This window comes from Chionomys nivalis, chromosome 19 (assembly GCF_950005125.1).
Source record: "Chionomys nivalis chromosome 19, mChiNiv1.1, whole genome shotgun sequence".
Classification (NCBI taxonomy): Eukaryota; Metazoa; Chordata; class Mammalia; order Rodentia; family Cricetidae; genus Chionomys; species Chionomys nivalis.
Genome location: NC_080104.1, coordinates 39,342,022 through 39,468,737, shown reverse-complemented (window position 1 = coordinate 39,468,737; position 126,716 = coordinate 39,342,022). Strand labels below are relative to the sequence as shown.

General features: G+C 41.8%; 1 protein-coding gene across 10 annotated transcripts; it reads right to left on the bottom strand.

Annotated features, from left to right (window-relative positions):
- Positions 1 to 11,024: 11,024 nt before the first annotated feature.
- Lims1 (LIM zinc finger domain containing 1) lies at positions 11,025 to 124,216 on the bottom strand. 10 transcript variants are annotated; one of them, XM_057751095.1, is made up of 11 exons: positions 124,077 to 124,216; positions 41,054 to 41,213; positions 31,550 to 31,616; positions 28,875 to 28,995; positions 27,268 to 27,417; positions 25,975 to 26,125; positions 23,963 to 24,055; positions 17,552 to 17,600; positions 15,266 to 15,341; positions 14,902 to 15,091; positions 14,204 to 14,298 (listed from the first exon to the last, which is right to left on the bottom strand). In XM_057751095.1, the coding sequence occupies exons 1-10, from the start codon at positions 124,106 to 124,108 to the stop codon at positions 14,944 to 14,946; spliced, it is 1,047 nt and encodes a 348-aa protein (XP_057607078.1). In that variant the 5' UTR covers positions 124,109 to 124,216; the 3' UTR covers positions 14,204 to 14,298; positions 14,902 to 14,943. The 10 variants fall into 10 exon arrangements, with proteins under 10 accessions (XP_057607077.1, XP_057607074.1, XP_057607078.1 ...); XM_057751097.1 differs by lacking the exon at positions 124,077 to 124,216 and adding an exon at positions 108,408 to 108,472; XM_057751096.1 differs by lacking the exon at positions 124,077 to 124,216 and adding an exon at positions 92,935 to 93,166.
- Positions 124,217 to 126,716: the final 2,500 nt, after the last annotated feature.

Here is a 126,716-nt window from a genome sequence, read left to right as displayed (position 1 = left end):
CCGTTAGGGGCGGAGAGGTGAAGTGGTTGCTTTCCCAACAAACAGAAACCAGAATCATGAGATTTTTGAGGAATGCTGAAGCTAGGTTTCTGTTTCCCAGCTAAGAAATTTAGGTTTCTGTTTTCTAGAAATGACTGGTCATCTAGGACATTGTCAGCAGCACTGCCGTTTGGGGGTCCTGTTTTGTGACTTAACAATTAGCAGAACAGATTATATTAGAATACTAAAAGTGACAATCTCTTCGTGCTGGAGAGAAGGCTCTGCAGTTGGGAGCGCTTGCTGCTCCTCCGAAGGACCCAAGTTCAGTTCCCGACACCCACGTCTGGCTGCTGACCACCAGTTCCAACGGTTCTAAGTCTCTGATCTCCATAGCTCCCGACACACACGGGCTCAGATACTCAAAAACAAACAAAAAGTAATAGTGAACAGAGTTGTCACAGAGTTACACAGATTGTGAACACAATTGTAAACGAGAATTCCTGAAGAGAAGCTGTGTCTGCATAGACTGATAAAAACTACAGTTGCAGGTCTAGAGGATAGTCAACTTATCTTCAGGTCCAAAGGGTACCCCACTCAACTCCACTCCCGAAAAGGGCGGACCTACTGACTCCCAAATTGAGTCTAGACCCAAATAGGACTAGTCAGAGGATGTCTGGGCGTTAGATAAGAGCCAGCATTCCTCAACAACTTGTGAAACAGGTTCCTTTCCTTCAAAAGTTGTTTCCCTTGCCTCTGGCAAAAGGAGAAGTAGTTTGAGTGTGGCTGTCGCACCTACAGACCTGTGGAAGTCCACGCTTAGCCCCCAGGCTCCTTTGGTCCCTACTCACAAGGACTTGTTTACATTTCAGCCAGGTGGCGGTGGCTTGGTGGCACACAACTTTAATCCCTGCACTCAGGAGGCGGAAGCAGGCAGATCTCTGCGAGTTCGAGGCCAGCCTGGTCTACCAAGAGCTAGTTCCAGGACAGGCCCCAAAGCTCAGAGAAACCCTGTCTCCAAAAAAATAAATAAAATAAATTTCAAAGTCCCCCATGTCAGCATCCTAGTCCTTCTCTCCCCCCCCCTCCAGTTCTTAGGGTCCCCTCCTCCCCAGACACCCATTCCCACACCTCCCTACTCTCTGCTTTCCCTGAGAGACAGACAGCCTTGGTTATTGGGACTAAACTTTACCTTTCCCACCCCCAAAGTGGACATTTCATTTTCTTTACTGTGCCCCTCTCCCCTTGCATACACTTATCATGGGCTAGGAAAGACCACAGAACAGCCTCTTGCTCACCTCTGTGTCAGAACTAGCATTCTGTAACTATAGATTAAAAACTTTGGAATCTATTAACTTAGCCGACTACTAGATTCCACCAACCCCAAAGCCCCATATGTCATCAGATAGCATCCTGGGCCTATAGAAAAGCTTCTCTCCTCTTACTAAAACCACTGAAATGCATTTTGAATTATTCGTCCAATCACAAATAACCAATAGCTCTTGCAGGCTCTCCTTAGCTGCAGATCTGTGGCATGGTATGTGAGAACCTTCATTTTTAGCTCCAGCCTCCTTTCCAGGCTTACACTCCCAGGTCATTCAGGGCAGGAGTGCAAGCAGGAGCAGAGGCAGGAACCACAGAAGAAAGCCGCTTACTGGCTTGCTCCCGGGGTCGTGTTCAGCTTGCTTTCATATACAGCCTGCCCACGGTGGTACTGCCTTCCCACTCAGTCATCAGATAAGCAAATGCAGCGTAGACTTAGCCACACCAATCTGATAGAGGCAGTCTTCTTGTCTCCAAGCCTTCTGTGAAGCCATCCTAAACTCTACCACCCCAGCCCCAGAGTAGGGCTGTGATCCCTGCGCTGTACCGACTTGAGCTGTCTGTGTGGTGCCAGTCACACGGCACCGCTGACTTTTGCATACCTGTCACTCCTGTGGAATGAGCCTGTGCGGGTGGCCATGAGACTGCTGAAATTTATTTTCCTTCTTTTCAAGGCAACCAATAAAAAAGGACAGGAGACTTTTTACACTGTTTCAAAGTTTGTCATAGCAACAGGTAAAAGGCCACGGTACCTGGGAATCCAAGGAGATAAGGAATACTGTATTACGAGGTAAGAGTAGATAGACCATTCACTTTCGCTGCACTGTGTGTGCTAATGTTCCCGTTTTATATGCTCCTTGTCTTATTTCATGAAGGATTTGTTTTCATGATAGACGTATACATGGCACAAGAAGCCCCTGTTGACATAATAAATGGCATAAATAATCAATAAATAGCATAATAAAGCTGACACACCGGATGTATTTTCAAGCCTGCCTTATGGATGACATTTTTGTTCTGTAAAAACTATCAAACTGCTTCCATGATGGACGATGGAGTCTGGGGTGACCCAAACCTGTGTTCCTGGGTCACAGCCACTCAGAATGACTCCAAAATAAACTCTTTTTCCCTTGAAGATGAGAGCTGTGTTTTTGGTTTCTGTCGTTGTTGTTTGTGGTTGTTGCATTGACATTCTACTTTCTAAACTTTCAAAAACATGTCCTTTAAGGCCTGTGCGATAGCTCAGTAGGTAAAGGAACATGCCAGGTGAGGGTGGGGAGCTGAGGGGTGGGGAGCTGAGTTCATGTACAAGGGTAAAAAGACAGAATAAATGGTTCTTATCTCCACACGTGTGCTCTGCATGGGTGCCTAACTACCCCCCTACCCCCACACACAAACAATAATTCATTAAAAATACTTTACTTTGGGAATTCGAATTGTTAAAACCTTAGTTTAAACAAGACATAAAATGTTAGGAACATTTTAGATTTAACAGGTCACGCTTGTACCTATAGTGATGCCTTGATTATGTTGGAAAATGTGAAGTATGCTATAGTGATGCCTTGATTATGTTGGAAATGTGAAGTATGCTAACATTGTAATTGCGTCTTTTGCATCATCTTTATTTATTTGAAGTTTTCCATATTTTCCACACTGAAGAAACATTGCCTATATAAAGAAAAAAAATTAATCACATTTTGTTTTAGACCTGTTTTAGACCTTGTGCTCAAGATCATGCAGTCAACATTCCAGCACGAATGGGGTGGGATATATGACATCCCAGTCCCAGCCGAGGAAATGTCGGAGTCCGTGGCTGCTAGGGAGAGGAGACTCATTTTTCGTCATGGGTGGAAACAACCACTGGTTGGTGATCCAGTGAATAGGCACACACACTTACTTGCACATTCAAGCAACTATAATTAAACTTCTGGGGTCTAAAACAAAAAAGTCAAATAAGAAAGGGGAAGGGGGTGTGTTGGGAAGAAAGGTTGGGGTTAAAGAAAGAAAATGAGTGACTTTGATTGAAATACATTATTATATGTAAGTATAATCAAAGAATAAATTGGAGATTATTTTTAAATTTTTAAATAGAGGTGGCTCAGCAATCAAGAGCACTTGATGCACTGAGTGGTGAGGGCACACACCTTTAATCCCAGCACTCAGGGAGGCAGAGGCAGGCAGATCTCTATGAGTTTGAGGCTAGCCTGGTCTACAGAGTGAGTTCCAGAACAGCCAGAGATACACAGAGAAACCCTGTCTTGGAAAAAACAAACAGACCAAAAGAAAAAAGAGCACTTGGTGCAAAATTCTTCCTCATGCCTGTAACCCCTGCGGGTGTTGGGTGGGGATACACAGGGTTTGCTGACTGCCGCCCTAGCAAATGGAATCCAAGCTCCAGATTCAGGGAGAGACACTGCCTCAAGGAAAAGGCAGAGAGTGCTACAGGAGGATCCCACGCTGTCTTCTGGACTCCACCAACTGAGATAGGCTCATGAGCCTGTATATACATAATACACTCACACACACACACACACACACACACACACACACACACACAGAAATAAAATTTGGGACTGAAGAAATGGTTTGGTGGTTAAGAGAATTCACTGTTCTTGAAGAGGACCTGAGTTTCGGTTTCCAGCCGGTTTCCGGCACCCACATTGCCACTCCAGTTCCTGGGGATCTGGTGTTCTCTTCCAATCTCGGAGGGATCTTGCCTGCACATGCTACACACGCATATCCTCAAGCACGCACTAATATATAAATAAAAATATTTGAAGAAACATTTTAGAACGGTCCTGAAAGTGAATAACAGAAAAGAAAAACATAATTCTGAAATAGCGAGGGTGACTTGAGTTGTTACGAGAATCTGGGATTCTTAGTTGCCCATCATGCTGTGAGATCTATGATGGATGTGGAAGTCACGTATGCTAGGTGACAAGTGACACCATGAGTTTGGCTTGGAAATGCATCACTAACAATAGTCAAGGCTAAGAAGTAAGAGCTTGCTGCCTTGGGCTCTTAGCATGTCACGTGTAGAAGCTCACGGGATTTCCCCGGTTCCTGTGAGGCTGGCATTATATCTAACTATACTCAGTTTTACAGTGGGCGAGGAAGCATGACAATGAACAGTGAATGAACAGGTGAGCTGGCCGCCCTCAATTGTACCATGGTAAAGAGTGATACAATTAATTTAAGTTAGACATACTGAAAAGGATTAGGATGAAGAACCTTCTCGAGGAGTTCAAAATCCTTCTTCTGAGTCATGGGGGGTAACTTGATGGTAGATCGCTTGAACAGTCTGCACAAGGTTTGTTCTGGTCACCAAGAGCAAAGGAAGAAGAACAGACTTTTTTTTTGACAAGCAGTTCCTATTTCTGCATGAATCAGGGATTTAAAGACGTGTTTTACTTCACTTTACACAATGCTTTTTGTAAGCCACTGAAGTTCCTTTTGCATTATTGGGTTTGGGTTTTTTTGTTTGTTTGTTTGTTTGTTTGTTTGTTTATTTGCTTTTGAGATTGGTTCTGACTCTGTGGTACTGACTGGCCTGAAACTCAATTTGTAGACCAGACCAGTTTCTGCATCCCCGGAACTGGAACTAATGGGTGCAAAACCACACCCAGCCATTGCATTATCAGTCATTGACATGAAATCGGGATCTGGGACTTAGATTTATTCACTTTATGATGATGTGTAAGCAACATGCATCCAATAGAACAGGATATTTTTCCTTTCTTTCTTCAAGACTGGGTTTCTCTGTGTAGCCCCAGCTGTCCTGGAACTCACTCTGTGGCCTGCCTCTGCTTCCAGAGTGCTAGGATCAAAGGTGTGCACCACCACTGCCCATTTTATTTACAGAACTTTTTTTTTTTTTTTTTTTTTTGGTTTTTCGAGACAGGGTTTCTCTGTGGCTTCGGAGCCTTGTCCTGGAACTAGCTCTTGTAGACCAGGCTGTTCTCGAACTCACAGAGATCCGCCTGCCTCTGCCTCCCAAGTGCTGGGATCAAAGGCGTGCGCCACCACCACCCGGCTTATTTACGGAACTTTTAAAGTCCCACATGTAAGCAAATTCGTGAAGTCTTTCTGTGTATAATTAATTTGTTAAGCATGGTCTCTAAGGTCAGCTGGTTTGTGACAAGTGACAAGACTAGGGAAGACTAACCTTTTAAAAGTTGACTGAGTATGTATGCATGCATGTCATATGTTCTTTCATCGTTTATTACTAAATTCTCTAGCCTACCTCTTAGGAATAATTCTGCGGTGAATGTGGGAAGGCGGGCATCAAATCACAGCACATTTCATTTACTTTAGACATCTCCGAAAGAGGCTGCAGTCTCAGCAAGGGGCTCTTGGTAGCTCGCTTGCTCAGCATGTAGGAAGCCCAGGATTCAAGCCTCAGCACTGAAAAAAATGCACACAGTGGTGAGCACCTGCCTCTGCCTCCCGAGTGCTGGGTGACCCACTACCACCCAGTCTGTTTTTAATTCTTTAAGTGTTTTACATGGCATAATTTACATTGCCACGCTCAGTACATATGTGTTTTGTGATTGTTTAATGTGAGTCATTCTAACTTGTCATGGTGGCTCACACTTAGCCTTTAGAGGTTAAGGCGGAGGGCTGGAGAGACGTCTCAGTGGTTAAAGGCACTGATTGTTCTGACAACTCAAGTTAGATTCCCAGCACGCATATGATGGCTGTGTACACTGACAACATGACCGCTCCATGGGATGGTTAAGGCTAATTGCAGACCGGAGGGAGAGAGCAGCCAGAGGCACCTGGAAGAGTCCAGAGCAGAGAGAGAAAGAAGTAGACTGGACACGGCCAGCAGATTGGACCTTGCAAGGAGAGAAGCAGCGGCAGAGCAGAGAAATGGGGAGAGGGAAAGAGAAGGGGATGGGGATGAGGGCACAAACAGGAAAGGAGAGAGTCAACCTATCGAAAATAGCAGGGTTCTAAGGAGAATGAGTAGCTGGGCGTAGGGAAGCCTGTGAGCTGGAGGAAGCTCAGGTAGTGGCAAGGTAGGAAGAGTTAGGATGGACTTTGAAATGTGTAACAGGTACTTGTGATTCTGTAGGAGCCTGGAGGCCAGCGTGAACTTTGGTCCACTAGTAGCCACCACAGGTGTGTCCCTTCTGTCAGAAGTAATGAAATGACTCTTTGATAGAGGGGAACTGGCTTCACAAGTTCCTGAGGAAGGCTGTCTGGCTTTCACTGCCAAAAATCCCCCATTGTCCAGGTTGAGCTCATTTCTGAATATTTGGGCCGCCTTTTGGAGTTTAGGGAATTGGAGTCTCCTTTGTACCTAACAGTGGCTAACAACCATCTACAACTTCAGTTCAAGGGTACCTGATGCCCTCGTCCTGCCTTTGCAGGCACCAGACACACACCTGATGTACAAATATCCATGCAGGCAAAAGACTCATACGCATAAGAATAAATATATCTAGCCGGGTGGTGGTGCACGCCTTTAATCTCAGCACTCGGGAGGCAGAGGCAGGTGGATCCCTGTGAGTTCAAGGCCAGCCTGGTCTACAAAATGTTCCAGGACAGCCAAGACTGTTACACAGAGAAACTTTGTTTCGAAGAAAAACCCCAGGATAACTAAATCTAAAAAAAAAAAAAGAAATAATGCTAGTTAGTTGAGGCAGGAGGATCATTGCAGCTTGGCCAGCCTGGGCTCCAAAAGGAGACCCTGTCTCTAAGAAAGTGGGTAAGTAAATAAATTAATAAATAAACTAAGGAATGTGTGTGTGAAGTGACTCCTCATTGTGCTTTTAATTTACAACGCATTAATGACTAGCTCTGTTGAGATTTTCATGTAACCTCTTTTTTTTTTTTTTTTGATTTTCAAGACAGGGTTTCTCTGTAGCTTTGAAACTAGGTCTTGTAGACCAGGCTGGCCTCGAACTCACAGAGATCCACCTGCCTCTGCCTCCCAAGTGCTGAGATTAAAGGCGTGCACCACCACTGCCCGGCGTAACCTTTCTTTTGAAAAGCATTTATTCAGGCTTTGCCCACTTTTTGTTTGGTTTGCTTTGTTTTCTTGTTCTTGGGTTTCCTATGTATTTTGGATAGTAACTTCCCAAGATGTCACGTGTGTAAATACTTTCTCACACTGGTGTAGATTATCTTTTCACTGTTGATCTGTGTTTGCTTTTGTTACTGTATTTCCGGGGTCACGTCCAAAAGAAAGTTGCCCAGACTAATGACAAGAAGCTTTTCCACTAGTTTTTCTGTTTGAGATCTTATAGATGTTCAATTCATGTTTTGTTTGCTTGCTTGCTTGTTTGTTTGTTTTTTGAGACAGGGTTTCTCTGTGTAGCTTTGGAACCTGTTCTGGAACTCACTCCATAAACCAGACTGACCTCAAACTCAGAGATCCTCCTACCTCTGCCTCCCGAGTGCTGGGATTAAAGGCGTGCGCCACCTAGTGATTTCTTTCTTTTTATTTAATGTGGAGAACTGTCGTACATGTCATTGGTCCTACACGAAGGGAAGTTCTCATATTCTCAGATCATGCCAGGTTCTTGAATTTCATTTGGAGACCCCAGCGAGACCCCACACTCCATACAGAACTCAGCCTCACTCTGGGTCTGCAGAAGGGGTGCCCAGTGAAGGTGTTCAAGTGGTTCATGTCTTCTGCTGAGGCCTGGAAAGACTGCTGTGTTCCTGGACAGGAACCCCAAGTTGGTTCTCCTGAGAGGTAAGTCTGGACTCTGAATTCAGTTCTGGATAGTAGGGAAGGACTCCCTGGTTGAGCTTCCCCCGACTTGGGAAGGTCATTCCTTACTGGAGGCTTCCCCTGTACCAATTGTAAAAGACTCGGTTCTCTGACTAAGTGAATGGTTGGCTGACCAAACGTGTGAATGATTGGGCAAACTAGTTTGCTTGCATCTGGACCACAGGCTCCACAGCCTGAGCTGGGAATCTGGCAGAGGTTATGGAGTCTGACTGGGCCCTAACTGGCAGTGACTTCACAGAGCTCGGGGGTGGCAGTTCAGAATCCACCTATTGCCAAGAAACATCTAAATCTGAGACAGAGAGCCAATTGGCAGGTAGAGCAAATTCTGCTCTGGACAGTGCCTGTCCAGGGGGGCCTTGATCCTTGCTCTCCCTGTGTCTGTCTTGTCCTGTCCTTTTTGTTGTTGTCTCAAGGACAGGAGAGCCCAGAGAGACTGCACCCCTCGTGCCTATGCTCCATGAGTGGCATTACTCCCTTCCCTGGGATTATATTGACAGTTCGGTCAACTCTGTTCTCCTTGCCTATCTTTCATCCTCAGACCCTCTCCTCCCTTCTTGGGTTAAGAGCGCTCCTGTGCAGTGATGTGGGATTCCCCTCTGTATGCTGTGAATACCATTGGTTAATAAAGAAACTGTCTTGGGCCAGGAGGGGCAGAATAGAGGTGGGGGGGGAAGTAAACTGAGTGCTGGGAGAAAGAAGGTGGAGTCAGAGAGATGCCATATAGTTGCGAGAGGGGAAAGATGTGAGCTGCCAACTGGAACCTTGCCAGTGGGCCACAAACCTCGTGGTAAAATATAAAATAATAGAAATGGGCTAATTTAAGAGTGAGCTAGAAATATGCATCAGTTAATAGGCCAAGCAGTGTTGTAATTAAGACCACAGTCAGGGGGGCTGGACAGATGGCTCAGTGGCTAAGAGCACTGCTTGCTCTTCCAAAGGTCCTGAGTTCAATTCTCAGCAACCACATGGCAACACATGGTTTTGGTGCCCTCTTCTGGCCTGTAAGCATACATGTAGGCAGACCACTGTATACTTAAATAAATAAATCTTAAAAAAAAAAATTACAGCCGGGCGGTGGTGGCGCACGCCTTTAATCCCAGCACTTGGGAGGCAGAGGCAGGTGGATCTCTGTGAGTTCGAGACCAGCCTGGTCTACAAGAGCTAGTTCCAGGACAGGCTCCAAAACCACAGAGAAACCCTGTCTCGAAAAACAAAAAAAAAAAAAAACAAAAAAAAAAAATTACACAGTCAGGGTCTTCTCTCCACTTGTCTATTGCACTTAACCTCTGTCCAGTTTGTTTTTTATTTTTTTTCTGTGTGTGTTTTTTCAAGACATGGTTTCTTTGTAGCTTTGGAGGCTGTCCTGGAACTAGCTCTTGTAGACAAGGCTGGCCTCGAATTCACAGAGATCTGCCTGTGCTGGGATTAAAGGCGTGTGCCACCACCGCTGGGCTATGTCCCCTCTGTTTTAAAACAGGGTGTCATCCTTGTATTGTCTAGACTGTTGGGGAAGCTACTCAACCTGGAAGTGGGTGGCACTGTCAAGGGCAGAGGACAAGTCTTGGATCTTTCCACAGCTGTTTGATGAGTTCTGGAGCAGAGGGATGAGGGGGCAGCTAGCTGAACTGTATGTAGTCACCTTGTTAGCTTGGGAGTCTAGACAGATGCCGGTGTAGGAGATGGTTAAGTGGAAAGCATGGGAGGTCCACTGCTGGGCTCCTTCCTGGCAAGCTCCCATTTCTCACACCATCCAGCTCTCCCAGGAAGCCTCCCCTTTCCAGCAGTCCTGCCATTGTGCCACATGGAGACATCTGAGAGGGAGGAAAAGAGATGCATGGCTCAACTCAGAACCTAAGGATCTCCCAAGTGTAGCAAATTTAAAGCAGTTTTGTCAAAGAAAGGTTGAATACTGGAAGAGAAATGCTCTGGCTGTGAGCATCTTCCCGACAGGCATGGTGCAGGTGCCTAGATTTTATGTTCAGATGTATGTCAAGACATAAAAAAATGGGGGCTGGAAAAATGGCTCAGTGATAAAGAGCATTTACTTCTCTTGAAGATGTCCTGGGTTCAGCAGCGATCTGGTAGCTCACAACCGTCCAGTTCCAGGGGAATTAGATGGGAACTCCTTTACTGGAACCAGCGATACACATGATGCCCATATAAAAGCATACAGGCAAAACACTCATATGCATAAAATAAAAAAAGACTTGAAAAATGTCAGTTAGGCATTCAATTCAGTAGCAGAGCACTGTTATGGCTATCTCCACAAGGCCCCAGTGGGTAGGTTTTAGGGGTTAGAGCCTAGACCGAATTACAGCTGAGGCCTCTGTCTACTTCCTCATCTGCTTAGATGTGAGCAAGCTGACTTATGTTTTCTCATGACGAGAGATTCTTTATCCCTTAAGTTGCTTCTTGTCAGGCACCTGGTCAATGTGAAAATGAATTGGTATATCAAGCAACACAAGGCCAGGCCTGGGATGGGTCCCCAGAACTGAAAAACATTAGCATTTATCCTGACATCCAACACTTTCTGTGGCATTGTGGAATGCTAGCCTTGGAGTAAACCAGCAAACATCATCTTAACCAAAGCTGCTGATTACCCGCAAGATCTCCCGCAAGACAGGCTACGTAGTTTCCTCACAGCAGGAGTGTCGGGAGGTCATTAGGCCCTCACCTGAGACACAGTCACTCAGTCCCTCTTGCACAACACACCCACAGATGCGTGTGATTCAGCCCCAGTGCACACGGTTGTGAGAAGTGCTAGAGTAGGCAGGAGAAAGGTAACTAAGGGTGCGGGCTCCATTTATGCAGCTTTGGGGAGGCTGTCCTATGCTAAGTATGACTTGGCTGTGATGTTGTTGGGGTTATCTACACTCCTGCAAGGAGACTTTGCCCATATATGTGAATATTTCTACGATATCACACTAAATATTAGAGTCTTCAAAGAGGTCAAACTAAATGACACATAACACATTATGGATAATTATGAACATTTATTAAGCACCAAAAGTATACAGCAATGGTTGCTACATAAAAAGCACAATTATTGATATAATTTCCAGCCATTAAGCTTACACTCTAAAATAAAACACAAGAATATTGTCAGCCTATGTCAAAGTTTCCTTAACTTGGAATTGGCTACTTTGGCAAACGGATGAGGCAAAATGTCCTATTTTAGACAGTGTTAATAAGACTTTGAACATGACACAAAAAATATTTTATGTGTTTCCATTTTCCCCATTATATTAGGAGAACTAAGGACAAAAAGGGCGCTTAAAAATGTTATAACCACAATTATTTCAGATTGCCCCTAAAAATTCAAACAGAGATGTCCACTAGCAAATGCCAGCAGCCAGTGAACCCAACAACAAATAGGAACTGGACCAAGTCTGTCTTTGCCCCACTTAAACCTCTCCATCTTCTTCTTCACTAAGGGCTCCAACGATACTCCCACAGAGAGAAGCACCATCTCTTGATGAAGTATCATATAACCACCAAGTCAAACTTGATGAGTACTCCTGTCTGAAGAGGACTGAGCAAAGACGGCGGCGGGGACTCTGGCTACGGATGACATGTAAGATGTGTAAGCAATGGCCAGGCCATACATCTCCAAAGCGATGAGGGAAGGAAGCATGTGAATGCTTGCTTTTCTGCTTCGTATAGCTAGTGAGGTACATAGCATCAAGACCCTAGACTACAAATTCTACTTGCCTAAATGCGTGTATAATACTTCATAAACACTTTTAAGGTACTCATTGCTTGTCATTATTAGCTGACAAAGGCACACTGAAGTAATTTTGGTTCTTATTGTCAAAGACAATTTTAAACTGCTAAACAAACACAAAGCATGTATTGTTTTAAATCACTTATAATTTTCTTAATCCCAAAAGAAAATTAAAAAATAAAGTGGCTACAAGTTAGTTATCTGAAAGCAGAAATGTATTCATTCTATAATGTGCATAACCAAGTATTTTAAAAAATTCATGATTACAAACATTTTAATGGCAGAGTAATAGCATCCTGAGATATCCTTTTTTGTATATATGTCTGAGTATGTATTTCTGAATGTGTGATAAGTATATGTGTACGTGGAGGCCAGATGTCTATCTTGGGTGTCATTCCACAGGAGCCGCCCACCTTGCTTCATTTCAGAGAATGAAGCAAGAGCCTCTTAGATCTGGGGCTCACCAGTTAGGCTGGGTTGGCAACCCAGTGAGTACAGGGGATCTGCTCACCTCCAGGTCAAACTCAGGTCCTAATGTCCAAGTACTTTACTGACTGAGCTATTTCCTAGGCCCCTGAGATAGCCTTAATGGCAAAATGATATACTAGTGTTGTTGTTTCTGGGGGTGTCTTGGGGGACAGCATCTCACACTGTAACTAGGCCTGGCCTCCAACTTATGGCAATCTTCCTGCTTCCTAAGTGCGGAGACGACAGTGTGAGTCACCATACCCAGCAATGTTGGCTATATGTATCTTGGTAACTTAGAAAAAAAAAGTAACATGTTAGCAACAGAAACATCTTTAAAATGTTCATACTTTTGCATACTAAGTTTATACAAAAAGAATGGTCCAGACATTTCAGGATAAAAACTTTCATAAAATAGAACTGAGTTTTAGCTGAAGTTAATATTCTTACCACTCTCTTTCAATCTGAAAGTATCATTTATACCTTTTTACTATCTTATAGTAGATAAAACCCAATTACAACATTTGAAATGAAAAAACCTAAAACATGTATCAACATCATTCTAATAAGAAGACAAGTATTAGTTTCCACTGGCTTCCTGAGAAAGAATTTTTAAAGTTTATCAGTGATGAATGATTCTAAATTTACAAATCTCAAAGTATTTTTATTTGGTATTATATGAAACATCTAGCATTCCTGATTAGGGGATGCAGTTTTCTAAGGCAAGGAAAGTCAGATTATGTGTGAAGCACAGATATTAGCACATAGGTACTATAATGTGCACAGCCACATTTTCTGAAACAAGAGTCCTCGGCTGGCCTGGGACTCTCAGAGCTCTGTCCTCCTCTGCGTGCAGAGTGCAGGGATTAAAGGCCAGTGCTGCTATTCCTGACTCACACCCACTTTTGAAAGTGATACATTCCAAGCTGCATAATAGTTCATCTCATGTCCTATTTGAATACTACATATTTTACATTAGCTTAAAAGTATAATTGTATAACATATTTTTAAAAATGATTCATTTTCCCAATATCAAAAGTGTGCAGTATTTTCAAGATAACTGGTATAGCTTTGTTTTGCTCAACAATGTAAAAGACATACCAGTAGTTACAGCAACTGTATTAAGTAACTGTACAAAGAAAGAAGCTCCTAAGGAGAACAAAACAGAAAACTAAGCATAGTGATTTGACAAAAATTCAAGTCTTTTTGAAATATTTTTGCTTCTTAGTAATACGCATGTTCCTTTTACAACACTAACTGGATAAACACACTAGGAGTGCATAGGAATTATTTTGGTAGTTTACTTATCTTTCTTATAGCCTTCTCCAGTATATGAGTGAGAAATTATTTTTTAAAATCTGAGCCATGTAAAAGCTGACTCTTTATAAATCTTAGTCAAAGTATTTATTTTTATTTGGTATTATATGAAACATCTAGCATTCCTGATTAGGGGATGCAGTTTTCTAAGGCGAGGCAAGTCAGATTATGTATGAAGCACAGATACTAGCACACAGGTACCATCACGTGCACAGCCACTTTTCGTTTTTGGAAACAAGGCTCACCACGGCTGGCCCAGGACTCAGGTGACTGTGGCGGTGAGCAGACAACTCGTGGGAATGAGTTCTCTTTCCACACGGACCCAGCGTTGGCTCGTGGAGCAGAGAGCTTTAATTTTGAAGAGTCAAATTTACTTGGAGGACAGGGATTAATTAAAATTATCCTTTAACATGTTTTTTTTTCTTTTCTTTCTTTTTTTATTCTGCTATATAGCATTTAATGTCCACAGACTGCTAAGACTAAAGTCCTGATTTCATCTGTGTTTTACATGGGAATAAACATTTTTTTTCTTTTTAAATCAGAAAAGGAAAATGAAAAAAAATTCTCTCTAATGCTTTGATGCATCTTTAGTTAAGGGTGGTTCAAGCTAAGTAATATTGATTAAACCAGAAGTTACTTCCTTCCTAAGGTCTCAGCTAGTTTCTTAAGTCTTTTCTTCAGCTCCAATGGAAATTTCTCATAGCACTTCTTGCAGACTGGTTTCATGTCAAACTCCACAAATTTATTCCTAAAGATAATTATATATAAAAAATTAGTGGAAATGTATCCAGCATACACACACACATACACACACACAGATAATGTGACATAAATTTGCTAAACTACATATAAGACACCATATAACATACTATATAAAATATCTATATTCATGTCAGCAAAGAACTATAATTCTAATCTCAATTCTGAATGTAGTAAATGTATAGAAGGATTGGTAAATCAGGCAATGGTGTCATAAACCTTTAATATCAGCACTTGGGAGACTAGGCTGGCCTTAAATTCACAGAGATCTGCCTGCCTCTGCTTCCTCAGTGCTGGGATTAAATGTATGTGCCATCACCACCTGGCTGAAGTAGGAAGATTTAAACTTTTGCCTACAAAATAGCTTTTGTTCTAAGAAAACATTGGGAAAATGGTTTAGTTATGCCCACAGATGGGACAAGCATGTGCACACAAGCCATTGTTAAGTATGAATGTCATTATAAGTTTTATACTGTAATAGGCAAAAGAACGAACTCTACACAGGACAAGTATTTCAATCTCCAGTGGCCACAAGAACATGCAAAAAAAAAAAAAACACAAGCAGAAAAGAGCGGCATCCTAAAAGACTAACCACAGGAGAAGCAATGAGAATGACGTGGAAGGGACAGAACGTTTACAGACACACTGGCTTTCTCTTTCTCTGCTTGTCCTTATCCTTTGCTTCTCTCTCCCGTTTGGCAAGTCGCCTCTTAAACTCTTCTGGCATTTTCTCATAACAGTATTTGCAGACTGGCTTTAGATCAATTTCAACAAACTTATCCCTTTGAGTAGAACAAAGAAGGGACAGAACAGGAACAATTAAAGAAGAACATTTACATTTAGAAGGACTCAGGAGAAAGAAGAGACAGGCATCAATCACTTCCCTTTTTAGATTCTAAAAGGCATCTGAAAACTTTTAGCTTGAGCAGTCAAGATGGGCTAGACTAAGGACTCACTTGAGCGTCAATTTGGTATTGCAGGTGGAACAGGCAAAGCAGCTCACACACCAGGCCTTGTTGAGTGCAGAGACCACTAGGGAAAAAAAAAGAGATCCAATCACATGGGAACATTTCACTGTGGAAAGAGGGGCTTCAGTTTTCAACCCGAAAGAACAAAGAAGGCTGTTCCCAGGTACCTGAAGGAGGAGCTCAAGCTTTCTTTCTTGATAGGTTCCTTTATTTCTGATACAGAGTCCTACTCTGTAGCCCAGGCTAGAGAGAACTCCTCATCTCCCCACCTTAGCTTCCCTGATTCTGTGTATCACCAAGCATGGTAAGAGGTCTTTTTTCTTGCAAAAACACAGTCAAAAACCTTAATGCTATTAACATGCTTCCAACAAATCTAATTTTTTATTATGGCTATTTTTTTTTCACTTTTGTTTGATTTTTGAGGCAGGGTCTGATTATGTTGCTCTTGGCTGTCCTGGAACTCACTATATGTGGAATAGGCTGGCCTCAAACTCATAGAGCTTTGCCTGTGTCTGCCTTCTGAGTTCTGGGATTAAAGGCATATGCCACCAAAAGCCTAGCTACTTTTTTTTAAACATTATTAAGAAGATAGGATGGCTGGGCAGTGGTGGCGCACACCTTGAATCCCAGCAGAGGCAGGCGGATCTCTGAGTTCAAGGCCAGCCTGATCTATAAGAGCTAGTTCTAGGACAGGCTCCAAAGCCACAGAGAAACCCTGTCTCGAAAAACCAAAAAAATAAAAAAAAAGAAGAAGAAGAAGAAAAAAAAGATAGGTTTCACCAGTGCATGCCTTTAATCCCAGCACTTGATAGGCAGAGGCAGGCAGAACTCCGTGAATTCGTGGTCAGCCTGGTCTACAAGAACTAGTTCCAGGACTGCTAGGACTGTTACACAAAGAAACCCTGTCTCAAAAAAAAACAAAAAGAGATAGCTTTCAATTTAAGCCCTTTTTTCTTTTTCACATTTATCTTTGTGTTCGGTGCATGTGTGGGTACACAGGCATCTGTGGATCTATGTGAAAAGAAGCCTGACATTGACACGGGAATTTTCTTTGATCACTCTCTATCTTCTTAGTTGAGGAAAGGTCTCTTAGCTGAGCTCAGAGCAGCCACTACAGCCAGGCTGGTCGTCAGCCTGCTCAGGTGGCACTGCACAGGCAGCACTGACAGTGCTGAGGACAGAAGTCTGCTCTCGTGATCACACAGGTATTGACCCTCTGAGGCATCTGCCCAGCCCTATTTTGCCTTTTTTAGCTTTTAATTTTTCTTTACTTACAAACTGGAGACACCAAATACTATCCCCTCTCAGGACGGTGGGTAGTAGCCAACCTGTCCCATGTGCTTCAGATGAGCTTTTCTGACGGCTTGACACCCAACAACCTCTCTGCTATGTCTCTGTCTCTACTGCTGTTGGCCCACCAAAGAAATATGAATCAGATAAAAAATTTTAAACATCAGACTTTATCTGACTGTGAGGGGTGTTTGAAAGATGACACACTTGCCGGGTGGTGGTGGCGCACGCCTTTAATCCCAGCACTCGGGAGGCAGAGGCAGACGGATCTCTGTGAGTTCGAGACCAGCCTGGTCTACAAGAGCTAGTTCCAGGACAGGCTCCAAAGCCACAGAGAAACCCTGTTTCGAAAAACCAAAAAAAAAAAAAAGATGACGCCGGGCGGTGGTGGCGCACGCCTTTAATCCCAGCACTTGGGAGGCAGAGGTAGACGGATCTCTGTGAGTTCGAGACCAGCCTGGTCTACAAGAGCTAGTTCCAGGACAGGCTCCAAAGCCACAGAGAAACCCTGTCTCGAAAAACCAAAAAAAAAAAAAAAAAAAAAAGATGACACACTTCCTTTGTCCTTTCAAGTGTCCCCACAGCTAAGCTGATTTGCCATGGCACTAAAGATGGCTCCCGGACTAACCTTGCTACTAACTACGGTTTTCCACAAAGCATTTCCTGATTAGGTGATGTCTACTGAGAACTAGAAAGCATGCGGTAAACAGTGTTGTTTAGAACTCTGGCAGGGCTGGTTAGTGACCATTAGCAAACACAGCTGCTTTCCCCACATTGTAGCCAATCTGCCTGCCTGGTTAGTCGGTACACAGCTCACAGCAGCTGTTCTGCCTCGTTAGCCCAGCTCTCTGCTGTAGCGCACTTGAGAAGCATACCAAGAGGGAACAACTGATAACAACCACATCACAGCCCATCAGCTTCTTTCTCTTGTCATTCCACCCAAGTGTTTTTATGCCAGTGTCCCATCCTCCCACAGATACATACCATCACCTTCTATGACGCGGTTGCAGTGGAAACAAACATCACCAAATAGCTGAGGATGAAGATGAGAACAAGTGGTGAAAGCTCAAAGTGTGTTGAAATTAAGTTTTTTAAAAGATTTATTTATTTATTATGTATACAGTGTTCTGTCTGTATGTATGTTTGCAGGCCAGAAGAGGGCATCAGATCTCATTACAGATGGCTGTGAGCCATATGTGGTTGCTGGGAATTGAACTCAGGACCTCTGGAAGAGCAGCCAGTGCTCTTAACCGCTGAGCCATCTCTCCAGCCCCTGAAATTAAGTTTTTTTTTTTAAGATTTATTTATTTATTATGTATACAACATTCTGCCTCCATATATGCCCACACGCCAGAGGAGGGCGCCAGATCTCATTACAGATGGTTGTGAGCCACCATGTGGTTGCTGGGAATTGAACTCAGGACCTTTGGAAGAGCAGGCAATGCTCTTTTTTTTTTTTTTTTTTTTTGGTTTTTCGAGGCAGGGTTTCTCTGTAGCTTTGGTGCCTGTCCTGGAACTAGCTCTTGTAGACCAGGCTGGCCTCGAACTCACAGAGATCCGCCTGCCCTGCCTCCCGAGTGCTGGGATTAAAGGCGTGCGCCACCACCGCCCGGCTCAGCCAGTGCTCTTAACCATTGAGCCATCTCTCTAGCCCTGAAATTAAGTTTTTTAACAATAAGTATTCATACCATCTCTGTCCTTCCTGTTTACCAGTGAAAAACAATTGGCTAGCAACTAAATTTAGAATTTATTCTTACTAAAGAAAATTAGTAATTGATTACTTACAATAAAAAAATCATTCACTTTTCATCACTTAAACATATTTTTCCTGGTGACAATTTGAGCACCAAAATAATTTATAAAAAAACCCCAAGAACCTTGAAATCCTTACAGATAACTGGATAAACAACCCTATGCCCAGGAAGGGAGGATGGCAGATGTTCAAGCAGAGTGCCAATGGCCAACTGAGCAGAGAGGGCATTAGAAAGGGTAAGTATCATTTGCAACCAAATCATGCAGAATTACTGCATGTCACCAAACCTAAAAAACAAACAAAGAACAACAACAACAAAAAAAACCTGCCGAAAAGCAGGACATTTTCAGTCAGAAAGTGATTGTCCACAGGTTGTTGGATATAAAGAAGCGGGAAACAGCAACTCACAGTGTAGACAGGGCCAACACCAAGCCTGGATGGGCACCAATGGAGCAGTAATGAACAGAGGAGAGGCGCTAAGGAGGACATACCACCACTACCTGTTCAGATTCTAGCCAAGAGCCACAGCCTCAGAATAGTAACAGAGAACCAGTAGAGGAGATCAAGGGAAAAGAAACCAATTAAGGAGACTGGAGATGTTCCATATTGAAGATGCTAAAGAAATATCACAATACTAGAATAACACTAGTCTTAAAGCAGGAAACAAAAATGCTATAAGAACATTATTAAAGCCTGGTGGTGGTGCACGCCTTTAATCCCAGCACTCAGGAGACAGAGGCAGGTGGATCTCTGTGAATTTGAGGCCAGACTGGTTTACAGAGTGAGGGCCAGGACAGTCGAGGCTACAAAAAGAAACCCTGTCTGCAAAAACAGAAACAAAATAACAACAACAAAAGAACATTACTGGGGGGCTGGAGAGATGGCTCAGAGGTTAAGAGCATTGCCTGCTCTTCCAAAGGTCCTGAGTTCAATTCCCAGCAACCACATGGTGGCTCACAATCATCTGTAATGAGGTCTCGTGCCCTCTTCTGACCTGCAGGTATACTCACAGACAGAATATTGTATACATAATAAAAAATAAATAAATAAATATTTAAAAAAAAAAAGAACATTACTGGGCTGTGTGCAGTGATGCATCCCAACACCTGGCAGGCTGTTGCAGTAATACAGTGAGACCCTGTCTCTAGATAAATAGATAAGTAAATGCCTAAGGGATAAGTGTTGGGAAATATTTTCAGGTGTGTAACTTTAGCTACGGCTCCATTTGTTTAGCTCTGTGAAGCTGTGTTACTGTGCTTGTCTAAAACACCTCATGGTCCTAATAAAGAGATGAATGGCAAATAGTGAGGCAGGAGCAAGGATAGGCGGGGCTGGCAGGCAGAGAGGAGAAATGAGAAGGAGGAGGAAAAGGAGAGGAGGACATCTGGACCAAACACCCAGCAAGTCACAGAGTAAGAAGGAAAGCAAGACATATAGAAGAAAGAGAAAAACCCAGAGGGAAAAGGTAGTCAGAATAATTTAAGATAAGTTGGCAAGAAACAAGCCAAGCTGAGGCTGGGCATTCACATGTAATAATAAGCCTCCGTTTGATTTATTTGGGAGATGGGTGGTGGGCTCCTGAAAAAACCAAAAGAGTAAAATATCTCACAAACTGGAATAAATTATTGTAACAATACAGATAAATGTGCTATATAAAAAAGATTTGTACTCTAGGGAAATATACATTGAAACATACTGGGTAAAGGAACATGACTGCATCAAATTTTTACTATTTAAAGCCCTGGGGCTGGAGTGATGGCTCACAACCAAAATATAAAAGTCGTGATTATTGTGGGAATTTGCCATTCGGTCTAATGATGAATGGAATGGAGGGGGCCAGCCCGATGGGCACGGTCTTCTTTGGGGATACGCGACCTCTTAAAAAGCAAGGGAGGAGGAAAGGTAGCACAGTTCTCTCTTTCTCTCTTGGATGTGGAAGGCTTCCTGATGCCATGGCTCGGTGACCTGGTCCAGAGCTTTCTCCATCCTTTAATGGTGGATGGAGAGGCAGCACCAACGCCTCATTTCCTGACCCAAAACTTCCGTAGATTGCTACTCTACCTGACCCCTAACTGAGGAGCTAAGACAGTTGATGGCTTCTGGAGTTAGGAGAGTGAACCTTCCTTAAGAGTGTAGCTCCTGGCCGGGCGTGGTGGCGCACGCCTTTAATCCCAGCACTTGGGAGGCAGAGGCAGGCGGATCTCTGCGAGTTCGAGACCAGCCTGGTCTACAAGAGCTAGTTCCAGGACAGGCTCCAAAACCACAGAGAAACCCTGTCTCGAAAAACCAAAAAAAAAAAAAAAAAAAAAGAAAAAAAAAAAGAGTGTAGCTCCTCAGGGATACAAGGAACATACCTAAACATAATAAAGGTAATATACAGCAAGCCAACAGCCAACATCAAACTAAATGGAAAGAAACTCTCAGCAATCCCACTTAAATCAGGAAAAGGACAAGGTTGTCCACTCTCTCCATATCTCTTCAATATAGTTCTTGAGGTCCTAGCTAGAGCAATAAGACAACAAAAGGAGATCTAGGGGATACAAATTGGAAAAGAAGAAGTCAAACTATTTGCTGATGATATGATAGTTTACATAAGTGACCCCAACAATTGTGTCAAGGAACTTCTACAACTCATAAACACTTTCAGTAATGTAGCAGGATACAAGATTAACTCAAAAAAAAAAAAAAAATCAGTAGCCCTCCTGTACATAAATGATAAAAGGGCTGAGAAAGAAATCAGAGAAACATCACCCTTCACAATAGCCACAAATAGCATAAAATATCTCAGAGTAACTCTAACCAAACAAGTGGAAGACTTGTATGACAAGAACTTTAAATCTTTGAAAAAAGAAATTAAAGAAGACACCAGAAAGTGGAAAGATCTCCCATGCTCTTGGGTAGGTAGAATTAACATAGCAAAAATGGCAATCTTACCAAAAGCAATCTACAGATTCAACGCAATGCCCATCAAAATCCCAGCAAAATTCTTCACAGACCTTGAAAGAACAATATTCCACTTCATATGGAAAAGCAAAAAACTCAGGATAGCCAAAAAAATCCTGTACAATAAAAGAATTTCTGGAGGCATACAATTCCTGACTTCAAACTCTACTACAGAGCTACAGTACTGAAAACAGCCAGGAGAACCAATGGAACTGAATCAAGACCCGGATATTAATCCACAGATCTTCGTTTTGTTTTTTTTTTTTTTGTTTTTTGTTTTTTGTTTTTTTTTGGTTTTTCGAGACAGGGTTTCTCTGTGGTTTTGGAGCCTGTCCTGGAACTGGCTCTTGTAGACCAGGCTGGTCTCGAACTCACAGAGATCCACCTGCCTCTGCCTCCCGAGTGCTGGGATTAAAGGCGTGCGCCACCACCGCCCGGCAATCCACACATCTTCGAACACCTAATTTTTAACAAAGAAGCAAAAAATATCAAATGGAAAAAAGAAAGCATATTTAACAGATGGTGCTGACATAACTGGATGTCAACATGTAGAAGAATGAAAATAGATCCGTATCTATCACCATACATAAAACTCAAGTCCAAATGGATCAAAGACCTCAACATAAAGCCAGCCACACTGAACCTCATAGAAGAAAAAGTGGGAAGTACCCTTGAATGCATTGGCACAGGAGACCAATTCCTAAATATAACCCAGTAGCACAGACACTGAGAAAAACTAATAATAAATGAGACCTTTTGAAACTGAAAAGCTTCTGTAAAGCAAAAAATACGGTCAACAAGACAAAACGATAGCCTACAGGATGGGATAAGATCTTCACCAACCCCACATCAGACAGAGGTCTGATCTCCAAAATATATAAAGAACTCAAGAAATTGATCATCAGAAGAACAAATAATCCAATAAAAAATGGAATACAGACCTAAACAGAGAATTCTCAACAGAGGAATCTAAAATGGATGAAAGACACTTAAGGAAATGTTCAACATCTTTAGTCATCAGAGAAATGCAAATCAAAACAACTCTGAGATTCCATCTTACACCTGTAAGAATGGCCAAGATCGAAAACACTGATGACAACTTATGCTGGAGAGGTTGTGGGGTAAAGGGAACACTTCTGCATTGCTGGTGGGAGTTCAAACTGGTACAGCCCCTTTGGATGTCAGTGTGGCGATTTCTCAGAAAATTTGGAAACAACCTTTCTCAAGACTCAGTAATACCACTTATGGGTATATATCCAAAGGATGCTCAACCATGCCACAAGGACATGTGCTCAACTATGTTCATAGCAGCATTGTTTGTCATAACCAGAACCTGGAAACAACCTAAATGCCCCTTGACTGAAGAATAGATAAGGAAAATGTGGCACATTTACACAATGGAGTACTACACAGAAGAAAAAAATAATGACAGCTTGAATTTTGCAGGCAAATGGGTGGAGCTAAAAAACATCATTTTTGTGTGAGGTAACCCAGACTCAGAAAGACAATTATCACATGTACTCACTCATAGGTGGTTTTTAAACATAAAGCAAAGAAAACCAGCCTACAAATCACAATCCCAGAGAACCTAGACAACAATGAGGACCCTAGAGAGACTTACATAGATATAATCTACACGGGAAGTAGAAAAAGACAAAATCTTCTGAGTAAATTGGGAGCATGAGGACCATGGGAGAGGGTTGAAGAGGAGGGGAGAGGCAGGGAGGGGAGCAGAGAAAAATGTAGAGATCAATAAAAAATCATTAACATAAAGAGAGGGAAAAAAATGTAGCTCCTGTAAGTTGACCATGTGCCAGTGGATAGCCCCACACCCAGATGTAAATGGAGCAGAAACTAGAGTAGATGTAGGGTGTAGGACGGTGGGGGTCAATCTGGGAGAATAAACTAGAGTGAGGTGGGAGTGGATGATCAAAACACTGTATGAAATTCTCAAAGAACTAATATAAATATTATTCATAGACCTATCTATGGGCTGCAGCAGCATCTCTATAGTTAAGAGAACTGGCTGCTCTTCCAGAGGACCCAAGTTCAATTCCCAGCATTCATGTAGCAGCTCACAATCATCTATAACTTCAGTCCCAGAGGATCCAATGCCCTCTTCTAGCCCCTACAGGCACTGCACATACAGGGTGAACAGACACACATTTGGGCAAATGCAAATGAAAAAGAAAAAAAAAAAAAGCAAACCTCAAACCAAAAACAAAACAAAACTATAGACATTTAAATGTACATAAATATCTGTACATAAAAATATGTGTTTTAGGGGCTGGAAAGATAGCTCAGTGGTTGAGAGCACTGACTGCTCTTCCAGAGGTCCTCAGTTCAATTCCCAGTAACCACATGGTGGCTCAGAACCATTCGCAATGAGATCTGGAATCCTCTTCTGGCCTGCAAGCATACATGCAGGCAGAACATTGTATACATAAATAAATCTTTAAAAAAAAAAAAAGATATGTTTGATACAAAGGTCTATTTTTATATAGTAAAATCAAATGTACCCAGAGGAAGCAAATGGAGATTATGGGAAAAGGTAGATACATAGATATTGTTGGTATGTTATTTAGAAAGTAACTCAAAGATTTAAAACACATCTCTGTAGACTAGGTGCTTTCTCTACAGTCAAAACATTGATGAGTTTTGATTTGCATGTATCAAGTATCAGTAAGGATAATCATTACCTGATTATAGTGAGTTTCGCAATAGGCCAAGCCCTTCCTCTCATAATGGCGATGTCCAAGAAATGGCTTTTCACATTTGGCACAAACAAAATGCTGGAAAAACAAAGAATAGATTTTTTTCGAGATGCCATGATTTATCTAAAAAAGTAACCTCAAAGTTAACCAATTCTTAGAAAAGATAGTAAGATTAATAAGCAGATTGCCTCCCATTTTCCTGTGTGATAGCACCTCACTAGGTAGATCTTATAACTTTCTGATGTTAAAACTTGCTGTGTAGACCAGGCTGGCCTAGAATTCAAAAATAGCTACTTGCGTCTGGTTCCTGAATGCTGGAATTAAAGGTGTGTGCCACCATACCTGGCAAGACCAGCTACTTTTTTTTTTTTTTTAAAGATTTATTTATTTATTATGTATACAACATTCTGCCTCGATGTATGCCCGCACACCAGAAGAGGGCGCCAGATCTCGTTACAGATGGTTGTGAGCCACCATGTGGTTGCTGGGAATTGAACTCAGGACCTCTGGAAGAGCAGCCTGTGCTCTTAACCTCTGAGCCATCTCTCCAGCCCCCAAGACCAGCTACTTTTATGGTCTAATGTCTATGAGGCTCTAATGGGTTACCTTAAGATAACCGCTCAGTGCCAGGTAGTAGTGGTACACACCTTTAACTCCAGTCCTGGGGACCAGAGGTAGGCAGATTTCTGTGAATTGAAGGCCAGCCTGGTCTACAGAGTGGGTTCTAGAACAGTCAGGGCTACACAGAGAAACTCTGTCTTGAAAAACCAAAAAGATAACTGCTCAGCGGTTGGAAGAACCTGCAGCTCTAGATTAGGGTCTGGGTTTGGTTTCCAGCACCAGTATTGAAACTTACGACTATCCCTAACTCCAATTTTGGGGGAATCTGATGACCTTGTCGGACCTTCACAGACACCAGCAACACATGCAGGTACAATTACATAATTGTAATTACAACACAATTACAATAAAATCATCTTTAAAAAATACAAACTATTAAATAATACACATGAAAGGAGATGGACACCCCAGTAGTATTTGTAACTGAGAAAGCTAATTGTTGTTGCATGTGACACTCCTGTCCTCAAGAAGGATTTTTTTCCCCCCTGAGACAGGGTTTCTCTGTCTAACAGTCCTGGCTGTCCTGGAACTCACTTAGACCAGGCTGGCCTCGAACTCACTGAGATCCACCTGCCTCTGCCTATCAAGTGCTGAGATTAAGGTGTGTGTGTGTCACCACTGCCCGGCCTCAAGAAGGATTTAAGAACAAAGTACACATTCTGCATTATGCGGTCATGTTCCAGCGGTCTACATTTTTGTTTACTATTAAGTTGTACTGGTTAGTCTCTGTCAACTTGACACAAACTAGACTGTAACAAGAAGCTGTTTCCACCAGACTGGCCTGTGGACATGTCTGTGGGGTATCTTCAGGCTTGCTAATTGACACTTACTGTGGGAGGTGCCATCCCTGGGCAAGGGAGCCTGGGCTGTCTAAGGAAGGTGGCTTGGCGACAAGGAGCCTGGAAGTAATCCAAGAAGCAGCATTTCTCCTTGGTCTCAGCTCCGGTTTCTGCACCCAGGTTTCTGACTTGAGTTCCTGACTTGGCTTCACTTTGCAAAGAACAATAACCTGTAATCCATAATAAATCTTTTCTTCTCCCAAGTTGCTTTTGGTCAGTTGTTGTTATTTGTTTTGTTGTTTTTGAGACAGGGTCTCTCTATGTAGTCCTGATTGACCTGGAACTCACTACCTAGCTTGGAACTCACAGATATCCTCCTGGTTCTACCTTCCAAGTGCTCGGATTAAAGAAGTATGCCACCATACTTGCTTTGGGCAGTTTTTGTTTTTATATCACAGTGATAGAGAAACAGATTAGGACAAAAACCAACTGTTTTTTAAAAATATCAACATTTAGTCTTTAAACTGGTCTTATCTTGCAGGCGTACTTGAGGCACAGAAACAAAGTACTGGCCACCTTTGGCAGTGCTGTACTTACCTCCACATGCCATTGCTTGCCCATGGCATTCACTACTCGCCCTTCAATGGGCCTCCGACAGGCGCCACAGATAGGGACCCCCATCTTATCATGACATGGCAGACAGTACAGCTCTCCTTTCAGCTCCCGGGCATCAGCAGTCAGCTCCTTCCTGTCCACCAAAGACATAATTGAATACTACTGTACAGTTGAGCAGTTACCCAACAGAGGTAGTGGAATTTCTTAATAAGATTTTAAAAGATATAATCCTAACAATCCCTTAATAATTTCTACCTTCTCATTAATGGTGATCTGAGAAACCTGAATTAACCTGGGTTTCAGGTTGTTACCAGTGTCTTATTAAAGGTGAGACACAGAAGAGGTCAGGCACAGTCATTTCAGTCCTGTTTATCACTGCTGTATAATATAGTAACATATTACATTTCAGTCCATTTGTCTTCCTTAAAACTCACAGTGCTGGGTTCAGGAACAGTAGTCCACATTTGTAATCCCAACACTTGGGAGGTTGAGAAAAAAGACTGTGAACTTGGAGACAGGCTGGGATACACAGGTGTTTAATATCATAAAAATATAAATTATATTGAGTGAGGGGCACAATAGGCCCCACCCTTAGCTGAGGAGCTCTTGGTAGTTAATGGCTGCTGGCAAAAGGGGAATCATTTATCTTCCAGGGTATAGCCACTGGTAAGGTGTTCATCATCCAGGAAATAACTCCACAGCTATGTACTTGCAAGCAATCCTAATTAAACTCAGTGGACTATAAAAACAACAAGAATAAGAGAGCAGAATGGGGGTGATTTTCATTAAAACATTTTATAGACACATATGAAATTATCAAAGAATAAATAAGGTGTTAAAATAAAAATAATAAGAAAAGAAATTATATTGGTAATTCATCATGGGCCTTAAAATTTTTATGTGTATAGGTACTTTGTATGTATGTCTGTGGCACTACATGTGTGCCTGGTGCCTGCAAGGCAAGAAGAGAGCATTAGAGCCCCTGGAACTGAAGTTACAGAAGGTTGTATATTGCCATGTGAGTGCTAGGAAAAGCAGTCAGTGCTCTTAACTACTGAGCCATCTCTCCTGCTCCATCTCACACACACACACACACACACACACACACACACACACACGCACGCACACACACACACATGCACGCGCGCGCGCACACACACACACACCAAAAATAAAACAAGTCAAGCAGTTTGCTGCACTAACAGAAACATAGGTAACTGCTCCTTCACTTCAATTCTACTGTTATACACAATGTTAGAGAAAATACTGTAATACCCGCAGTTGGCACAGTTGAAGTGGTCTGGATGGTAAGGGTCATTCTTGAAGATCAGAGGTTGTTCATCAATGATGGCATGGCATTTCTGGCAAATGTATTTTCCAAGGCCTCTGGCCTTTTCACGGTTATGGCATGGACGACACAGGTGTCTATACAGGGTCAAAATGGAAATTTAAAATCTTAAGTTCTTTTTAATCATTAGAAATATACCTCTCATATCTCTAAATAGATATTAATGAAACTTCTTTTTTTTAAAGAAAACTATCTCCTGTACTTAGTTTTCTAGTTTGAGTCTTAGTAGATTCAAAGTGCAGGAAAAGTTTGTTCCACTAATAGCCCACAGATACGCGTGGACTTTATCACTGCCCGTATCTCACTGGCAGAACAGGAGGCATGCAGTAACAGATCCCGTGACTAAGCTCTGGGGTCATCTCCCAGGGTACTAAGCAAGTCAGTGCATGGTTAGTTCTGTGTTCTCATACCCTAGAAGTACCTCAGACTCTCTAGGGAAAATGCATGAGTCTTGAACAATTCCTTTGTCCACCTACATCCAAAAAGGATGGCAAAGTCTGTGGTGAATGCACAAGTATTAGTAAATGTTCAGCTGACACATCTATTGGACAAATCCATAGGAGTATGGACTCTCCACACGGAGTAACCTGTTATGTAGAGCTGTGGGAACACCTGTCTTTTGGATAAATCATTGCCAATTCTGTAGAAATCTTGTGAAATCACGGCATTTCTCCCTTCTATAGGATCCCAGCAGTTTATAAACCTGACTTTTCCTGTAGGGCAACCGAATACTTCCCCAGCGAAGCCCTGGTGTGAAAGCATTCACTCAGTCAAACCTTGTTCTCACAGCCAAAGTATAATAAAACTATTCTCCACTTTATTGACAGCACTCACTAATAAGAACAGAGCCCCAAACAGGAGGCAGTCTGTCTGCTCTAACAGCAGACTCAGAAAGGTGGAATCTACTGGCCCTCTGCTCTAATTTAAAAAACATCACTAGTATTCTGTATTCTCCCTTCACCTTGGTTTCAGTTAACATAAGATCATAGCCCAGGAAACTACTAGCTGTTTATACAGGAAAAAGGCCTGAGTCACTAAAACTAGCTTCAGAGAGAAAAAAAAATCTCACTTGGGCACCCTGCTGGAGTCAAAAGCAAAGTCCCCCAAAGAGATTCTCTTTAATGCAAACCAAGCCCCTAGGTCAGGATGGCTACCAGTGTTGTTCCCAGCCACTGAGGAGCTTCACAGCCACGCCCCTCTAGAAGTAAAGCACATCAGAGACCCAGTTTGGTTTTTGGTTTTATTTTTTTGTGATTGTGAAAATGCCTGTCTGATACTATTGTTACCTCTTTTGTAATTGCTAACTTGTCTGTAGGCATATATAAACTGAAAGCCTTGTGGAGAAGGCTCCTCTTTTCCCCCTTCTCTCCTTCTTCCCTTCCTTTCCTCATGGAATAAAGAAACATGCAGGAGGAACGTGCTCAAGTCAGTTTGTTCTACCCCTCAGACCTCTTTCCCTGCAACAGCGAATCTTTCTGGACCCTGAGAGGTTTAACGAGCTTAACCCCAAAATAAACCTGGCTAACAGTCCTACCTGCCAGCATTCTTGACAAACCCTATGTCTGCCAGCACTTCCTGGCAGAGGTCACATCGAAAGCACTCAGGATGCCAGCTGTTGTTCATGGCTTTAATAACCCGACCAATGATGAATTCACCTATGGGGAAGTAAAGAACAAACAATGCCATGAGGTGTTATTTGCTATAAATAAAAGGGGCAAGTGTTTAAGGAGGGCTTACTAGGGACTAGGGACTGACTAGCACTCCTCAAATGCGAAGCCACTGCATTGCCTGAGTTACATCCCATCTCCAGCACTCTGAATCTTCCCTTCCAACACAGGGCCTTGTGTGAGCTGTTCAGGTTTCCCTCAAACTTGAGATCCTCCTGCCTCAGCCTCCCATGTATCTGGATTACAGGTCTCTGTTACCAGCCTCATTTTTTTAAAAAAAAAAAAGATTTATTTTTTTTAAATATTTATTTATTTATTTATTTATTTTGTATACAATATTCTGTCTGTGTATATGCCTGCTGGCCAGAAACCAGACCCCATTACAGATGGTTATGAGCCACCATGTGGTTGCTGGGAATTGAACTCAGGACCTTTGGAAGAGCAGGCAATGCTCTTTTTTTTTTTTTTTTTTTTTTTTTTTTTTTTTTTTGGTTTTTCGAGACAGGGTTTCTCTGTGGTTTTGGAGCCTGTCCTGGAACTAGCTCTTGTAGACCAGGCTGGTCTCGAACTCACAGAGATCCGCCTGCCTCTGCCTCCCGAGTGCTGGGATTAAAGGCGTGCGCCACCACCGCCCGGCTGCAGGCAATGCTCTTAACCTCTGAGCCATCTCTCCAGCCCAAAAAAGATTTATTTATTCATTCATTTATTCATTCATTAATTCGTTTATTTATTTATTTATTTATTTATTTATTATGTATACAAAGTTCTGCCTGCATGTATTCCCGCAAGCCAGAAAAGGACACCAGATCTTATTACAGGTGGTTGTGAGACACTGTGTGTTGCTGGGAATTGAACTCAGGACCTCTGGAAGAACAATCAATGCTCTTAACCTCTGAGCCACCTCTCCAGCCCACCAGCCTAATTTACGAGAAAGCCTTTTACACTATGTCTATTGAAGTAAGAGAGCAGACAAATGATCTTTCTTTCATCTGAGTCCTCATTTTCTATTTTGTAGCCACATTTAAAACTTTTTATCGTATCTCTGAATTCCAAACGTCATGAGCTCCTCCAGTGCCTCTTGGTTGTCTATGGTCATTGTTGAAACAGACAACTGAAATCAACACACTGTTTCCTTTATTCTCACACCCCACAGTGGTGTCCTAGGACTGAACAAAGGCTGAGCATGTTGTATCACTGAATGTTATAACTTCAGTCTCTACCACACATTTTCTGGTTTTTGTTACTGCTGTGTTTTCAGACTGGGTCTCACTATGCACCCCTGACTGGACTGAAACTTATTATGGAGAACAGGCTGGCCTCAAATTCAGAGATCCTCCTGCATCTATTTTCAGAGTGCTGGGATCATGACTGGCCTGCCACATTTTCTCATAATTCACACTGACTTCCTTCACTAAGCATCTTAAACATTTAATTCAGGGTCTCCAATCCCTAGACACGCTCTAGCCGAGCCACCACTGAGGTGGCCACAGTAAGTGAGTCAAGAACATAAGGGAAGCACGATTAATAAAAACTCAGAGAGAGAAATTGGGGTTCAACCGAAGATCAGGGAAGCAAAACAGCCAACCACTGGCTCTTCTTACCCTCCAAAATGGCGATCCTGCCTCTAGGAATCTCAGAATGAGACTGTGTCTGAGAGCTGTCTCCTCCTGTTTTATAATCCTCTCTAGGGCTGGGATTAAAGACCAGTTTCTATGGCAAACTAGTGTGGCTACTGGGATTAAAGGTGTGTGTTACCACTGCCTGGTCAGTAAGGCTGATCAGTGGGTCTATTTTACTCTGTGATCTTCAGGGAAGCTTTATTTATTAAAATACAAATGAAATGCCATTACACATAAGCACCTTTATCAACTCAGCTGAAATATTCCCTGTCTCTTCTCTGGCCAGACCACAAGCAAGTCGGCTATGTGTAGTGGGAAAGCACTGCAGAAGGCTCACTACATGCTTCTCCCATGTTCATAGAAACCAATTCTCTCCAGATTTTGGACTTTCTCTAGTTTGATATATACTATCGATACAGAGAAGACAGATAAAGCATCTCTTATAGTTATGTATAAGCACCATCTTAAAGAAAATGTTGCACTTTCTAGCGTTAAATGACCGCCCTAGCTAGCTTTAACTGTCAGTCAACTTGACACATCCTAGGGAATGTGAGAATGGAGTCCCAATTGAGGATTACCCAGATCAGACTGGCCTCTAGGCCTGTCTGTAGGAACTGTCTAGATTGTTAATTATCTAGGAAGGCCCAGCTTACTATTACTAGCACCATTGCTTGGACTGTGAAATACAGAACAGCAGCTGAGCTGAAGTCCGAAGCTATTCCTCCATGGCTTCTGCTTCAGGTTCCTGCCGGACTCCCCTCAGTGATGGACGGACTGCGGCCTGGGAGTAGACGATGAAATAAGCCCTTTCCTCCCTTCAGCTCTTTCAAGTCAGAGTGCTTTGTCGTAACATTAGAGACTGAAACAGTGAATTTTATGATTGTGAGACTTACTTTTTACTTATACTCAGCAGTAAAACTTACCACACTGGTGGCAGCAGGGAGCAAAGAGCATCTGGAAATCATGCTCACAGTACTTCCTTCCTTCAAACTGAAAGAAAAAACACAAGGGCCATGAACTTACACATGTGAAACAAACACAGAAAGAAATTATTTCATGAACAGACAAACAAAAGGGTTTATTCCCCTCATTATTTTAGGTCAGTATCTAAAAATTATTACTGAAAGCCTAAATATTTACAAGGTGTACATATTCTAGCATAATTTTTAAAAATTATTTTTATTTATGTGTGTGGTGTTTTACTTGAATGTATGTCTGTACCCCCTTGCACTTCTGATGTCCACGGAGGCAAAAGAGGGCATCAGATCCCCTAAAACTGGAGTTACAGACAATTGTGAGCTATCATGTGGGTTGTAGAAATCAAACCTGGGTCCTCCAGATGCTCTTAACCACTGAGCCATCTCTTTAGCTCCTTAATTATTTTGGGGGGACAAAGTCAATAAGTAGTCCTGACTGGCTTAGAACTCTTTGTAGACCAGATTGACCTTGACAAAGGTCCATCTGCCTCTGCCTCCCTAGTGCTGTGATTAAAGACATGCAACACCATACCTGGCTTAATGTCACTATTTTAAGTGACCAATAAAGACTTGAAAACTAAACAGCCAGGCATAGTGGTTTACATACCTGTAATCCAAGATATTTGAGGCAGGAGGATTTTGAGTCTGAGGCCATAGGGAAACCTTGTCTCAACAAACCAAAACAAATGTCCAGCCCCAAATAAAAACATAATTATATTCCTTAGAAAGCATGCATTGTGGAGATGAACATGGCTGCCCATTCCTTCCAAATATTTTTCATGGGCCCGTGCCAAATATAGCTTACCAGAACTCAAGGTACAACTTTTTCCTAGTTAGACATTATATATATATATATATGCCATATATATAATATATATGCCAATATTTTATAGAAATAAATTGTGAGAAGTAGGATATCACCTGAGTTAAGAACACTGACTACAGCTCCAGACTGAAGGTGTTCAAATGCTAATAACTTTACTGGCTTGCTGAGTAACCACGGTGTGAATGTGGGTGTGTCCTCGTGGTGCCTCCTGGGAGTCAAACCTCTATTGTTTTGCTGTTTATTTAAGCTCACAGCATACTGTTAAGGTCACAACTTCTTTTATTTGGAGAAACAACTCATTATTAATCTTTATGAGAGTAAACTATTTTTAAAAATTCATTCGCTTATTTTAAAATTTTATTTGTATGTATGTGAGCCTGTGTGAGCAGATGCCCACAGAAGCCAGAAGAGGGCATTGGAACTGGAGTTAGAGGCAGTTGTAAGCCCAAGTTACATGGGTCCTGAAACTCAAGTCCAGGTCTTCTCTAAGAGCAGTAAATTCTCTTAACCACTGAACCCTACCCTAACTCTTTCTTTCTTTCTTTCTTTCTTTCTTTCTTTCTTTCTTTCTTTCTTTCTTTCTTTCTCTCTCTCTCTCTCTCTCTCTCTCTCTCTCTCTCTCTCTCTCTCTCTTTCTTTCTTTTCCCTCCCCTTTTTCCTTCCTTCCTTCCTTCCTTCCTTCCTTCCTTCCTTCCTTCCTTCCTTCCTTCCTTCCTTCCTTTCCTTCTTCAAGACAGGGTTTCTCTGTAGCTTTGGAGCCTGTCCTGGAATTAGCTCTTGTAGACCAGGCTGGTCTAGAACTCACAAAGATCCACCTGCCTCCACCTCTCAAGTGCTGGGATTTAAGGCGTGCGCCACCACCGCCTGGCCCAAACTCTTTCTTAATAAGATGATAAGATATTTGAAACATAGTACAAAGAACTGAATACTAATTCATTGAATTACAATATTCTGGAAAGATAACCATGCTTATAGCTCAAAAAGATCTTTTTATTTAAAATATAAATATGTGTGAGGAAGCATGTATCATACATGTATGGGTACATGTGTGGCAGTTGTAAATTGCCTCACATGGGTGCTGAGAAGCAAACTCAAGTGTTTGTAACAACTGAGCCATCTTTCCAGTCCTGCTCAGAGCTTCTCATCAATGCTCTGTGTTAGCCTCACAGGAATCTGAGTGTATGGTGTTGAGGGGGTACAGCACCCATGTGCAAACTGTACTGTACACCAGCAGATAGTAGAGGTCAGAGGATGAACTTGTTATCAGTCCTTGGTCTCCACCTTACTTGTTCAAAGTTCTCAAGAATTCTCCTGTCTCTCTCTCCCATCTTCCCATAGCTGTGGAGTACTGGTATAGGAGGTCCTTCTGTCTGTGTGTTGCTTTTATTGATTAATGAATGAAGAACTGCTTTGAGCCTATGGCAGGGAAGAACAGAAGTAGGCAGGGAAAGCTAGGCTGTATGCTGGGAGAACGAGAGACTCCTGGAGCTGCTGCCAAGTCAAACATGCTGAAACTTTGCCGGTAACCCACTGTCACATGGTGATACACAGATTAATGGAGATGGGTTAAATTAATATGTAAGAGTTAGCCAATAAGAAGTTAGAGCGAATGGGCCAAGTAGTGATTTAAATAAAACAGTTTCTGTGTGATTATTTCGGGGCTAAATGGCCTCCTCCAACACACTACTGCATCTGTTTTTTTTTTTTTTTTTTTTTTTTTTTTGGCAACAGCAGGCTCTTTACTCAACATCAGCCTGGAGTTGTGATCATCCTCTGAGGGCAGGCTTTCTTCTCATGCTATTTCACACGTCACATCTCCTATATTTTGGTCCTTTGCAGAATACAGATTGATGTAAGCAAGAATATCCACCTATGTTGACTTGTACACATCTTTTGAGGGCATGTTTGGAGGCAGAGTACACAGGGCACTTATAAAAGCGTGACAGAAGAATCTCACTGTAGCCCACAAATATTTAGAATTTGTGTGCTGACAGCTGCGTCAGGAACAGGGCACAGATCTCCACTTGGTTGGCCTGGCACTTCAGGACAATCTAGTCAGACAGCAAACTGGAAAGGTGCCCAGTAAGAACTTGTGAAGAAAAAAGTCCCCCACTGTTTGAACTGCAGCACGGTCTTCCCCATCCAGGTGACCTGTGTGCAGTGACAGCTGGGCCTTCCACTGGGTGATGTAACATGGGTGTGTGCTTTCTCATGGGTCACCAGCTTGTCTCCCTTGCCCACAAGGACTACTACAGCTCAGTACTTGGTGCGGACCTTATAAGTGAACAGGGTGTGCCAGGCCCGAGGAGATGTCAGACATCTCCCAGCTGCAGATGGTTCCCTGTTGCCACCATGTTGGGCCAGAATGCCAAAAATCTGGCTTTTAAGTGTGCTCTGAGGATCTGAATTAGCTCATGGAGGCTTGCAAAGCAAGTATTTTGTCCATAGAGCCATCTTTTTAGGTCCATTCACAGGAACTTTTTTTAAAAAGATGCCTTTGACATTCATCAGGGGTGCACAAGGCAAAACCTTAAAAGGAATGATGTCATGACTACTCTGCAATTATAAACTCACAATATACCAGAATACAGAACAACCAAAATAGTTCCCCAAGTCAAGCTTCATCCTAAATGAGAAAATACAGAGCAGAAAAAGCTGGGAGGCTTTAAAGGCTAAAGGATTCCATGTGAGAGGTGTTCTAGAACAAGTCATGATAATAGGAATTGAGATTCTTTTATAACGTGGGAGAAGCAGGTACTATTGTGCATACAAATATATCAGCAATCAAATCAGAAAGGATTCAGAGGAGAAAGGCAGATCTCTGAGGCCAGGTAGAGCTATGCCACAGTGAGGCCCCATCTCAAAACCAAACAAAACAAACAAAAACCACTCCACAACTCCCCTCTAAAAAGCAAGCAAAAAAAACCAAACAAACCCATAACAACACCAAAACACCAAACAAACAAAACAAGACACAAGTCAAAAAACTCCTCAGGAAACAGCTCAAGGATTAAGGAACAGATTCCTTTGCAATCTCAGATCCTGCTCATGGTACTACCAGTCCTGTCCTAAGAGCATTCTGCTGAATGAGCTGTCTCTTCCATACGCTGTAGAGATCATGAAGCATAACATGTCTCAATTAAGAGTCTGGGAATCCAAAAGTTGATCTAAAGTAAAAGTCTAGGATATAAATAGAAGAAAAATCAGAAGCCATCAATTTTGAAGAATCAAATTTCCAAAAACACTATCTTTTAGATAGCTACATTAAACCCCCAGGTCAAAGTAAAACATGGAAGACACTGACTGCATTCTTTTTTTCTCTTGCTGTGACGAAACTGACCCAGGCAATTAAGGAAGAAAGGGCTGGTTAGTTTGCTTTGTGTTCCAGAAGGACAGGGTTCATTACGGCAGGGAAGGCGTGACCTAGTGGCAGGAGCAGGAAGCTGGCTGATCACATTTTTATTCACACACAGGAAACGGAGAGAGAGAGCAGGAAGTGGGGTGAGGTGACAAACCCTTCAAGCCCATTCCATGTGACGTATTTCCTCCACAAGGCTCCACAACCTCTCCAAACAGCACCACAAGCAGGGAACCAAATGTTCAAAGAAAGGAGGCACAGGGGATGTTTCTCACTGACACCACCACAAATACAACAAGCCTGTAAGAAACACCATGTTCCACATAGAGCTGTTTAAGCGAATGCCTAAGAACTCTAGGCCCTTCTCCCCACAGGGACAGAGACTATTCGGAGTGGGGGAAGAGGAGCTCCAGCAGCAACAGTTCTGCAGTTCTGTGAAGATTCCTATCAGAGAGGCGGGGGAGGGGGCTGCTGCTTAACTGGAAACTGAGCTGATGGCCATATTTCAGGAATGTGCAGATGCTGGACATTCACCTAGTGATTTATACACTGGTCACGAATTGCTCTGAAACAAGTGAGTCAGTAGATAAGCAGAGAGGCTGGCTTTGGAGTTTCCTGCCTTCAGTCTTCACTTCTCGGTCCCAGCCTTCCTGAATAATCAGGATACAGTATTAGAGGAAATGAGTGAGGAAACTCTTTGTTAATCATTGTTCCATTACAGCATCCATTACCAACAGGTCTTTCCTGTTAATATATTCTGTGAGGGGAGAAAGGTACACACTGGGAAAACCAAACAAGGACAGAGAAAGTCTGAAGCATCACACAGAGAACTCAGCCCTGGGCATACAAGGCCCCTGCCTAGGCCCTGGTTCTTGGTTCAGTCTATGCCAGTTTGAAAGATTTCTGGCATTGATCCATCTGAAACTGTTAGCTTTAGTTCAGTCCTAAAAATTCAAGGAAAAAATATACTCTTTTTAGTGGAGATAATCAATGTATCACAAAGCTATACTTCGGAACCATTAATTGCTGGTGTTTGGGCTGTTTAAATGGGCATTTCCTCCAGAAAATAGCATTTAATTAGTCTAAGCCACTACTGAGTTGGTAGATTTATAAAATACTGGTTCACACACATTAGAAGACAACTACACATACTGAAATCTCATGGAAAACAGCACTGACTCTTTTTTTCTTTTTGAGGCAAGGTCTCCACTTGCTGTCCCATGGTACTGGAGCTATGGATGGTTGTGAGTCACCATGTGGGTGTTGGGAAATCCTGATCCTCCTGCCTCTCCCAAGTGTTGGGATTACAAGCATATGCATTCATATCCAGCTAGTCTATGCTTAAGAGAAGTGTAGATGCACCAGGAATGCTTGTGTCTAGTGAACAAGGGTCTGCTCCCAGGCTCGTATTGTGCCTAGAGAAATGACTATCCTAGCCATCTAACCCAATGCATCAAGAAGTTTTATAAAGAAAAGAGAATCATGTTTTGTAGTAAACAAAATTTGTCTTTTTTTTTTTTTTTTGAGACAGGGTCTTATTAAGCAGAGCAGGCTGGTCTTGAGCTCACAAATCTCTTGCCTCAGCCACTCAAATGATGGAATCTACTTGTCTTTATAGCTTGTGCCCAAGGGAAAAGAAAGGGTAAGAGCTGTGGAAATAAGGGGAGGAGGATGCTCTGGGAAAAGATAAAAGCCATAGCAATGGGCAGGAAAGATGGCTCAGAGGAAGTTCCAGGACATGCTCCAAAACCACAGAGAAACCCTGTCTCGAAAAACCAAAAAAAAAAAAAAAAAAAAAAAAAGGCTCAGGTTAAGAGCACTGGCTGCTCTTCCAAAGGTCCTGAGTTCAATTCCCAGCAACCACACGGTGGCTCACAACCATCTGTAATGAGATCTAGTGCCCTCTTCTGGCCTGCAGGTGTACATGCAGGCTGAACACTGTATACATAAGGAATAAATAAATCTTAAAAAAAAAAAAAAAAAGCCATAGCAAAGGAATGGACTGGAGAAGATACGCTCTCCTGACTGTCTTCTGAAGTGCTGGAGACTGAACCTAGGCTTCCTGGATGCTAAGCAAGCATGCACTCTATCACCAATCCACATGTCCTGCCCTGCATGCTTCATTATACAAACACAGTATAACGTTCTTAGACAGGGATGGCTTTTTCTCTAATATGCCATTTAACCAAAAGTAAAGTTCTTATTCCCAACTTCAGGCTTACAATCCCTGGCAAGAAAAAGGCCCTTAAGAGGTAAGCACTGTAGTTAAAATAGGACCCATAGGGCAACAGCCCATTAATAGCCCAACTCCAGGATTCGTAACATCTTTTGGATAATAGTAGGGGCTATTTATAGTCCAGCAGTGAAGAGAAGGAGTGGACTGGAGGACAAGTGTGAGTCATATTTTATTCTGCTCTGCTGAAGGCTGTTTCCAAGCTTTCCCTCTGACCAAACATAAGCGACTCTGCAAGTGATAGGGCCACATGTAGAAGCAGGTGCTTAGGAGGAGTTACTGCGGGCTAAGCAAGATAGTGCCAGATAATGCCGAAATGGCAGGCAAAGGACAGTACTAGAGAAAGGCATGAAGAAGGACTGGTGTCCATGATGCTCTCTGAGGGCAGATCAGGCAGGAGACAAAGTGCTGGGCAGAACAGAACTGAACCACACACCGCCACCTGCTGTGTTGTCGTGTTTTCACCTCACAGCCACAAAAGAAAAGAGAGATGGGGATTAAAGGAGACTATTACAATATGAACATCAGTGCTCCCTCTTCTTTTGGTTTTTGGTGTGTATGTATCTAGACATGTTCCTTTGTCTGTGTGCATTTATGTGTGCAGCTATACATATATGCGTGTATGATCATGTGGAGGCCAGAGATTGATGTCTAGCATCTTCTTCAGTTGCTGTCCACCTTATTTTTTGGAGACAGGAGCTCCATCAACCTTAACCTCACTGATCTCAGCTAGAGCCCAGGAAGCAAGTCCCAGGTAGGACTACCTCCATAGCTACAGAATTAAAGGCATGTGCCACTATTACAGGTTTTTTACATAAGGGCTGGAGATCTGAACTCAGGTCCTCATGCTTGCCTCATGCTTAGTCGTGCTGACTAAGCCATCCCCCATATTTCTGGGACCTCTGTGTATGCTGTGGGACTCTGTCATGAGTGTCTATGATGACATGTTGCTTTGGCTTCCACTGTGAATAGAAGCTATACTTTCTTTTATCTAAGGCAGGGTTTAGTCATCCTGTCTCCAGTTCTATGCCTCCCAGATCCTCGGTGTGATCAATCCAGAAGTCTGTCATATATCACTGTTCCCTGACAACCTCTTCCTTGTGGTTAGCTAGGTACAGCCTGAGTGGCTAGGCTGACTGCTATACCCAGCATGGACTGTACAGATTCAGATGAAACTTGTGTCTACTTGCTTTAAACCTACTAGTGAAAACTCTTCATGGGAGACGTGTTTGGAGGCTAATAACCAATTAAGCTTTGGCTCGTGGATCATTCTCTCTATCCCTGCCTATACTTTCCTAACCTATGTGTATTGACATCTAAGTGTGAGTAATAAAAACTTATATTTATCTTAACTCATACCTAATTCATCATAAAGATCTTAAAATCAAAACAGCATTATCTGGCTGAGTTTGAATTTCAGAGCCTTTTGTCAACTTCTAAGAAGAGTTCTCTAAATTGAGTGACAGCGGTTCCATCAGCAGCCCTCCCTCCCATGCTCCAGGGGCCTAACTTGTACTTCTCTGTACCAATCACAGCCATTCAGACTCAGTAGTGTCTGGCCACCACCACCATCTATATACCCTGGGAACTCCCTCCATCTTTTCTTCTCCTGCAGGTGGACTGGACTCTGGCCTCTCCTGCTCCTGTTCTTCCATAACTGTCACTTCACATTTCCTAGGGTATCATTCCTGACAAAAAGATTTCAAGAGAAAGAAAAGAGAAAAGCGTATCTCCCTACTGCTAAGGTTTGTTTGTTTGCTTGTTTATTTCCTGAGACGTATAAATTTCATTCTGTGACTATATGTTCAATGCTATTTCCTCGAGTTACATTAATACAGACCATTCACAAATGGAAGTTTGTTTTTTTAAAGCATCTCTGAGAGAAAAATGATGTTCTCCAGGCTGGTCTGGGAATTTTATTCTCCAGTAGTGGGAAAAATATCTCAGTGGTATTAATAAGTTTAGTATTGAGAATTACAAACTACCTTTCCTTCCTCAAGCAAAGACACAGGAAAATCTAAGTCTGGTAGGCAAAAAGTGAGGGGAAAAATTAAAGGGGTTGAAGTGATGGCTAAGTAGGTAAGAGTACTGGTTGCTCTTCCAGATGATCTGAGTTCAATTCCTATAACCACATAGCAGCACACACCTTCTTTACAACCAGGTCCAGTGACTCTCATAACCTCTTCTGGCTTCCAAGCACACCAGGCATGTACACAGTGCATAGACATACATGCAGGCAAAATACATATACACATAAATAAAATAATAATTAAAAAAGAAATGAAAGAATAGACATTTTATCTATCTCATCATTCTATACATATATATTGTCATATAAAGAACACATATTTGCAGATATGTTAAGTGGTGTGGTAGCAAAATGAATTCCCAAAGTTGTCACTCTCATTTTCCCTCATGATGTGGGAGGTGAGTTTCCCTAGGTCATCCCCACAGTACTTGTTTACTGTGATAAAAGGGTTTCAATAATGGTGGAAGTACAGATCATTTAATGACATCAAGAAAAACAAGTGTTTAGAAATAACTCAAGGCACACAGAAGGGCTAAACACAGTGTGTTTCCTGCAATGTTCAATTCCACATAAGACCCTTTTTAGAAACTACATGCATGGAAATCTCCAGAAATTTCCAGGCTTGGAAATGAGGAAGTAGGTGACACAGGTTCCTCTTCAAGAGGACGTCCATGATATCCTGATAAAGGAAGACACAGGGATAGGGATAGGAAGAGTCCAGGTACGGGGAGGCACTGAGGGAGGCCAGAGATGCTTCTGCTGCAGGCCTTGTGAAAGGATTCTGTACTTGGAACAGAAAGAAGTACTTAGTCTGATAGGCAGTCACAAGATTCTGTAGCTTCTGGAATAAGATGAACTGATGGGGATGAATGTAGGTAGGTATACATAGGCATCTTATTTAGGTGTGACCTACATGTTCCACATGCATTTCATCATTGACTTCCCAGTACTAAATACCTGGCCCTTCAGTTCAATCTTTGGTGATGAACATGAAGGTGACCCACCTCATAGAAGAGTCCTTCTGGGAACTGCTGGAAGCACTGGGCACACACGAAGCACTGCTCATGGTACAGCTCACCATTACTGTTCACGATCTTCTCAGCAGGCGCAAAGCCTCCCTTGCAGCGCTCACATGTGGCACTGGCCAAGGCATTGGCCATGTTGCTAAAATACACAAAGAACAAAATACAAATTGTCAGCTTGTAATTAGGCTTAAACGTAGGTGACATCAAGAACTGAGGAGCAAATTCTACCTGGACATAAAAACTCATATTTTATCCACAAAACCAGGTCTAACAAATACTCATTAACTAGGCACTTGATTTCTGAAAGGGCCTCCTGCTTCACTTTTGTTTGACTTTAACACCTTCAGCGGGATACACCTGTAGTTCCAGCTTGTAAGGAGGGAGAGCCAAGAATGTTATTGAATCCAGAAGTTCAAGAACAGCCACAGAGAGACTCTGTCTCAAATAACCACACCAACGAATAAATGTCTCCCTTAGGAGCTCAGGCTTATAGCTGGGTAAGTAACTTTATATTTAGATCATACTGCTCCCTTCCTCTAGCTCCTCCAGGACTCTATTCCACATCACCCTCCCAACTTCATGTCTACTCCTCCTCCCCTCATAACATACCGAGTCCAGTAGTGCTGCCACGTGTGCATGAATGCAGGGCACCAACCACTAGGCCACACTGCAAAAGAATCTGACTTTCTCTCCCCTAGGTGTTATCAATCGCCAATAGCTTCTTAGCTATGGGTGGGGCATCATGAGCTCCTTCCCTCTGTGAGATAACATCTTAAAAGTCAATTTCTTTTCTTTTCAAGAACAAAATCTAAACTTCATGTAACTGAACATCATATCATAACCTAAATTTAGATTATACCTTTGATTGGATCTTATTGAAAGCAACTGCTTAAATTTCTGAAAATTAGACAATATGCCTATAAAACAGTACATAAGTCAAAAACTTAGTACTAGCAATATAAAATTTATTTTTTATTTATTATTATTTATACAGTATTCTGCCTGCATACATGCCTGCAGGCCAAAAGAGGGCACTACATCTCATTACAGACGGTTGTGAGCCACCATGTAGTTGTTGGGAATTGAACTCAGGACCTCTGGAAGAACAGTCAGTGCTCTTAACCTCTGAGCCATCTCTCCAGCCCCATAAAATGTATCCTAAAATAACAGAATTTTCTGCAATAAAAATCATTTTCCAGATAGAGAACTAGGTTCAGAGGTGGACAATTAATTCAACATCACTGAGCTAGTTTCTTAGTTAATGACACAAGAGTAGAATCCAGACTCTCTGCTTGCAGGGACTCATCTGTCACAGACCAGAACCTTACTGCAAACTCTGGAGAGTTTATGGCAGGGATGCAATCATGTTGTGCAAGTCAGCAGAATGAAGCCAGGCAATAGGCAGCACTGGGTGACTGTGACAGCTCCCTCATGAGCAACCCCACAGGATGTATGCAATGAATTATCTGTTTTCTCTAACCACCAGTGCTTCAGAAGAAAGACAGCATGGCTGAGGCAAAGAATTAGGTGAGAATTTCAAATAAATAGCTATTTTGTTTCCAAAAGTTCTAGAAATGAAGATGGTTTTCTATGCTGAACAGTCACTGACCAAGCTATTCTTCACAATTTCACAAGTTTCTTTTTGTTTGTTTTGGCTTGTTTTTTGTTTGAGAGGCCTCTCCGTAGCATAAGCAAGTCTGCTCCACTGACAGAGCTTCTGACCTTCCAGATATTTTAGCAGTCTACCAGTGCTAGGAGACAGATGGTGTGGAGAGCCTCTAACTTCACAGATACTTTAACCAGCTGCCTTGCTCCTACCTCTTTCCAAGTTTGGCTGTTTCCATAGCAAAAGCGGCAATAGTTATTCTCCACTCCACCCCAACAGAGGGCAGCTTTATACTTGTCTTTTCAAGTATAAATGTTTCAAGGCAATTCTAAGCTGTAACCTGCCATAAGAAACTCTATGTTCAGCTGGGCGGTGGTGGAGCATACCTTTAATTCCAGCACTGGGGAGGCAGAGGCAGGTAGATCTCTGTGAGTTTGAAGCCAGCCCGGTCTACAGAGTAAGTTCCAAGGCAGGCTCCAAAGCTACATAGAGAAACCCTGTCACAAATAAATAAATAAATAAATAAATAAATAAATAAATAAATAAATAAATAAAATTTAAAAAAAATAAAAAATAAAGAAAAAGAAAAAAGAAAAGAAAGAAACTCTATTTTCAATTCTCATATTCACCATTTCAGGCTAATCAAAACTCAGTTTTAATTAGTAAGCTAAATATAAAATAAGAATGTCACTGAAAAAAAAAAGAAGGAAAAAAAAAAAAAAGAAGGAAAAGACAGGGCCAGTGAGATGGCACAGCAAGTAATGGTGCTTGCTGCCAAGCCTGAAGATCTGAGTTTGATCCCTGAAACTTACAAAGTAGAAGAATAAAACTGACTGCAGTAAGTTATCTTTGACCTGCACATGTGTGCCCTACCCTCCAAAACATACTTTTAAAAGGGAAAGAGGGCAGCCTCACTGCTGGGTAAACCTGGCCTAAATACTGTGTAAACAAGCTTCTACTTTGTCATTTCAGAATTAATGTGACATGAGAAAATCCATATAGTTCCTTCTACCCAGATAAATGGTGACAGTTTTAATAAAGCTCTAGCTCTCCAGAGCTGTGCACCCTCTTTTCTATAGAAAAAGTGGCTGAGTGGAGAAGGATGCTAAGCCCACACCTGCTCAAGAATTCTCAGAAGCTATTTGAGGATGAAATAATAAAAAGTATAAGCCACTCTGGAAATCAGAAGAGGCATGAAAAGACATGGCATCATTACATCATTATCATTCTAAATTCTCTCAAGGATACACCCCAAATCTCAGTATTTTTTTTGTTGTTGTTGTTTATTTGTTTCTCAAGACAGTGTTATTCTGTGTGACCCTGGCTGCCCTGGAACTCTTTCTCTCTGCAGACCTGGAGGACCTCGAACTCACAGAGATCCATCTAGGATTAAAGGCATGTGCCATGCTGCCACCACCATGCCAAACCTCAGTAATTTTAATGGCCTTCCCAAAAAGCTGAAGAACATTCTGGAATGTTCTGATTCACTACCACTTAACTCAGTGATTCTCAAGGTATGGGGTGACTGGTTCTCTGGAAGTTCTGGAGTACACTCTCTCAGCCACAACACTGTGCAGAAGCAGACTGTAAGGAAGGAGCTTGCATCAAGAAAAACATCAACAAAATGTGCACAAATGTAAAGCAATGGCATTTTTCCTCTATAATATTAACATAGTGAGTTGCTTTACACCGAATTATCAAGTACAAGAACTCATACAAAAAGTACTAGACTTCAATCTTTTTGTTTTGTTTTGTTTTTTACATTTTTATTTTTTCAAGACAGGGTTTCTCTGTGAAGCTCTGGCTGTCCTGGAACTCTGCAGACCAGGCTGACCTTGTGCTCACAGAGATCCACTTGCCTTTGCCTCTCAGTGCTGGGCTTAAAGACCACGCTGCCACCACCATCATCACCACCCAGCTCCTTCTTTTGGTGGTGCTTGAGGCAGTATAAGGAAGTTCTTGGATAAAAAAAATGCCATTATCACTGACTTGTTCACGTTCACTATATTCCAAATTTTATTTATGTTTGAATATTCAAGTAGAATTGGCAAAATGGGTTGAGAGATTAATATAATACATATATATCGGAATACACACACACACACACACACAAATTCTTTTTAGTAAAAAGAAGGAGCAGGACACAGCAATCACTTGCCTCCCGACTGACCTCATGTTTCCCTTTCCTCTATCTTTTTGTTTGTTGGCTGGTTGACTTTGGTTTTTCTTTTTTTGAGACAGGGTCTTATGTAGTCTAGGTTGATCTCGAATTCCTCATCCTCCACACCTCCCAAGTGTTGGGACTGTATGCTCATCTCCTTTCCTGCCGAACTCTCCAGTGCTATTCACATTTTTTATAGCTGACAATATTTAATACAACATATAATAGAAGTTATTTTTTGAGACAAGTCATTAGATTGATTATACCTAATTGCTTAATTTCTCAGAAAGCATTTTTCACTAAAAAGTGTTGCTGACAAAGACAATATGGGAGTGGGAAGAATGTATTTCTATAAAGTCTTTAATCTTTACTGACCTACCTCTACAGGTCGGCTGCTCAGGAAACTACAATCAAGCTTCCCAATTTCTCAGATCTTATTTATCACTACATGTTAAACAAATTTTCTGCTCTTAAAACACAACAATGTGAAAAATTCTGTAATCAAATACCTTGAGAGTTTACTAGCCACTTCAAATACTGGTTATGGAATAATTCCCCAGCAAATTATTTATCAATTAAAGTTTAGTTTCACCTCTGAGAACTTTCAGAGTATATTTTTTCCTGTTATGGATCCTGACAACACAAAGTGCCAACTTCTCTCATGGTTAACAAGATGAAAATGTACATTATTAGAAATATGAGAGCTTTCTATTCTTCCCCAGGAAGGTGGCATTTTCCTTGACATCTGCTATGTCCTCTGGTAGAAGTTTACAAGACAAGGCAATCTGTGAACCACCCTGAGCCCTCGGCACACCCTGGAAAAGCCGTGCTAAATTAAAACACATTAGCTGGATCAAATGCCTAAGGAACACAAATCTAAAGAGCTGGAGATTTGAAAGCCCGCATGGCATTCTAGGAAGGGAGAGACTCACAATTTTGCATAAAAATCACAAAATTCCTTGTAGACTTTTACATCACTGTGCCTGCGCTGCAGCTTGGACACAGCCCTCTCATCTTCATTCCCATTAGCCTCGACGACACTGTTAAGGACTGTCCGGGGAATTTCTTCATTCTCTGGGATGGTGCACGGGCGTGATCGGGCTGGGAAGGCCATTGTACAGGCTTGAGAGTTCAGAGTCCTCTGATGCCCGAGCAGGATACAGAGAAGAGAAACAATATCCAGGCCTCCTGTTTCCCAGCCAGGGTCACTCCCACTGTTCCCACATGCGTCATCCAGCTGCCAGGGTCGCTACCGACTTTTCATGTTAAGAGCTCAGTAGCATAGCAGTCTGGCTCTAGTACAACTTTCTAGAAGCTCCCGAAAACATCTCACATGGCAGTGACACCCTGCTTCTGAGCAATCCTCCATTTGGATGTGCAAAGCACCTTTTGGAAGGCTTGACTAGCTCCAGCGAGGACCTGAGAGCCCCTGAAATGAAGCTCTGTGTGGTCGTCTATTATCTTTGCTCTTCATACAAGAAACAACTTAGTACAGGCTCAACGACTGGGCAGAATTTCATCCCAGCTAACTCTGTAACAGGAGTCACAGAGTCTTCATGGTGTTCCTGCTATATTTAGTTCAAACTACTGTGTTTGTCCAGATGATAACAACAAACAGCGTAGCACAAGGCAACACAAAGGTTTAGGATTTCTTTCTTTTTTTTTTTTTTAACTTTTTATTGATTTTTCGTGGCTTTCATATCATGCATCTCAATCCTACTCATCTCCCTGTCCCCTCACTTCCACACCCTGCTCTTGCAAACTCCCCACAAAACAAAACAAAATTTAAAAATAAAACCAAAACCAAACAAACAAACAAAACCAAAGGCCCACCCGCAAAAAAAAAAAAAAAAAAAAAACAAAAAAAAACTCGTCACAGAAGATGCAGTATGGCCCAGTGAGTCACGCAGTATACCGTTTAATTCATACATCTTTCTTTGTAAGTGCAGTGAGTCACTGGTCTGGTTTGAGGCCTCTGGCTTCTGCTACACTATCAACACCAGGCCCTCATCGGGACTCCTCTTGGAGATCCTCCTGTTGCCCTGTGCCATGGAGATCCTGCAGCTTTGGACCTGCAGGTCCTGCCACTACACATGCTCCAGCAGTTCACAGATGAGCTCAGTGCTTCTAGGCATGGGCTGACGCAACAAGGACAGTCACAGTTCCACACCAAGGTTTGGGGTTTTTCTGAGGTTCCATTTTTTATTCCAGTAAGCCACCCCAAAGCGAGGACCCCACGGGACTTGTGAGCAGGCATACTGCTGGGAACCTCAGGTTAACAGGGGAGTCATGAGACCAACACACAAGCAACATACAGTTGAGACCTGAGTACCAGTGAATGATGATACAGAAGAATCAGCAAGCCATTTCTGTCACTTCACATCCTCTATGAAATGGGTGTTACTCACAAGTAAAAAGACCACCGCCACAAAGAGATTGAGTAATAAGTAAGTGGTGGGGTCCAGACTTAAACCTAGGGACTATGCTGTAACTTCCATGAGAGAAAATGCCTGAACAGAATCACCAAGAAATAAAGCAAGTGAACTCTAAATCAGTATGTGGTGGGTTCAAAATGGGACCAGAAGCAGGAAATGAGATGACATTTCCCTACTTTGAATCTAGAGATATCAGAATGATGAAGAACTCAGGCTGTAGCCTTAGACCTGCTGAGACCCAAAGCTGAGGGATGAAAGAACAGGACAATCACTAGTTTCAAGTAGTAAAAAACAGCTTTAAGATGTAAATGTTATTCTTTCTATTTGTCTATCTATAAGCCCTCATTACTGGTCTCTATATATTTTTATGTTATCCTTTCTTTTCGTCTATCTGGTTTCTTTTCGTCTATTACTGGTTTCTATATATCTTTATGTTAGTCTTTCTATTTATCTATCTATATGCTCTCATTTACTGGCAAGGTAAAACAGAGGAAGGACAGGATCAGACAATTTCAGGCTGACAGAGCACATGCCACTGCTTAGTTTCCTGGCTGAAGTAGAGGAAATTCAGTAGCGGAGTTGGGAGCTTGATACCAGCATAGCTGCTGTAGTGCCACTGAGCGTGTAGCTACTGTGGCCACCAGTAAGCAGGACCGTGCTCTCTACCCATAGGAATCTCTTTACCACCCTCCCCGGCTTGCCTGTTTTTCACCTGTATAAACTGTCATTTGTGGAACTCTGTCATATGTGATGGCTGAAGGCTGGCTTTAAGTCAGTTTCATGACATTGAGATCTGTCAGGTTGCAAACAAATATGTGGTTTGCTCTTGTGTTGCTGAGTAATATTCAGTAGTATTAAAGTATGTTATGATCAAACCATTCACCACTGAAGGAAACTTAAGTACTTCCTAGTTTTAGGCTATTACAAATAAAAATTGTATAGAAGCTTCTGCATAAACGTTGGTTTATATTTCTCTTGAATAAACACCAGAGTGAAACTGTTGAGCGGTATTCCACTCAGACTTTAACTGTGAAAGAACTACTAGGAGTGGCGGTACACGCCAGGAATACCAGCACCTGAGAGGCTCAGGGAGCCGGATTTAAGAGTCTAAAGCCAACATGGGCTACATAGCAATGAAGGGCAGCCTGAGTTGCACATAAGATTCTGTCTAAACAAAACAAAGACCAATCCTTTATTTGACAGGGAGGGGGTGTATCTCGGTGGTAAGTCACTTGCCTACCACAAGCAAGGGTTCAATCTCTCCCACGCAAGGACATAATACTACAAAATCCTCTACAATCCTCTCTGTGACTTGTCTGATATCTTTGTAATTTGTACCTGATTACTTAAGAGAAATTAAAAAAAAAAAAAAAGAGGAAAAAGTTACATAACAAGTAGCAGGAATCTTCTTCAGGCTGGTAAAAAGACCAAACCAACTAGTAAAATCTGGATAATAGAAACTGGCTGTGTACAAAATTTCACTCTCAATCTTAAACCTCAGGCCTCATACAGCTAAAGATAGACAACAAAGTATCAAAACATAGTGGTATGATTCTGTGATGTTATTTGTAGAAGGTGGACCTGCTATCTGCAGCCTAAGACAATCTGCATTCTCCTGGGGGAGGGAGAAAGGAGAACTCCATCTTTTGTATCTCAGTAGTGGAAAGCACATGGCAGCCAAAGAGAGAATCACCAAACAGGTGATTCTGTTAAATGGGGTTAGCTACCTGGAAAAAAGAGTTGGTAGAAATGAAAGTTGCAGGAGACCAGAGAATATGGCAAGATAGAAGCTTTTAAAAATCCAACTGACATCAAGATTAAGAAATATAGATAAGATGGTTTAGTATTTTAGCAACTATGTAGTCACTTTTAAACTTAAAAAAAAATGTTTTTTGTATGTGGTTTTGCATGTGAGTGCAGTGCCAATAGAGGCCAGGAGAGGGTATCAGACCCCGTGGCGCTGAAGTTACAGGAAGTCATGGATGGCTGGACATGGTGCTGAGAACAGAATTCAGGTACTCTGGAAGAGCAGCAAAGGCTCTTAAGTGCTGAGCCACCTCTTGAGCTCTCACTTTATATCTTTTAAGCTATAATTTTCAGATATTTTCCCAATAAAAAAATTTTTATGTAGCTTGTATGTGTGTAAACACAGTACATTCTCACTGCCGTGGTTGAAAATTACTTGATGATAAACATATGTGTTTGTTTCTGGGTTCACTAGTCTGTTCTATTAGTCTATTTTTATGCCAGTACTGTACTTGGGTCACCAGTGCTTCCAGCTCTGTTCTTTCTGCTCACAATTGCTTTAGCTATTCAAAGTCTCTGGGGCTCAAGCAAAATTTTAGAAGTACTTTCTCTACTTCTGCAGAGAATGTTACTGGTATTTTTTTTCCTGCATATATGTTTATGTATGTTTGGAGGAAGAAAAGGGTGTCAGGTCCTCTGGGATGGAGTTACACTTGTGAGTCATCATGTGAGTACTGGATTGAGCCTGGGTTGTCTGGAAGGGCAGTCAATGATCTTACTCCCTAAGTCATCTCTCTAGGCCCCAACAGTGTTTTGACAGGAAGTGAACTTGTTGGTCATAAGGGGTTTTACAAACACTGTAACAATTTGGGCACATACGTCTTTCTAATCTGGGGAACCTCTTATTTTCTTTTATCATTTTTGGTAATTTTCAAAGAGATTATTTCTTTCCATGGTCATGTGGTGGCTAAATTTATTTCCAGATCTTTCTTAACCCTCTCCTTTTTTCCCTACCGTGATTCAGATTGCTTTATTGATTTATTTTCCCTGAAGTTTTTTATTGATGGACTGGCGAGATGGCTTAATGGGCACCTGATAATCTAAATTTTATTTCCAAAACCTAAATAATGGAAAGAGAAAAGCTGTCCTCTGATGTCCACATGTGTACGTGGCATCTGCATATAAGCAAATTTGCATGCACGGGCAGTGCACCCATCTACTTTTTGTATCTTTTTACTTTATCAATACTAAAAGAGTGTGTTGTGTGTGTGTGCGTGTGTGAATGTGTGCATAGAATCTTTAGGCTTTGCTATACATTAAATCATATTGCTATACACAGGTAATCCAAACCTCTTCCCTATATGCTCATGTGTGTGGAGATCAGATTTCTCCTACCAACATATGGACTTTGTGGATTGAACTCTAGTTCTCAGGCTTGGCTGCAGAGAGATGCCTTTACCCATCTCTTACGCAGAAGTTACTTCAATATAACTGCTTTTTTTGAGCAGTGGTCTTATATGGTATGAAAATATTTCATAACTGTTTTAATCAATCAGTCCAAGATTTACATGTTGTAAGGAAAATTTATGACTGTGACTCTTGGTTTATATTTTTCAGATTACCTTCTTATCTGCACCTCTTTCTCCCCAAGACAGACTTGCTTTGTGTAGCCCTGACTGTTCTGAACTCACTCTATAGACCAGGTTGGCCTCAGACTTGAAGATCTGCCTGCCTCTGCTTCCCAAGTGCCTGGATTAAAGCCATGTGCCACTACCACCTGGCATTATCTGTTCTTTCTATCACCCAAAAATATATCACTTTGTCTGTTTGAGATGGGGGTCTCTCTATGTAGCCCTGGCTGGCTTGGCACTCAGAGATCCCCCTGCTCTGACTCCAGAGTGCTGAGATCAAAGGTGTGCACCATCATTTCACCCCGAGCACTCTAAAATATTAATTATGATCCAGAGAGAAAGGAGGCAAAGGTTCTGAAGAAAGAGAAGAGCTAGATCATTTCCACCACACATTTCTATCACACTGACCTCTTACTAGGAGCTAAGACCCAGCCAGCTGATTCTCAGCATAAATATAAGGCAAGGAAATTCTTTGTGAGATTTTTGTTTGTTGTTGAGACAGGGTTTCACTATGTAGACCTGACAGATCTCAACTCACAGTGACCTTCTTGCTTTTGCAGGGATTAAAGAACTAAAGGCACCAAACAATGTTCCCTTGTTGGTTTTGGTTTTTGAGACAAGGTCCCACTTGATAGCTCAGGCTAGCCTAGCATTCAGCAGTAATCCTTTCAGCCTTCTTAGTGTTGGGATCATAAGAGCCTCCATATATTGTTCCAAGGAAATTCTTTGTACCTTATATATCTTCTTATAGAGTAATAACACAGGAGCCAGAGTGAGGACTCAAAGTTAACTAGGAAGCTCGGGACATGCTGTCCTCTACTGAAAAGGTGACAGGGAACAAGTTTTGGGGTTTTAGGAGTGAATAACAGCACAAATGGGTTACCCCCTTTTTAGCAGTTATTCTGATAAGATTTCTAAGCTTATTAAACTAATTGCTCACGTTTTTTTCTTGTCCACATCACTAGGATCATACAACACTCTTACTAGGTGCTCATGTTGCATCCGCATAAGCACATCTGCTGAATGAATAAATAAGTGCATACAAGTCACAGCCTCTGCTTCCCTAAGTATACAATGTAGGCAGGGAAACAGTACTCAGCATATAACCGCTTTTGTTGTAAGTAAGCAGAGAGTGAAGGCTTCACAGTCAGAGCTCATTGTTCTGAATAAGGATCAGTAACCATGAGGCCAGTGAAAGGTTGGGTGGCATTGTTCTCACCACATGTGTACGCAGAGGTTCCTTCTCATTTTAGTCAGCACAGAGCAGCAAAAAGAATGTCAACAGAGCAATCTGAGGCCAAACAAACATTACTACTCAGGTTTATACCTACGTCCCTTGTTTTCTGTTTTTAACTTTTCCAAGACTTACTCTCAGAATTACAGATAGTCATTTTGGATGATGATTCAAACCTTCAGAAAAATTTATCCCAAATGTCCTTGAGTGAAGCTGCCACTGCCATTATAGCAGTGTCAAGTCATTAGAATGGGAGACTCTTTTCTCATAAATACTGAAAATTCCTGTTTATTGCTTAGATGATTTTTGTTGGAGAACTAGGGTTATTTGAGATCTTTAAGGGTTTTCCCAGAGATGTTCAATAATTTAATTAAGCTAGCCATTCACCAAAGTGGACATGCATATCTGGAATATCCTCTAGGACAAGTCTAAACCCAAATGTTCCCTTAAGCTCCTAAGAATAGAGATTTCTATTCCACGAACTCATCAAGACCATTTGCGGGATGCCAAACTTCATCATTCTCCAGAGGATAGAGTTTGGGCGTCCTGGTTAATTTTTTGGGAGGTAGACGTAAGTTCAAGTTAAAAGGGAAGAGGAACTTCAGTTGGAAAAACTGCCTGTACGAGATAGCCTGTAAAGCATTTTCTTGATTCATAAGGGATGTGGAAGGGCCCAAACAGGGTGTATGGTACAACCCCTGGGCAGATGGTCTTGGGTGGTATAAAAAAGCAGGCGGAGCGCCACAGAGATCAAGTCAGTAAGTAGCATTTTCCCACAACCTCTGCTTCATTTCCTGCTTCCAGGTTCCTGCTTTGACTTCCTGCTCCCACACTGAAGCTGAAATAAACCCTTTCTTCCCCAAATAGCTTTTGCTCACAGTGTTTAATCGCAGTAATAGAAACTTAGCTAAGACACTGGGTGTGCTGAGACCAAACTACACACTAGTGCAAGCATGCAGACAGCTGCAGGGCTTCTCATTCCACCAGTCTGCTAACTTCAAAGATACAAACAACCTACTCAGAGATGTCAGACAAAACACCACAGCTGTTCCCAAAGTTTAGATACTTAAACTTTGGACATATTCATGAGCAGAGTTGCCAAAGCAGCTTTTGGGGGTGGGAACAGTGCTGAGGATTGAACCTAGGATCTCATTAAGGCAAGGCTTTTCTACAAAGCCTAGGCTGGCCTGCTAGTCACTATGTAGCTCAGGCTAGCCTCAACCTCACACCTTGGGCCACCAACCCAGACTAACTGGTGCAGTGAGAGATGCTGTTCTGAGTGTGACTGACTAGTGTGCTCTTGCACTGTCAGCAGCTATGAGCACTCCAAAAAGACCTGCGGAAGACTGAGCCCATTAGTTTTCTGCCATAGAAGGGAAAGAGGCTCATGAAGTCTTGTCCCTCTCCCATAAGATTTATAAGCAGGTCAGGCATGGTGGTGAATACCTTTAATCCTAGCAGGGTTATAAGAGATTCTGTCTACACACACACGGGGGGGGGGGGGGAAACAGAGAGAGAATAAAGTTTTTAAGCAGTGAGGACTGTTAGGAGGCGGGTCTCATGAGCAACCCTCCCTGCCCTCAAGAAAATAGACAGATAACTGCTGCACTGGAGAAAAGAGATTTTTTTCTTCAACGGTGTAGCTGCCCATAAATTGTTCCTGCTCCTAAAAGTAACCCTTCAACTACACTCCCTTAAGTAACTCCCAATTAAAGTCATTATTTTATCAAGCTAGTATTTGAATAGAATCTTTTCTTTGGTCTGTCCTTGTGCCCTATCTGGGGGTAAATAGATTTCTCCTCTACAAAGTTCACACAACAATCTGTCTCAAAAGTCAAGGTGGGGGCTAGGAAGATGGCTCATGGTTAAAACACTTGCTAGGCAAACACTGAATGTGAAGACAGAGTTCAAATCCTCAAAATTCACATAAATGATTGTTGTAGAATATTATTTTAAGGTGTGTTAGGGCCTAGCAATAGGTGCTGTATCAGGTCCTGATTGTGCCTAGCCAATGAGGGGCGACCACATGAAGTCAATTGATAGGAACGTCTGGGTGCTGGGAAGGTATATAAGCGCCCCCCCCCCATGTTTAACAAACAAGTCTGCTGCACACCTTCTACCTGACTCCCAGTGGCTGAGCCATTGACACTGAGCCTTTTCATTCCCTCCCCCAGGAAGATGTTAGGGCCCAGCTACAAATGATGAGTGGTTGTGGCAGCCTGTCTGTAATTCCAGCCTCAGAACACAGAGGCAGGGGATCCCCAGAGCACGCTGGCCAGCAAGACTAGTCATGTCAACAAGCAATGGGTTTAAGTGAGAGATCCTGCCTCAAAGAGTGATAGAGGGTGATGCCTAACATCATCCTTGGGCCTCCACACACATGCTCAGCCACAAACATTTACATACCCATGCACACACACATGCATAAAAGAAAAACAAAACCAAGGACAACAAATTCCGAGAAATGACATCAGAGCTGGCCGTTGGCCTCCACACACCTGTGCAGACATGTGTATCACCCTTCCATGAACATGCAAACACACCTGCACATACACAAAAGAAATTGGACCTTATAGTGAAAATATAGCTTTTACATGATTATTCCTCTATTCATACATAAACTATTGTGACATGTATGGTATTTACATTATATTCAGTAGCATAGTATAAGATTTGAGGAAACTTCTATGCAAGTATCAGGTCATTTAATAAGGGGCCCAAGCAACTACAGATTTTGCTATGCCCTGGACAGAATGGTAGAGGTAGAGGTGCAGGTTCTGGAAGTGTTCTGGAACCAATTCCCAACCCCATTGTGACCGCAGAATGGGAGAGCTAAAAAAAAATGCTGTATTTCACAAAAGATTTATAAAATCCATCATTAAACCAAGAACTCAGCAACAACTACCACCAGAATGAAGCTTCTTCAACTGCTACCAAAGATTTCTGTGTCATACTGGGGTATTCAAATCACTAATGTGGCTTAATTAAATTACCATTTGGCAATTTTCTGTTTCATGTAAGTGGAAAATTTCATCTGATTTTCCTCCGACTACTAAAAACAAAGCAACTATGACTTGTAAGTGAGATAATGGATATGGAAAATTCTTTCCCATTTCAGTCTGTAGGACAAATGTAATGCTTTCTTTCAAGACAATAAAGAAGTAGACAAAGATCAACCAGAAAGAGATGAATTTTTGGTTAATATGCCATTTTGCAATGCCTGTTAAAACTGGTTCCTAACTGTATAAGGCAAACAAAATTCATGACCATGGACAACAGTGAAAAGGCAGTTAACAAACATTTTCTTAAACTAGCTTAAATTGAGTAACAACATATAAGTCTGTACTAGTGTTGTTTATTGGGATTATTAAAAGGAGGTAAAAGCACTTTAACTTTATTGTATGTGTGCGTGTGTGTGTGGGGGGGTGTTTTGAAACAGGGTTTCTCTGTGTAGCAAGAGCTACCTTGGAACCAGCTTGGAACTCAGAGATTTGCCTGTCTCTGCCCTTTGAGTATTGGGATTAAAGGCAGGAGCAAATACTGCATGGTGACTTTATTATATCTTAACTATAAACAGAGATAAAGCTAAAAAAAATCATTTAAAAACATGAAATATCTGGATTAAAGTACCAGCTGCCACCTTGCACCACCAATATCCTATGCTAGGATGCCTGGTGTGAGGCTATTTACATATAATTACTCCTAAGAATTGACCACAGAAATAAAGGAGCTCTCTTTGATGTCAGAGATTATATATATATATATATATATATATATATATATATATATACACACATACATTACCACAAACAGACCTTATGAAGTTTAAAGAAATATTCATAAGAAAGTGATTGTGATACTATCCAATCCGGATACTTTTTAGGAAGTAAACTAGTAGATGCACACTTAGTCCTAAAACCAACAATTCAAATGCAGTAAATCTAGCACAAGCAGACGAGGCAAAAACTCTTCCTCTGGTGTCTGCAGAAGAGGGAAGCCACTGAGAAACCACAGGCAGGATACAGCAAGGGGCTGCCAAAGGTCTGTCATACAGGACAACACGTGCCAGTTCCCCAACAGCAGAAATGTTCTGCCCCAAACTGACAATCAATACTTTAGCTACTCGATCTTAACCAGTTTAACAAATATTGAGAGCCTACGTTGGGGTCTATTTCTCATGAAGCATCTCTCTCTGAGTGAACTCAAAAGTTTCTCAACATGGCTCACACAACAAAAGCCTATCCACAAAAGATTTGAGTGTAAAAGATATCCTAGCTGGGGAGAGTGAAGGAGAGAGCCTGAAAGAAGCTCATTCTTCTTCTCCATGACCTTCTCTGGCATTAACATTCTGAAAACGGTGCAAAGAGAAAATAGCAGCCCCTACAACGGCACAAAACAGCAGAGCTAACCAGCTGCCAGCCCCAGCTACCCTTTTTCTATGACACATCCTTATCATATAGGTAACCCAGCGTAAAAGGGAGACGAGAGTATCTGGGAGGCTGCCGAATGTGTAGAAAAGGTCTTAACCATTAATGACAGCACACTGAGAAAGGCCATCAATAACTGGCAGCCTGGGCCAGGATGAGTAGTCTGCACATTTCATGTTGTAAGTTGGATTTGCCCTTCCTTTTCACCCAACAATAATATAGGTTAGAAAAAACGTACCATTGTCAAAGAGTCACTATTATTCCCCTCAGCTAGAGACTCTGCATCCCATTCAATGAGCCTGATGTTAGGAAGACTGAACACTGCTCTGTAAGCAAGTGTCTCGGAGCCGGACTGCTCAGCCTCTTACCCTTCAAAGCTTGGAGCACCCTCTCAGTAATTCATCAATTATGCTGCTAAGAGGCCGGGGGCCAACAGTCAGGGCACTGCCCTTGCTGACACCCAGACAGTTCAAGGTCTTTAGCAAGAACATACTTAAGAGAGATCCCTTAAATACAACCACTGCAGTGAACTCCTTAGGCCCCCACACCAAGTTCCTCTCATTAAAGTTGGAGTGTTTGGTCAACTTAAACAATTCTTTAAACTTCCCTCAGAGGTTAGGAGGCTTTGCTCTGGTTTTTCAAATACCGTTCCTGAAAAATATCCCTCTCGTGCTTCCTTTACTGCTCATCACGTCTTTTAATTCTTACCATGATGCATTAATATGTTCTTACCTCTAAACATCTTTTTAGAAAGATACAACGCCACATTTGAGAAAGCTCCAAATATAGAAGAACAGTATTTTTAGCTGTGTTGACCTAAGAGATGCCCCAGTTACCAGGGAAACCTTTCAGTGCATCCAGGAGCTCTTTATATGGTGATGGTGACCAGAGCTCCAGACTGCCAGGCTCTAAGGTACATTCTTATTTAGTTCCTACTCAGCAGAGCTTTCTCATACAAGTGCCAGTTATACCGGGACAGGAAGTCAGTGGGAGTTTTTATTCCTTTTTTTTTTTTTTTTTTTTTGGTTTTTCGAGACAGGGTTTCACTGTGGTTTTGAAGCCTGTCCTGGAACTAGCTCTTGTAGACCAGGCTGGTCTCGAACTCACAGAGATCCACCTGCCTCTGCCTCCCGAGTGCTGGGATTAAAGGCGTGCGCCACCACCGCCTGGCCGGGAGTTTTATTCTTGACTACGCTTAATAAGAGGCCTATTTCACCGATAAGGAAAAAAGAAAACAATAAATTTTTAAGTACAGAAGTAAAACACTTCATTCAAGTCAAAGATTCTTCTGGTTAAAATCCATATGCCTCTCATTGCCAGTTACTTTTTGGATGTAGGATATGCACATACACATGCCTCTGAATACGCTGGCCAGAATAGAGAGGAACTGAAAACTTTTTTTTGCTGAAGCTGAAATGGTTTCTTTCTTTCATGAGTTTTAAATTTTGTGATGTGCACAGAAAGGTGAACTATTTTAGCTGCCATGACTCATATTTTATCACAAATGTAATAAAGATGATGTGGAAAGGACATAACCAGACTCCAGGAGTCTGATGTTGACCAGACAGTGCAACTATTCTGACAACCAGTCCCCAGCTGGGCTGCAGTCTCTCTAAGATTCTTCAAATACCCTTTGTTCTAGCCCCTGAAAGCAGGTCACATGGTTACATATGAAGGGTCTTTGATAAAAAAAGATTCTTTCACTCTTCTATAACCCTGGCAACTCCCGCCATACTGATGAAGCACAACCTCCCTCCCTTTAGTCTTTAAAGCAGCACACAATCCCTGTCAATAGAGGGCACTGGAGAGATGCTACAGGGTTTGGTTCCCTGGGCCTGCAGAGAGAGCAGTCACAGATAACCAGACTCCTACAGCAAGTTTGGCATCCCCAGTGTGCAGCTCCTGCAGGGCATGGCAGCCACCAGTATTTGCAATAGTGTGTTGGGCTCCTGTGGTACAAGGTAACCAGAAGTATCCAGTCCTCTGGCAGAGCTGATGCTGAAGGAATGAAAGCAGAACTGGCCCCACCCCTCGCTCATTGCTGCAAGAGGTGAACAGGCTAGGCAAGGCTGGAGAGCTCACCCTAGTGGTGAGGACAAGAGAGAATTGGTCCAGCCTTACAGCCTGTCCCAACTATGTTCATCATGTAAAGGGACCTGACCCATAGACTCAAAGTTCCAGGATCTCTACAACACAGGGCAACAGGATATCCAAGAAGAGTGCTAGTGAGGGCCCAGCACTGATACTGTAGTAGATACCAGAGGCCTCGAACCAGACCAATAACTCTGCAATGAACACTTGCAAGTAAAGATACAAAGGGGTTTATGGCGTGACTCACTGTGTCACACTGCAGATTTAAAGTTTTTTCTCTTTTAAAAATTTTTTGTTTTATTGGGGGGGGGTACGTGAGGATGTGAAGGGATGGGGAAATAAATGGGATCAAGACCAAAATGATGTAAAAGACAATGGAATTTAAAAAGAGAGAGAAAGCTGGTCTAGAGAGATGGTATGAGAAACAGTTGTTTTCTATCAAAGGTAGCTAACCTGACAAGAGTCCTCCCTTCTAAATGAGTAGAGGACCAGTTTGGTCTCCAGAACCTACCTACATGAAGCTTTAGATCCAGAGGATTCAATGCCCTTCTTGCTTCTATAGGCAAGGGTATACATTCACACAGACATACATAAAAATAAAACTGAAGAAGTTATTCTCAGACATTAAGCTTTACTTTTAAAAAGCATGCATTTTCTTTCCTGATTGAACAAAGACCAAGAGAGGAAGCCTGTAGTCAGAATCCTGTAGTTGAAGCTCTCAAATTTTTAGGCTCCTTCCCCAACATGAGGAACTTGTCTCACTTAGAAACTTAAAACAGCCTTATTTGCGGCTGAAACTAGGAAGAGGTGGGAGGAGTAGGTAGCCAAACTAAGTACAGCCCAAGGAAACAAAGAGTCCTCAGAGGACACATAAAAAGAAAACAGCTGAGGAACTTCAGGTCTCCAGTGAGTTCCCTTTGCTTCAGCAGATGAGGAAGCACCACTGACAGACTCCAGGACAGTGGGTGGGGAAACCGGCCCTATGCACAATGTGAAAGACGATATAACAACAATCTAGGCTACTTGCTAGGAAATAAGCTTTTATGAGATGACATATCACACCTCATTCTTTCCTTCCCACCATCTATCGACTTCTCTCTGGTTCCCACAGACAAAAATTAAATCCAACAACGGGCAGAAGAATGAATTAACTTGAGTCTCTAAAGAGGGCAGTTGCCTTAATAGAACTGAATCAAACCTTATTTTCTTTTTTCTTTTACCTACAATTTAGCCAGATATCCAGCCTGAAACAAGACAGTGACTCAAGTGTCCTCCTAAGAACTTGGTTCAGTAGGCTTCCTCTGTCCACGCTGGTGTAAGTCCTTGAGGATACTGCTCCTTCCTTCTAGCCACAGAAGTGGTGACAGCTAGTACACAGTTCCCACCTCAACCATAAACCTGTAAGGACAGTGTGCAACGGAGAATTCAGCAAACGGCCAAGAAAAGAGTACCATGGAGCCCAGGAAGATTATTAATACTCAATTAATTTTATAACTTAGCTACGAACATGTGGGTTACATTTTTGTGCACACTTCTTTTTTATTTTGTTTTGTTTTTACAGACAGGGTTTCTCTGTAGCTTTGGAGGCTGTCCTGGAACTTGCTTTGTAGACCAGGCTGGTCTTGAACTCACAGAGATCCGCTTGCCTCTCCCTCCTGAGTATTGGGATTAAACGTGTGTGCCACCACCGCCGGGCTTGTGCACACGTCTTAACACTGCCTAAAGAATGCCTAAGAAACTGAGAGTTTCACACCTGCAATCTCAGCACTCAGAAGGCAGAAAGAGGCTGAAGGATCAGTGAAGGTTCAAGGCTGGCCTCATCAACACAGTCAGTTCTAGGAAAGCCATGGCTACTTAAGCAAGAGCAAGAATTGCTCTAAAAAAAAAAAGTGAAATTAAATTTAAGCCTTTTATAAATGTAACTGTTATTAGGGGTTTTAGTTCAAGATAACAAACACACTTAAATGGTCTGTGGTCTTGGCCTACCCAGTTCTTCCACTTGAACCTTGAAAAAAAAAACTTTTTTTTTTTTACAGCATTTCATAGATAAGAAAGCAAGAATGTGATAAAACTAACTTGGCATAATGTCAGATGACTATTCTAGGAAAACAGAGAGAGAAGATGTGTTAATTGAGGGTTCTGTTGCTGTGATAAAACACCAAGACCAAAAGCAACGTGGGAAGGAAAAATGTTTATTGCTGCTTACACCTCAGGTCAGTCATACTCCACCAATGAGGAACATCTGCGCAGGACCTAGAAGCAGAGGCCATGCAGGAGTGTTGCTTACTGGCTTACTCCTCAGGGCTGGATCAATTTACTTTCTTACAGAACCCAGGACCCAGAGACAGCACCATCCACAATGGTCTGGGACCTCTCATATCAATCTTCAGTCAAGAATATGCCCTCAGACTTGCCTACAAGGCGATCTGATGGAGGCGTTTTCTCTATTGAGGTTCCCCAGACTGCTCTAGCTTATGTCAGGGTGACAATGAAACCAACCAAGCCGGAAGACCAATTTTCCAAGAGCTTAGAGCCATCAAGAAATCAAACTATGAACCACTGAATGTTTCAAGTATACTAATAAAATGATATGGGCTGAATGGAAGTGAAAATGCTGTCCATCTCTAATGATAGGTATCTATGCTGGCTGTACCATAAGTCAGTACTTTATAGCTAGAATTGCAACTTAGTAGCAAAGGGGGCTCTAAATTTGGTCCCCAGCACTACAAAAGAGAAGTAAAATAAAAGCAGATGAGCTAGGTGTCGTGGTGTATAATTACAATTGCAGTACTAACTAGGAAACAAGAAGAACATGAATTTGAGGCAAACCTATGCTAAATAATGAGTTCCAGGCCAGTCAGGGCTATATAGTAAGACCCTGTCTCAAAAAGCTATTTCTCCTGCCCCCAAGTAAATGACTTTTACCCTTTTAAAATAGTCCTACTATGGATGGAAATACTTATCTAATATATTAGACGGAATGACCACATGATTGTTTTCAGAGATAAGTTATCTATAAATGTTTGCTAAAATATAGGCGATCATTCTATTAAATGAAACAATCCAGAAAGGTATGTACCACATGCTTTTCTCCCATGTGCGGAAGGGCTCAGATTTAAATACACACATGCACGCATGCATAGCTTATGAAATTACAAAGAGGATCATAAGAGGGAAGGAAAAGATCTTAAGGGAGGGTAACAGAATTAGAAATGGGGACTATCTGTGGGAAGGCAGGGAACCAACCAGTGTGCTAAGTGGAAGGGCAGAGGGGGAGGACAAATTAGAATAAGGTATAATAACATGTATGCATAAAAACGCCACAATGAAACCTATTTCTTCATATGAATTTCAAATTTAAAAAAAAATTTTAAAGTCTAAATTTAATTTGAATTTTCTTTAAAGACACAAAAAACCCTATTAAAGAACTTACTAATAGTGAGTTAAGATGCTGGCAAAAATAAGAGAAAAGAAGAATAAGAAGTAATTCAAAAGGTAAAAAAAGGTAAAGTCTAATTTTACATTGCTGTCATGATTACACATTTATTTCTCACATGATAGGTTAGCCTGCTTCCTGGAATGGAGGAGAAGGAAAATCACCTGACATACTTTATTAATCTGAGCACAAACGCTATCAGAAATACAGTATTGTTCTGGCTCATGCTGCAATGTCAGTGCTTTCTCACCCAGAAATCAATATGTCACTAACTCTGCAGGTACAGATTATCTCCAGGTACATGTAAACACTGATTTATAAACTGCTTATATAAACAGACTTTAACAGGTCAAGTTACCTTCTGTTATGCCTAGTATTTTCATTTGGATCGAGGCAGCACAAGCCATTATCATTAGTCATATTTTGGTTCTACAGTTTTATGTACATAACCAGGCGGCTTTTCTCTGGCTCCTTCACCATTACTAACTGGATAAGGAAGGTTTATCAGAACACACAGAGCGCTTAGACACTCCTACTACTTATCACTATGGCAGCACAGTATATTTTAATCGTATATCTGTTTTTGTTTTTTTCCTGTTATTAGATAATATGTTGAGAACATAACCCCAATTACACGGAACCAGAAGCTTTAATAAATGTAGACTGAATCAAAAGTGCCTAGATCAATGTGTCAGAACATTCACAACCTAAAATAGCTTTTTTTTTTTAACCTAGATTTTTTTTTTTCTGGCAAATACCTATGAAGAACAGGTAAAAAAATACTTTAAGATAAATCACCCACAGGTTAAGACTTTAGCTTTCATTTTTATGTTCAACCGCCCGGCAGTGGTAAATTTTAACTTTTAAGATACAATCGAGAAGAAAAAAGAAAAAAAGATACAATCAGAAAAAAAAGAAAAAAGAAAAAAAAAAGATACAATCGAGTATACCCAGGACTTCCAGGTAGCCAATCTGTCCAGGTAGCCAATCTGTTTAAAAGACTGAGGCAAGGGTCTCTCTCTCTCCCTGTCCCCTAAGCTGGAAGCCTGAAAGCCCCACCAATCTTCCTTCTCTGGCTCTGCCTGCTCAGAGCTGGGTTCCCAATGTTTGAGAAATGCGCAGTTTGTTACATGGAGCTGGGATCAACTCTGGTCCTCATAACTGTGCAGAAACACTATTAACATTCATCTCTTTCTCCAACCCCGCAGATCTTATTTTAAAACCCAAGCAAGGGTACAGAGTCTTCTGGTAAGAACCCACTGTGAGCACGGCCACTGTTGGCTGCAGTCCTGGGTCTAAACCACAACTGCTCAAAAATTACCAGTCTGCGTGTTTAAGTTCTTTTTCCCCTTTGTGGAAAGGGAGAGACTTGTTACAGGATCCAACGAGAAAGCACTTGCTTCATCATTAGAAAACAATAAGTGGCACAAAAGGCTAAGCAGGTTTAAAAAAATATTGAATTTACATTTCTACATAGCATTATTTAGTAATTATTTTGCACAGCAGTAGTTATTGAACTTGGTGCCTTATACATCCAAGGCCCAGATATATGTGCTACAAAGAACATGAAGTAAAAACATCATGAGGGGGTCAGAAAATGCATTTATAATTTTGGCAAGTTAACAACAGAATTGCTGATGAAATAATGTTTTTATCATTACTAGAACTGGTGGAGAAGTGGAAACTCTAGAAACTTTATACACTACTTGTGTGAATCTGTTCTGAGCCAGTTCTGAAAAAAATAACATATATACTTAGTCTAACAATCTAGCTAATCCAAAGTGAAACAAGCATACATCCTTATAAGGACACATAAAGAATTTCATTAGCAGTTTTATTTGAAATAGTCAAAGACTGGAAATAACAATGTCAAACTCAAAATAAATACTCTGTTCATAGATTATAAACTACAATAATAAAATGGAATCAATTATTGATAACTGTACCAAAACAAATACATCTAAAAATGATTATGCTAAGTAATCAAAACAAAACAAAAATATGGGGCAAGTGAGATGATTCAGTTGGTTATGAGCACTTGCTGCTCTTGCAGAAGACCTGGGTTCAGTTCCCAGTACCCACATGGCAGCTAACTGTAACATGCCAGTGCTGGGGGAGCCGATGTTCTTTTGGCCTCCAAGGGCACCAGGCATTCATGCTGTGCACAAATAAACATGAGGCAAAACACTCAAACACTCAAAATAAATTTTTAAAAACAAAAAGAATATACATTCTAAAACCTGCAAACTAATCCAGTGACAAAAATTGGATTAAAGGTTGACTAGGCATACAGGAAAGAAGAGGGAGATGGGAAGAACTATAGAGATGTGAGGATGCATTGTGGACTGTACTGATGTGCCAGTGTATATATATTTATCAGTATTAATCAGATTGGACAAAAGACTTATGTACTTTACTGAGATTCAATATAGTGACTTTTTAAAAAAAAAGTGTGGTAGAATGACCTTTAACCCTATCTACTACTGTATGAGATCACTGCTGTGGGCTGAACTGTGTCCCCATAAAATGTCATGTATGCTGTTCTCTGTTAACTTTACAGTTCATGGGGTGGTGGTGGTTCACATCTACAACCCCAGCATTTGAGAGGTCGAGGTAAAAGACTGCCATAAGTTAAGAGTCCAACCTAGACAACATAGTGAGATCTAAGACAGTTGGGAACACATACTAAGACCTTGTCTCAAAAAACTTACAAGCAAAAGAATACCCTTCACATATTCACTGTGCTCCGAAACTACAGAAATATGAATTTCAAATATGCTTTTTGGTTCATTTCAGAGTTCTGACATATTGCTAATTTTATCTATGCATATAGCTAAATAGCAGGTAGGAGTGAGTAGGGCAGAAGCATAAGTACAGGAAAGAGAGGCAAAGATCAGGGTCATCTCAGCAATAGGCCAGGGATCAGGTGTACTTCTATAAAGGGCCAGATAGGGAATTTTTGTCTTTGTGGGCCATGCCAATGTGTATCATGATGTAACTGCCAGTTTAACACAAAACTGCCACAGATAACACAAAGAAACAAGCACAGCTGTGCCCCAATAAAACTATATACAGATACTGTAATGTGAATTTCATGTTATTTTTACATAAAGAAGCATTCTTTTTATTAAATTTTAATCACTAGAAAATTTAAAATATCTCTATGTTTGTGGGGCTTATAAAACTGGGCAGTGGGTCAGATTTGGCCTGAGGTCATAGTTCACTAACACACTAAAATGTTTTAGAGTAGGTACTAAAGTGATGAATTTTGATTTGTCCCTAAGTCAGTTATTTACTCATCTCTTATATTTGAGGGAAAGCAAACATGACTTTGAATATTTTAAAGAGATTTGCTCAGATGTGTTGATCATCTGGGTTTCCTAAAAGCAAATAAAAAACACAGTTTAGGTGGGGAAATAGAGTAAAGAAGAGCTAAGAAAGTAGATATACATAAGGATATTGTAAATGCTATTCAGGGATGATTTTTTTTTTCTGGGAAAAAGAGGTCAGTGCCCTCAAACTCAGAATGACGTCTAAGCTTCCTGAATCTCCAGGGCTCAAGCATGGCTAGGAATATTCCAGGTATAAAGTGGGCATAAAATAACTTCCAGGTGCTGGGTGTGGTGGCTCACACCTCCAACCTTGGCAGAGGAGGCAGAGACAGGCGATCTATGAGTTCTGGGCCAGTCTGGTCTACTGAGTAAGTTCCAGCCAGACAAGGCCACATAGCAACACTCTCTCAAAAGAACACAACAAAACAAAGGAAAAAGGAACTTTCAGGTCATATTTAATACATTAAAACAAAGTCTATAAAGCCAAATACTATGTGACCCTTTAGTGTCTTTTATAAACAACATCAAGTTTAAAGGTACATCCCTTTTCATGTGTTATAGAATCATTCAAAACATTGTATTTTAAATTTCAGTTCAGTCTTTTTAAAAAACATTTATTTATTTATTATAAAATATTCTGTCTGCGTGTATGCCTACAGGCCAGAAAAGGGCACCAGACCTCATTACAGATGGTTGTGAGCCACCATGTGGTTGCCGGGAATTGAACTCAGGACCTTTGGAAGAGCAGCCATCTCTCCAGCCCACCAGATCAGTCTTTTCTTTAAAATTAAAAGAAGAGTGTTTTCTGGCAGTGGCCTTTGCCCTTCCTAGTCTTCGACAAATCTGTTAAGAGTTCACACACATGCTCAGAAAAGAAACATGGCAGCAAAAAGTTAAAAGTATGGATGGGCTTTGTGCAAGAGTGAGATAACACGAAAGATACTGGTGCTTCATGTACTCAGACATGAGTGCTCACAGGGAGAACATCTGCTGATCCTATGCTAAAGGTGATCCCTGAATAGAGGTTATGTCCTATGCATTCCCGAACCTTTACTTGGCACAGCAGGCACTCAATTAAAAGTAGATATATGATGCTTTAACCTCTTGACAATATTATCACTCTGTACTATCTGAACTATTCCCATGATAATGTTTGCCTCACAGAGATGGCTGTGAGGACTTTATAACGGTAAATGATACACACTGTTGGTAGTTGTTTTTCATCCGCACTTAGAACTGAGGCACTGAAACTTGGGGGCACCCAACTTCAAATTCATTACTCTCCTGACTCTTCTTAGCTAAGAAAGATATGTTAATATTAAAATATAACTAGAGGGGAACCTCACCTCTCTAAACAGAGTTTACAAGTCCCTGGGAAAAATTATACCTTTGTAAATATGGAAAGTGATCCTCCAGTCTCAGGAGACAAGAGGACAGAAACAAAGCCGCTGTTGTTACCACTGGGAACTACATCACTAGAATGGAGAGAAAAACATTTTTTCTTTAATTCTTTGTAACAAACAGCACTTAACAATTACTTCTTTTCATTTAAATTCTAGGGCTAAACATGTAGTTTCAAAGATCACTGTAACTATATAAATAAACTACCTAGTAGGGCATGGAAGTAATTTTATTCATGGGTACTTTAAGTCTGAAAATAAGTATGAGGGTTACTTTAATATATTTTACATATCTTAAATTTTTTTAACAAGAAATTCTAAGGAGTCACCAATCTGAAATTAAAACTTTTTTTTTTTTTTTCGCTAACTTCACTCTTGGATTCCGAGTGTACAAATCTAGACAGGTGGCATGGCTCATTGAGTACTTGCCTAGCATGTGTGAAGCCCTGGGTTGGACTGCCCTTCTCAAAGGGAGAGATCAAAAGCAAAATGTACTTCAAACTCTGAAGTCTTTAAATTCTGTTTAGTCTGATGAATTCCAAATTTATACAGTAAACGTTCCATTGTAGGAATGAAAGCACGAACACTGGCTAGCATCAGCAACAGTTCTTCAGTGTGCAATATGCTCGTCAAAAACTGATGAAAGCCAGCAATGTTCAAGTAAGTGTCTCTCCTGTGATATAGCTAGCCACAAGAAAACAGGAATTCGGGGACTTTTAAAAGCTTGCAATTGTTCCCTGTCAAAAGGAATATCTACAAGGTACAGATAGCATTCTGCCATCTAATAAGAATATTCTAATACTAAGTTCAAAAACAAACTAAAGCTTAGATATAGCAAATTATTTTTCCAAACACTTCTCTTTACCCATTTTCTGTCAGCAGGAAAACAAGAGCACTTTCTATCCAGGAAAAAGAAAATCCAAATCCTCTTTTACAGTAACACAGGGGCTTAATGCTCTGGGGACTTTCAGAACATCATATCTAAAGGAACTTTTGCCAGTTACAGCAAAAACTATAATTATGCTTGTTTTAGATAAATTAAGTTAAACTAAAACAACTTATCTTTTGTTAATTTAGTCTCCGGATTTTTGATGTCCTTCATTCCTAAACTGTGGTCAGCAGTTCCACAACATTCCTTAGCTACATCACTTCAGTAACAAAGAATCCCAGGAACCCCTCCCAGCCCCCGACACCAAACACTACCTACCAACTACCTGCCACACACTCAAAGTCAAATTCCTCACAGAAATCTGCTCTGATTTACCCACAGGGAAAATCAGTTCCTTCCAGCTGAAAAGTTACTCTGGATGCAGCCAAAGATGCACCAGCTGCCCAGGTGTGGAGAAGAGCTAAACGGTGGACAGGCTTGTGTGGCTTGGAAAGATTGGGAAAGGACTTCAGTGCCACAACGAGGCTCTTTCCCAAAGAACACTGCATCCACCAGGGTGTGGATCCCTGCTCCAAGCCTCAGGAACCTTGCCCCTTGGACAACCCTGACTGCACTCACCTCAGCTCTTCCTCAGGCAGCCCATTTACTCTTAGACTGTCAGGACGATCTCGCCTTCTCCGGTAGAGGCCGGACTGTGAAAGCTCCTTCAGCTGTAAAGCACTCATAGTTTCTCTGCACAGCAATTACGGATACTTCGGAGCGCGTATGCTAGGCGAGTGTTGCCAGCTCAGAAAGGCAGTGTCCTCCGCAGAAGGACCTCAGCACACCTGACTCCGGGTTAGAAAAACTCCAGGCAAAGCAGGCCAGGCCAGTCGGCTGAAACAGCTTCCTGTTTCTTTGGTACACACCCTCCCTGCAAGACATGACTTGCCTTATCTCTGGGCCATGTACCTAGGGAAGGGGGAGTCAGTGACCCACATAGCCCACGTGGTCACCAATAAGCAAATTTCTTATGAATAATCACACCAATTCCTTTATAAAAAATCTCTCCAAGATTTTTCCAAATTAAAGTTGGGGGGGGGATCTAGCAAAGTAATGCTTAAAGAAGGGTCCAGCCCTGTTTTATGTGCCAGGAAATCCATTAACATTTCACAGACAGCTGTCAGTACAGAAAAATGCCTGGTCATCAGTAGCTCTTTGGGACATTTTCCCTAAAGGAAAAAAAAAAGGGCATAATTCCAAAGGAAGCAGTCCAATTCCTTCCTCTCTCACCATTCTAAATGCTCCTTAGAGAAGTGTCGAGTCCACCCTCTCCCCTTAAATATTTCTAAAAAATTCATAAACGGGAGGAAGAGTGTTTCTTCTGCTAAAGTCTGTTAGATGACTTTCTGATTCTGTGCCTACTTTCTGAATAATCACAACTTACAGTCACCTCTGCTGGGTAACACTTATCTCAGGTTGCCTGCCTACAGGTGCCAATATTTATCTATGTATCTGATCTTGGAAAGGAAGGAAAAGGGGCTGCAGATGACAGAGGACACAGAAATGCTGTGTCACCTGCTCCAATGGTTGTGGTATACCAGGCAGAGCGCCACCCACCAGGCCAATTAAGTCCCTCTCTGGACCTGCACCATAGCACAAATACAGGCTGGCTGCTGACGAGTTGTTAGCCAAAAGCTTGATTTGTGGTTCCAGTAATTATTCTTTGAGCAATTTGTACCATTATTTTGCTTTTAGAATCCTCTTCACAAGAGTACAGGAAGGGGGCTGGAGAGTATAGTTCATTGGAGAGTGTCTTCATACCACGTTCAAGGCCCCAGGCTTAAAACTAAGCACCACCCAAAAAGAAAGAAAACACATTTCTATAGCATAATATAACTAGTACTTTTAAAAGAGCTGTTTTTTTTTTTTTAACTGATGCCACATGCTGACAAGGAAACAGAGCTGGTGATTACTGAAATTTACTTACACAGGAAACAGAACTGTGTGGGATGGATCCTGTACCGATGAGTCTGTGGTTAAAAGGATGTGAAGACAGTAACAAACAAAAGTTCCAAGCCCTGTAACAAACAAGCTACCACAGCAGTTGCTCTCTGACATTTCAAATGGCTGAGCTGACAAGTAGGAATTTAGTAAATCAATGTTTATGCTGCAATAAAACTGCTACAAAGAATAAAATTAAATTCTGAGCATTTTGCTGCCTTTGGGGGGCGTGGAGTGGTTTAAAGCAGGCTTTTTCTGTGTAACAATTCTAGCTGTCCTGGAACTTGCTTTGTAGACCAGGCTGGCCTCAAACTCAGAGATCTGCCCTCTTCTGCCTCCTGGAATTAAAGGCATGTGCCATCACCGCCTGGCTGAAGGTTCTTTAAACCACTGTCTTGGTGAAGACAGACAAAGGAGGGAAGGAAGAAAGGAGGGGTAAAGGGGGACACTTTACCTTTCTCCTTCACCCTGAATACACAGGCTAGGTAAGAATACACAGGCACCAACCAACAGAAACTCCAAAACTTTGAAAAAAAATTATACAAACATCTGCAAAATACACTACTGACTAGCATCCCGTCTGTAACCAGCACTGGCTCCACACCACTACCAGGCAGGAGTGCATATCCACAGTGCACAATAGAGTGGTACGAGCAGAAGATCTTGATTTTTTTTTTTTAAGTTTTGTTGTTGCTGGAGACAAGGTCTTACTATGTTGGCCTTCCTGATTTAGAACTTGCTACACGAACCAGGCTAGCTTCAAAATCATAGAGACTTGCCTGCCTCTGTCTCCCAAGTCAGGAATCAAAGTGTATACTACTATGCCCAGCCCCCTTTTTATTTATTGAGACAGGATCTCATGTATCTTAGGCTGGTCCTGAACTCACTAGATAGACAAAGATGTCTTTGAATGCCTTATCCTCCCACCCTCAGGTGGACTATAAGGGTGTTCCAACTACTCCCAGTTGCCTGGTTTATACAATGCTGAGGACTCTTGAATGTTAAACAAGCATTTTACCAGTCCCAGTCCTCGGTCCCAAGCTCTATGCCCCCAGACTCCAGCTCTTTTTATTCTTCAAATATACTTTTCCATAGAAAGTTACCAACTGTACCTAATTTTTATCTTCAGATTTAGTTCAAAAGAGTCTTCAGTTTCAAACAACTGTCTTTGCATAATTTTTACAGTACAGAGAGGACAGGCAAGTGCTTTGACCTACATGACTAAACAGAGATCTTTCCATTTCTGTATTAAGATTTTGACTGCCAGCTCAGCCTTGCATTCAGTGCAGGATTCACACCCCTGATTTTTATGTGGCCTCACCACTGTATAAATTCATTGCTGGAGACTTTGCCTATCTTTGGACACTTGGAGTAGTGACCACTTCATAAGATTTCTAGGTCTCTCCTATTCCTAGTGGTTACAAAGAACAATGGTACCCAAGTTGTTGGTTTCCCACAGTTTTCCAGCCTGCATCTACCCTTGCGCAGCTGGTAGTTGTATAAGCCTCACTACAACTTTCCATAACATTCTGTCCTTTCTAGGTTGTTGAGTTCTTGTTGACTCTGGCATGAAATAGCAATCTGCTCCAATTTAATATCAACTGCAAAGCTGATAATTTCTTCTGTAAGTTTAAACTTCTGACTGAAATGATTCAATACAAAGTTCTATTGAGTGCTCTGCAAGATCTTTCTCCTCTCAGGCTAACAACTACCCAATAATTTTCTATTTTCTAGGATTTGGGAACTTTTCGTGATTCTGATAAAGTTAATAACTCTCTCACAGAAAATACATGCGAATCCTACATTTTACATCAGTGTTACAAAACTGAAAGACCCCTTTAAAAGTCCATCGATAATTCTTTAGATCGTCCCTGAGCATCTATCGCTCCCTTTCCGAATACCTCCCATCAGTGCGCGCATTCTGAGTGTCACAGTGTGCGCCCGTCTGACCTAGCTGCCCAGCAGCAGACTATGCACTGTTTGGGAAAGTTCCTCTTGTCTGCTCTAAATTTCTCTCAGTCACCAACCTTCTTATCTATTCAAACTATCTTTTAAAATGCAGGTCGATTACTTATTGACCCTTCTTAAAAACCTTTCCATGGCTCCACTGCCTTTATAACAGTATAAACAAAGAGAATGAGGTGTGCCATCTGGTGCCAGTAGAGCCTGGCTCCTAGGCCCCTAGCCTTCTGGATTCCAGGCAGTTGCTAGGACAGACTATTCTTCTCATTTCCTGGTTTCTGCCAATGCAGACTGTAAGTCTAGAAGGATTCTTGCAGGGTTTGCTCTTAGTCACCCCACTATGTCTTGGGCAAAGACAGGATGCCTTTCTAGACCTCCCTGGCCAGTCAATCCCCTCTGTTCTATGGACTCCTGTGCTCCCTCTGTGATGGAAACAACACAGTCTCACTACTGACTGTTAAGTTGTTTCTTGAGACAGGATACCATGTAGCTCAGGCTGTCCTCAAACTCATGGCAGATACCTGTCTGTCTCCTTAGAGTTCTGGATGTTTTGTTCTTAACATTCCACATTATCTATGTGAAATTTAAAATTGTCATTTATTTTTTATTTCATGTGCATGAGTGTTTTGCCTATCTATCTATCTATCTATCTATCTATCTTTCAATGTATGTATATCACATGCATACCTGTGCTCATGGAAGCCAGAATGAGGTATCTGATCCCCTGGAACTGGAATTACAGATGATTTAAACCATCATGTGGGTGCTGGGAAATAAACCTGGGTCTTCTGTTAAGAGCAGTAAATGCTCTTTAACTGCTGAACCATTGTTCTAGACTTCTCTAAATGAGATTTTTAAAGACATACTAGGTAGTCTATAGTTTTAGAGTGTACTTCATGAAATTTCAGCGCTTATAAAAACTGTCGATTTGAAGACAGCCTTCCACAAGTATAAAAACTTATGGGCAAATTAGCCTAAATGTTCACCTAAACTTGTCAACGTACAGTTTTCAGCACCTGTTACAAGTAATTGCTTCAGGCACAGGAGGGTAAAGAAACCTAACTGAACCTCAACCACCTAAATTTGCTGTTTCTGAGTCACCTATTTCTTCTCACAGTTAACAAGAGCCACAAAAACAGCCTCCATGCAGAATTGTAATTAACCAAGGTTCATTACCAGAATCGTCTATGCTAGGTCCAGAAGGCCTATAATCTGGATGAATAGCTGTGCAATCTCAGACCATTAACCTCTATATACGATATGTAACGAGAAGAATTCTGTTTTATAACTGTCTTTGGATTCGACAGAAAATGATCCCTTTTTAGCTTAAGTTTTTCACAGATAGTAGTTTACAGGGGGAAAGCTGGAGAGAGCACTTCCTGCACTTGCAGAGGACCCTTCCCACGGTCCTCTCTCTGTCTCCTCTTACAGATGAAATGTGAGCTCTCAGCTGTTCCCGCTGCCATGCTTTCACTCTGCCACCATGGCACTGGCCTCTAAAACCACAGATCCAATTAAATACTTTCGCTTGTAAGTTGCATTGGTCTTGGTGTTTTGCCCCAGCAACAGAGAGTAATAAGACATCCTTTACCCCGACACATGCGTTATGGCAAGCACATACACATAGACATGCATACACAATCAAAACTAAAAGTTCACAGAAACTTGACTGAGTCAGAAACATGGCAATTGCTCTTAAAATCAACAACATGGGATCATCTAACATTAATAAATATTCTGAAGAGCAAGGTTTCTTGGTAAATTTTCAAATACTTCAAAATAAAATTCTAGGTTATCAAGCCAATTGCATGTTATTACTTATTTTATTTATTATTATTATTATTATTATTATTATTATTACTGGAAACAGCTCTGGCTGTCTTGGAACTTTCTATGTAAACCAGGCTGGCTTTGAACCCACAATGATCTGGCTGCCTCAGCCTCCCAAGTACTAGAATTAAAAGTATGTGCCAGCATATCCAGCTGCAATAATGAACTTTAAACTTTTACTCATTAGTGTGTAAGTATGTGGTATGTTGCAGCTATGGATTCTGAGGACAACTCTGCAGAGGTGGTTTTCTCCTACCTTCACAGCAGTTCTAGGCATTGAACTGTTACCAGACCAATACGCCACAAGTGTTTTTACCCAGAGCCATCTCATCGGGCTTCTAATCTCAGATGTTTTTTAAGGAATCAAGAACATCAGACGGATAGGGTGGAAAGGTCCTAGAGAGAATAGGTGAATTAAGATGATAGTTTCATTTCTGAAAACTTACTTGTGGTTGTCATATAACACAGGAAGTCATTTTGTTACGGCGAAAACAGGTTAGGCTTAAAAGGAATGTTGGGGTTAAAATGGTGAGGTCTAGAACACATAAGAAGGGAAATAAAAGGGCTTATAGCCGGGTAAGAGACAGTCAAGCGGACCAGGTAAGAGGAAGGCCAAGGCTCTGGGAAAAAGAAGCCAGTGTTGGCCCAGCAGTTGGATCCCACTTCCACAAAACACAGTCCTCACTGAGAAACACGTACAAGGTATCACTGTTCTTTCATATATAGTTGCTTCTAATGCAGCTAACTGAAACAGAAACTTAATTATGGATAAGAAGCCGGGCGGTGGTGGCGCACGCCTTTAATCCCAGCACTTGGGAGGCAGAGGCAGGTGGATCTCTGTGAGTTCGAGACCAGCCTGGTCTACAAGAGCTAGTTCCAGGACAGGCTCCAAAACCACAGAGAAACCCTGTCTCGAAAAACTTAAAAAAAAAAAAAAATAATAATAATTATGGATAAGAATAGCCCGTCAGGACATGGAACCTAGATGTGAGGTAACTAAGAAAGACTGCAGCTACATTATGGTAGCCGTAATAAAGGAGCTAGCTCCCCACTATCGTAAAACTAGAGATGCTCATGAAAACATGAGAACAGAGAAAGCACAGTCTAATTAATGGCTGACAGACCATTAGTCAGAGACTAGCAACACTCGTATGTTGGCATGACCAGCAATGCCTACTCAGGCTTGGGACCAGCAGGAGTTTCAATCCATACACATGACACCTAACTGGGTAAACCTTATGTGAACATGGATCGGACCAAGGGAATATGCATGGAAATGTGGACCCCTTACTGGTTCAACTTGTCTGTTAAGTTTACTAACTCAGGAGTTTTGAAACCAGTGAGCATCAGCCAAGCTGAACCCACAGCTGTGCTTCTTTCCCTGGCCTTGGAATTCACAAAGTGTGTCTTAAAAAAACAAACCATGATCCCTGCCTTGGTTATGTCAAATGTCACCAGGTTACCAAATTCTTAGGTTCAGTATAAACTGCTGAAGTTCTATTTCCTCATCTCAGGCATCAATCTGCCTTCCTCATTTTATTCACTGCTTCTGCCTTTTTCCCTGAGACAGGGTCTCACGATGTATTTCTGGCGGCCTTATGTGGACAAGGCTAGCTTTAAACGCATGAAGATTCACCTGCCTTTGTCTCTCAAGTGGTAGGATAAAGGCATGTGGCACTAGCTCATACAGGCTGAGGATCCCTTCTCTGTAAACAGGGGCAGGGGGTGAAGACCCAGGAAGCACAGAAAGACTGTAAGCAGCAGGATAAGAAAGGACATTGGCTAGAGCCAGGATGGTCGTGATCAGCACAGAAAGAAGGCTGTGAGGTGCACCAGGAAGCAAAGTGGAGAAGCCAAGGTAGCTAACTGACTAGGAGGGCAGAGAGGAGCAGCAGGCTCTGGCATTGCTAACATTCTTCTTCACATTCTCTTATCCACATAGCAACAAAACAGACCTGGTCAAAGAAGCCTGAGTTTGACTCCATGTGGCTGTAATTTTGCCCACTGAAAGTCTAGCATTTAAAGTTTACTTTGAGTGTAAAAAAAAAAAAAAAAAGTTTTTTAAAGTTCACAAAATTAACCAGGGGATCTATCTCAGTTGGTAGAGTGTTTGTCTAGTATGCACAAAATTGTGGGTTCTATCATTGGTACTACATAAAAACCGGGTGTGGTGGGGCCTAGTTCTGGGGAGGTGGTAGCAGAGGGATCAGAAATTCAAAATCATCTTTGGTACTCCAGCCTGGCTGAATCAGACTCTGTCTCCACAGGTGCGGTGGGGGCATGGGGAGAGGGTGACTCAGCAGGTTAAGCATTTACCTGGCAAGTATGAGGAACTGAGTTAGATCCTCGGAGTCTTCTTTCTTTGATATATCCATTTGTTTTTGAGACAGGGTCTTAACAATCAAATCTATTCAGCTATTAGACTCTGTTGAGATTCCAGTTTAAACAAACCAACAATAGAAGGATATTCTTAAAACAAATGGGGAAATGTGATTACAAACCAGGCTCTAATGATGCTGGGAATCTCTGTTCTTTCTGTCAGGTAGAACAGCAGTATAGGGTTCCTAATAAAGTGCCCATCTCAGAAATCCACTCTGATGCAGATCAAGATGCTGTCAACTGATATCTGAGGTCTGCTTTTAAATATTTAACAGAGAGAGGAAAAAGAATGTGAAACAAGTGTGGCAACAGAGCAACGAAGTCCAAGCACTGAGAGTGAGGAAGAGTCACTCTTGTTTGTATTAAAGTATTTTCCTAATAGCTTTTTCTAAGGAGGCCTCTGAGGACATTAACTCGACACAGTGGCAAATGTCTTTCTAAGATCATACAAAGTACATTCAAGGATCTGCTATATTCCAAAAGGAGGTTACTGACAGAGAGAGCATTCTAAGTGGAGGACTGAGGGCTGCCTCAGGTTATAACAAACAGGTGCAGAGACAGAGACTGGGGAACTAGGAATCCTATTTTGAATCTAGTCTATAGGATTTATGTGTCATGTAAAACTGTAAAGAGTATGAATTCAGGATAGGAAGGACTATAAGCTTGGACACAGAGTTTGGAGGTCCTTCACACAGCAATGTGAGCCACAGGGGCAGAAGGAAGTGTGTGTGTGTGTGTGTTTGTGTGTGTTGTGGTGGGAGTAGGGTTCATGCTTTTCAGGGAAACATGTTGCCGAAAATAAATCCATGCAACCAAGAAGAGTACATATACCTACATGGGTGATTCCTTTACATGCTTCTAGCTGGATCATGTCTTGAACAAGACCACTTCAAACCCTTAGCAGCTTTCCCTGATCTTTCACTCTTTTTGTACCTGATCATCCACTCCTGGCAGATGAACCCTCCTACTTTAGAGAAAATATCCACCTTCAGGAGGAAACCACCACAACTGCCTTCAAAGCCTAGTTTCACTATTCTTCCCTTATTTCAAGATGACCTATGTTCCACTGGGACTCAGTAAACAACCCAAAATCTACCCCACGCTGTTATATAAATGCCATCCTATATTAAAGATAGTATATTGGAATAATCACAATATTAATGCTTTACATATTATGGGACTTAATACTCAAGGCGCCCTGTGAAATGAGAGGCATCCTACTTTACACAAGCAGAAACAAGGCCCACCCTTGACATGTGATAGTACCAGAACTGAATGGCCACCTTGCATTCAGAGGCCTTATTTAGAACCACATCACCATGTCGCCTCTCTCAAAGTTTTCCAATAAGGTTCTCAATTTTATTTTATTTTATTTTTTTGTTTTGTTTTTGTTTTTTCGAGACAGGGTTTCTCTGTGGCTTTGGAGCCTGTCCTGGAACTAGCTCTTGTAGACCAGGCTGGTCTCGAACTCACAGAGATCCGCCTGCCTCTGCCTCCCAAGTGCTGGGATTAAAGGCGTGCGCCACCACCGCCCGGCTAAGGTTCTCAATTTTAAAAGTTGTAATCGCTTTAGTATGATATCAGAGAGTAACAAAAAAATGATTCATTGCAGCTACAAAAATCCACATTCAAAAATCATAAAAATCTGAGAACCTCAGCTTGTTTAGTAACACAACAGTACACATTGTATGATACATAATAAACAACCTGTTTTACTATTAAAATAGCGTAAACATGTAAAAAAGCCATAAACACATCCATCCACAGGGGTTACAGAGACTAAATTCAATAAAGTTGTCTCCTAGAAGAAAAGCACAAAGGAGGCTGGCTAACTGGAAGAAGAAAGTATGTGAGGAGGTTTCAACCTCATTTGTTGATGTCTTAACTCTTAAGGTGGCTGTTGCATATTAGAAGTTCTTTTTATTAGGAGCTGGAGAGATGGCTCAGTGGTTAAGAGCACTGGCTGCTCTTCCAGAGGACCCAGGTTCAATTCCCAGCACCCACATGGCAGCTCAAAACTGTCTAAAGATCCAGTTGCAGGGGATCTGACACCTTCACACCAATGCATATAAAATAAAGTTAAATAGACCATAGAAGTTCTTTTTATTAATTTCTGTTGTAAAGGAAAGAAACAAAACACAGCGGCTCCTGCCTGTAGCGCTGGCACTAGGGGTGCCATGACAAGAGAACTGCCAGAACCTTAGGCCAGTCTCACCACATAGTGATTTGGAGGTCAGCCTATACTTGAGTGAGACCCTGTCTCAAAAGCCAAAATAAACAGACTACGCAAGGCTGCAGCTTCTACATGTTCTTTCTGCCACCGTGTGGCTCCTACAAGTATTACAAGCAGGAAATTTTCAGAAGGTGAAGGGATCTCAATCAGCATTAAGCGTTCCAGTGCTGCATAAGCAGTCACCATTTGATATGCAACCAATACTGCAACCATATTCCGCTCTAGAAGTGTACTTAGAGTGCTTGTTAGCACACCAAAGCTCAGCACTGAGGACACCACCACCGTCCCCTTAGCCTATTTACTTCCAAATAATGCTCGATAGAACAGAAGACTTAAAGAAGGAACTCACTAGAGGAGACCAATAAGAAACATAAGACGAAACAATGTAAGACACACTAGTCATGAAGTAAATCACTAAGACTAGTAAGAACAGAGGGGAAGCCTGGCTTCTAATCATAACTAAGTAGGTAAATAAGGACCTGTGTACAGAGTTTCAAAACTAATAAGTAAATAATATGGAAATAAAGAAAATAGAAACTCTGTCCATAGTATTACTAATTCACTTGTAAAATTTGTTGTTTTCCCCCAATTTAATACTTTTTATTTTTGATACAGGGTCTCACATGTAGTCCTGATTTAACAACACACTACATAGACAAAACTGACCTTGAACTCAAGAAATCCATCTGCTTCTTCCAACAACTAACTGGCTTTTTCCTCGCTGCTCTCTAGATCAGCACACACCATGTCTGGTTCTGTCATTCTCTAGACAAATGAACTTGTCGTTCATGCTGGTCCCATTTTGTGAAGCCTTCCAGGGCTCCCAGCGAGGCAGTGAGAGCACTCCACTGAGATTCACCCAACTTCAGGCAAAGCACCCTACATTTCTCCCATCAACTGCAGCTTGCTGTTCCCAAGAGTGTGGCAAACAATATGTAGACCAGAAACATTTGCTGAGTAACTCGAGTTCAGGAATCTCATAGAAACAAGAGAAAGTTTCTATAAACTGTGAAACTTTCCCTTAGAGATGTACAAGATACACAGGAACACACATAGATGAAAACTGAAATTTACAAAACAAGGCCATTGGTTCACAAAGACACAATCTATAACACGAGGCTGTTGACGGCCTATAAAGAAGCCTTACCTTAGTAAACTTTTAAAACATAGAATATGATCTTCATCTTTTTTTGTTTGTTTGTTTGTCTGTTTTTAGATTCTCCTGCCTCAGACTCTTGAATGCAGGGATTCCAGGCATGCATGTCTGATCTTCAGTGGCTGAAGTTCAGCACAGCTGTCAGCTCCTTCCAGATGCTCTCCTTTATTATTACGTATCAAAGCTACTCCACCCTGTATAGGTGACTACAGCCCTCTATGCCCGTATTGAGTTTGAAGTCTGTTTCAGGATAATCTGACTTCCTTTCATCCCAAATCATGAGGTGTCTCACTTTAGTTTTAAATATTTCTTGTGGCAGAGATTACCAAACTGAAAAAGACCGATGCTAAATATTTAAATCCATTCAATTACTAGATTTTTTTTTCTTTAGCCAATGTTAACTTTGTAATTAATACACTGGATACCACACTTCAAGAAGGAATGTCCAAGCTAGGCAGTGGTGGCTCAGCCTTTAATCCCAGCACTCAGGAAGCAGAGACAGGTGGATCTCTGTGAGTTCAAGGCCAGCCTGGTCTACAGAGGGAGTGTCAGGACAGGCTCCAAAGCAACAGAGAAACCCTGTCTCAAAAAACAGAAAGGGAGGGAGGGAAGGAGGGAGGAAGAGAGGGAGGGAGGGAGGGAGGAAGAGAGGGAGGGAGGGAGGGAGGGAGGGAGGACCGAAAGACCCACACAATCATTAAATTTAAAAGACTCAGGGCTAGATTTATGAACAGAAAAACAGGTCCTCAGCTTCAACTGTACCTGCATTGGTCCAAACATAAGAAAAGAAACAGGTGCACTGGAGAGTATCCAGGCCAAGGCGACTTAGGACTCAGCAGACAGCATTGCAGCAGGAAAAGGAACCGCCCTCTAGGAGAACAGAAACACACACTCACTTTCCTACCTCCCCAGCCTGCTGACAGTCAAAGACCAGGGCTTAATCCTAAACAAATATCCAAACTAGCAAAGTTATCTGACATAGAATGCCAACATATCTCCTTCAAAACATGACAGTAATTAAGCTTACTTTCTTTAATCAAGCACATAAAACAGTAAGTTTCATTCTATTAAAACTATGGCAATTTAATCCCAGCACTTGGGAGGCAGAGGCAGGCAGATCTCTGTGAGTTCGAGACCAGCCTGGTCTACAAGAGCTAGTTCCAGGACAGGCTCCAAAACCACAGAGAAACCCTGTCTCGAAAAACCAAAAAAAAAAAAAAAAAAAAAACTATGGCAAATAAGAAGAAAAAAATCATAAAATAATTTAAAGAGCATTAAGTTTTTGTTTTTTGAGACAGGGTTTCTCTGTGTAGTCTTGGTTGCCTTGGAACTCACTCTGTAGACCAAACTGGCTTCAAACTCATAGAGATCGACCTGCCTCTGACTCCCAAGTGCTGGGATTAAAGCTGTGTGCTACCACCAGCTGGCTAAAAGTATTAATTCTTTTTTTAAAAAAAATTTATTTATTTATTATGTATACAATATTCTGTCTGTGTGTATGCCTGCAGGCCAGAAGAGGGCACCAAACCCCATTACAGATGGTTGTGAGCCACCATATGATTGCTGGGAATTGAACTCAGGACCTTTGGAAGAGCAGGCAATGCTCTTAACCTCTGAGCCATCTCTCCAGCCCCCTAAAAGTATTAATTCTTAAACTACGAATTCCCCACAAAACATCTCACTTGGTAGTAGTGTTGAGACTAGAAACACAGAAACTGAACCATGGTAAAAGCTAATTTTGAGTATAAGTTTTCTAAGCCTTTCAAATCACATCCATGACTCATTTAGTGAAAAAAGTTCCTTTACAGTTTAATGTTTGGGGCAGAAAGTATTTTAGTTTAGCATGAGCTGTTATATTGCAGGCTAGCTGGAGGGGCCTTGCAGCAAATTTTTAACTCTGCAGTGCATTGGCATATCTTCTAGGACGGCTGCTGAGGTAAGAGACCAGCTGGGCGCCCTTGGGAGACCATGCTTCAAAGCAACAGAAAACTGCTCAACTCTCTAGGTCTAAGATACATTTAGCAAAGGGTGGTTGTGCTCACATGTAACTCCAGCACTCATGAGGCCAAGCAAGAATCAGAAATCTGAGACTAGTCTGGGACTATGTAGTGAAACCCTGATTTATTTATTTATTTTGAAACAAGGTCTCACTGTGCAGCCTCTTCTGGTCTGGATCCCCACCTGCCTGTGCCTCTGCCTCTGCCATTTGAGTGGTGGGAATAAAGGTGTGTGCCACCACACCTGGCTAGATCCTGAATTTACCAAAAAAAGGTCAAAATTCATTAAAGATTCCCAGTATACTGATTATCACAGAGCAGATACCAATTAGTAGATATGATGATAGTGATTTAAAAAAAACTGGTAAGAATACCTGAAGAAGTACTTAGAAGTTAATGTGCAATCTGCAGAATTTATAGGCGAAGGTTAAAAGAAGAGTAATTATTTGCATTATGGGTAGAAAAAATGTACAAAAAAATTATTATTATTTTTTTTTGTGTGTGTGTGTAAAGGCAAACACACCAAGTATCTAACCTGGTCAATGCTACAAAACAGCACCCTCTGGTGCCTGTTTGTGAATCTGCTGCTTTTTCAATGATCAAGAAATAACATTTTAAGTTGTCCATTTAATAGAAGGCTTTATAAGAAATAAAATGCAGGGCTGGTGAAACAGCTCAGTGTGCAGAAGGTGCATGCTTCCAGGCCCAGTGACTGTTATTTAGAGCTAGAATTCATATGGTGTAAGGAGAGAACTGCACACTGTTCTTTGTCCTCTACACTAATGCTGTGCCACTTATGTGCCCAAACACAAAGTGAATGTAATGTATAAAATAAAAATGAATTCGTCATGGGGCTAGGAAGATGGTTCAGTTGGAAATGTTTGCTGTTCAAGCATTCAGATCTGGTATGGATCTGAGATCAAGGTCAGCCTGCTTTACAGAGCTAGTCCCAGGACATCCACGGCTACACAGAAAAACCCTGTCTCTAAAAACCAAAACAAACAAACAAAAGGATCTGAGTAAGGATTCTTACTAGCCATTGTAAAAGTTGGCTGTTATAGCACACAGAGGTTAATTCCAGCACTGGGGAGGAGGTAGGATATGGAGCAGATGAATGCTGGGGGCTTGCTGGCCAAGTAAGTAGTCTAGTTGTAACAACAAACTCCAGATTCAGTGAAAGGCCATGTCTCAAAAAATAAGGTGTGGAACTCCAGAGGGGAACAGCAGCTATAAGGGGTGGAACTCCAGAGGGGAACAGCAGCTATAAAACTCTGGACTTCAACAGGCAATAGGTGTGTACATACACACTCTCCTATGGGATGGGAAAAACTTTCCACATACGTTCTTTTTTGGATTTTTCTGTGAAATTCTGTATGTCTTTGATTCTTAAAGTAGACTGAGATAAGATAAAGAAAAGCCTCCCGCCGGGCGGTGGTGGCACACGCCTTTAATCCCAGCACTTGGGAGGCAGAGGCAGGCGGATCTCTGTGAGTTCGAGACCAGCCTGGTTTACAAGAGCTAGTTCCAGGACAGGCTCCAAAGCCACAGAGAAACCCTGTCTCGAAAAAACAAAACAAAACAAAACAAACAAAAAAAAGAAAAGCCTCCCCAGCCGGGCGTTGGTGGCGCACGCCTTTAATCCCAGCACTTGGGAGGCAGAGGCAGGCGGATCTCTGTGAGTTCGAGACCAGCCTGGTCTACAGAGCTAGTTCCAGGACAGGCTCCAAAGCCATAGAGAAACCCTGTCTCGAAAAAACAAAAAACAACAACAACAACAAAAAAAAAACAAAAAAAAAAGCCTCCCCAAAAGATGTATCCTGAAATAATTTTAATCAAGTAAGTTAAAGACTTGTAAAACAAAAACTTTAAGGGATTAAAGAAAGAAACTGAAGAAAACATCACAATATGGAAATTTTTCCCATGCTTATGAATTGGTAAGATTAATATTATGAAAATGGCCATTTCACCAAAAGCAATCTATAGATTCAACGCAGTTGCCATCACAATTCTATCACAATTCTTCATAGAAACTGAAATAAAAATACTTCAAGCTCACTTCATATGGGAACACAAAGTTAGGACAGTAAAAACAATCCTGGATAATATAGAAGTGCTGGAGGTGTCACTACCCCATACCGTCTTACAGAACTACTGTCATAAAAACAATATGGTACGGGTATAAAACCAGGCACACTGACCAATGAATTCCAACTGAAGATCCAGACATAAGTCCACATGCCTATGGACAACTGTTTTTTGAAAAAGAATTCAAAAAAATATACCAGAGAAAAAACAGCATCTTCAATAAATGGAACAGGAACAGATCCATTTCTATCATTCTGCACACAACTAAATTCCAAATGGAGCAGGACTTCAGCGCAAGACCAGATACCCTGAACCTGATAGAAGAAAAGTAGGTAATAGTTGTGAACTCCTGGGGAAAGAACTTTCTGAACAGGCACTAAGACCAACAATTAATACATGGATCTCACGAAGATGAAAATCTTTTGTATGGATAACAACATTCGAGCTAAGAGGCAGGCTACAGAATGTGAAAAGATCTTTACTAATTATACATATGATGGAAAGTTAGTATTTAAAATATATAAAGAACCAATAAGGGGCTGGAGAGATGGCTCAGAGGTTAAGAGCATTGCCTGATCTTCCAAAGGTCCTGAGTTCAATTCCCAGCAACCACATGGTGGCTCACAACCATCTGTAAAGGGGTCTGGTGCCCTCTTCTGGCCTGCAGGCATACACACAAACAGAATATTGTAAACATAATAAATAAATAAATATTTAAAAAAAAAAAAGAACCAATAAAAACTAAACATCAAGAAAACAACCCAATTTAAAATTGTGGTACACAACTAAGTAGAGAGTTCTTAAAAAATGAAGCACAGGTTGAGCAGTGGTTTTAATCCCAGCACTTGGAAGGCAGAAGCATTGCTGTGAGTTCAAGACCAACCTGGTCTACAGAGCAAGTTCTAGGACAGGCTCTAATGCTACAGAAAAACCATGACTCAAAAAAACTGGAAAAAAAAAAAAGAGAAAAAAAGGGGGAGAAAAGATGAAACACAAATGGCTGAGAAACACTTCAAAGAAATGTTCAACATATTTAATCACAAGAGAAATGTAAATTAAAACTACTTTGATATTTCATCTTATCACACTCAAAATGACCAAGATCAATAAAACAAATGACAGCTCATAGAGGCAAAGATGCGTGGAAAAGGAACACGTATTCATTGCTGGTGGAAGTGTAAACTGGTACAGCTACTATGGAAATCAGTGTAGCAGTTCCTTAGAAAGCTGGGAATTTATCTACTTCAAGATCTAGCTATATACCACTCTTCAGCATATACCAAAGGACTCTATATCCGTCTACAGAGGTACTTATTCATCCATGTTCACTGTAGCTCTATTCAGAACAACCAGATTGTAAACAGCTTAGATGTCCATCAACTGATGAAAGAATAATGATAATGTGGTACACAATGGAATATTATTTAACTGTTAAGAAACATAAAATTATAAAATTTGAAGTATAAAACTAGATTTTAAAAAATCATCCTGAGCGAGATAACAGACCCAGAAAGACAAGTGTTCTATGTTTTCTCTTAAATGTGGATGTTAAGCTCTTAGGCTTTCAATATGCGTGCTACAGTGTGAATAATCATACAGGTTAGGTACCTAGTGAATGCACTGTTATGGAGAGACAAAGGAAAACAGAATAGGAGGAGTATAAAAGGGGAACATGGAGAGGAACAACTAACAATAAAGGGAATTTTTAAAAACATACAACCACATGGTGGCTCACAACCATTTACAACAATGAGATCTGATATCTTCTTCAGGCGTGCAGGCATGCAGGCAGACAGAATACTCTACACAGTAAATAAATCTCTAAAAAATTTTTATGATACATTTTTATTTTATGTTCATTGCTGTTTTATCTGTATGTTTGTCTGTGAAAGGCCACCAGAACCCCAGGAATTGAAGTTATACAGGCATGAGCTAACATGTGGTTGCTGGGAATTGAACCTGGGTCCTCTGGAAAAGCAGCCAGTATTCTTAACCACTAAGCCATCTCTCTAGCCCTCATAAATAAATGTTAAGAAAAAAAAAAACTATATGGAAACCTACTACTGTAGAATCTTCCTAAAATATATACATATATGAAAGAAATCTAAATGTAGTCACCAAATAATAAAGGAGATAATACTCCAACTTGATCTCTTCTGCCACCAAGTATAACTTCTAGTGCTAGGAATGAGTTATACCTTGTTGAATCACTGGCCAAAAGGGCTTCATGGAAACCTCCATACATCCCAGGCTATTGTCAAGGCCATTGGTTACTCTTCATAACCTGATGGTAAGGCCCTATTGCTGAACATAAGAGAAGTGTCTATCTCCACAATTACTTATTAATGTTTATGGTTCTGGAAGGTACTCTTATCAGAGAAAAAAGGTAATAATCAATATTATTCAGTTGCAAACCCTGTGTCATAAAACAGTGACCTCCCTGCAAGATATACCGGTATAAATAGTGGCACAAATGGTTATAGAAGTAACCAACTACTTTTAGATTTAAGGCTCACTCCACTAGAAAAACCTTGACACTGCTAAAGTGACCAAGGACGGGGGAATAGATAGGCCACCAGCCTAAAGGAAAACCTACCACTATTATTATTTATGTTAAAGGAACATGGCAATAATGACTCCTAATGCTATAACCCATAGATCTGTGTCTTGATAAACCTACATACAAGAAGCTTCTTGCAGTAGATGGGAACTACAACTAGACAATGTGCAGGGAGTGAGAGACTTTGGAGTGTTTCCACCAAACCCCTCTCCTCAAGGCTCAGGGATCTATGGGGAAGAGGAAGCAGAGAGACTGTAAGAGCCAGAGGTGGTGAACCACACCAAGGAAACTGTCTTCCAGACACAACAGGACAGATGTACATATGAACTCAGAGAGTGTGGCATCTTGTACAAGACCTACACAGGCTCAAACCAGATGGGGTACCAGCATTGAGGAGGAAATAGACACAGGCTCCTACCCCTAACCAAAAAGCTATCTACAATTGATACTGCTGACAAAAGTAAAAATCCATTTTCTCCAATAGAGTCTCATGTTCAGAGACAGCCAACACAAATTGAACTCCACAGTACTTTTGTGGACATTTTGTTTCATTTTGCTTTATTTTGGCATTTTTTCTCTTACTGGTCTTTTGCTTATTTGTTTTTTGTGTTTTTGTTTTATTTTTGTTGTTTTAAATGAGAAAGAAAAATAATATAAAGTTGGGTGGGTAGGAAGGTGGGAAGAATCGGCAGAATTTGGAGGAGCAAAAACATGATCAAAATACAGTGCATGAAAATTTTTCAATAAACAAAACAAATAATAAATAGGCTAAAGGAATTCCCAATCATTACACCAGCCCTACAGAAGCTGTCAGAAGGAACCCTTTCAGAGAAAAAGAAAATCACACATATGGGGCTACCAGAAAGAATAAAATTAGGACACATAGTTACACATATGAAGGACAGAAAAACAGTAAGAAATTAACACACAACCCAATTCTCAATAATAATTCTGAATATTCACTAGGTGGTGGTGGTGGCAGCACAATGCCTTTAATCCTAGCACTCAGGAGGCAAGAGGCAAGTGGATTTAAGTGAGTTCAGAGTCAAAGTCAACCTGGTCTACAAAGTAAGTTTCAGGACAGTCAGAGCTATCTTAAAAAACAAACAAAAAATCTGAATATTCATGGCACCTTGTTTATATATGTTATCAATAAATTTAACTAGAATTTTTTTTTAAGTGCTAGAGATATGGCTTAGCAGTTGAGAGCACTGGTTGCTCTTCCAAAGGGTTCTCACTCAATTACCAGAACCAACAATCTGATGGGCTTGAAGAAATCTCTGAAAGTCATATACACGAGAAGGAATTGCTACCTAGAACACAAATATGTTCTACACCAACAACCAGCTGGACAAAAAGCAAGGGGGTGGAAAAGGATCTAGACAGACACTTTACAGGACAAGAAATGGGTGCAGAGAAAGATATTCGGCCGGGCGGCGGTGGCGCACGCCTTTAATCCCAGCACTCGGGAGGCAGAGGCAGGCGGATCTCTGTGAGTTCGAGACCAGCCTGGTCTACAAGAGCTAGTTCCAGGACAGGCTCCAAAACCACAGAGAAACCCTGTCTCGAAAAACCAAAAAAAAAAAAAAAAAAAAAAAAAAAAAAAAAAAAAAAGAAAGATATTCGGTATCACTAATCTTAGAAAAACAAAGCCATAAAGAGATATTATTAATCCTATCCACCATGACACCTATTATCAAACAAAACAAAACAGAAAACCCACCGCTGTTTCCAGTGGGTCTTCTTCTGGACAAGACTCCTGAGTTGAATGGAACTTAAGAGATAGTTGCTGGTCTCGAAAAACCAAAAAAAAAAAAAAGAGAGAGAGAGATAGTTGCTACCATTTTCCCCAGGCAGGATCATTCACAATAGTTGAAACTAAAATTTGCTCAAAGAATCACGTGAATTCATTAAGGTGAGAAAAATGTCAGTAGCTAAAAGTCAGACACCTGTCATCTGAGCACTCAGAATGCTGAAGCAGGAAAACTGAATTTGAGGTCAGGCTAGGTTACAGCTTATAATAAGAAAAACTAAAAGTTTCCATTAACATAAGAATGAATAAGCAAAATGTGATACACACAAATAATGGAATATGATTCAGCCTTATAAGGGAGGAAATTCTAACATGTGATTCACGAAGGGAAAACGGGTTACAAAAGGACTCATACTGTGTTTCCACTTACTGGAGATATCCACTGTAACCAAGTACATAAATATAGAAGGTGGGTGCCAGGGACAGGTGCATGGCGTGGGGAGATTTGGGGATCACTATTCAACAGCTCCTAAGAGTTTCACAGCCCCAAGTGAAGTTTGGGTCTGGGAAGTTGAGGTGACAAAAGCTGTACAACGAGTGAATTTCCTAACATTATTAAACTTGAAAACCATTCAAGTGGGGATGAGAGAGATGGCTCAGCATTAAGAGGTCCCAGGTTTGATTTCCAATGACATGGTAAGCCACATGACAACTCACAACTGTCTGAAACTTCAGTTCCAGGGGATCCAACACCCTCTTCAGCCTTCATGGGCACAAAGCACACATTACACATGTTAAATTAAATTAAAAGAAATGTTCAAATTTTATGTAATTTACTCCAAATACACACTAATGACAGACCAAAGAAACTGGCTCACCAGTGAGTTTACTGGAGCTACTTGGAGGAATATTACTAGAGCTGTAGTCCTGGACGCTTTACCAGAGTCTCCGCTCCCTTGGCAATTGTTTATTGCTTGTATAACTACTAGGAGCTTCTTGTAAGTTATATGAGGCCCCTACCCCAGTTTACCTACAACTTCTGAATCCAAGGCATGCCAACAAGCCTCACTTAAGGGTTTTAGCCACAATTAAAAAATAATTATTCTAAGATGCAAAATGAGGGCCCTAATCCTCTTCATTTTCAGATGAAGAGAACAGAGTTAAAGTCTCGCACCAAAGAGAACCAAACTATGAGCAAGACTCAGGTTCTTCCTACATAGCTTACTACTGTGAACAAGATGAAGGGACTCTAGCCAGCTTAGGCCTGACCAACACGGCTCTGGCAGGCCTTGCCCTTCTCCCCCATTTCCTCTGCCTTGCTCAAAACCATTAGACTATATTTCTAAAGCTAGCCACTGAGGTCTATTCCCTTATTTGGCCACTTCCTCCTTCTGATGCTAACCAAGGTCCAGCTATCAAAGTACCGTAACGAGGCGGTGGTGGTGGTGGTGGTGGCACACACCTTTAGTTCCAGCACTGGCAGAGGCAAGCAGGATCTCTGAGTTCAAGACCAGCATGGCCTACAGAGTGTGAGTTCCAGAACAGCCAGGGCTACATTAAGATACTCTGTCTCGAAAAACCAGGGAAAAAAAAAGATAGAAGTCCAGAAATCAAATGCCCCTTTTGGCTCACCTAACTAACATGCTCAATTAAAAATTAAACACCTCATCCTAACACGGGATTTCTCCCTTTCCCTTTATAAACCACCATTTGCCCATGGCCATGTCTGTTTCCTCTCTATCCAGAGGCAGTCCTTTGTCCCTCTGGGCTAAATACCCCTTCCATCTCTTTTGTCCCCTTCCCCTTCTCCCTTGTCCTCTATCTCCTGTCTTTGTCTCTTATTCTCTGCCCTTTGTCCTTCTGGGGGAAATAAATCTTTGTGCTGAGAACTTGGTCTTGGGGTGTCTTAAGATGACTGTCTCTACACAAGAACTCCTGAAAAGAAGCTATCTGCAGGACTGCCTGACTAGAACTGCAGGGCTGTGGAGAGGCTGGGATGTTGCAGGTCCAGAGGAATTGCCTTGTCCTGGGCTAGCTTTATCCCCTAGAACAGCCATTCCTTGTCCACCTCTGTGTCAGAAGTAATATCCTGTGACTGACAGATAAAAACCTTTTGGAATCTATTAACTTAGCAGACTGTTGGACTTTGGGTTGGACTTCCACCAACCCAAAGGCTAAGAATGCCATCAGATAGCATCTTAGGTCTACAGACAAGTTTCTCCCATCTTGTGACCCCTTCAAGATATACCCACCAGGGTACTTAAAACTTCCCTAACTCAGCCAGGCAACGGTGGCACAGGCCTTTAATCCCAGCACTTGGGAGGCAAAGGCAGGAAGAACTGTGAGTTCAAGGCCAGCCTGGTCTACAAGAGCTAGTTCCAGGACAGGCTCCAAAGCTACAAAGAAACCCTGTCTCGAAAAACAAAAACAAACAAACAAAGGCTTGCCTAGTTTTATGCTTTTCTTTGTTCTGTAAAACTATGAAACTGGGGTAACCTAAGTCTGTTTTCCTAGGCTATGGTCTCTCAAAATGACTCCAGGAAAAAAAAATTATCTCATTTTCTTCAAGGTGAGAGCTGTTTTTCAGATGGTGTTCTTTTGTGTGTGTGTGTGTGTGTGTGTGCGTGTGTGTGCCAACACTACAAAACAACTGAAAAACTACCACCAAACCCCAAACAACAAGTATAATGGAATGGCAGAGGTTCAGTGGGACAGAGACATAAGGAAACAAGTCACAGGAAGCAAGAAGACGAAGGGTAAGGCCCAACCTTTTTAAAGTAACAACTATGGTTGGACTGACTGAAGAACTTACAAATACAAGACGATCTCTGGATGGACAGATCCTGCAACTATCATTTACATTGCTCCAGGTAGAATGGAGGTCTGGAAATTTCCACCGACAGTAGCTTGTTCACATTTCTTTTCTTAGACATTACAGTTTCCATCTGAAAACAGCACTAGGAGAAAAATCTCAGGCAAAACATGCTCATACATCAAAGACCATGGTTTCCATTCTTGACCATGAGCAGGCTGGCCAGCACATACACTCCGCCACCCCAGATACAGTTCAGTATCTCACAGACAACACTGTGGTTTTCCTGGGGTTATTATGGGGGTGATAAAGGGGTTCAGACTTGGCTCTCTATAAATAGTCCTCAGGCGGAAGGCCTATTGTCTGTTTGATATGACCATACACATCCCTTTACAGAACAGTCCAGCCTTCTCAGTAGGGCACCTTTCCTCCAGAGCTTTTCCAGTTAGACAAAGCTGCTTCCCTGGCCACGCTTGTTTTTAAAGCAGGATCTCTGCTTCTAATTAACTTAGATAATGATTGTCTTTTTCTTAGAGTTACATTTTCTCATTTATAGTCACGCACCATATGTTTCAACTTAAAATGTGGCTAACCTGGATTGAGATGTACTGTAGTGTAAAATATACAGAAGGCTATCTCAATAATTTAGAACACTTATTATTGGTCATATACCCATCTATATAGCTTGACATAGTAAGTTTGATGTATTGAACTAGATAAGTATACAATGAAAATTAACTTTTCCTGCCCTCTTTTTGCATTTTGAACACTGCTGCTAGAAAATATTAAGGTGCATACAGGACTCACATTGCATTTCTACTGGACTCTATCTTTCTGGATCTCTAACAAGGCCCATTTACTGAACAGAGACATGAAGCCCAGAAAGTACCCTGAGGACTTGGAAGAGGTGTTGAAAACAAGCTGACCATTTTAAACTCGGGGAAGAAATCCTCCAATCGTTTCACTTCTCATCATGCACCAAGGGCAATGAGAGGCTGTCTGGACCAGAATTCTGGCCTGGTGTCTTGCTAGCCTGACAAATTTCACTTGGAGATCAAACACTTTATCTATAATGTTGTCAAAGGAAATACACCACTTTGGTCCCCACTAAAATCACAGGAAAACTGCATTCAGCAATGGTATGTTCTTGATATATATCTACTTTGATTTCTGTGGGTATGCTTCTGTAGTTAACTCAGAGATCTTGGGATCATGTTATAGGATTGAATTCCAAACTTGTTCCTTTTTCTATACTCAAATCAATTCCAAAGAATTCACTCTAAGGGAGAGACAAGGGTACACTTCCTAAGCAAATCTATCATCACTCCCATAGTTGTCTTATTTATTTATACACACCACTGTCTACCCACCCCTTTCAACTATATATATACACATGGGTCCATGCATTAGTTAGTAACTAAAAATAACTTGCAAATTCTAGCTGCAGGGATGGAGATGTGGCTCAGCTGATAAAGAGCTTTCCTAACATACATGAAGGCCTGGGTTCAATAGCCAGCACCACATGATGTACGTGTGGTGGCAGCAGGAAGATCAGAAGTTCAACTACATCACAAGTCTGAGGCAAGCCTGGGCTACATAAGACCTTGTCTCAAGGGTGGGAGGGATTTGGCTGCTGACTATTTTCTCAAGACCCTTATCGATATCTTACTGTTAATTCCCAAATTTAAAAGTGACCATGTTCAGGAGCAATAGCTCAGTAGTAGAAAATAACAAATAGGCTAGGCATGATAGCGCAAGCTTTTAATCCCAGCACCTGGAAGGCAGAGGCAGTCAGATTATTAGTTCAAGGCCAGCTTGATCTACATAGCCAGTTCCAGGACCGCTATAGCTACAGAGAGACTCTGTTTCAAAAATAAAAATCAAAGCAAAGCAAAACAAAACAAAACAAAAATAAAAACAAAAGCAAAACAAAAAAAACCTTTTTAAAACAGTTTTATAGGCTAATGAATGAAGAACAATTCTTTTTGACTAGTTATGGCTACATTTTTCCTACCATAACAAGGACAAAAGATCACTAAATATAAAACGATACATTTCTCTTTCCAAATATCACAGACAAGATTTATGGTTGAAAAGTTATTATAACATGCTGAGTGCCTTAAATTCCAGCACTCAGGAGGCAAAGGCAGATGATCTCGGATTTTGAGGCTAACCTTATTTACAGAGCAAGTTTCAGGATAGCCAGGGCTACACAGAGAAACCCTGTTTTGAAAATCAAAACAAAGAAACAAACAAACAAAAATTAATATAACACAACACCAAAAAAGCATGACTCGAGTATAATCTTCCACAGTACCTAAAGTGCCAAACACAGAGCACAGTTGCCCTTCCATTTAAAATCACAGGGACATAAAGTTACTTTCATATGTACTTAATAATTAAAAATATTATCTATAAAAAGAATCAAAACCATTGCCCTCTGTCAGAGGGAGATTTTAATTAGTATAGTTAAAGGTTACAACTTAAGATTCTTTCTCAAAAATGAAATAATCAAACCAAACTAAACCAAAGAATGGCCTTTCTTCTTTTAAACAGTTTCACAGGTTAATGAATAAACAATTTTTGACTCATTATCGTTGCATCTTTCCCAGCACAGCTAGGGCAAAGGTTCTTGAGAATTTAAACAAGCATCTTTCGCATTTGCTTTTAAGTAGCTGAGAAAGATAGATAGACAGAAACAACTGCAGTCATTTAACAATACCCTTTGTGTCAGGTCCTTTTCTTCTGTCCAGTCTTGACTCTTCTACTCCAGTCACTTTGTCCACACAAACCACCTCTGCAAAGTCAGCAGAGACGTGGAGGTTTTCAGGTACGGGGTCTCCACACTCTCTCTTAGTGTAGAATAGAGGATCTCTATTCTAGTATTTCTACTTATTTCAACTTATTTATCAGGACTTGGGCAGTCACTTGCATATGAGAGCAAATTATCTTTAAAGGCTCTTACTTCCTGTATTGTACAGTACTTCCTCGTCTGAACTCTGTGTCTATTGCTTTGAACTATATTTAAGCCAATGAAACCAAGTTGAGGCTTTTTTGGCCTGTATTCAGTCAAATCATGTAACACAGTGTGTTACTCAAAATCCACAGTGCTGAAGCAATAAGACAACACCCTAAATGTCTTAACTCATATCCTGCTGTGCTGTCTTATATACTTATGAAGTTAACATTTACCCACACACTTACTAAAAGCATTTGTAATGTGAAGGCAACCATTTCAAAAAAGTGGCCAATAACTACCCAGCACAGAAGGAGCTGTGTTCATGACAACTCCATCAACCTACCTCCAGCTTAGAGGCCAGGATGCTGGGCACTGGCTGGCTCAACCATGCAAGCCGTTTTTTTCTACTGCAGATACCCCAGACAAACCAAGAGGAGGAGCAGGCTTGCTCAGGACTTGCATGCCTGACTGAGTCGTCTCTCGAGACTCCCTATGTTTTCCACTGAAGGATAAGGACCCTTTGTTGAAGCTGAGGAAAAACAGGAGATAAACAGCCTGCCTTCCTTTTACATTAGTGTCCCGACATACTGGGACCAAAAGAAGAAAGTTCTTTAGCCTTTACTATAAAGGAGTCATTTTTATGATGGTGCTTCTAGGTTCTAAGGCCTGAGATTAACCTTAAAAGAATAAGAAAGCAACTCATTGCTTTACCACCCAACTCTGGATACTGGGTGCCAGCAGTCTTCAGGGGTGGCAAGAAGCAAAAAAGCAGAACTGAAAGACATGGGGAGTACAATCCTCCTACAGGAAAGAGTGCTTGGAGTGGTAGGAGTCACGTCAGGCAAACTTAGGCAGAGTAGTTCTAGAGCTCTGGGCTCTGTCAATATTCCTAGGGAGACATATTAACAGGCTTCATTTTCATGGTGTCAACCCAATTATAAAAGCTGACTACTGAAGGCAGAAGGAAGTGAGAAGTAAAAAGCCTATTTGCTGGTAAGAAGTACAGTACCCTTCCACCCCACCACCGCTACTACCACCATCACCCAAATTTCCATCAGAGCCGGTTGTAGGCCATGAAGAGAATTCCTCAGCCTCTACATATCTCATCATAGCTGTTATTATCTTCTCCATCATTATCATGATTTAAATACCCAGAAAAAGCCTTCTATAATAAATCAACAGAAGTTATGAAGTTTTCTCCCTCTACATTCCTATTTCTTGTCTTATTTATACTACTTGCTCTTATGACGGGAAGACCTAACTTCCTTTGGGCTTCCCATTTCGTTTATCATTTAGCCTGGAGCCTACTTCAAAGCAGTTGATTACTACAGCTGGGTGCTCCACACTGTGGGCATACTGAGAAGACAGGCATTGTTCTTTACTTCTCTACTCTTAAGCAGATCCTGGCAGTTTTCATCTGGAAGCCAAGTACAATTCCCACTCAGGACTACTTCACCATCCTCGAGTATTTTACGATCATCAATGTAACCCATTTCTCATAGCAGACGATGTTACCTTCTTGCTTACTTGGAGAAGAAGGTGGAAGACAAGAACCAACTTCTGAGAGTTGTCTTCTGACAGCCACACAAAACCATGGCATGTGCACATCAACACACACACACACCTTTTCTTTTAAATTTATATGCTTGAATGTTTGTATATATGTGTACCACGTGCATGCCTGGTGCCCACAGAGGTCAGAAGAAGGCACTGCAGCCTCTAGGACTGGAGTTACAGATAGTTGGGAGCCACCACATGAATGTTACGAACCAAAGCTAAGTCCTCTGCCAGAACAACAGTGCTCTAAGCTGTCCCCTCAGCTGATAATTTCTTTTTCTCCTTAAGTGATCTTCTAGAAGGCCTTCTTTCAATGATCTCTTCCACCACCCTCCACCCTGCCAATGTGCCAGACTTCTTGCCAGCCTGACTGAGGCCAAGCTAGATACTCATTCTCCTTTTCTGAAGAATTTGCCCATCAAGAATTCTGTAAATAGGCCCCAATGTCCTCTCTCTTAAAATGAATCGATCAGAATCACTTGCTGGTCATTATCATGCCCCCTCTATTCCTTACACACATTTTTCTAAGAGTAGGCCTATATACTTTTCAACCCACTGCAATCTAGAAGCATCTCTCATTAAGGACAGTTGTACCTTAAAAATCACATCTACCTAGGCATGTTAGCATATTCATGTAATCCCATGAGGAGAATGAGGCAGGAGGCCTGCTGTCTGAACTACATAGTGACCTTTCTTGTCTTAAAAAATAAAAACAAAAGCTATTAAGAAGGCCACATTCAACAGTGTTTGGTCTTTCTCTGGGCCAGTCGGTCTCTCTGCCTTTCTCACTCTTTTACTTCTCCTCCTGCCTCCCTCCCTTCATTTCTTTTTTCAAGTATGGTGTTGAGACAGGTTACTGCTATATAACCCAGGCTGACCTCAAATTTGGGATCTTCCAGCCTCCCATCTACTACCACAGCAGGTGTACACCACCATGTTCAGCTACATTTAACTTTGTTTTGAGACAGGCTCTCACTATGTAGCTCTGGTTGGACTGGACTCGGAACATAGAGCAGGCTTGCCTTAAAATTTATAAATATCCTCCTGCTTCCACCTCCCAAATACTTGGATTAAAGGCACAGACCACTCTGCCTGGCCTCATTTGACATCTGTAAATAAGGCTTTCCCAGAAATTCCCAATCCCTTAGCTCTCAGACCATCATGTGTACTTCCTCTTACTTGTTTGCCTTTATATGTGACTACTGCCAGATCCTGCCCCTCTCTGTAAGCACATTCTCTCTGAAAACTTCACTTTTTTCTGGATCAAGTACTTCCACCAGAGCTGGTCCTGGTAGCACATGTCTTTAATCCCAGCACTCAGGAGGCAGAGACAGGCAGATCTCTTGAGTTACAGGCCAGCCTGGTCTACAAAGTGAGTTCCAGGGCAGCTAGAATTGCATTAATAGAGAAACACTGTCTCAACAGAAACAAAACAAGGGTTGAAGAGATGGCTCAGTGGTTAAGGGCACTGGCAGCTTGTCTAGAAGTTCTGAGTTCAATTCCCAGCAACCACATGGGGGCTCACAACCATCTATAGTGGGACCTGATGTCCTCTTCCAGCATAAAGTCAACAGAGCACTCATATACATACAAACAAAATAACAACAAAACACTTCCACATAATAATACAAGTTAGACCTTACTGAATCTCACAAATAGTTTTGCCAGATGCTTTTATGTAAGCTACTGTCTTATTTTTTGCTTTTGTTTTTATTTTGTTTTTCTAGACAGGGTTTCTCTGTGTAGCTTTGGAGCCTGTCCTGGAACTCGTTCTGTAGATCAGGCTGGCCTTGAACTCACAAAGATCCACCTGCCTTTGCCTCCCCGGTGCTGGGATTAAACACTAGCACCACCACCACCCAGCATCCGTCTTACTTTTCTACTGCTATAAAAAGACACCATGACCAATTTATAAAAGAAAGCATTTAGCCGGGCGGTGGTGGCACACACCTTTAATCCCAGCACTCGGGAGGCAGAGGCAGGCGGATCTCTGTTAATTCCAGGACAGGTACCAAAGCTACAGAGAAACCTTGTCTCGGGGGAAAAAAGAGAGAGAGAGAGAGAGAGAGAGAGAGAGAGAGAGAGAGAGAGAGAGAGAGAGAGAGAGAGAGAAGAAAGCATTTAATTTGGGGTTTACAGTTCCGAGGGTGAGTCCATTACCACCATGGCAGGGAGCATGGCAACAGGCAGGTAGGCAGACTGACAGAACACCTCACCTATAACATGGGATTCCTACAAGGTTACAGATAATCATGCTTGGCCTTAAGTGGTCATCTGAGAAAGAAGTATCTGTTGGGACAGCCTTGATAAACAACTTCAGGAAGGAGGTAATTGTGGCTACTTGGTGCAACCACTATTAGTCCCAACTACCACAGCTTATTTATTTTTGTGATGAGTGGTCCATTTCAGCATCACTTTATGACTTTCCCCACTGTTTTTATTTATTTATTTACTTACTATATGTATGTGTGTTCTGTCTGTATGTATGTTTGCATGCCAGAAAAGGCTATCAGATCCAATTATAGAAGGTTGTGAGCCACCATGTGGTTGCTGGAAATAGAACTTAGGACTTCTGGAAGAGAAGCCAGTATTCTTAAATGCTGAGCCATCTCTCCAGCCCCTACTACCACAGCTTAAAGCCAAATTTGAAGCAAGTTTTAATTAAATACTGGCCAGGTCCACCTTTGGTTCCCCAGAAAAATGGCCCCAATCAACTTTTGCAAGGACTTAAGAAGGAAAACCCATAATTCATTGCATTTCCTATTAGGTTCAATCAGGGGCAAGCATACATCCCGATATAACTCCAGCCTACATCCAATCAGTGGCAAACAAACATCCTGCCTGTGAACTTCCCACCCACAAGTGATCAAGCGCTTCCAGTTTAGCTGGGTCAAAGTTATTCAGGGGAATGAAAACGTGTGGCTTGTTATCTCCTATAAACAATAGCCTTCAGCATTTCAGGAACTATCTGTCCTTGGAAAACAGGCTGGTAGATCACAAGCAATTTCTTTTACTATTTGCTTTATGGAAACTTTTTGCAACATTCCATCAGTGCATTCCTTTTTCTTTTCAACATCTTGCTCTACAGTTTCCTTGGCCCTCCTTGCTCAGATGCCGAAGAACCAGGTATTGGCCCAGGGTTATGTGAAGACTGGCATGGCCTTGAAGTTCTTCTCCTTTTCTGTGATGATTCCAGCTTTCTCCTTTTTGTAGACATTTGGATGGGCATCAGAGTTACACCACATCTTCACGAATGTATTCCCCACCTCCAGACCTGTTCCTTTGACTAAATCCAACAAATTTAGCCACGGATGATCGCTTTCTTAATCAATCTCTGAGCCATCTCTCCAGCCTGGAAGATCTTTCTAAGCAACCTGGCATGACTACATGAATACCTTACCACTGAGGTGCATCCCTAGCATAGATGTGCCCTAGTCTTAGATCTTCATCCTTACAATCCAACAGCTTTTTCGTAACTGTCCCTGTATCATGTAAACATTTTCCCTGGTCTTCTGCCCTATTCCACCTGAGAAAATGGTAATTTAGTTTGCGACAGGGCAAGACAGTACAGAGATTCCTTCATCTTGTATTCCTGTTGAGGCCTTTTTAGGTTTGACTAGGATTTGATCTCCTTGATGGGAAGCCCTGTGGAAAATTATCCAACTCTTATCCTAGCCTGTAAAGTTGCTTGTTTGTGCAAAACCTTCCCCACCAGCTAGCTGCTTATCTTAGCCTCGGTTACGTGGCTTGCTTGTGCAACCCCAGCTGTTGAGAGAGACACCAGGACAAGGTTTTTGCTTTTAAAGGTCCCTTGCTCTAGATGCTCACACTACACTTGGGTACCAAATACCTGAGTGTAGTCTCAGCTGGCTGTGATAGACTTTCAGTTGGCTATAGACTGTGTCTGAGAAGTCTCCTCTGGTGGGGTTCCCCATAACAAGTTCATTACTTCTCAATTAAATGAAAGACTTACCAATATATTCTAAGCATTATCTTAAGGACTTGATTTTCTAAATAAGATAAAGAAAAAAAAGTAAGGATGAAATACTGGCCAAGTGTTAGAGTGTGTGCTTAGTATCCACAAGGTCCTGGGTTGTGTCCCCAGTACACAAATAATAAAGGAAGAGAGGGAGAGACAGCAGACATTAATACGAGGGGGGTATTTGGGGAGGTGGTTCACCGGGTAAAAGTGTTTGTCCTACGAGCATGACAACCTGAATTTTATCCTCAAAACCCATAGAAGGAAGGAATCAACTCTCTAAAACTGTTCTCTGACACCACTCCATGCTGTGGCACACACGTGCCTACACACACACACACACACACACACTAAAAGGTAAAGGCATAAAGTTTTAAACAAAGTTCAGTCAATTTGCAATTTCAAGACATTTGGGGGTAAAGCTAGTTTTGCTGAAACTGTAAAAGAGTACCTTATGATTACAGTTAGGTTCTATGCTCAGATAATTATATGGTTTCTTTCCTTTCCTTTTGTCTGTCTTTGTGTTTTTAACCACACCAAAAGCCCTTGTTATAAAATTCAGCACTTCTGGCCCTAGCCTACTTAATGATTATGGTGTCCAAGTCCTCCTACACGTTCCTACCATTTCCTTAAGGAACAGTTCTGGCAGGCGGTGGTGGTGCACATTTTTAATCCCAGCACTCGGGAGGCAGAGGCAGGCGGATCTCTGTGAGTTTGAGGCCAGCCTGGTCTACAAGAGTTAGTTCTAGGACAGGCTCCAAAGCTACAGAGAAACCCTGTCTCGAAAAACCAAAAAAAAGAAACAGTTCTGGTCCCACTGTAAGAAATATCAAATATGATTTTCTTTCTATCAGATACTATAAAACTTGTGTTTAAGACGAGGAATGAAAATACTTTTAATTCTCTCACTTTTGCAAGATTTTTATGCAACTGTTTCAATCCTCCCTATCCCCAAAACCTTTACTGTCTTGGTGTGTTTCTAAGACACCCTCTTAATAGAGTAAAGTTTGCCTTGTCCAGACACTTCAACTAGAGTAGTGGTCTCTTTCTTTGTGACCCGAACATATTTCTAACACCACTACTGAAACTAGAGGATTTTTAAGGCCATTAAACTACCTAATTACAAAAACATGGACCAAAATATCTGAAGGAATCACTAGTCAGGACCTGAATTAACTCTCTTCACAAGGTAACTAACTACACTCACTACTAGTCATACTCAAAACATTCAAACTACAATTTGACTTTTTAATCAGGGACATCCCCAATTTGTGCTGAAGATCCTACTTCCTACTTTGTTTTGTTCTAAGCCAGAAAATATAACTGATGGAGGAGATAAGCTTTATTTAACTCAGGAAACAGGTGAAGAGATCATAGGCCTCACAGAAAAGTACGTCTCATTCCAAAGGAGAAAAGAGATCTCAGGGGCTTTTCTGAGACTGTAGGTGGAAAACCCCCAGATTTAAGAGAAGTTCTTTGTTCTCCCATGAAGTTCCTTTAAGGGCAGAGATTGCTCTGGAGTCTTACAGTTCCTGCTCCTTGCCCCATTGAAATACTAAAGGAAGGGTGCCCCAGAAAGTTAGAGCACCAGATGAGAAGGATTAGTTTGCAAGTGAGTATGGGAATGGATTAGACATGTTTTTGTTTAATCTGCATATTAACAATACAGCATCTTCTTTTATAAATTAATTTTTATTTTCTCTATAATTTATAAACATTCTCAAACTCAGATTAAATTATTTCCAAAAAAAGTATCATGCTAGGACAGTTTTTTATAAGCACAACACGTAAGAAAGGATTATGACTAGTGGAACTTGGTCCTTTATACTTCTTGTTCTGGTGACTTGCTGAGTCTTACCAGGCAAGCTACAACTGCCAAGACCTACTTGGATCTGAACCTTCTCAATGTGGCAAGAGAAAGCAGCAGCTTGTAAATTCCCAGGACAGCAGAGTGGGAAGCCATGGTAGCCCACAGGCATGACAGGAGGGAGACAAGGCTGGCAGAGATCTGAATGAAAATGAGGGCATGACCATTCCAAGGTATGGCTGAGGAAAAGAATTTTGTTATAGATATGAGGGAGAATACAGCCAGAGGCATCTGGAAGAGTCCAGAGCAGGCTGAACATGGCCAGCAGGATAGACTGTGCCATGGGAGGAGAGAGACAGGAGGAGAGAGGAAGAGAGAGGAACAAGAGAGCGTACTAAAGGAGATTCAAGAGGGAACTAGGAGCACATGGCCAAAATGGCAGGTTTTTAAGGGAATCAGAAGCTGGGGGAAGGGAAACCAAGCCCATGGGCTGGAGAGGTATAAGGTAGGGGGCAGGGGTGAGAAGAACAGAGAAGAGCCACAGAACCTGGGTGAACTTGGCAGCCAGGGCACGCCCATTGGTATGCTAAGAAGACATCTCAGCCATTAGTTCTGAGTTTCTTTGGGACCTGGTAAGATACTTATTAGAGAAGGCTTTGAGGGTAGTCTGACTCCCAGCAACACTCCACAGCAGACCAGCTCTAACAGAAATGTTCTTAAGTTAAATGTACTCCAACTCAGTTCTTTCAAAGTACTTTTGGTTTGAATAGGTATGGCCCACATAGACTCATGTGTTTGAATGCTTGGCTCATAGAGAATGGCACATTTTGAGGTGTGGTCTTGTGGGATGAAGTGTGTCACTGTGGGGGGAGGGCTTTAAGGTCTCACATATGCTCAAGCCATGCCCAGTATGACAGTTCACTTCCTGTTACTAACAGATGAAGATGTAGAACTCTCAGCTCCTTCTCCAGCATCATGTCTGCCTGGGTGCTACCATGATGATAATGGACTAAACCTCTGAAACGTTAACCAGTCAAACATTTTCCTTTATAAGAGCCGCTATGGTCATGGTGTCTTTTCACAGCAATAGAGACCTAAGACAGCACCCTCCCAACAAGTAGTTCTTTGTGGGAGACAGCACTATCTCCTTAATAGTTCTAGCCCAAGCTAGAAACACAGGATCTGCCTCAGTGCCCTAATGTTTCGAACTAGTACCCTGAAGTCCAACTCTTATTTTTTCTCCTTCCTTTTAGCATCTCGGAATCTATTTGTTTCCTTCCCTCCCTGCAGAAGGCATTACGGCTGGCATAATATCTCTTGCTTGGATTAATGCAACAGGCTTCCTGGCCTTTGAAGTGCCATCACTGCACACCGACTTCATGCTTTCCCAAACCTAGACACACTGTCTTCTACTTGACATTGTCTTCTAGACTGGGCCTCATCTCTATACCATCCTGTTTCAGGTAACAAATCTTGCTGTCCTGATCACATAACAATCACTTAGAGACAAAAAATGATACAGGGGTTGATTCTATCCTCTGGTTACATGAACGGTCTGGGTTTGGTCAATGACTCTAACCTAACTTAATCAGACTATTCCTCAAACAGTGGATATCTAAGTGGAGAATAAGACTCTGCAGTTAGAATAAGTTAACTAAGGATATAGCCCTGCAGAAAAATTCCACAACAACTTCAGAAAGACCTTGGTTGCCTTGGTTGTCTGCTTTTTCAAAAAACCTGGTATTCAACCCTTTCTTTAATTCTAGGAGGCAATCCATTACTTTCCAAAAAATTCCTCTTTAGCTTATGTTTGCAGTAGAATTCTGTTAACTGTAACAAGGAAGCTTGAGTAGCAGTAAAAACTGTCCTCTGTCCTACTCCAGGGCTCCTCAGCTCCCCTCCCAGATTCCCAGGCCCCAGGGCAGCACCAAAGCAGCTGTGCTGATATCCACATCCTGCTTTCCGTTCCCTCTTGGCCCCCTGCCTTCAGCTCTTCCTCCCTAAATAATTCCTACTCACACTCAGGACCCAGTCTAGAAGTTACTTCCTCTATAGTTTCCCAGGGCCTCTCAGGCTGAACACTCATGCTCCTATAGGAATTTGCCCGATCCCACATTAATCTAGCCCCAAGTATAAACTGCTACACCTACACTCATGCCTGGCAGAGAGTAGGTTCCCAGTGAGTACTTCTCAAGGAACAAACAAAATTAGAAACCCACTTCATTCAAATTAGTATTCACAGAAGTGTAACTAAAGTTTAAAAATAAATATACTGGTATCTACCACCATGTGCATAATCCCAGCACTTAGAAGCAGCAAGGATCAAGTTCAAAGTCAGCCTGGTATAAATAGCAAGATCTAGACCAAGCTGTCTCAAATTTAAATACATAAGAAGCTAGGGAGATAACCTAGTTGGCAAAATGGAAGCACGAGGACCTAAATTTGATCCCTTGCATCCACATAAAAAGATGGGCATGAAAGTCTATGCTTATAATCCCAGCACTGGGGAGGCACAGATGGGTGGATCCCCAGGGTTTGCTGGCTAGTCAGTCTAGACTAATGGACAAACCTCGGGTTCTATTAAACACCTAGTCTCAAAGACTAAGGTATTCCCTATACACACACATAATACTACCCCCCCATATTACATACATACGTATAAATAATAAGACAAATAAATAAATTTGGAATCAGGAGGCTCTAGGTATATGATACTGGGTATATTCCAATATTAATCATACTCAATCATTTCTCTATGTGCATAAAATTCATGAAAAAGTATAGCTAACCTGTGCACCTTAAGCTTTGGGTCCTTCTTTTACACTGAAAGTCATATGCACTGATGGGAAAAAAAACTTTTAAGTACATTTAATAACTGAAAAACTAAGAACCACAACTGCTGACCAGAAGTCAGGTCATAAGCATTGCATATCATGCAGTCATAACAGAACACTGACAATAAAATTAGTCTTGAATATACGTATACCACTTATTGGCTGGAACTTGTTGGTTCAGTCAAAATTTCTGATATTCAGCATAGGCATCAATAAAACTGAATAATAACCATTTTCTCTAAATCTTGATGCTTTGGAAATGCTAAAATGAAATCATGAAGTTGAAAATTCAAACATAGGATGTTTCTGCTACCTGTTTGTTTGGTTGGTTGGTTTTTCGAGATAGGGTTTCTCTGTAGCTTTGGAGATGTCCTGGAACCAGCTCTTGTAGACCAGGCTGCCTCTGCCTCCTGAGTGCTGGGATTAAAGATGTGCACCACCACCACCCAGCGTTTTTGCTACTTGTCTAACACATATGAATGAGGTCCTGGTTTTGATCTCAGAAGTGAAATGTATACACATTTCACAAACAATGAATATAATTTAGTAAACACATTTAGTAAAAACTAATCTTTAAGTAGTATAACTGTTATTTTATCATTATCCAGTTTCTATCATAAAGAACAGGTGTAAATGTCAAACAAATACTGGTAAACGGAAAACATCCATTTTTCATTTTAGCAAATATGTAGGCAATGAATACATGTATCTATTATGGGTACTGGGTACAGCATACATAGATAAATAAAGCATAGTTCTGCACTTGAGTACCTTTTGGACTATTTGGAACACACAACAGGCTATAAAGAAATATGTTGCTGAAGCAAGCTGTTCAGGAACCAGAAACTTGGCTTGAAAAAAGCACCTACTATGGGCTGAAAAAATGGCTTAATAGTTAAGAGAATTTATTCCTGAAAAGGACCTCTGCTCAATTCCCACCTCCAGCATGGCAGTTTACAACCATCTGTAACTCCAGTTCCAGGAGATCTGACTCGCTCTTCTGGCCTGCAAGGGCACTAAGCATGCACGTGGTACATATAGACACATGCAGCTAGAACACTCATACACATAAATGTAGTAAAGAAAAAGCAGCTACTGTTCCTACATATACAATAGGAAGCATGGTGCCAGTCTCAGTAAATGGCACTAAGACAGTCTCATGACAGTCACTCATAACAAGCAACACGCTCAGTGTCATAACACTTCTCAGGGGTTACAACATGTTTTGGGAATTTCAAATCAGTTTTCAAACACTCTGCATATGTAACTAAGACTCTTACAGTGGTCTCAGGAAACATGAAGCAGTAACAGTCATGACTGTCTGTGTTTAGGAAAATCACATATGCACTACCAGAGTGCACTTTTGGTTAGCAAGGTTTTCCCTGTCCTTTGAGTTCTGATTAAAACCAATCTAGGATTTTGTTCTTCAATAGAATGGTAACATTATTTCTTTAAAAATTATTTAAATATATATTTATTTTATTTTTATGTGTATGAATGTTTTGCCTGTATTTATATCTGTACCTATATCTGTACCATACCCATGCCTGGTCCAAAGTCCAGAAGGGAATACAGGATCCCCTAAAACTGGAGTTTCTGTAAGATGGTTGTAAGCTACTATATAGGTGCTGGGAACTGAACCTGGGTCCTCTGCAAAAACAGCAAGTGCTCTTAACCACTGAGCCACCAGGGGACATTTATTTCTTACCCTCTTTCCCTTTACTCTTTGTTTTCTTTCTTGGATGGAGCCCAAGCTCTCACACATGTTAAGTGAGCTCTCTACCACTGAGCTACACTCTTTATACCGCTTCACTGTGAAGCAAAACCTCAGCTGTAAAAGGCTGCTGTGTGGTGGTGCACTTTTGTATTGTCAGATGATAGGCAGCAAGCTCTCTTGAGCCCAGGAGTTCAAGGCCAGCCTGGGTAACATACTAAGACATCCCATCCAAACTGAACCTGTCACTCATAACTGGTATTGACCATGGCTGGTGAGACCGTGAGAATCTACTATTGCCATTCTCCTAAATAGTGAAATTTCTAGCTGCATCCTAAGTGCTTACACTCGCAAGCAAGCTTAGCTTTCAACCCTCACCAAAGAAGTTGTTGCTGCTGCTACTTCTTCTTTGCTTTTCGAGACAGGGTCTCTGTGTAACAGCCCTGGGTGTCCTAGAACTCGCTCTGTAGACCAGGCTGGCCTCAAACTCAAAGATATCCGCCTGTCTCTGCCTCCCAAGTGCTGGGATTAAAGGCGTGCGCCACCACCGCCCGGCCTAAGAGCTTCTTTTTGCATCAGCTGGAGTCTATTACAGAAGTCGTCACGGACCAAGTTACAGAGAACAACTGACAGTAGAGTGCTCAGCTCCAGTTGACACGCCTACAGCACAACTCCTATATCTAAGCTGAGTTCCTTGACAGCAGTTTTATTTTATCCTTAAATTTGAGATTTTTATAGAAACTTTCTATTTTTCTATTTTGATTATAAAGAATAGCAAATGACCCTGAAAATATATTTGATGTGTTAAAATTACCTGTTCAGAACTCCTGTGTTAATAAAAACACTATATAAGGCCGGGCGGTGGTGGCGCACGCCTTTAATCCCAGCACTCGGGAGGCAGAGGCAGGCGGATCTCTGTGAGTTCGAGACCAGCCTGGTCTACAAGAGCTAGTTCCAGGACAGGCTCCAAAAAACCACAGAGAAACCCTGTCTCGAAAAACCAAAACAAAAAACAAACAAACAAACAAAAAAAAAACTATATAGTTCAAAAAAATAAAAGGAAAATGGGAAAGAAGGGAAGGAGGGAGAACAAACAAAAGAGGGAAGGAGGCCGGGCAGTGGTGGCGTGTAGGGGAGACCCAGCCAATCCCCTGGCTAGCAGGGGGCGGGGTCCCCCAAGGATATTTTTTACTTATAAAGATTGCGGTGGCGCACGCCTTTAATCCCAGCACTCGGGAGGCAGAGGCAGGCGGATCTCTGTGAGTTCAAGACCAGCCTGGTCTGCAGAGCTAGTTCCAGGACAGGCTCCAAAGCCACAGAGAAACTCTGTCTCGAAAAAAACAAAAAAAAAATAAATAAAAAAAATAAAATAAAATAAAAAAAGATTGCGGGCGTGCTCCCAGCCGCCCCTTCTGCTTTCCTGTTCTCCACGGGAACCTCTGGTTCTGTAAGTCTATTTCCCCATTAAAGCTGTATATATTTTTACAATCTGTCTACATTCATTTACGCCGCGATAGTGGCACACGCCTTTAATCCCAGCACTTGGGAGGCAGAGGCAGGCGGATCTCTGTGAGTTCGAGACCAGTCTGGTCTACAAGAGCTAGTTCCAGGACAGGCTCCAAAACCACAGAGAAACCCTGTCTCGAAAAAAAAAAAAAAGAGGGAAGGAAGCAAGGAAAAGAAAGGGAAGGACAGAAGAGAGGGAAAAATGATGAGATGGTTTTAAAAGACCCAATTCAGGTCAGGCAATGGAGGTACACACTGTTAATCCCAGCACAGAGGCAGGTGAATCTCCTTGAGTTAAGGGTCAGCCTAGTCTACATAGTGAGATCCAGGACAGTCAGAGCTATACAGCAAAAACCTGTCTCAAAAATAAACAAAACAAAACCAAGAAAGACCCAAATCTGTTCCATGAGTTAACACAGTCTGGCAGCGTCCTAAGACCATCATCACATTGTATATCTGGTCAGGCTGCCCACCAGTGGGGCTCTGGATTTCATAAACTGGCATAATCCTTTAACCGTATGTGGACAGACATGGACTAACACTGGTAACAAATTATTCTGGTATACAGCAAATACAGAGCTTTCTACACACAAAACAGAGTAACTAATGGTGAAAAAAAATCATGCTTTATCTCTAACAGCAAGAAATTCTCTACAAGCAGCAAAAGGACATACTTTAGAGAAAAAGCTGTCCCCAGCAGTACTAAACCAAGAGCTACCTAACCTGTCCTGGACTTCAGTAGCTTAATAAAGCTTGGTGAAACATCAGGCAGTTTGCTTGGTTTCAGAATAACCAGATTTTTATTTATTTTATTTTCAAAACAAGGCCTCGATATGCAGTTCTGGCTGTTCTGGAACTAACTTTGTAGACCAGGCTGGCTATGAACTCACAAAGATCCAGCTGCCTCTGCTTCCCAAGAGCTGGGATTAAAGGCATGAGACACTATGCTCCCCCCCCCCCAAGAATAAACAGTTTAAATATTTTGCTCCCCAGTACTAAGCAGACTTCTGAGAAGGAGTTTAATGCCATAGAAACATAACGACAGGATTCAGGATTCTCTTTCACCTTACCAGTTACCAGCCATTCTGTGAGGAGACAAGAATGCTCTGGTTTTAGTTAGTTCATCTGAAAATAGGAAGATGGCAATAGCTTGGTTTTTCTACAAAAGCTGCAGAAATTAAATAACACGATACAGGATACAGAAGAAGAATCTAATAAAGAAATTCAAGCTGGGCGGTGGTGGCGCACGCCTTTAATCCCAGCACTCGGGAGGCAGAGGCAGGCAGATCTCTGTGAGTTCGAGGCCAGCCTGGTCTACCAAGGGAGTTCCAGGACAGGCTCCAAAGCTATAGAGAAACCCTGTCTGAAAAAAACCAAAAAAGAAAGAAAGAAAGAAAGAGAGAGAGAGAGAGAGAGAGAGAGAGAGAGAGAGAGAGAGAAAGGAAAGAAAGAAAGAAAGAAAGAAAGAAAGAAAGAAAGAAAGAAAGAAAGAAAAAAAAGAAAGAAAGAAAGAAATCCAAATGTTCCCCAGTGTTCAAGATTATCTAGCTGGAGATTAGGTTTGCCTATATATAGTTCAGAGATTATTGTATACATTCAAATTGCAAATCAACTGGCCCACGACTCTTCCACATACTATCAAATCTATCAGAGTCCAGAGCAGTAGCTGTGGTGTGTGCAAAAGGCAGGTCTCCAGAGATTCCGGGGAAGCTGGCTTGGATCTACAGTAGCCAGCCTGCATGTGCAGTATCATGTTCCTTAGCAGTTTATGAAGTTTATCAGGATCATCTGCAAAGTAAAAAAATTCTTTCCAAACAGCAAGAATACCCCCAAACTTACTTCAGTGTCTGCTGTCATCATTTCCAGCCAAAGAGAACAGGGCTATTTTCTAAAGCCTCCACTTAAGATTCTGTGATCCTCACCCTGGCCTCGGAGAAACTGTAGCCCAGCTAGGGCTTCTAACAAAGGCTCCATTATCATGACTCCCTTTAAATCCTGCCAAGTGTGAGCCACAGTCCTCAGTTGGCTCTGCAACTTTACACAGCACTGGCCACTGGCCATTTGCAGCAACCACACAGCAACAATTATTTAAGGGCACCAAGTTGGGTGGTGGTGGTGTACACCTTAAATCCCAGCACTAGAACTCAGAAGGTAGCAGCAGATAGATCTGAGTTTGAGGCCAGTTTGGTCTACAGAGTAAGTTCCAGGACAGTCAGGGTTACACAGAGAAACTCTTGTCTTGAAATGCCAAGAAACACAGGGGGAGATGGAGGGGGAAAGGGAAAGAGGGAAGGAGGGAGAACTGTCTCAGAAGAGTATAATTGTGTCATCTGGAAGGCCATGCCTGCCCTGATTGGGGGCAGACAAGAAAAGGGTTCTTACAAATTGTTCTAGGAGAAGGTCCAGTAAGCTTTCTCATGAGGATGGCCTCATGCATATAAATTCTAATTCTTTACGGGACTCTCTTTAACAGCTTACAGATTCCAGCAGTGATTTCTGATGCTGAGGTCTGTCTAGACCCACCTTGGCTTATTTATTAGCTAGAACCATGATGCAAAGGTCTTATATGAAAAGTCTTCATTTTACCTCAATCTACCTCTATGCCTCATAAGCATGAATAAATATTTTTTGGTATTTACAATTAATTTACAATGGAGCAAATCTGATCAGCACTACATTAATCTGACACCTCCCATAGTGAGGTAGCTTGGAAACATCTTGTATGAGGACCTGATATCCTGTCCCAGTCTCTCAGTCTGTTTCTTTCTCTTTTCTTTCAGTAAAGGAACTTGCTGTGTGGCTCGGGTTGGCCTCCAATTTACAATCCCTCCTCTTTATTCTCCCAAGTGCCTGGACAGCAGTTATATACCACCTCACCTAGCTATTTTTTATCATGTAAACTTGAACAGCTTTACTGTTCCGCTTCTTTTAGACTAAAATACTCTTTTCGACCTCACATGGACCACTCTCCTGAAGTCCTACTATAGATCTATTTGACTACAAAATTCTTTTCTTCCATGTTCCCACCACTTTGTCTGTCTGTGCCCCACTCCAAGACATGTCTCTTTATGTAACCCAATATACCTTCAAACTCTTTAAGGACTCCGGCTGGCCTTGAGAACTCATGATCCTGCTGTTTTAGTTTCTTTAGTCATAGTATTACAGAATAGCACCATTATGCCTGTCTTCCTTATAAGGGCCAGTGAGATGGCTTAGTGTGTAAAAGCACTTGCTGCACAAATCTGGCAACCTGAGTTTGATCTTTGGAACCCAACTAAAAGTGTAAAAAAAAGAGAACCAACTCCACAGAGATGCCCTCTGATGTCCCATAAACCACACAATGCACACTCAGACGCATATCGTGCATACATACACAATAATAACAACAACTTTTTGTTTTGTTTATTGAGACAGGGTTTCTCTGTAAAGCCCTGGCTGTCCTGAAACTCACTCTGTAGACCAGGCTGGCCTTGTACTCAAGAGATCTAAATGCCTCTGCCTCCTGAGTGCTGGAATTAAAGGTGTGTGCACCACTACCACCCAGCTAATAACTTTAAAAAAATTCTTTATTATAGATGGGGTACATCCTAGTAAGCACTAATTTCTTTAATTTTAGTGTGTGTGTGTGTGTGTGTGTGTAAGAGAGAGAGAGAAAGAGAGAGAGAGATGCTTAGGATTGAATCTAAGGCCTCGTGCATGTTAAACACATATCTTAACACCAAATACCATGCTCAGACTCTAGTTTGTTTAAGGATTAGCCAAAAATTAGGTAAAATGTGGACATTTATTATTTTTTCTAATCCATTTCTGCATTTCTCCTTAGGAAAGAGTGAATATAGAAGCCTTGAGGGCTGGGGATATAGCCCAAAAGTGGACTATTTCCCTACTAGGCACAGGACCCTGGGGTTCAAATCTCTATTAATCTGGATTAATAAAGAGGAGAAAATTTAATAAATAGGAGGGGGAAAACCCTGACTTCAGAGACCAAGGAGGAGCACATGTCCAAATAAGGTCAGGCAGACTGCTCCACTGCAATATGGGAGACTTCAGCCAAGCGAGAAGCATGACGCACACGCGGGGTTGACGCAAGAGAGATAACCTGAAGAGGCTGACTAAGAGGCCTGGTCTTTCCTTTGTCTTGACCTAACTTAGCTTCTCACTAAGTGCCTTCTTAACTTATGTTTGGAAAATTGTTTGCTGCTGTTTACAACCAGGACAACAGACAAGAGACAGCAAAGTGCCAGAGATAAAAGAAGCACTTGAGTGCTTCCCTGTATGGTAGAGTCAGCTTTAAAAATACAGTAGGAGCCTTGCAGTCCAAAGTTCAACCCTCCAGCATTGCAGTTCTGTGACTAACCCAGGGCAATGGTTAGATGTAGCATGCCTTAGAGCTACTCTTGCTGTGACGAAACACCATGACTAAAGCAACTTGGGGAGGACAAGGGTTTATTTGGCTTATGCATTCACATTACTGCTCATCACTAAACAAAAGCAGGACAGGAGCTGATGCAGAGGCCATTCAGGGATGCTGTTCCCCATGGTTTGCTCAGTCTGATTTCTTATAGAACCCAGAACCACTCGCCCAGGGATAGCACCACTCACAATGGGTTGGGCCCTCCCCATCAATCACTAAGAAAATACCTACAGGCTTGCCTACAGTCCAATCTTGTGAAGACATTTTCTCAACTGAGGCTACCTACTCTCTGATGATTTAGCTTGTGTCAAGTTGACATAAAAGTCATCAGCACACAACATATATTTTCTATTTTCTAGGTCCTTCTGATAACATTAAATCATTCATTTGCTCCTCTTATGGCCAACAAAGGTGCCATTTAGGATATCAAAGAAACAGGCCCCACAAATTTCATTTATTTATTTATTTCGAGAAAGGGTCTCACTGTGTAGCACTAGCTGGCCTGGAACTCACTCTGTAGCCTCAGACACACAGAGGTCCTCCTGCATCTGCCTCCCATATGCTGGGAGTGTGGGTTTGTCACCACACTCAGACAGAAGTGGAAGAACCCAAAATAAACACGGCCAGCTCTGCTACACATTGACAAGTCAAGATTCTGGCCAGGATAGTTCCTTGACATTTCAACCACACTTAACACTTTAGAAACTCTAATCTTCTTTACATGTGTAAAGGAAAATTACTGCAAATAGAAGAAAGCTGAAGAAGAAGATAAAACCAAAGCCTTCGTTTGACCAAAACTCCAGTCTGTTTGAATCAGAAGAATAAGCTATAGACGTCCCCAACCCTGCGTGCTGGGAACTAACTGAGTCCAGCTACCATCCAGCTAAATCACCAACCCCATATGAAAGCTCGGGATCACCTAACACTTCAGTTGCTGTGACAAAATACCATGACCACGCCAAGTTATTCTTATTCATCTTATACCAAGGGTAAAAGCCATCATGGCTGGGAGGCATGCAGCAAGTGACAGGCATGGTGGCAGGAGCAGGAGCAGGAAGCAGGAGAGAACTGGAAGTGCAGCAAGTCTGTGCACTCTCAAAGCTGCCTCTAGTGCCATCCTTCCTCCACCAAGCTCACTCACACCTCCTCAACCTCCCCAGACAGACCACCAAATGAGGATCAAGTGTGTTCAAGTACCCCAGCCTTCTGGGAACATCTCTCATCAAACCACCAGAGGACATGAAGTCAGAGGCACTACAAATAAATCAACAAACAAAAAATTGGTAAAATGTAACAATTATGAACGTTACAAAAATGCTCAAAACTACTAGGAAATAAAGAAAATAATCAAGCATCTAAAAAATATAAACCATGTTCAAGGAGAATTAACTAATTCTAAAATACAAGATTTTTAATGTCTAGAAAATAAAACACTGTAATACAAATCACACTAATATAATAAAGATTACATTTAAAAACACACACACTGATAAAACCCTGATTCTTTCAATGGATGTAGAAAGAGGTCTAAAATTTAATTCCTCTTTATGATTAAAAAAATAAGTAAATACCCCATCATCTAATAAAGGACAGCAACAAAAATAGCTAGATATATCCAAATATATATAAATATAACAATTTTTGTTATACATCTTATATGCTTACTTATATGCTTGCACAGAAGTTTCTTCTAGTATTTTTTTGTTTTCCCCTAGCACTGGGGATTAAATCCACTCATTCTCATTTGATAAGCAAGTACTCTACCACTGAACTACACCCCCAGCCTCTTTGACATTTCCTTTTGAGATGTGGGGTTTTTTTTAGATTTATTTATTTTATGTATATGAGTGCTCTATCTGCAGGCACACCTTTATGTCAGAAGAGGGCATCAAATCTCACTATAGATGGTTGTGAGCCTCCATGTGGTTGCTGGGAATCAAACTCAAGACCTTTGGAAGAGCAGTTAGTGCTCTTAACCCCTGAGGCATCTCTCCAGCCCCATGGCAACTCCTATAAAATAAAGTATTAATTGAAGCTGCCTCACAGTTTCGGAGGTTTAGTCCATTATCATCATGGCAGGGAGCAGGGTGACATGCAGACAGACATTGTGCTGTAGAAGAAAGCTGAGAATTTTATATTCAGGTCTACATTCAGGAAGAGAGAACCACTGGGCCTGGCTTAGCCTTTTGAAACCTCAAAACCGACCCCCAATGACACACTTATTCCAACAAGGTCACACCTCGTAATCTTTCTCAATTAGAACCACCCCCTAATGACTAAGCATTCAAATACATAGCCTATAGAGGCTGCTCTTATTCAAACCACCACAGTTCTGAAGTTTCTAGCCAGGGAAACGAGGCAAGAAAAAGTAAAAAGGCATCCAGATGAGCAAGGACAAAATGAAACTATAAGTAATGTACTCTTGTACTTTTTTTTGTTTTGTTTTTTTGAGACAGGACAGGGTTTCTCTGTAGCTTTGGAGCCTGTCCTGGAACTAGCTCTTGTAGACCAGGTTGGCCTAGAACTCACAGAGATCCGCCTGCCTCTGCCTTCTGAGTGCTGGGATTAAAGGTGTGCGCCACCACCCGTCCAGCCAATACTGTACATTTAAAAGTCCAACAAAATAGTCAGACAAACAGCCATTAGAGCTGCATAGTAGAATAAAAAATAAGTCATATACCTGTCAGAATCATAAGAAATCACTGAAACTTTTTGTCTTTTGTTAAATTCAATACAGAGCCCTGTAGTAAATTAGATATTATTTTCTATACTTCACCAAAATGTCCTTTGTGATAAACACCACTACCAGACAGTAATATAGGATAGTTTTAACCTGGTATATAACATACTCACAATAAAAACACTACTATAAAGCATAAATAAAGATAGGTAAACAGACATCTGCAGGTTTTTATTCTGTGTACAGATCTGGTGAATGTCCAAAGCCTCTCAGTATTAATTAGCCAGCACTTGAAATAAAGAAGCCACATCATCATCCTCTCCACAACCTCAATTCTGTTCACTTTTATGGATTTGTTTGAACTGCTTTGCTGTATTTCAGTTTAATTTTGCATCTATAAAATTCATCCAATTTTTGATTTTCTAATTTATTGGAATATAAGTTTTTAAGGTGTGTCCTTATAGTTTTCTGAATTTCATTAGTATCTGCTGTAATCTCTCCCTTTTCATCTCCAATTTTACTAATTTTAGTTGTCATTCTCTTCCATTGGTTAGTTTGGGTAAGGGCTTGCCAATCTTTAATTTTTTTTCTTTTTAATTTCATATATAGGAGCTGGAGAAGATGGCTCAGCAGTTAAGACACTAGATGTTCTTCTAGGGGACCTGGGTTCCCAGCATCAACATAGTGGTTCACAACCATCTGTAACTCCAGTTCCACGGGCTCCAACATCCTTTTCTGGTCTCTGTACATATGTGGTATTCAGAAATACATGCAGGCAAACACCCACACACTTAAAATAATTTTGAAAATTTCATACTGCTGGGCATGATGACATACACCTTTAACCCCAGCACTCAGGAGAGACAGTAGGTGATCTCTGAGATCCAGGACAGCAAGATCTACAAATCAAGCTCCAGGACAGCCAGGACTACAGAGTGAGACCCTGTCTCAAAACAATAGCAACATGTACTACATTTACATTACCCCAACTCCTCCCGTACCTCCCCACTTCTCAGATTTATGGCCTCCTTTTCTTTAATTATTACTGTCATATGTATGCATGTGACAACCTGCTGTATATGTTTTTAGGGCTGACCACATGATATTGAATAACCAGTTAGAGGGATTGCCCCTGAGGAAGACTGAGTCTCCTTCTTTCAGTAGTCAGTCACTGCCTGTAGTTATCTATTTAGGAGTGGGGCCCTGTGAAGACTTCCCTCATCTAGGTTAGCATGTCAACCAGTGTTTAGGCGACCACACTTTTGAGATTTCTAGAGTGCAGCTTCCTTGTCATACAGAGAAGACATAACCTTGCAGCACACTTCCTGATCCTCTAGCTCTTATAATCTTTCTACGTCCGTCTTTTCTCTGTGTTCCCTGAGCCTCAAGAATATGGGTTGTACTAGATGCCCTTCAATGGAAGAATGGATGAAGAAAGTATGGAACATATACATATTAGAGTACTACTCAGCAGTAAAAAACAATGACTTCTTGAATTTTGCATGCAAATGGACGGAAATAGAAAACACTATCCTGAGTGAGGTAAGCCAGACCCAAAAAGAGGAACATGGGATGTACTCACTCATAATTGGTTTCTAGCCTTAAATAAAAGGACATTGAGCCTATAATTCGTGATCCTAGAGAGGCTAAAGAAGGTGAACCCAAAGAAAAACATATAGTCATCCTCCTGGATATTAACCTTCATCAGGCGATGAAAGGAGACAGAGACAGAGTCCAACATTGGAGCACTGGACTGAAATCCCAAGGTCCAAATCAGGAGCAGAAGGAGAGAGCACGAGCAAGGAACTCAGGACCGCGAGGGGTGCACTCACACACTGCGACAACGGGGATGTTCTATTGGGAACTCACCAAGGCCAGCTGGCCTGGGTCTGAAAAAGCATGGGATAAAACTGGACTCGCTGAACACAGCGGACAATGAGGACTGCTGAGAAGTCAAGAACAATGGCACTGGGTTTTGATCCTACTGCACGTACTGGCTTTGTGGGAGCCTAGGCTGTTGGGATGTTCACCTTACTAGACCTGGAAGGAGGTGGGAGGTCCTTGGACTTCCCACAGGGCAGGGAACCCTGACTGCTCTTCGGGCTGACTAGAGAGGGGGAGTTGATTGGGGGAGGGGGAGGGAAATGGGAGGCGGTGTCGGGGAGGAGACAGAAATCTTTAATAAATAAATAAATAAATTTTAAAAAAATGGGTTGTATAACAGATTTATCAGTTGGAGCTGGACACCCTACAGCCAGTTGTTCTCTGAATTTTGATCAATTGTGGCTTTCTGTAATAGTCTCCATATGATACAAAAAGAAACTTATTAAATAAGGGGGGAAGCCACACTCATTGTGAGTATAAGGATAAATATTTAGAATACAGGTAGACATTATATAGTTTAGGGAAATGGCAGTAGTAGATCCCCTCTAAGTCAGATGCTCTGCCTCCTGAGCCATAAGTAATTAGCTAGGCTTATACTACCAGGCCGCCTGAATTCTGTTCTATTGACCTGGCCTTACATCCAATTAGATGGCTGATAGAAACAAAGTAAAAGGAAGAGTAAAGAGAACTGGAGCAGTGGAGACAGGTAGGCATAAGACAGTTTAGAGTAAAGGCAGAGTGAGAAGAGTGTGGTAACGGGGGATAGACCTCAGTTAGCACAGGGCTCACCTAGCACTCACAGAGCCCGGGCTCAATCCCCAGTACTGTACGAGCCAAGTTTGATAGTGCATACCTATAACCTGAGCAACTGGGAGGGAGAAGCAGGAGGATCAAGAGTTCAAGGTCCTCAGTTACACAGCAAATCTGAGGATTGCATGGGAAAATAAATAAGGAAGGAAAGTTTAAAAAAATGTGCTACCAGCTAACTGACAATAGTCTCATCTATCAGGAGGCTGAAGTATACAGACTCCACAAGCCAGGTCAGCCTATGTTCTTTGGGAAAGCCTATTGTAAGGAAAATGAAAAAGAATAAAGTGAAAGGGAGAGAAGAAAGGAGGAGGAAGAGAAATAGTTATGGTGGTCTCAAGTGGCAAGATGGCTCAGTGGATAAAGGTGCTTGCAGTCAAGCCTAGGGAATTGAGTTTGATTCCCAGGATCCACATAGTGGAAGGAGAGAATCGATGGTAGAGAAAATGCTACCATCAAATGAACCCGTAGGCAAGCCTGTGGGGCATTTTCTTTCTTTCTTTCTTTCTTTCTTTCTTTCTTTCTTTCTTTCTTTCTTTCTTTCTTCCTTCCTTCCTTCCTTCCTTCCTTTCTTTCTTTTTTTTTTTTTTTTTTTTTTTTTTGAATTTTCGAGACAGGGTTTCTCTGTAGCTTTTTTTTGGTTCCGGTCCTGGAACTAGCTCTTGTAGACCAGGCTGGCCTCGAACTCACAGAGATCCACCTGCCTCTGCCTCCCAAGTGCTGGGATTAAAGGCGTGCGCCACCACCGCCCAGCTAATGGGGCATTTTCTTGACATGAAAGGGTCCATTCCAGTGTGGTGGTGCCATCTCTGAGCAGGCATTCCTGGACTACATAAGAAAGCAAGCTGAGGGCTGGAGAGATGACTCAGAGGTTAAGAGCACTGACTTTCCTTCCAGAGGTCCTGAGTTCAATTCCCAGCAACCACATGGTGGCTCACAACCATCTGTAATGAGATCTGGTGCCCTCTTCTGGCATGTAGGCACACATGCAGACAGAACATTGTATACATAATAAATAAATAAATCTTAAAAAAAAAAAAAAAAGCAAGCTGAACAAGATGAGAGGCAAAGCCGGGCGGTGGTGGCGCACGCCTTTAATCCCAGCACACGGGAGGCAGAGGCAGGCGGATCTCTGTGAGTTCGAGACCAGCCTGGTCTACAAGAGCTAGTTCCAGGACAGGCTCCAAAACCACAGAGAAACCCTGTCTCGAAAATCCAAAAAAAAAAAAAATGAGAGGCAAGCCAGCAAGCAGTGTTCCTCCACAGTTTCTGCCTTCAGGTTCCTGCTTTGCCTTCCCCTGATGAGAGACTAACCAATAAGCCAAATAAACTCTTCTCTCCCTAAATTACTTTTGGTCATGGCATTTTATGACAGAAGAGAGGAACTTAATATACACATACACAAAATAAATTTTTAAAAAAGTGTGAAAACAGCCTACAATATTAATTCTTTTTTAAAATAAAAGAAGATATAGAAGAGAAAGACAGAATAAAAGACTGGGGTAGAGCTGGCCTGTCAAATTAATATAGGTTATTAAATAAAGAAGGGATACAGTTAAATGGGGAGAGGGCTGCATGAAGTTAAGAGTCTGAATGCAGTCTCACTTGCAAGCTGGTTCCAGTCTCCAATCTCTTGGGCTTCCTTTCATACCCCTGGGCAATCTTCTGTGAGGTCTGGTCACAGAAACTAACTAGTTCTATCAGTCTTTCATAGATTGATGATCACACATCAGAATGGTTCTGCAGGTGTCAGGCTAAAAAGGCTATTCATGTTGGGGCAGTTCTTTGCAAGGTCAGGTCAGGGACGCTGGTCCCAGAAGTGAGCAGTATCTTAGGGGGTGGTTTATAGATGCTGGTCATACTGTTGGGAATCTGGGTGTGAATGCTGGATTTGTTCCTAAGTGGCCATTACCAGTGCTGAAGACCACAATACAATCTACGTTGGAAATTTGAGAAGGTATCGTCTACTGCTGTTGACTGTAGTCTCTGGTTGTTGACTTTGTTCTGAAGTCTATTTTATCTAACACTTCTCTGATTGGTATTAATAAAGTTTCCCTTAAGCTACTTTAATTAATGTTATCAAAATGTATGTTTTCTCATCTTTTTTACTTTCAATTGCCTATACTGTTAAACATAAGGTAAACTTCCTGTAAAAAAAGAAAAACATGTATTTGAATCATTTTTTAAAAATCTACATAATCAAAATCTGTCTCTTAACTGGTCTATTTAGCCTCTCTAATATAATAGGCTTTCTCTTCCTGACTCAGGGTTACAATAAAATATTAAATTTTTTAAAATAACAGTTCCATAGTTCCCTGACACGCAGAAATTTTTGTACAGATAGGGTAATTTTTTTTACTTCCTCTTCTTGTTCCCCAGTTCTTTCTTCAATTAATCAAACCCATCCATCCTGATTTTCATTTTCTTTGGGTTTTTTTTAGTCAACGTTGCACTTGTAAAGCTTCCGTTTGGTTCCTTATTCAATTTCTTTAAAATTGCTCACTGAAGCATTTTTATTATGACTGGTTTAAGGTCTTTGACAGATATTTCTAATTTCTCATTAACTCATGTCGGTATCTATTATCTAATTAATTAAAGACAGAATCTTACTATTGTAGCCCTGGCTAGCCTGGAACTTATGTAGACCACGCTGGTCTTAAGACTCCGAGATCCACGTGCCTCTTTCTCTTGAGTGTTGGAATTAAATGCATGCCCCACCACAACCTTCTATCAGATCTTTTCAATTCTTAAAAAGACACATTATTTTTCTACTAAAACATGAACATTTTTACATTACATCATGGTATGGATCTTACGTGAACTTCATGTTTTAGCCTCCTTCTGTGGTATATCTCTGAAATGTAAACTGCCTTATTGTTGCCAGGTGGAGAAATAAGTCCAGGTTCTATCTTTGCCCTCTGTTCACATTCAAGAAGTGGACTCAAGCCGGGCGGTGGTGGCGCACGCCTTTAATCCCAGCACTTGGGAGGCAGAGGCAGGCGGATCTCTGTGAGTTCGAGACCAGCCTGGTCTACAAGAGCTAGTTCCAGGACAGGCTCCAAAACCACAGAGAAACCCTGTCTCGAAAACCAAAAATAAAGCAGTAGAATAAAAAAAAAAATTGATCCCATCCTACATTTCCAAAACCCTCCTCAGAGACAGCTAATGCTTTTGTCCTGTATCTTATTCTAGCCTACTGCTCTTCACACATCCCAGTAAGGCCCTAAACTTCTGGGTGTCCTAGGATCCTGGTTCTCCCACTGTCCCACGCACTGGATCAGCAATCACAGCTTCCTAATCAATTTCTACCCCCATCTGTCAGCATGCACATTGTTGCCTAGCACTACTTTCCATTTTCACTAAGGGGCCAGCACTCATTACTTCCCAGTATCAAATCCCCCCTCACGGGAGGCCCTACTCGGAGCTCACGGTTCAGCGCTTGCTGTAGCTACAGTTTCCCACCCTCTACTAAGTCTGCAGGGGTGTGGCTGCAGAGATGGCTCGGCGCTGGCTGCTCACAACCAATGGTAACACAACACCTGCTTCTGCACTGCAACATGACGCTGACACACATACATACAGGTAAAACACCCATACACATTAAAAAAAAAAAAAAAAAGTTAGTGTGCCGGGCGGTGGTGGCGCACGCCTTTAATCCCAGCACTCGGAAGGCAGAGGCAGGGGGATCTCTGTGAGTTCGAGGCCAGTTTGGTCTACAAGAGCTAGTTCCGGGAAAGGTTCCAAAACCACAGAAAAATCCTGTCCAAAAAAAAAAAAAAAAACACTCATTAAAGCTTGAAAAGGTCCTTAAAGCAGGAAAAATATCCAGTCCTCTCATGCACATGCACACACCAAGCTCCACTACTGAAATATCTGATGCCGTCAAATAAAGGAAATGAAATGACATCAGGATGAGGGGGCATAAAACCTCTACTGGTGGAGGCTGGAAAGATGGTTCATCAGTTAAGGGCACTGGCTACTCTTGCAGAGGACACAGGTTCCATTTCCAGCACCAACATGGTGGCTCACAACTTCTGCAACTCCAGTTCCAGGGGACCCAGTGCTGTCTGAGGGCACTTACTCACAGGGTCCACATACATACATGCAAACAAACACCCATACACAAAATTAAGAACAACAACAATAACAACAAACCCTACTGCTATTACTAGAGAAGGGTTAGCGTAAGACAACAGGCTGTGTGATTCTTGCTTTATATAGCTTACGGCTTTAGAAATACAATGAGGCAACAGTTCAGTAGGTAATGTAAATAAATGTTATTCCTGAGTTGGAAATCCACAGCTTAGAGTAGTTGTGGGAACTGTAAAAGCAACAAGTAGTTTGATGTTTTTCCTGTTATTTTAGTCGAATCCTACCTACAAATATGGTCTGCACTGAGACATACTTAAATGATTATCTAAACAAATACACATTATTGAAATATACTTGAGAAATTAAGCTCTGCTTTCCCATTATGGATTTTGGAAGTTGCTGAGTGTCTCCACCTGAAGGACAGGCTCTGAGCTCTCCCAAGGAAGGAGAGAAAGCTCACTTCCAGTACCCACACTTAGCAACTTATAAAGAACTACCGAGGAGATGAGCCAGGAGGCTCACATAGAGGAAGAGAGTACAAATGCTAAAATCAATACAGCACAATTCCGTAATAAATAAATAACCAAACAAGTAAGGGCACAATTCTGATGGATCATTTTCTCTACTGCAGAGCACAGAACAAGTAAAGAACTAAGGTGCTCAGCGCTGGAATATTAGCTCAGGTGGTAGAGTGCTTGCCTTATATACATAAAGCTCTGGGATGGACGCCAGCACTGCATAAACCCGTGTGATACATGGATGATTTTAATTCCAGCATTCAAGCCATCCTTGGCTACACAGTAAGTTCAAGGCTAGCCTAGGCTATGAGACCCTATCTAAAAAAAAAAAAGAAAAAGAAAAACCCAAGCAAACATCCCACATGACCTGTTTCCCTACTTCACAAGCAGAAACAGAACATTGCAAATTTAGAGAGACACTAATGTCACAGCAGTTTTCCTCTGCATAACGGCACTGCCCTACAGGAGCCGAGGACCTATGGTTGCTCTTCAAGTCTTAGTTCTTAAGTCGCTAAGAATAAAAAGTCCATACTACAATACTCCTTCAGGAAATACTTTGGGAGTGGAGCGAGATGGTTCAGTGGTTGAGAACACACACTGCTCTTCCAGAAGACCCACGTTCGATTCCTAGCACCTACATCAGGTATCTCATAACCACCTGTAACTCCAGTCCCAGAGGATCTTCTGGTTTCTTTTGAACCTGCACTCACATGCACACACTCATACACAAATTCACACACATAGATCTCATTAAAAATAACAAAAAAAAAATATTTTGAAGGCAGTGAGAGTTTAGCCAAATTCTTTACATACAGGATAAGAATGTCATTTTCCCTTTAAGAGTCCTTAGGCCGGGCGGTGGTGGCGCACGCCTTTAATCCCAGCACTCGGGAGGCAGAGGCAGGCGGATCTCTGTGAGTTCGAGTCCAGCCTCGTCTACAAGAGCTAGTTCCAGGACAGAAACCAAAAGCTACGGAGAAACCCTGTCTCGACAAATCCAAAAAAAAAAAAAAGAGTCCTTGATGAACCAGCACAGTCACAGACACAATTACCATACAATATGCAAAGTGCATCCTCTTCGCCATTCATTTCACAGAAAGGGAAAGCATATGTTCATACTAAAACCTACACACGAACATCTACAGTAACTATAAGACTGCAACAAACGGCTGCAGACCTGTCCGCTCAGCAAACAAGCTATGGTACAGGCCGCGAAAACTACAATCCCACTTAACCGAGGTGCTCAGAGGTTAAATCCAAAGAGAAGCAGAATGGCAGTTGCCAAGAGCTGGGGGGACACAAGGAACGGTGAACTGTCCAACTGTGTAAAGGAAGGTCAGTTCTGTAGATGTCTCATGACGATGGTATGGACATACCGATATGGATATCCGTAATGCCGAAGAAACAAAACGGCGCGGACGGCACACACAGCGGTCAAATTTGTAACCCCAGCACTCAAGAAGTTAGGCAGGAGGATCACTGACAAATTCAAAGCCTGTTTAAGAGTGAGTGAGATCTGGGGTGAGCAGGGGATGGGATCAGGAAAGGCCACTAGACCAGAGACACACTCGAGGGTCCTACGCAGACACCACTATATCCTGTTCTGTATACCCATTCTTCTTTACAGCTCACATATATTTTCAATTCCCGATCGACTTAATATTTCACACATCTTTCTCGGTGACAAATGTCCATGGCAAATGCAATAACTGTCCATGACGAGTACAATGACTGTACAAATTATTAACCAGTGATCGTCTTCCTTGGTGCCTGAAACCCAGTGGTAAGTGTGCATAAAATGCTTCTGCTACATACCAAAGTAATGTGACTATCTCAAGGAAAAGCAGATGCTATGTTAAGCACTGAGCTCAAATGGAAACCCTTGAAAATACCGTTTTAGCAAAAATAACAGACACGACATCCATGGTGATTTAGACTTACATTTGGTAGACATTTCATTGAAACTGAATTTTGGGGACAACTGACAATACTTTGTTGATAATTATAAAAGTCACGATTTCCACTGAAAGTTATAATGTTGGAAAATCACCTCGAAGCCGGGCGATGGTGGCGCACGCCTTTAATCCCAGCACTTGGGAGGCAGAGGCAGGCGGATCTCTGTGAGTTCGAGACCAGCCTGGTCTACAGAGCTAGTTTCAGGACAGGCTCCAAAGCCACAGAGAAACCCTGTCTCGAAAAACCAAAAAACAAAAAAAAAAAAAACAAAAAACAAAAAAAAAAAGAAAATCACCTCGAGTTTGACAGCTCTCCTGATACTTAAGAATTTAATGAAACTGGTTGGTGGTGAGTCTAATGAACGTCATTTAGAGACGTTAATAGATGTGTTAGCATCTGGGACCTTCCTTAATGCGGTAAGCCAATATAAAGCCGTTATTATGAGTAATAGTTCCATTCAAATACAAGGCAGTTTGAGGAATTTTATGTAACCGTGAGCTCGGATTTCACATCAAAACTAGCCTTTAAGAAACAATCTTCTGAACTTCTGGCGGGAGTCACAAAGAATACCCACAATTATTTGGAAAAACTATCAGCATACTTCTCTTCAAACTGTGCAGCCATTTAAGTCCAAATTTTCCTTTAAATAGTTCATTCAAAACACACCACAACAGACAATGCAAAACGAGAACGCAGCTGCCTTTTCTATAAAGCCAGACACGAGTAGGATTTGTAAAATATGTTAATAGGCTGTTCGTCTAACTTTTCTGCTTAGGGTATACTACTTTCATTGAAATGCGTCATGCATGCTGATATACCATGGATTATTCGATGGGTAAATATTTCACACGTCCGTTTTCATTTTTAAGACAACACATGTATTTGTCTGCGTGGTCCTGAGACCCTCTCTGCCCCGTTCTTCCCATCGGTGAACTACCACGAACCAAGCTCTGGGACAGGATCTGCCCTCACACCCCGAGGCTGCACAGGACAGCTCAGCAGGACCACGAAGGCCTCTCCCGCCTCGGGCTAGGGCGGCGCGTGTCCGGGCCTCTCGCCAGCCGGAGGCCGCGCGGGCGGCAAAGGTGCCCGTCCGCCAGGCCCAGGCCCGGCGAGGCACGGGCAGCCGCCGTCCCAGAGCGCGCGCGCGCCCCTACCTGTTGGTCATCCCGGCCGCCACGCCCAGCATCTCGGCCGTCCACGCCGCGTCCGCCTGTGCCTCCGTCCCCGCCGCCGCGGCCGCACCCTCTTCCCTCGCTGCCCCGGCGAGCTGGCGACTGGAGGGCCGGCCTCAGGCAGGAAGGGGGCGGGGCGGGAGAGGAAGGCGGAGCGGGGAGAGGAGGGCGGGGCGGCCCCGCGGCCTCGAGCCGGTAGCAGCCAGCAAATGGCGGCGCTGACCACGCCCCGGAGAGCGCGTGCCTAGGCTCTCCGGGGGGCGGGGCGGAGGCGGAGAGAGGCCGGGCTGGGGCGGGGCGAAGTCCAGCGGGGGCGGGGCTGAGAACTGCATCGGTGGGGCGGCGTGCTGGGTTGTCATAGCTCCTCCTCCGTCCACCAGTTCCACTCCTTCCTCCTCCTCCTGGCGCTGAGCCTGCTTTCTCTAACTTTAGCTGTAGGCGTTTCTCCCTGGCTCCAAGCAGGCAGAGAGGCTTCTGGGTGTCCTGAGGGTTTCCTGGTCTCTCCTGGAAGTACACAGAGTCTAACCCGCCAGGAACACTTGGTAGCGTGTGACTGGTCATGGTCAAAAGACGGGGCAAGATTATCACTGGCTAGAGGCTCTAACTCAACTTGGCAGATGGGCCCCCTGATTCTTTCTGCAGGGCGAAGGGTCTGCACAGGGTCCTACCCACCCTGCGAAGGTCCCGAGGAGATTGTCCTAAGGAGGACGTCGTGCAAGCCAGCCTTCCAGGGGTGGAGGTCACATCTGGGTTGGCCACTTCCAGCCTGCGGGAGCTTGGAATGTTTAGGGTACTCTTGTTAGATGTTTAACTTTGTGGGCCTGGCCTGCAAGAGGAGTCATCAGGAGTTCAATCCCTACGGCCCTTGTAGGAGAGAATGATCTCCAATTTTCCTTTGCCCGCCAAACACATATACACAGAAATATAAATAAATGTAACGAAACAGAATTTAAGAAAATTTGCTTCCCAAAGAAAAAGAAAATCTTGCTGCTATTTTGGGATAGTTGGGTAAAAACTGGCTGCCTCTTGATTAGTGGTTTTTAGTTTCATCATAGTTATGCCGTCTGTGGAATGTACTCACCAAGCGATTCTACTGCGGTTGACCAATGTCTGCCATAAAGAAAACCCGGGAAAACATGGGATTGAATTTCTTACTCTTCAACTTGACAGTTTGTCAGAATAAAAAAGGATGTCTCCGTGACAGTTTTATTTTTGTTAAGGCTGTCAACAATCAGCCTTTAAAAACAAAATTTGATATTTGGAAGTCTTTCATATATGTGCATACGTGCACACAGACAAAGCACACGCAAAAATTTTTAAAATTATGTATATGAGTGCATGTATATCTGTGCACCACCTGTGTACCCTCAGAGACTAGAGGAAGGCATTGTATCCCCTGAAACTGGGTTGCAGGTGGTCCTGGGTGCCGTGTGGGTGCTGGGAACTAAACTGGAGTCCTCTGCAAGAGGACACGTTTCACTGCTAAGCTTTCTCCAGCCCCACAAAGAATTACTGTAAAGGATGTATTCAAAATAAATACTTAAATTTTTTTCCCCTTATTTTCCATCTTCTTTCATCTCTACCAGATAAGTATGCGATAAGAAGGCAGGGGAAATTAATTCCTGCCCCCAAGTAACAGACTAATTAGATAACTCTTATAGCTTCAGCACTGAGTTTTATTATACTTGCTTCTGGTTTTGTTATAACAGAAAAAAAAAAACTCATACTGAAGAAATCAAGAATCCAGTAGTTGCTCAATCCACAAGGCGAGATGTCCTGGCAGTCCAAGTCTGATGCTGAAGGCCTGGAGCGGTCCTGAGAGCTGCTTGTCTTCAGTCTACTGGAAGCCCAAAGAAGCTAGTTATCAGTGAAGTAATGCCACAACAGGGTGGAGAGTGAGGGCAAATAGGTGAAAAGCTAAGTTTCCTCCCATGTCCTTGTATCTGGGTGCCACCAGGAGGTGCTGCCCACATTTAGGCTTCAAATAATCTGATTTAAAAAAAAAAATCTTGGGGCAGGGGAGATGGCTCAGAGGTTAAGAGCACTGAGGTCCAAAGTTCAATTCTCAGCAACCACATGGTGATTCACAACCATCTATAATGAGATTTGATGCCCTCTTCTGGCATGCAGGCATACATATTTATTATGTATACATAATACACAAATCTTTTTTAAAAAACGTCCATCAGCCGGGCGTTGGTGGCGCACGTCTTTAATCCCAGCACTCGGGAGGCAGAGGCAGGCGGATCTCTGTGAGTTCGAGACCAGCCTGGTCTACAAAGGGAGTTCCAGGACAGGCTCCAAAACCACAGAGAAACCCTTTCTCGAAAAACCAAAAAAAAAAAAGTCCATCATAGGAGTGTCCAGTGGGTTATATTTTAGATGGTTCCAGATGCAATCTAGTCGACAACCAATATTAGCCATCACATTCTCTGAACACCAAAGGGTCTTTACAACCCTGAGAAAGGAACCCATGGCTTCCTGTACAGAAGGCAAAGACTGCACCACTGAGCTACTTCCTTAGTCCCATCCTTATCACGTTGGACTAGGAAAATGTTTGCGCAAGATGTTTAAGATGTTTCTAGGAAAAGGACAGCGTTGCATTCCTAAAATTCCACCCCA

Bases quoted from the DNA above. Each gene is read 5' to 3' on its own strand.
- Lims1 (XM_057751090.1), bottom strand. From the start codon at position 45,955: ATGGCCTTCCCAGCCCGATCACGCCCGTGCACCATCCCAGAGAATGAA. The intron at 28,996-31,549 runs GTAAGTTTTACT...ACTTCCCCATAG, and splicing joins TCCCTGCTGCCACCAGTGTG to GTGAATTCATCATTGGTCGG. The intron at 15,092-15,265 runs GTGAGTCCTTAG...TTCTACTCAAAG, and splicing joins AATACCAAATTGACGCTCAA to GGATAAGTTTGTTGAAATTG.